The sequence below is a fragment of the Platichthys flesus genome, chromosome 7 (genome assembly GCF_949316205.1).
Source record: "Platichthys flesus chromosome 7, fPlaFle2.1, whole genome shotgun sequence".
NCBI classification, from domain to species: domain Eukaryota; kingdom Metazoa; phylum Chordata; class Actinopteri; order Pleuronectiformes; family Pleuronectidae; genus Platichthys; species Platichthys flesus.
The window spans coordinates 4,427,205-4,571,383 of NC_084951.1; the positions used below are offsets into that span (position 1 = coordinate 4,427,205).

At 41.3% G+C, this 144,179-nt stretch overlaps 1 protein-coding gene across 1 annotated transcript; it reads left to right on the top strand.

The window, feature by feature from the left end:
• The first annotated feature begins 47,595 nt into the window (after positions 1-47,595).
• ntsr1 (neurotensin receptor 1 (high affinity)) lies at positions 47,596-114,425 on the top strand. Its single transcript, XM_062391798.1, has 4 exons — positions 47,596-48,371; positions 84,450-84,651; positions 100,318-100,402; positions 109,255-114,425. Exons 1-4 carry the CDS (start codon positions 47,703-47,705, stop codon positions 109,508-109,510), a joined length of 1,212 nt encoding a protein of 403 aa, XP_062247782.1. The 5' UTR covers positions 47,596-47,702; the 3' UTR covers positions 109,511-114,425.
• The last annotated feature ends 29,754 nt before the right edge of the window (positions 114,426-144,179 follow it).

The following is a 144,179-nucleotide window of genomic DNA, read 5'->3' on the forward strand; positions in this document are numbered from 1 at the left end:
CCATGGTGGACACCGGTGGTCAGGGAAGCCGTCCGATCGAAGAAGGAGGCCTCTCGGGATATGATATCCTGGAGGACTCCGGACTCGGTTGCAGGGTACTGACAGGCCCGAAGGGCTGCAGCTGCTGCCGTGTCGGAGGCTAAGCAGCGGGTGTGGGAGAAGTTCGGAGAGGCCATGGAGAAGGACTTTCAGTCGGCACCAAAGAGTTTCTGGAAGACTATCCGGCACCTCAGGAGGGGGAAACGGGGAACCATCCAAGCTGTATACAGTAAGGATGGGACTCTGTTGACCTCAACTGAGGAGGTCGTCGGACGTTGGAAGGAACACTTTGAGGAACTCCTGAATCCGAATAACACGCCCTCTATGTTGGAGGCAGAGCTCGAGGTTGATGGTGTTTCGTCGTCAATTTCCCTGGTGGAGGTCACTGAGGTAGTCAAACATCTCCGCAGTGGCAAAGCCCCAGGGATTGATGAGATCCAGCCAGAAATGCTAAAGGCTCTGGGTGTTGAGGGGCTGTCATGGTTGACACGCCTATTCAACATCGTGTGGGAGTCGGGTACAGTGCCAAAGGAGTGGCAAACCGGGGTGGTGGTTCCCCTGTTCAAAAAGGGGGACCAGAGAGTGTGTACCAATTACCGGGGTATCACACTTCTCAGCCTCCCTGGTAAAGTCTACTCCAAGGTGCTGGAAAGGAGGGTTCGGCCGATCGTCGAACCTCAGATTGAAGAGGAACAATGCGGTTTTCGCCCCGGAAGTGGAACTACGGACCAGCTCTTCACTCTCGCAAGGATCCTGGAGGGGGCCTGGGAGTTTGCCCATCCGGTCCACTTGTGTTTTAGGGATCTGGAGAAGGCGTATGACCGGGTCCCCCGGGAGAAACTGTGGGAGGTGCTGCGGGAGTATGGGGTAAGGGGGTCTCTCCTCAGGGCCATCCAATCTCTGTACTCCCAAAGCGAGAGCTGTGTTCGGGTCCTCGGCAGCCAGTCAGTTTCGTTCTCAGTGGGTGCTGGTCTCCGCCAGGGCTGCGCCTTGTCACCAATCCTGTTTGTGATATACATGGTCAGGATATCGAGGCGTAGTCGTGGTGGGGAGGGGTTGCAGTTCGGTGGTCTGAGGATCTCGTCACTGCTTTTTGCGGATGATGTGGTCCTCATTGGATCATCGGCTTGTGAACTTCAGCACTCAGTGGATCGGCTGGCGGCCGAGTGTGAAGCGGCTGGGATGAGGATCAGCACCGCTAAATCTGAGGCCATGACTCTTAGCAGGAAACCGATGGATTGCTTACTCCGGGTAGGAAATGAGTCCTTAGCCCAAGTGAAGGAGTTCAAGTACCTCGGGGTCTTGTTCGCGAGTGAGGGTACTATGGAGCGTGAGATTGGCCGGAGAATCGGAGCAGCGGAGGCGGTATTGCGTTTGCTTTACCGCACCGTTGTAACAAGAAGAGAGCTGAGCCGCAAGGCAAAGCTCTCGATCTACCGGTCGATCTTCGTTCCTATCCTCACCTATGGTCATGAGGGCTGGGTGATGACCGAAAGGACGAGATCGCGGGTACAAGCGGCCGAGATGAGTTTTCTCAGAAGGGTGGCTGGCGTCTCCCTTAGGGATAGGGTGAGAAGCTCAGTCATCCGTGAGGAACTCGGATTAGAGCCGCTGCTCCTTTACTTAGAAAGGAGTCAGCTGAGGTGGTTTGGGCATCTGGTAAGGATGCCCACTGGGTGCCTCCCTTGGGAGGTTTTCCAGGCACGTCCAGTGGGGAGGAGACCTCGGGGAAGACCCAGGACTAGGTGGAGAGATTAAATCTCAACACTGGCCTGGGAACGCCTCAGGATAACCCCGTCAGAGCTGGTCAATGTGGCCCGGGAAAGGGAAGTCTGGGGCCCCCTGCTTGAGCTGCTCCTCCCGTGACCCGACCCCGGATAAGCGGTTGACGATGAATGATGAATGAATGAATGAATGAAAGATGTGGCTCTGTTGGCATTATTTATTATTTTATTCAGAGCAACAAACAGTGCTGAAAATATGATTTGTATTCCAAAATGAAACAAAGTAGTATTAGTAGTAGTAAGGATATAGATTATTTTGTTTAGAAACCAGGAGTATTGACATTAGTCAAACATACTGAGAATAATACAACAAATCAATTTAATATTTCCACATGCTTTAATCCTCTTCAGTTGTAGTTTATCCACTCATAAAGAAGGTTAAACACAAAAAAAAATATTTTCAGTCTGTTGTCATATTGTGATATGTTGCACTGGTGGTATACAACATCCTCTCCAAGGTACAAAATGGATCCATACGCCAGACCACTTAAAGAAATTCACAAGTGGAAGTTGTTGACATGCACAATGTACTATTACTCCTCAAACTGTGAATACAAAAACCCTGCATCCAGAAAAGTTCCTAATGTGCCTCGGATTTTTGACTTTACTTTACATTCACTGTGACCTTTGACTCCAAGTAGCAGCTTTGTTAACTGAGTTATATTTTAAGAGAGAATACTTTTTAAAAACGTATATTTTAAACTTACTTTAGCAGGTCACTCTGTTGCCGTGGGTTTCTCGTCAGGAACTCTCAGGACCACAGGTATGATATTCGTAATACTTGCTTTTATTCTTTTATCTACACACATAAATATATACACACAATCAGATTCTCTCCCTGGCACCGCTTCCAGAACCCCATCCCCACTCCCTCCCTCCTGCAGCCGACCCTGTTCACGCCCCCCTATATTCTAGGCAAAGTGCCCCTGTGACCCTGAAGACTATACCGGCCGGGTTTATACCCCTGGCAAGTACTACCAAGCCAGGCAGTTTTCAGGTTAGTTGCCAGTCTAAAAGCAGCATTGCCATCACCCATTTGCAGTAGGATGATCGGATGAAGATTGAGCCGATGTATTTGTCATACATACATGGTGTTTTTGGCCATGCAAATTAGGAGATATTCAACAAGTGTGGAGCTAATGTGCATATTCAAATTCATTTCAAAAGAAACTTTTAATACAATAAAAAGTTACTTTTCATGTTTACTTTTACGATGTAAAGTTGTATTGATGTTGGAGTAAAGTAAAAAATTAAGCCTATTTGGGAGTATTTTGGGCATATTCAATTAGTGTATTGGTCATTTGCATATTAAAAATAATTTTCAAAGAAACTTATAATACAAAAAAGTAACTTTTCATGGGTATTTTAATAGTCTAAAGTTTCATTTTGATAGGAGTATAGGAAAAAATAGCCCCATTAGGGTGTATTGTTGCCTCACCTTATTGGCACACATCTCGGATGATTATAATTAGGGCCCGAGCAATGACAGTGGGAGGCCCTATTGAAATTGTAAGGATTTTGCTTATTGTAATAACGAACCCAATGAATTGGCTTTTTGAAGGCTTCAATATGCACAAAAAGTTTCAAAAATTTGCATTAAATTAGAAAGTGGTGAAAAGGTACGTTGTCTGGAGTATTTGAAAATGGGCGTGGCAGAATGGCTCAGCAGCGCCACCTGTAACTCAGCCCCTAGGTTTCCATGTAACCGATTTTCACCAAAATCGGGACAAAGGTGTATTGTGACCAATCATAGAAAAAAGGATCAAGGAGCATTATGAATAACTTAACAGGACCCCGCAATTGTTTTGGGGGGGGGGGCCATATTCCACATTTTTACTTGTCGTAGGGCTTTCATCAGATCAAACAAAAATGTAGGTGAGTCTAATCAAAACAAGATGGAGATCTAAAGTACACTTGGAAACATTCCTCTGCATCGACTTTGCGAAACCATGTCAAACTGTGGCAAATGGGTCTCAAGAGATTGATAATGTAGCCATTAGATAACTGGGACTTTTCATTATGCGGATTAGACCAAACAGTAAGCCCATCATTTCGAATTTGGTGCCATCTTGGCCATTTTCTACTGTTTTACTCTGATAAACTTTTCCTTGGGCTTTCATTAGATCAACTTCAACTGGGAATATCATCTCAACAAGATGGAGATATAAACAGACCTGGCGTCATGGTTTGATAACAGGCCATAAAAAAACACAAGCTTCTGTATCTCAGACGTATTTGGTCCAATCGAGTCCAAACTAGACATGTAAGATAAGACTCGCGACCTTATGACATCACAAAGAAATCATGACTTAAAATCACAGCGCCACCTCCTGGCTACAGGAAGTGAAGTGTTTATCCTTGCCGCAGAGCGCAAAACGCATGCAACACATAGACGTGTGCTTGGTTATCAATCGCTCTCTCTTCACCGACCGCAACAGGCTTGAATTTGCCTGTGCTCGGGCCTGTTAGTGCTACAACTTAGCTCTAGTTATTATTATTATACAGGCAAATGATTTGGCTTTTTGAAGGGCTTTAACATGCTCAAATTCTTACCAAAATTTGCAAAAAATGTACGTATTCTGGAGGAATTTTCAATGGGCTTCGCAAAATGGCTCAACGGTGCCCCCAGAGACCCCCGGAACGTGTTCACTTTGACCGATCTTTACAAAAAAGTATAAACAGGTGTATCATGACCAGACAAACAAAAACGTTTCAAGTGCAATTGGAAAAACAAAACAGGAAGCCTGCTATTTTGCATTTAGTGGCCATTTTGGCCATATTCCACATTTTTACTTTGAGGTACTTGTACCAGGGCTAGAAGCCGTGGCTTGGCGTCAAAGTTTTATTACACGCCATTAAAACACAATGTTATGTATCGCGGACATACATGGACCATGAATCCTTCAATGCTGAGCCGTAAACAAACAACTCCACTACTGCAGTGTCATTGGTCAAAAATCAAAGGAACCTTTAAGTCTTGCAAAGGTGCTGCTTTAGAAATTGTATTCTTAATTATTATTATTATTCATTCAAAGAGTTCGAAGACTTTATTGAAAACGTATACATACACATAAGGAGCTCCAAGACTTCCTGTGGGCTTAAGGCCGGCGCATGTTTCAGCGTCGGCGGCTTTTCGCGCAGCTGTGTCGCAGGACTCTTTGTCATTCATGCTTCCCCAAGCTTCCCCAAGCGCTGCGCATCTTATAAAGCAATGCGCCGCCAGAACACTAGGCCGAGTAATGTTTTTGTCGAAGATGACCTTAGAGACGCCTTCATTCTTCTTCGTCGATTGTTTATTTACGTAGCCACTGCGGCTCCTCATAGCCTTTTTCTGGCGCACAAATCCGCCAGTCAGTGACGGGTTAACCAAGTGATCATACTTTCGGATCTCTTCTGCCAAACGCTCTTCTATTTGGTCCATATTGGTTCTTCTAAATCTTCCGTTGTTTCTGCGGTTATTATGTGGCATGAAACCGGAAATAAGACTCCGGAAAGGATGTAGTTAGCAGACCAATCACATCCCTTGCGGGCTGCGGGAGACTCGTGTCGCTTTGCCGTCTAGTTAGAAAAATGGGGCGACGCACGTAAGCACGTAAGAAGAGATACATAAGCACGTAAGGGGCCCGGAAGGGCTCTTGCGCTTGCAGGGCCGTGAAAACGCAGAAGCATGCGCCGGCCTTTAGTCTCTGCCCGGTACATGGAAAAACCAAGAGTGCATGTGTGCAACTAAGTCACAGCGTGAACATTGTGTGCCCCGATTGTCTGTTAGTACAGAATAAACAAAAACTAAATTCTGGTAGATGGTAAGTGCCTGTGAGCATTACATATAAGCTCTTTTCATATTGTATTTGGTTAATTTCTGTCTTAATATATAAAACTTTGATGGAAACATAGCTATTTTTTGCAATGGCTTTAACAACAACATGCCACTAAATGCAAAATAATTTGAAACCAAACAACAAAACACAACTACAACCACAAGAACTAGGTCATTTTTTTTAATGCACGCACTGATTGAGAAATGCCTGCTCCAATTCTGACGTGACCTCTGAAGACATTTCTCTGGTGTTGTGGCGATAAACCGGAGGTCTCCTTATAATCCTGCATAATTCATGTTAGCCTTGAAGACTTCTGTTGCTGATCCCTGACCTGTGAATTCTCCACTCTTGCATCATCGACCCTGGTGTCCTACTGTCTTAACAGAGATTATGCAATCAATAGCTGATAGTGCATCAACAAGGCAGACTCAGTTGCAGGTGGACTCTCATTATGGCAACATTCAAATACAAAAAACTTTTTAAGCAATTAGAAGTACAATCACACCCCTAAAGCAACCCTTCAGCGACTCTTTTCGATTTAATTAGATTTTATTGTGTATGAAGCTCTTCATTGTTTGCAGCAGTCTCTTTTACTGGCTGCAGCTATATATTTAAATACAGAGGAAACAGTTCTTCTTCTATCTAGGGATGTTAAACTATTTTCTATGACAATGTCCATGTTCCTGCTCCTCAGTTAATTAATATACATGCTTACCCATATGGAATTGCTTACTTTAATTACTTTTTTTCTAGAATTAATAGGCTCTAGAATTAACGGTTTCATCTCCATAACTCAATTTAGTCCGTCCGTGTATAGGTCATGAGAAACATTTGATAAGAACACACACAGGTGGTTACTCAGTAATTCACTGAGCAAGATGAGTTGTATAATCACCAACCTTCTTCATAAGGCAGGCCCCTGGGGACGATCCATGTAATTACATACATTCTATACATTCAAATGGAGGTCTTGATTGTGCCGGTTAACAGAATTGCTCTGGAGGGCAAAGTTTAACAAATGAACACTGTGCAAACAACTGAGACAGAAACCTCATTAGCACCCACATTAGTAAACAAGTCAGAGGTACGATGCATGGCATGACTCAAAACAATGGAGCATAAAATCGATCAGCAGATGTACGCACAGCCCCTGCTCCAGGAGGACACAATACCATCATGAAAATTAAATCGAAATTGGGTTTATGGATCAGTAGTTGTAGGGCTTTAAGTTGCTTTGAGTCTGCACCTTGATATACCTGAGACCCCAAAGGAACACAACGGCTGTTAGCTGAGCATGCCGAACCAAAGTCCAGCTTGGACCTCAATTAAAGTGTAACTTCACTAAGCTTTAGCTCAGACCCCTCTCTCCACCAGCTGAACAATATGGTTTGCATCTGTAGAGCTGCTTTCACACATGCACAGAACTCAGAAGTCACAAATGTCGAGTGAGAGCCTCTGGTGTTTCTGAAGATTTGTCTACCTGGCCCCCTACTATATATTCCAGAGGAGAAAATGTGAGAACACAGCAAGAGATCCTCCATAGGATTCATCGCGATTTAGGGGTTCTGATTATGTTTCTAACAGTTGCAAAAACAACAAATAGAAAGCAAATATCTCTGGATGAAAAAGCGCTGCCGTACACATGGAAGACTCCAAGGACGTTGTGATAAGAGCCGACGCCAGTGTTGATGTGCTGTACACAAAAACACCTGATCTCCGCAAAAAATAAATAATGTGTTATTTCCTGACAGTGTCCACATTGGCCAAGCTAAGAACCTTGTGATGAGTGCAGGGGATTCCATAAGGTCACCCAAAGATGTTTGACTATTCAAGTAAAATGTTTACACTGCAGGAACTATTATAATCATTACAGTTGCTATTGCAGTAGTGGTCTGTGTAGGATGGACCTAGCATTTTGAATATACCAAGCAGGATAGAGCTGTCTTTCATATTTTAAACCCTATCAAATAATCAGAATGAACCAAACATGCTAGTTGTACTTCAGTAGTATTGTAGTCGTTTAATCAAAGGTAGGAGCTGTGACACAGAACACAAGGAAAAGTTAAAGAAAAGCACTACTAGTGACACAAAAGGGATTTTTCTGTCAATGATGAGTGTAGCTTTCCACGTATACTCAACTAGACTGTGTCCAAAAACACTCACTAGTCATAACACAGTCCACTTAAAGGTAAGTTTGCAATGTTGTAGTGCTGTACAAATCTTTAGTGAATTGATACCCATATAGTGCACTCACTGATTCCTACAATGCATCAATAAAGTTGTGTACAAGTGATAGTTACTAACCGAGCAATATATACCATCATGCATTACACTTGCAGTCACAAATACGGGTATTTCTTTAGCTCGCTCAGACAGCAGGACCTGCCAGTGCCTTTTTAAGTGGTCTTTGTTCACAGAGTAACCACTACCAACTCTGTCCACACAATCCTCCATTAGAGGAAGAGGTTAACAGTCGGGTTTCATCACATTATAAACAGACTTACCGATCAATATGAGTGCTGTTTAATTGGTGAAAATCACCTATGTCTATATCGTGCAGAAAGACAGTTGTACGTGAAGGTACATTCTAAAACAGCAGGCTTATGTGACTAAATTAACTGCACAATGTCACAATGATGAGCATCGGGCAAGTGAACCGAAAAAGTGTAAAGCTGGGTTCACATCTCAGAATTCTGCTGCCTGCCCAATACTACTGCTTTAGACGGAACAACAACACCCTCTTCCAAAGGTGACAACGCCTCCAACGTTACAGCCGGCATGATAGTTTCAGCACTGGACAGAGCCACCTCACATGCAGTCACTGCTCCACCAACAGCACTGGACAGAGCCTCAGTTGAAACGGCAGGATTAACAGCTGAAGGGCTCGATAACACTGAGCCAAGCCCAACCTCACGCTTACAATAAGGCTTACGTTAATGCGACACAGCCTACTTCTATGACTCCGATCTGGAGTAGCAAATCAGTGAAACCATGCAGCACCGTGTCACCCAGTTTTTCTCCTAGCCATTTCTCTACTAACAACTTCACTTGACCACATACAGAATCAGCTAAAAACAGCTCAGAGGGATTAAATCCTAAGGATTTTTGTACAACCTCCCTCACTGCAAACACCATCATGTGAACTCCAACCGCTCAGTCCTTTTCAAATTCCAAGCAATTTGCACTTAACATTGATTTTGAGTGTCTGGTGAAATTGCTCAAGGGCACCCTGCAACTCCGGATGGTGCTGCTGGACTAAAACATCTAGTGTTTTAGTTTTCCAAATAGTTGTTACCAGCGCTTGTATTCCACATTTGAAGAGGAGGCGTTAGCTATTGTTCCTGCTTTAAATCTCTTTGAAGTAAATGTAGGCTCGTCCAGCGACCCTGTCCCCCTTTACACAGAACATAACCCTGTATGTTTTTTCTGTTTCGCTTGTCACTTTCTGTTTGAGGCTGCACGTCTGGTTGCCTGGTTACCAGATTTTCACATCCTCTGTTTGGGTATGTAACAGCGCTATACAAATAAAATTTGTCTCTCTAAGAAAATGTGTGCAAACCATTCATTTTTCATTTATTTTCCTTGTTTATTCCAAAGTGTAGTAACAGCTCATGGCCAAACTGTAATCATGGATTTTCAAATAATTTCTCAAATAAGAGCTACAGCATTAAGTGGTCATTTAGTTTTGTGTGTTAGACAGCTGTGATAAAAAGGCAATTAAGAAGTCAATTAAATGCATGGTGAATAGGTAAACACCAACAAAAACATGGATGTAGCATTGCTCAGAAGTTGAGCTGCTCTTAGCATCTGCGTTATTTTGTTTGTTACAGTTTGATCGTATTCAGGTTCTTTGTTGGAGGGGTATAGTATTCATCCAGGGTTTATAAGTTGTTTTTAAATGCTATATTAAGTTAATCCATTACTAATGATTTATTGATCATTTCACTGTAGAAAATGCATTGTAACTTTAGCTTCTACCATTGTAGTTGGTTAACATTAATGTGATCTGTGCTTTGGCTGAGTGCCTGCAGATAAATATTATTATAAGTAAAGTATTTCATCTTCATTGGTGTAAGACATTTCCTTTTTCTAAGATGAGCTTTGGTGGCACAGAATTGTAGTGTACAGCCCTGCTTATTTATTCTCAGAGATGCATTGCACGAAATTTCACACCAGCATGCCTCTAAGGACATTAGGGCCAGACACTCCTTTTTTGTATATAAAGGGGATTCAGTCTGTGTTTCAGCATGATTCAAAAGGCTCACAGTTTATGTCCATATGTTTGTGCTCTGAGGTGTTGCAGGAGCCAAGAACATAATTTACAACACGTATGTTCTTGTTGATGAACGGCCTCGTTATCATTACTTGTGTGTTTGCGTGATCCATTATTTTTTCGATTAAATGCATAATTTCTTCAACAGCAGTGCTAATGAATAATGAGTCGACATCACAATACAAAAAAAAAAAAAAACTTGTCCCTCTAACATTTTCACCTCAGAGTCCAGTTAAAAAATATACAAACAATAAAATAGACATGGATATTTCAGTCAGGCAGAAGTAGACTTTTTTCTGAAATGGCAAGTTCTTCAGCAAAATTACCCAAAAAATAGATTTAATATGACAGAAATTAAAATAAACCTTTTTCTGTGACTTCAATAGTGCGCTTCCCATAAATTGTTTTAATTTTTCAGCAAAGATTGTACACAAAGCGAATGGAGTGGTGGATGAAAAAAAAAAGAGTAAGTTGTTAATGACAGGATAAATAATAATAAAGACTGATAAAATGAAGGCCTGGTTTGTGAATTGATAGGAGTATAAGGTTAATTTAGAGCTGAGCTTGGAGAGAGACTCATAGTGCAGGAAGGATGTGAACAAAGTCACCAGAAGTAGCTGAAGAGAGTATGGTTGTCTTCAGCCACTATAAGATATGGAACGTAATTATTTATTATACGGATCAACCATGAAGCTAAAAACAAAGAATTTTAAATACCACCATCAGCACAACCTGCTATATTAGTATAAGCCAAAGGTGCAGCAATTAGTTGTTGAAGTTGAGATGGAGTTAGTTGTTGAATTCTCATTTATTAAAATTACAGTTGGCAGATGAAATATAAACATATATATAATATTAACAATACCTAGAAGTAAAGTCAAGTTTTCCAGTCCATGAAATCAGCTTGGATTTATTTATTTTGTCTCTGCAACATGTCTGTCAAAATACCCGACCCTAGATGCCCCAGACAAAGAGACACCAACTTCAACTCTTGTGTATTTCACCAGTTGCTGGATGTAAGGATATAATGTGATTTATGAATGCATATTTAGTCTTAACTATCCAACAGGATGTGAACAACTACATGTAACATAAAGTGTGACAGCAATTCTAGCCATGCATGGATGTGCTGTTTCAAGTAGAGGGAGATATACAGTGCCTTGCATAAGTATTCACCCCCCTTGGAATTTTTCCCATTATGTACTGTTACTAACTGGAATTCAAATAGACTTAAATAAAAAAATTTCCCGTTTGATCAACAAAACATGCATAGTACTTTGCAAAATACATTTTATTGTGACACAAACAATAATGAGAACAAAAAACTTGACATCTGTTGGGTGCATAAGTATTCACCCCCCTGTGTCAATACTTGGTAGAACCCCCTTTCGCTGCAATTACAGCTGCAAGTCTTTTAGGGTATGTCTCTACCAGCTTTGCACATCTAGAGATGGAAAGGTTTGTCCATTCTTCTTGGCAAAAAAGATGAAGCTCAGTCAGATTGGATGGAGACCGTCTGTGAACCGCAAATTAAATCCAAAAATTTAATCCAAACCATTCCTTTGTAGCTCTGGCTGTATGTTTAGGGTCATTGTCCTGCTGGAAGATGAACCTCCGCCCAAGTCTCAAGTCTTTTGCAGACTGCATCAGATTTTCTTCAAGGATTTCCCTCTATTTGTCTCCATCCATCGTTCCCTCTATTCTGACCAGTTTCCCTGTACCTGCTGAAGAGAAGCATCCCCACAGCATGATGCTACCACCACCATGTTTCACTGTTGGGATGGTGTGCTCAGGGTGATGGGCAGTGTTGGGTTTTCGCCACACATAGCGTTTTGCATTGAGGCCAAAAAGTTCAATTTTGGTCTCATCTGACCAGAGCACCTTCTTCCACATGTTTGCTGTGTCTCCCACATGGCTTCTGGCAAACTCTAAACAGGATTTTTTATGGATCCCTTTCAACAATGGCTTTCTTCTTGCCACTCTTCCATAAAGGCCAGATTTGTGGAGTAGACGACTAATAGTTGTCCTGTGGACAGATTCTCCCACCTCAGCTGTGGATCTCTGCAACTCCTCCAGAGTAACCATGGGCCTCCTGGTTGCTTCTCTGATTAATTTTCTCCTTGTCCGACTCTTCAGTTTGGGTGGACGGCCTCCTCTTGGTAGGTTTGCGGTTGTGCCATATTCTTTCCATTTTCTTATGATGGATTTTATGGTGCTCAGAGAGATGTTCAAAGCTCTGGATATTTTTGTATAACCTAACCCTGCTTCATATTTCTCCACAACTTTATCCCTGACCTGTTTGGTGAGCTCCTTGGTCTTCATGATGCTGTTTGTTCAGTAATGATCTCCAACAAACTCTGAGTACGTCACAGAACAGGTGTATTTATATTGAGATTAAATTGTAGACAGGTGGACCCTATTTACTAATTATGTGACTTGCAAATGGGACTTGTGAATGCAATTGGTCACACCAGATCTTTGTTAGGGGTTTCACAGTAAAGGGGGTGAATACATATGCACTCAACACTTTTCAGATTTTTATTTGTAAATAATTTTTGAAATCCATGTAATATTTCCCCCCACTTCCAAATGATGCACTATTTTGTGTTGGTCCATTACATAAACTCACAATGAAATAAATTTTAATCTGTGTTATACCATGACAAAATGTAGAAAAGTCCAAAGGGGGTGAATACTTATGCAAGGCACTGTATGTGGAAGCTGTGGGAGAGATCTTCAGACTTGGGGGTGACAATTGCTGATGTTAATCTGTTAGTGTTTGTATATGGTTCCACCTTCTGGTCTCCTTGATGCATCAAGTCTACATTAAAATCTTCTGCATAAGAAATCAGCTGCTGCCTGAGGTCAACTTACACCAGCTTCCAGAACACGTCCATAACAACGTGGAGAGCTAGGGCATGAACCCGGTTAAAGTATCTGCCATAGCAGACTCTCACAGACATGAAGCTAACACACCCCCACCGAGGTGGGGGACAATTTCATCTATCAACACTACAACTGGCTTTTCATTGGTTCCATTGAGAAATCAGAGAGCAGTTGTTTCACACACGCACAGAATCCGTTTGAGCAAAGCTGAAACGAAGGATATCAAAACAAATGCAATGTATATTTGAGTGAGAGCGCAGAGTTTTGAGTGAGAGCATGACAAAATCTCAATGTGAAACCATTAAATTCCATTTTCAAACTGACCTCGCTCTGAATAAATAGAGGGGAAAAAAAACATTTTGACTCATGCAATACACCACTATAGAGCACAACACATACACACACAAGCCCTGAGAAAATGCTTTTTTTCAATTTGTCTTGTCCACAGCTGCTTTTTAAATGTAAAATGATCCTCCAGTTTGTTAAATCCCTGCAGCCATCTGAAGGCAGCAGGACACATATGATGATACATGGGCTGCACCAGAGCACAATGCTATTACAAATGAGAGTCAACTGTGTTTATTAAATACCATTAAAACAATACCAGGCTTCTACAAACTGACCACACAGTTCTACACATGACAGACTGGTGAGTTCAACTTTTATGTGAGACATCTGTCTAGAGCAGGGGTTCTCAAACTTTTGCAAGCCGGGCCCCCCCCAAAGCTGGTTAGGGGTAGTTGAGCCCCCCCCCAGCCGCCGCCCGCCACCGCCGCCCTCAACTACACCTCCATAGACAGATAGCTATTTAGGCTATTCGTAGGCCCATACAGACAATTATTTTTACTTTTTTAAATATTTATTATTATTATTGTTATTATTTTTATGATTATGATCAGTAGTAGTTGTCGAGTTATCTGGGTGATGTTTTAAACTGTGCTTGCCCAACTTGAAATGGCACTGTTACACAGAGGACGCAGGACAGCTCAAATCCTTCTCCTTGATTTTATTGAACATGAATCTTTCTGAACATGACCAACAAACATTCCGTAGTCTTATTCGGATTTTAGGATTAGGATCAGGATTAGGTTGAAAACCTATTGATAAAGACAAATTAAATCAAGTTAGTTCAAATAAATCAAAATGCCTAATCAAACATTTAAATCAAATCCAAATATCTGTTAGATATCATAAACAAATCTATATAATTACAATATCACTATGATGTAAAACAACAATGGTATTCCATACAAACATTTTCACCATGTGCGCCTCCACCAAACGTGCCCAAGACGTCACTGAGGACGTCTGCTCCGACCCATGCGCCGTCACATAGAAGACATGACAAACGGGAAAAAGTGCCAGAAACATACGCATTGTGCAAACTACACCTTAGTTCAAAATATAAATAACATACCAATGCGTGCTCTTGTGTCCTCCAATGCACAAACCCTTCATAGCCCTTCACAGAATTTGCTGACCTCTGCTTGTATGGTTTGGAGTCTCTTGTATGGGTAACCTTCAAACTTTAAATCTCCCGGGTCTCCTCTTGGGCTGGCTCATCCCAGTATGAGGGAATTGGGACTGATGTATTCCACACAGTCCTCTCGGCTTTGAATCCTGGCATCTATCGGTCTTTCATTTGCCAGGTTGGCTGCCATGAAGAGGAATGTTTGGAATTCCCTCCATGTGAGAACTCCATCACCACCAAGGTTGTTCAGGGCTCGCTTCACTATCTTGACAGCTGCCTCTGCTGCTCCATTTCTGTGGGGAGAGTCTGCAGGGTGAATCCTCCATGACCACTCTGTTCCATGATTGACAGCTTCCTCTTCAATCTGAGACCTGTTCAGTCTGCTCAGAAATCTGTGAAGCTCCTCCAGAGCAGGTCTGGCCCCTACAAAGTTTGTGCCAGGATCTGTCCACAATTTCCTAGGGTGTCCCCTCAGTGCAGAGAATCTTTGGTAGGCCAGCAGAAATCCCTCAGAAGACTGGTCACTCACAACATCAGTGTGTATGGCTCTTGAAGCCATGCAGCAGAATACAACCCCCCAGACTTTGAGTTTGACCCTTTTCCTTACTTCATCTTTTACCTCATAAGGCCCGAACAGGTCCATGGTTGTAAACTCAAATGGCAATGCTGGGCTTGTTCGCTCTGGTGGCAAGTCACTCATGATCTGCTGGCACTGTTTTGCGCTGTTTTTCCTGCATACCACACAACTGTCTACTACTTGTTTTGCAATTCTTCGACCTTTGATTACCCAGGCTTTTTTCCTCATCCTGAGCAAGGTTCCTGCTATTCCCTCATGGTTTGCCTTGTGGGCTTCCTGTGCCAGCAATGTAGACACCCATGCCTCGTATGGTAAGACGGGCACTGCAGTTTTGTCTTCATCAAACATCTGAATCCTGCCTCCACAAACCAAGAGCTCAGAGTCCGCATCTCTGTATACTGCCAGTCTGCTTAGGGTAGTGTCAGGAAAAGCTACACCTTCCTGAGCTTCACTAAAGAGATCCCTGGGGCCATCTTCACGCTCTCTCACTGTAAGCACAGTTTGCTTGGCCTTTTCCTTTAGTGATGACACTTTATGCTTAGCTTCTTGAGTTCTTGACTGGCTTTTCATCTCTATCCACTTCTTGGCAGCTCGCCATATCCAGGCGATGATCCTGACCAGCTTGGACAAGGAGCTGTAATTCCTCACTTCCAGTAGGTTCTTTATTTCCCATCTCCTGGGTGCCCTTCCTGCCAGAAGAGCTGGATCAGCGGCCATACTTTTCTCTCCACTTTCATCCTTCAGGTCTTTTTGTGGGGCACTTGCTTGGCTTATCTTAGCTTGAGCCCTTGTCATTCCTGCTGAGAATGCCTTTCTCTGGAGTCTGTTGACACTCTCTCTAGCGTGCACTGCAACCTCTCCTGCTGACTTTTTAGGCCACTCCTCCACTGGCCACTTTAGGAACTCTGGCCCATCCTGCCATGTGGAATCCTCCTTTAGATCTTCATGAGTGCCTCCTCTTGTAATGATGTCAGCAATGTTATGCTCTCCAGGGATCCACCACCAGTCTTTAACTGAGCCAGCCTTCTGGATTTCACCCACTCTGTTCGCAAAGAAAGTTTGGTACCCATAACTCTCTCTTTGAATGGCTCCTAGGACTGTTTGACTGTCCACCAGGTGGAGCCATCGCTCTATCTCCAGGCCTCCATGCTTCTCAACGTACTTCCTGAGCCTGGCTGCAAAGACAGCGCCGCAGATCTCAGCCTTCACGGCCTCCCCTTTCTGATCCAATGGAGTCAGCTTGGCTTTCGACTCTACAAACCGGATATCGACTCCTTTACTAGTGTTCCACCTCAGGTACATCACAGCTCCATATGATTTGTCACTCCCGTCTGAGAATGTGATTCCCCATGGTTTCCCTTTCCAGTGAGCTGGTGTCAGGCTTCTTTGAAACTGAACTTGTCCAAGCTGCGCATACTCCTCAAACAGCTGAATGGCTTCTTCTCTGAGGCTCTCTGACAGTGGTTTATCCCAGGTCTCACGGATCAACTTCCCTCCTCCTGCCTCCTGGAATGCTCTCCGAACAAGGATAGCGCCCTTCTGTTTCAGAGGTGATACCAAACCGATGGGGTCGTAGAGTCCAGCTACTTGGCTTAACAGGTCCCTTCTTGTCAGCGGGTTAGGCGTTCCAGGTTTCACCTCCATTCTGAGAAGATCCTTGCCTACTCTCATCTTCTTTTTCCTTTTGGAAAAGTTGATCGAGGTCATCATGTAGAGCTTGTCCTCCTCCACCTTGTATCCAATTCCCAGGGCTTTGTTATCTTCATCCCTCATTTGGTTTGGGAGGATGAAGGTTTTCTTCTCCATCCCTTCCACTCTTGATGTCAGGACCTTTGCTGCAGCCTCCGGCCTCCCACTTTGGCCTGACCGGACCCACGGTTTCAGAAAGAAGCCTCCGGCTCTCAGAATTTCTCCAACGCCTTCAGTCATCTTGTCTAGTTCCTCCAGGCTGTTATGGGAAGTTAGAATGTCATCCACATAACTGTCCTTTTCCAGGACTCTGCGCTCCTCTTCCATGTGAGCAAAGATGGCCAATCTTGCTGTCTCCCGCATAGCTACCTGTGCAATGCAACCGGCTGGTCTGTCTCCAATGTTCACCCTTGTGATGGCATATTGACCCATCTCCTCATCTGGATTGTCCCTCCAAAGGAATCGGTGGAGATGCTTCTCTTGCTCTTCTAGCCACACTGAATTATACATCTTCCTGATGTCTCCAAGTGCAGCATACACACCTCTTCTGAATCTCAGCAGCACAGCTCTGATCGGGTTTAAAACATCTGGCCCCTTTAGCAGAATATCATTCATGCTCACTCCCCTGCACTTCTGGCTGCTGTTCCACACAAGCCGGACTGGAGTCGTCACTGAGTGAGGGTTTGGCGCCACCAAATGGCTTACATATCACACTGGTCTTGTCCACTTGCTGATGACCTCATTAGTGAGTTTTACGGCTGCGCCCCTCTCAACCATCTCGTGGACCTGGGCTCTGTATGCTGATTTCCACTCTGGCTCCCTCCTTAGTTGTCTTTCTGTTCTCAAGAATGTAGCTTCAACTGCACCTTTGTTGTTGGGGAGCGAGGCAGGATCTTCTGTCCATGGATACTTTGCATCCCAATGCGGCGATGTTGTGTGAGAGTCTCCTTGGACATAGGTGAGTCCTTCTTTTATTATTTCAAGCTCCCTTTCTTCAGCCAGTGTCATTTCCTTTCCTCCTGGTTGGCAGTTTCCACAGCGACATCCTCCACACTTTGGCTCACAGGCTGCTCCGATGCTGTCCCATCTCCACTTCTCCAGGAACTCACGGTTTGCAGCAGCTGTAACCGTTTCCTTTGCACTGTCCTTTCGCTGCATACGGGCTGCTTCAGTACTTGGGCTCTCAACTATCTCCTCATACTTGACTGCAGCAGTTCTCATGGAGCGAGCAAAGTGTGTTCTGGACTCATGTGCTGCCACCTCTATCTCCTCGAACTGGTCGGGGTGTGCTCCGCCCACTGTCATTCCCAATGGACTCTCCCACAAGACGAGGTCCCCAACAACTTTAACCCTTTGTGGAGCAATTCTTCCCTCGCGATGGCTGATGAGCAGATCAATCTTTTCCGGCCTCCTTAATTCCTCAAGCTTCACTTCTGGGAAGAACTTCTGCAACTTTTCCGGCTTGACAACTTTGTGCACCTTGGCAATCTCATCCAGGCCGTAACAGATCAGTTCATGAGCCTTCTCCGCTCCTTTGGGGGTTTTCACTCTGACTCGAAGAAGATATCTTTCCGTGTTCACCTTGATGGTCATTCCGCCTACACCATGCACAACCAGGGTTATTTCTTCACTCCGCAGCCTCAGCCTGTGTGCAGCCTTATGGGTGATATAGTTTGTGTCTGAGGCAAGATCAACAAGAGCTCCAATCTTCTGCCCAGCATTAGCAGTTACCTCCATCAGCATCATAATGACAGGAAGCTCGCACAGGCCACTTTTTTTCAATAGCTGGGACTGGTGGTTCTTCATGCCACCCTCTGTAGCTTTGTTCGTGAATGCCATTCTGCACCTTTCTGCTTGCACTGAGGACAGCTCAGCCAAGAATCCTTCCTGTTCGGCTGTTAGTTTGCTCTTTCTTCTGCCATCTTTCCCACTTCTCTTCTCGTTTCCACTCTTGTTTTCTCCATTGGGGCAAATAAAGTAATGGTGATCTGAGGAGTCTCCCTTCTTACAGTCTTTTTTCCTGCATAGGAAAGTGTCTCTGCAGTATCCATCATCTTCATGACATCCAAGACATTTTCTGCATGCTCCCAGCTTCTTTACAACAGCATTCTTCTCTTGTAGCTTCAGCCCTTTGAACTTTCTACAGAAGAAAATCTTGTCACTGTGCCTTCCATCACCGCAGACAACACACACATCTTCCAGCCCTCCTTTCTTTGTGGTTCTTGTAGAAGCATACTTTCTTTCATATTTCTTCCCACGTTCTGGTTTCTCCATCTTCTCCACAAACCTTATCTGGTCAAGTCTCTCTAGGATCTCTTCTTGATTCTTTAGGAACTTCAGGAGCATGTCAAAGTGGTTGTCTGTGGTGACATTATTGCTAGAATTTACCATAAAGGCTAGCCAGTCTCTCTTTACAAAGTCGGGTAACTTGCTCTCAATGGATTTAATGACGAGAGGGTTCTTGATTGCGCCAGAGATTCCCAGCTCTGTGAGGTCTGCTAGGGATTTTTCCACTGCTTGGATCAGGTCGATGACTCTCCTTGGCTGGCTTCCCCTTGCAGGGGGTATTTGCTCCAACTCCTCCAGGATTTCTATGGCAATGGTCGATTTATTTCCATACCGGTTGTCCATGACTCTGAACATATCCTCTGCAGTGTTGTAGGTTGACAGCCGGATATCCTTCCCAATCTTGTCATCCACGCTGTCCAGGAGTTGAATTTTCTTGACCTCGGCTGAGCCAGACGGCTCTCCCTGTCTTTGAAGGCTCTCCCAGTCTTTCTTCCATCTGTGGTATTCTCTTTTGCAGCCTGAAAAGATGGGCAGTGTGGTTGGTTTTATCCTGACAATTGGTTTTGCTGGCGATGGGATGTGCTCTCACTGCTTCAAGTCCTGAGGCTCCTGCAGCCAGCGCATCCTTCGACATCCTCCGTGCAGTGACAAACTCAGCCTTCCTCAGTTCAAGGTTGCCGTTCAAAGCTTTCAGGTCCTTGACCCTGCCATCTAGCTCCTTTCTTTCGGCCTTCTCTCCTTCAGTGATTGCAGTTGTGATAGCGTATTGGCCATATCTGGACCACAGGTTTGTTTGGACAATTCTTCTCACCTCTCCAAACCTTGCTTCTGCTTCGTTAGCGGCTCTCTCAACGTCTAGCTCCTCCCTCTCTTCAAGAACCACGTCTTCCTCTTCTGGCTCTTGAGACTCAGCCAAAAGCCCTGTCTTATAAACATCATTCGCTTCAAGAACGATTTTCCGGCAGTATGAGAGCTCGGCGAACTCCTCCCTCAGCTCTGCTTCCACCATGCTGTCTGCCCCTTTGCTGAGGAAGCTGGCCTGTCTGGTGAAGGTGCTTTTCGCAGCGGTTCTCTCCTTCTTGAGCTGCTTCACAGTCTTCTCCACGACGTCTTCCGCCATCTTGACCTCACGGACCAGCACAGCTCTCTTCTCCTGCGTCAACAGCTTTTCCTGGACTTCCAAGGCCTTTTATCCACTTCTCCAAGCTGCTCCGCTGGTTTTCAACTGTCAAGTTATCTGGGTGATGTTTTAAACTGTGCTTGCCCAACTTGAAATGGCACTGTAACACAGAGGACGCAGGACAGCTCAAATCCTTCTCCTTGATTTTATTGAACATGAATCTTTCTGAACATGACCAACAAACATTCCGTAGTCTTATTCGGATTTTAGGATTAGGATCAGTATTAGGTTGAAAACCTATTGATAAAGACAAATTAAATCAAGTTAGTTCAAATAAATCAAAATGCCTAATCAAACATTTAAATCAAATCCAAATATCTGTTAGATATCATAAACAAATCTACATAATTACAATATCACTATGATGTAAAACAACAATGGTCTTCCATACAAACATTTTCACCATGTGCGCCTCCACCAAACGTGCCCAAGACGTCACTAAGGACGTCTGCTCCGACCCATGCGCTGTCACATAGAAGACATGACAAACGGGAAAAAGTGCCAGAAACATACGCATTGTGCAAACTACACCTTAGTTCAAAATATAAATAACATACCAATGCGTGCTCTTGTGTCCTCCAATGCACAAACCCTTCATAGCCCGGCCAGAAATCGCGGACCTTTATTTCCTCACCCGTGCTCACTCACCTCACGTGCCGTAATCAGGCAAGTGCCGCCCGGTGTGTGCGCAAATCGAACACGTGTGATTTGCACATCTCCCCTCCACGCCACTAGAGGTTTTTTAATCTAAATGCGATCTCTGTCTTAACAGTAGTAGGCCTGTTAATAGGCTAATAATATTAGCAGCTATGTCAGCCTGCATGCTTTCTTATTATAATAATCATCATTATTATCACCATCATTACATTATTATTATTATGATAATAATAATAAGTGATATTATTGCTATCATTAGGATACTGTTATTATTATGGGCCTTTTGTGATCTTTAAAAAAAAATCTTGCAGGTCTGTCAATGTGAGACATGAGCCTGCTTTGCCTTGCAAAGGTCCTCAAATCTTGGGGCAATGTTTGACAAACATATCCTCAGGTCATCCTCGATCTGTGCGCGGTTGCGATATTTAGTTTTGAGCGCAGTCAGTTATGAAAAGCCTGCCTCGCATAAATAAGTCGACGCAAAAAGGAGGATAATTTTTAAGGCTATGTCGCAAAGCTGAGGGTATACCGGCATCAATGCTACCCAGAATGAAGAAAGAGGGGAGGTGGTAAACAGATGCTTTAGTCTACTGTCACTCTTCAGCTCAATAAGCTGCTCTTGCATGTCTATTGACAGCTCGTCTGCAGGGCAGAGAAATGGATCCCGAACCCAGGCAAATGAACGGTAGTCCTCTTTGAAATAGGACCCAAACTGAAAGGTGATCAGCAGCTGATTGGAGGAGAGAGGAGAAATCAGTGCCACGTGCATCGGCAATGAAGTCTGCAAGGCTGGGAAACATGTTCGAACATGCCAGAGAGCAATTTTTTGCATGAAGGCATTCACTCTATCAGCGAGGAGCAGAACGTTAGATTCGCGGCCTTGCAAAGAACGGTTAAGGCCATTCAGCCAGTCAAAAATATCCACCAAATAGGAGAGGGAGGCTAGCCACATGGCATCATCCAGGTGCTTCGGTTTGACTTTCAGTCAAAAACAACTTTCCTCCTCTCGCAGCTCATACAGCCGTTGTAACAACCGCCCCCTGGAGAGCCAGTGAACTTCAGTGTGCAGCAACAGCTGTTCGTGCCCTGACCCCATCTCCTGGCAGAGGATCCCAAACAAACGGGAGTTAAGTGGACAAGCTTTAATATGGTTAATTATTTTCACGGCCTGGTGAAGCACTGATTCAAAGAGCGGTGTCATTTTCCTGGCAGCAAGTGCCTCGCGATGGACCATGCAGTGTGTCCATTGCACAAGTGGAGCAACTTGCTGGACGCGTTCTACGAGGCCACGCTCACGCCCTGTCATCGACCGCGCTCCATCTGTGCAGAGGCCAATACACTTTCCCCAGCCCAAATGTCTTGGATGAATGAGTCAAGGACATCAAAGATTGCCTCCCCTGTTGTACTGGTCTGAAGAGGCCGGCAAAACAGGATGTCCTCCTCAATTTCCTTTTCCCGCACATACCTAGCGTAAGTGAGAAGCTGGGCCTGTCCAGCGATGTCTGTGGATTCGTCCAGCTGCAGTGCATAGTAAGGACTGATTTGAATGTAGTGTATAAGTTGCTCTTTGATATCACTAGACATTTTTGATATTCGGCGTGACACAGTGTCATTTGACATAGGTATCGCGCTGAGTTTAGCAGCTGCACTCTCTCCTATCATTATTGTACACATGTCTTGCGCGGCCGGCAAAATCAGTGTTTCAGCAATTGTATGGGGTTTGCCAAGCTTAGCAATTTTATGAGCAACTACATACGATGCCTCCAGACACTGCTTGGGGACAGTGCTATGCTTGGAGATGGTGGTTTGTTGTTGCTGGAGGCCATCACGTTTATGTTTAACGAAGTCCACAGGCTTCTCTTTCAAGTCCGGGTGTTTGGTGTCGAGGTGCCTTTTTAAATTGCATGGCTTCATGCTGTCATTTGCCAGCACCTCGGTGCGCCCCCCACTTTGAGAACCACTGGACTGGAGCATCTCTTATTCTGTACCAGAAGGAACTCTTTTCAAACAGTCTTCTGATTAAAAGTGCTGTTTAATAATTTAATACTGTGTGTGTTTGTGTGTGTGTGTGTGTGTGTAAAAAAATTTCACCAATGCGTGAATGCATGAAATATTATTATCTGTACATGGTCAAGGGTCAAATCAACAAAAATATGGTCAGAAAAAAAACTAATTTCGCCACAAATAAAAGAAATAAATCCCTATGAGATAAATTGTGATTTGTGAATACAGGCTACACTTATAAAATAAGATTAATGAAGAAATTATCTCATTCATTTGCATTTATTGCTTGATGAAGGGCTTGGGTAATGAAGGGCTTACAGTGACGTCACTATTGTATATCTGACATGGATCACCATTGTTAATGTATGTTAATTATTGTTTAGTCTCAGTATGTTTTTTATTGACAAAATGTTCTCCACATATGTGATTCACCAATAATTTTCCTGGATAATATCATTTTCGATGCTCACAACATGAGTTCAAGGCTAATGTGAATAAAAAAATTAAAAACATGAAGCACTTGAGGAACTAGAGCAGACTGAAGATCCCCCCTCCCCCACATTAATTGCTCTTCTCATCATTTCCTGTGCCTCCCAGAATCTGTTCTGTCGAATTCGCTGCCTGTTTGTTTTTCATTAGAATTAGTTTAAGAGTCCACTGCTGAACTGTAAGCTTTAATACTGCTGTGTATATTAACATATGACCCTTAACCCTGACCTTTCCATATGCGTCACGTCCAACTTCGGCATTTCTTTACACCCCATCTGTGTCATCCAATTTTGAATCATAGCCCACAACCTTGGGGCTTTCTCTATGCTACATGTATGAAATATCAACCCCACTATTCAGGACACGCACAGCTGTTGGATAAATCGATATTGTGGAAGCACAAAGGCACTGTCGAGAGAATCTCATGATGGGGTGTGTGTGTGGGGGGGGGGGGGGGTGGCAGTGCTTGGCCTATATGTAATTTCTTGGCCACCAGACAGTCCCTGAATAATCATTCATGTGGTGATGGAGACATTCGTAAGGCTGAAAGGTGAGGCTGATGTCACTGAGGGACTAATTAAGGAACAGCAACAACTTAGCCATTCCAGCACCGATGCTAATGTGCAGGACGCTTCAGAGCACATTAAGATCGACAGTGGTGCTGATCTGTTAATCCAATTGACAATCGGCTTTTTTCACTTTTTTTATATGTAACATCCCCCCATCAATATAAAGTCTCTGCAATAAGAGTGAGTTTTTTTTCTAAGAGGAGGGTATGTATTTTCTAGAACAGTGGTTCTCAACCTTTTTTCAGTGACGTACCCCCTTCGAAGAAAAAATTCTGCCGAGTACCCCCTAACCAGCGCAAAGAAAGATGTAATGTGATTTATTAAGTCTTGTAACTAGACACATTCAAATTTAAAACTCCATCAATGTGCATAACATTGCTCATTTGTAGTGGTCTCTCTTGAACTATTTCGAAATAAAAAGATATAAAATAACTAAAGACTTTTATTATTATCTCAATATAAATAAAGATTTGTGAACCTCAAAATAATTATCAACTTAAAGTGACCTCTTTTGGGATCATAATAAAGATATGTTCTCAAACTGAACTCATGAACTTAATTATAGCTAAACACTTCTTCCCAATAAATAAATCATTAACTTAGTTTTAAATAAAAGATTAGCTCAAAACATATTTTTTTAATATACATCATCTTAAAATATCTTCTTTAAGGATCGAAAAGAATACTGACAGGTAGCTTGTTTCCGTTTGCTTTGGGGAGGCTTTTCGCATCGTGTCTTTAGATGACCTGAATTCAGAAAGTTTCCTCTTAAAAAACTCAGGTGGCTTACCAACATGACTTTCATGTTTTGTCTGGAGATACCGCTGAAGATGTGGTGGCTTAATGCCACTGTTGGCTAATCTCTCCCCACAGAAAAAACATAAAGTGTAAATAACCCAATCTATGTTATTGTTAATATTATTGAAGTGTCTTTCTGTTATTTTATTGTGACATATTTGCTCACTTTAAGGTCATACAATTTCATTTCCGCTTTTGTATTACATGCTTTTATTTTGAAAGGGTACCAGTAGAGACGCAGACTTCTTGTTATGAATCATTAACTTCACAACGGAAAACTTGTCCATTTTAGCGCCCCTCCGAAGAAGCACTTGTTTAGGGAAGGCTCTCTGCTCTGGTTTCGCCTTCTTTGGTACTTGTCCCTCCGTGTTTCAGCAGCATTGCTGCTGCACTTCAACTCGACTCCTTGAAGTTTTCAAGGCAGGTGATGATAGGTGATGACAGGTGGCGTGTGCCCAGTTGGGTCAAACCACTGGTATGGGGGAGACTCTGTTTTTTTTAGGATAATTAAATTAAAAGCCTACTGAATATACAATTTTTTGTTCATGAACTTACACTTATATTTTATTGAATATTTGTTAATATATTTTGTGCATATGTTTCGCGATCGCTGAACTTAACGAATAAGTTTTCATATTATAAACGTGAACGTAACAATGAACGTGATTAAACGTCACGTTCATTTTTTAAATCATCATCGTATCAGGCCCTCATGAAATACCAGGAGCGGGCGTGGGTGTGTGTGTGTGTGTGTGTGCGTGTGTGGCCAGCGCACCGTGGATCCGACCCCGCCCACTCGCTCGGAGAGAGCCACAGTGAGCTCTGAAGATGGTCCGATCTAGAGACATGCCGTCTTCTCCTGTTAAACTGAATAAGAAGCGCTAACAAGCAAGCCCCTGTTTGTGAGGAAATGTATTGTCCATAGTGAGCAGGGTTTGAAACCTTTACTATCAGAAGAGACATTTTGCCCCCTCTTCTGATCGAGTGGGCGGGGTCGGTGCCCCGAGACCGGTCAGCCCGCTACACACACACACACACACAACACACAAACACCCGCTCCTGGTATTTCATGAGGGCCTGATACGATGATGATTGAAAAAAAGTGACGTGACGTTCAATCACGTTCATCTTTACGTTCACGTTAAAAATATGAAATGTGATTCGTTAAGTTCAGCGATCGCGAAACATATGCACAACACTGTACAGTACAACCACTGCAGAGGGACTGAAGAGCCGCGTTCGGCTCCAGAGCCGCAGGTTGCCGAACCCTGTGCGGAACCGAAATTGTATGGTGTATTGGACGTTTTAGTGTCTCCTGTGTCTATCCCTTTTACCTGTCCTCTGGAAACACTTCTGTTGTGTTGTCGCGTCTATTTGCAGCGAGTGTGTCTATTTGCAGCGCGTGTGTCTATTTGCAGCGCGTTTCTGTAATGTTTTGTGTTGTGTTGTGAAATTGATGAAGATGTTTTCTTACTTTGCTTGTGTTTTGTCAACTTGCATGTGTTTTGTCAACTTGCATGTGTTTTCTTAAGTTGCTGTTCGTTGAGCTCTCAAGGCCACCGTAGTCCTGTCTGTGTGTTTGTCATTAAGGGGAAAAATTAAAAACCAAGTTAAAAAGAACAGATTTAAACCCCAGATTCTTGGATGAAAGTATGATTCATTCATCTGGCTTGACCTGCTATGTTTGTGTAACTATGTTATGTGTTCAACTCTGACTGTGCTGTGAGAACTTGCAGTCGACTCTGACGTCATCCGCCTCTCTTGGGGATTCCGTCAGGGGATTGCTGCCTCTGCACCTCCATTTTTGCATTGGTACCTCAGTCTTCCCCTATCTCCGTCCATTCTCAGGAGGTTCAGTCCTCATTTCTCCTCACTAGCTTACCCTTTTTTTATGCCAAACCTTGAACAATGACGCTTTAATGAACTTTGCAGGTGACATGATTCTGTTTATCCGTGTGTGGCCAGATGCGGGTGCCCTCCCTGCCACTGGGGGCGCTGTGCCTGCATGCGCCCTCCCCGTCAAGGGTGGCGCTGTCGGCCTCTATTTAAGGCAGCAGCCCACTCGTACTCGCGTCTCCCTGGCGTGTTGTTTTGTTCCGGGACCTTGGTCGGCACACTTGACTCGTCACATTGCCGGACTGGCATTCAGCGTGGAGTCGCTCCACCAGGGAAGACGAGTGCGGTAGCGCGCGCCAGCGGGCTAATGCTACAGGACTAAGCGGCGGCTAACAAATCCCCCTCCCTCCGGGTTACGGAGACACTGCCTTGGCCTGCGACGGTTGTTGAGGTCCTGCCCCCTCATCGGCGCCCTGCAGCCCTGTGTACACAGAACTGGAACCTGCTGTTCCGGCACCCCTGGAATTTGGGGTTCATCTACTGAAACTCTGGTTTATTATTGTTGATTTTAATATCACAGAAACTATTACATGAATTGACCAGCTCCGTGTCCTTGTGAACCAACACCCTTGATCTATACTCCACGCTACGCCTTCACGGCACGTGGAGGGAACACGTGCAGGGGGACTTCCATATTTTATAGTTGCATTTAACTTAGTTTTATTGTGTTTGTATGTGTTATTTTGTTGTTTGTTTGTTCAAAAGTGTTTTAACCCTTGACTTGTTTTAATAATATTTTTGTTGTGGTCAGGTGCTGTGGCCCGGAGGCGGCGACCCAATTCCTGGTGGAGGGAGTTTTCTTCACAACCCGTTTTGTTTGGTGTGCTGTGTCACGGGTGGTTTGTTTTATTAGTCCCTTCCCCTTTTTGTTTGGTTCTCGTCGCCGTGGTAAGTCACAGCCCTGTCCAGTTAGTTACTTATTTTTAACTCAAGTGTTAGGTTTGTTTTGTGTTTCGATGATGTGTATTTGTGTTTATTAAAGTTGATTTATTATTGATTTAAACACGTCTCATGCCCCAAGTGATTTAAACGAACCTGTGCTGTTGCACATATTATCAATAGTTTATTCCTGAGGTGAAATTCCTCAGGTGGCGTTGTGGGCAACCTTTCATTTACCGCTTTGCTACATTCTGGCGTTGCTGGCAGGGTTTCACATCTAAAGGGGCAGAGACGTGTTTTACTTTAAGGTCTGTAAATGTGTTTAACTATTTATTGATGGGCGTCCTCTCATAGTTTGAGTGTTGTGTATTCAGTGTTAAAGCCAGAAAAGCAGTGTTTTAGTCTGAGTTCATTCCACGAGCCATTTTGTCAGGCCTCGGTGCAGCTTTACTTCATCATGGAGGAGGAGATGCAACAGCTTAGGGAGACCGTGTCACAGCTTAAGGCAGACAACGAACTACTTCGCCAGGCGCGCGCTGCATCTCCGTTGGACCCCGGTGAGGCTATTTTCTTTCCCTCTGCTGCAGCAAGTCAGGCACCGACTCCAAACATAGCCGCCGCTGTCACAGAGCGACTGGTTGTGGTTCCTAGAGACCGTAAGTGTCCCATGTTCAATGGTAGGGCAGGCCTAGGAATAACTGAGTGGATAGAGGAGATACAGGCATGTGTGCGTGCTCGCCATCTTCTTGCTGCTGACCAGGCCCTTTTTATGTTTGATCATTTAGAGGGAGAGGCAAAGGAGGAAATTAAGTTTCGCCCTAGTGCAGAGCGGCGAGACCCAGTACAGGTTCTTGCTATATTAAAGGAGCTATATGGCTGTGCTCAGTCATATGTCACATTACAACAGGCTTTCTTTTCTCGACGCCAACTCGAAGGAGAGACGTTGCAGGAGTTTTCCTTAGCTCTCATGGCCTTAATGGCACGGGTTAACCAGTGTGCACCTGATGGGATGCCTAATTCTGATGTCCTCCTCAGGGATCAGTTTGTGGAGCATGTTCTCGATAGCTCCCTTCGTCGGGAACTCAAGCAACTGGTTAGACGCCAGCCTACTGGCACCTTGTTGGAGCTTCGTGGTGAGGCAATTAGGTGGGAGAGGGAAGGTCTTCCAGGGGGGGATAGGGGTCGTAGCTCCTCCTTTCCATCAGCTTATGGTCTTCAATATGGAGTGCAGGGTCGCTTTCAAACCGCCCCTCCTGTTACTTCACCGGGGCCAGGGTTGAGTGAGTTGATGGACCTTATGAAGCATCAACAGGAGCAGCTTAACCAGCTCACCCAGACCATAGCCTCTCTACAGGCCCCCCGCTCCCAAGGTCAGACTTTTAATAGTGGTCCTTTAATCTGTAGAGGGTGCCAGCAGCCTGGACATTTTGCTCGGGATTGTAAGGGTGAGCGGGCTCCATTTCGACGCCTTGCTAATTCAGCAGCTGGGTCGAACCCACGCCCCACCGCACCGTCCCATTTCACTAGGCGATCGGAAAACTGAAACCCACTGAGCTGCGGAGTCACAGCACAGTTGGGGAGCCCACAGACTCACAGGAAAGTGTAGGTGCTGACTTAATTTCTGCATGTGCAAACATTAATGTATTGATTGGAGGAGTCACTGCTTTATGCCTGGTGGACACTGGTTCCATGGTGTCCACCGTTACTGAAAGCTTCTTTCTGGAGCAGTTTGCACCTTGGGGCCACGAGCGCCTTCAGTCTTGTCACTGGCTACAGCTCCGAGCAGCGAACGGTTTAGCAATTCCATATATAGGCTATCTGGAGCTTGATGTGGAACTATGTGGCAAGGTGATGCCCCGTTGTGGGATTCTGGTTGTCAAAAACCCCTCTGGTTTTGCGTCTTCTGTCCCTGGTATTTTGGGAATGAACGTGATACGCAAATGCTATCGAGAGCTTTTCGGTGCATTTGGGCCTTCTCTTTTTGATTCACTTTCAGTGTCACAGGCACCTGGTCCCGTTATTGCGGCCTTGCAGCAGTGTCATCAGTCTGCCGCCCAGATCCCAGGGGGCCACACTGGCATTGTGAGAGTCCGAGGCAATCAAGCGGTGCGTATACCTGGAGGAGTGATGAAACTAGTTGCTGGTACCTGTCCAGAACAGTTCACTAGACAAAGCGCTCTGTTTGAGCAACCTGAGTCAGGTTTACCAGCCGGGTTGCTAGTGTCACCCTGCCTTATTCAGGTTGTCCGGGGTACAGTGTATGTCCCAGTTGTCAACGTTGGGACAACTGAAATTCTCCTTTACCCACGGACTAGTTTGGGCGTTTTAAACGCTGCCCAGGTTGTCAGCCTGCCTCCAGGAGTAACTGAGGAGAGGTCAACGTTAGTAACTGTCTCTTCCCATACAGTTGCCCCCGCAGTGTCAGATAGGTTAGCCTCAATAGATCTGTCTGAATTGTCTGAGCATGAGCAAGCCAATGTAAACTCCCTAATAGGAAAATATCAATCTGTCTTTTCAACCCATGAAGGTGATTTGGGCTGCACCAACCTTCTCTCACATGACATACCTCTGCTCGATGAGGTTCCTGTTCGTCAGAGGTATCGGCGTATCCCTCCCTCAGAATACGAAGAAGTGAAGGCTCACATTAACCAACTGTTGGAGTCCCGGGTCATTAGGGAGAGCTGTAGTCCATATGCATCACCCAGAGTATTAGCCCGGAAAAAGGATGGGAACCTGCGCTTATGCGTGGACTATCGCCTCCTTAACAGTAAGACCAGAAAGGATGCATTCCATCTGCCTCGTATCGAGGAGAGCTTGGATGCACTATCTGGGGCTTGCTGGTTTTCCACCATCGATCTGGCCAGCGGTTATAATCAGGTCCCTATGACGGAACAAGACCGGCCCAAAACTGCATTTTGTACACCATTTGGCCTTTTCGAGTTTAATCGCATGCCTTTTGGTTTGTGTAACGCCCCAAGCACCTTCCAGCGTCTGATGCAGAGAATGTTTGGTAAAGAGCAAGTTCAGTCCTTGTTACTGTATCTGGATGACATTATTGTCTTCTCATCCTCTGTGGAACAACATTTGCAGAGGCTGGAAATAGTGCTTGATCGGCTCCAAAAGGAAGGTCTTAAAGCGAAACTCGAAAAGTGTGCATTCTTTAGACGGGAAGTCGGTTACTTGGGGCATGTTATCACAAGCCAGGGAGTGTCCACCGATCCCAAGAAAATCAAGGCTGTGTCTAAGTGGCAGCGCCCCCGTCACATATCAGAATTGCGCTCATTTTTGGGTTTCGCTAGCTATTACCGTCGCTTTGTAGAGGGCTTTGCAAAGCTGGCCGGCCCTCTGCATAAACTTGTGGCCAAGCTGGCAGGTACCAAATCCAGGACGGGGCCAGGCCTAACTTTAGGTGCTGCATGGACACCTCAGTGTGAGGCGAGCTTTGAGTCCTTAAAGGCAAAGTTGGTCTCGTCCCCAGTGTTAGTATATGCTGACTTCACAAAGCCTTTCATTTTAGAAATTGATGCCAGCTATAGTGGTCTTGGGGCTGTACTCTCACAGGAGACTGACAATTGCGTGAAACCCGTAGCCTATGCTAGCAGAGGCCTTCGACCCCCTGAGCGCAACATGACAAACTATAGTTCCATGAAGTTGGAATTCCTTGCACTCAAGTGGGCTATGACGGAGAAGTTCCGGGAGTATTTGTTGGGGCATACGTGTATTGTCTATACCGACAACAACCCGTTGAGCTATCTCCAGTCAGCAAAATTGGGGGCCACAGAGCAAGGATGGGCCGCTCAATTGGCCGACTTTGACTTTACCATCAAGTATCGTTCAGGTCGCAGCAACAGGAACGCTGATGCGCTTTCACGGCAGTATGTTTCTGGCGCCAATTTAGTTGATCATGTCTTGCCTGGCACTTCAGTCCCCCTAGCCTTTCAGCAAGTGCCACTAACAGATCCGGGGTTGTCCGCCACTCAGTCCCTAGTCTCAGTTGTTCCATCACACTCTGCAGCTGATCTCCGCTCCTTACAGGAGGATGATCCATTTCTAAAAAGCGTGTTTGTGTTTTGGCGACGTAAAGCGCCGCCCACCTCGGCTGAACGAAAACATTTGCCCAAGCCAGTCATGGCAATTCTGCGCCAATGGGACCGCTTGGTGGAGAAAGACGGGGTTCTGCTCCGCCGAGTCCTCCGCTCAGACGGAGGAGAGGAGTCTCTCCAATTAATATTACCTGCAGTTCTCAAGCGGGAGACTTTGAACCAGCTTCACCAAGAGCATGGCCACCAGGGCATCGAGCAAACTACAGAATTGGTCAGACAACGCTGGTATTGGCCAGGAATGTCTTCGGACATTAAGAATTGGGTTCAAGAGTGTGAGCGCTGCCAGGTCGCTAAGGACTCAGGGCATGTGCCACATAATTTTATGGGCCACCTGCTTGCCTCCCGACCCAATGAGATCGTGGCCATCGATTTCACACTATTGGAACCTTCCCGGAACGGTTTAGAAAATGTCTTAGTAATGACAGACATGTTTAGTAAATTTACTGTTGCGATCCCTACACGGGATCAACGAGCCTCCACTGTGGCTCAGGTCTTAGTTCAGGAGTGGTTTTATAAGTTCGGTGTTCCAGGCCGCCTCCACTCGGACTAAGGAAGGAACTTTGAGAGTTCTTTGATTCACCAGCTCTGCTCTTTGTACGGGGTCACCAAATCCCGTACTACCCCATACCACCCTGCGGGTAACGGCCAATGCGAGCGGTTTAATAGAACTCTTCATAACCTTCTTCGTACCCTGCCAGTTTCACGAAAACGGGATTGGGCCTCCTGTCTCTCCCAGGTGCTGTTTTGTTATAACACCACACCTCATCAGGGCACTGGTGAGTCGCCGTTCCTTCTAATGTTTGGGCAGGAACCTCGGCTTCCTGTGGACTTCCTTTTGGGTCGAGTTCAAGACCCAGTACCTGGCAGGGTGCAGGACTGGGTGGTCGAACACCAAGCTCGACTCAGAGTTGCTTTCGAGGGTGCCCGTGAACGGTTGTTGGCTGCTGCTAGTAAAAGAAAATCGCGGCATGATCAGCGGGTCCGAGATCTACCTTTCACAGTAGGCCAATTAGTGTACCTGAGGGACCACGGTGTTAGAGGGCGACATAAAATCCATGAACTTTGGAATGCCCAGGTCCATCAGGTTGTGAAGGCTCCCTGCGGTGATGGAGCAGTGTACACAGTTACCCCTGTGAATGACCCGCAGAAGGTTAAACGCGTATATCGGGACATGGTCAAGGCCGTGGTCCCGCATGAGGTTGCAAATTCTCCATCTAACCTGCCCTCTCCGCCGTCCTTGGCCGTACGGGATGATGAGTCCTCTAATGCCGGAGACTTGTGGGTTTTGTTTCAGGAAACCCTTTGTCCACAGTCTGCGGTGGTTCCACGTACAAGGCGTCTGGAAAGCCCTCCTGTCCTGATCCCATTGGAGAACAGGCCCAGTATCTCAACACCTCTTGCTTATTTGCCTCCTTCCCTATCAGCTCCCTTAGGGTTCCTAGCCAAGCAGCTAGATCACGGTCAGTTGGCCCTGCGCCGATCTGCTAGGTCCACGGCAGGGCACCACTCAAATGTCCACCATCTTCCTTGTCCTGTTGACCTACAACCTCAGGGAAACAATATACCCCTAGAACCGATGTCCAATGCCCAGTTGGCCATTTTTAGGCACTGGTGTTAATTCGATTTTTCTGGCCATCGTCAGGCCAACGATGCAAAAAGGGGGGGATAAATGTGGCCAGATGCGGGTGCCCTCCCTGCCACTGGGGGCGCTGTGCCTGCATGCGCCCTCCCCATCAAGGGTGGCGCTGTCGGCCTCTATTTAAGGCAGCAGCCCACTCGTACTCGCGTCTCCCTGGCGTGTTGTTTCGTTCCGGGACCTTGGTCGGCACACTTGACTTGTCACATTGCCGGACTGGCATTCAGCGTGGAGTCGCTCCACCAGGGAAGACGAGTGCGGTAGCGCGCGCCAGCGGGCTAATGCTACAGGACTAAGCGGCGGCTAACAAATCCCCCTCCCTCCGGGTTACGGAGACACTGCCTTGGCCTGACACGGTTGTTGAGGTCCTGCCCCCTCATCGGCGCCCTGCAGCCCCGTGTACACAGAACTGGAACCTGCTGTTCTGGCACCCCTGGAATTTGGGGTTCATCTACTGAAACTCTGGTTTATTATTGTTGATTTTAATATCACAGAAACTATTACATGAATTGACCAGCTCCGTGTCCTTGTGAACCAACACCCTTGATCTATACTCCACGCTACGCCTTCACGGCACGTGGAGGGAACACGTGCAGGGGGACTTCCATATTTTATAGTTGCATTTAACTTAGTTTTATTGTGTTTGTATGTGTTATTTTGTTGTTTGTTTGTTCAAAAGTGTTTTAACCCTTGACTTGTTTTAATAATATTTTTGTTGTGGTCAGGTGCTGTGGCCCGGAGGCGGCGACCCAATTCCTGGTGGAGGGAGTTTTCTTCACAACCCGTTTTGTTTGGTGTGCTGTGTCACGGGTGGTTTGTTTTATTAGTCCCTTCCCCTTTTTGTTTGGTTCTCGTCGCCGTGGTAAGTCACAGCCCTGTCCAGTTAGTTACTTATTTTTAACTCAAGTGTTAGGTTTGTTTTGTGTTTCGATGATGTGTATTTGTGTTTATTAAAGTTGATTTATTATTGATTTAAACACGTCTCATGCCCCAAGTGATTTAAACGAACCTGTGCTGTTGCACATATTATCAATAGTTTATTCCTGAGGTGAAATTCCTCAGGTGGCGTTGTGGGCAACCTTTCATTTACCGCTTTGCTACACGTGCACTTAATGACTAAGCCCTTTTCTTTGCCTTCCTATATTGGAGAGCTCTGAGCTAATATGAAGGGATTTCAACTTGTACCACTGTGTGTAAAGTTGTTACAATGTAACAGTCTGTTGCTTCTCTGTAGAAGTGAACTCTCTCCCTCTGATGCAACGAGAGATTTTAAAGTAAAATGAAATGAAGTGGATTTGTGTGGCATAAACCCACTAGAGCACTCCGCTCCCAGAATTCAAGCCTACTTGTCGTCCCTAAATTCTCTAAAAGTAGAGTAGGAGCCAGAGCTTTTAGCCATCAAGCCCCTCGGCTGTGGAATAATCTACCACCTTCAGTTCGGGAGGCAGTCACCATCTTTTCGCTTAAAAGTAGGCTCAAAACCTTCCTTTTTGATAAAGCTTATAGTTAGAGCTAATTAGTGCGCCAGAACGTTACTTGTTCTATTTTGTGACACATGACACACAGAGCTTCTCTTTCCAGCTTCTCCTTCCTCTTCTCCATCCCTATCCCCCTTCCCCGGAATCCCTTTGCTTTATCACCCGCAGATCCAGGGCCTCTGTGGCCGCACCATGGATTACGGTTTGTGGATCGCGCACCGGGGGTTGCGGTGTTGGATCCAGTGTGGCGGATTCTGAGTCAATTGGGCTGATCGTGGTGCTGGTGGTGGACCCTGTGTCGCGTTGGCATTGGGCACGGGCGGTGGACCAGGACCGCGGTGGTGGCTTGTGATGGGTCCTCCTGGTGGGCGGCGATGGACGGTGACTGAGGACTGGAGTGGCGTCTGGTCTGGATGGTGGATCGTGGTCTAGATGGTTGCTGAGCATGGACTGTGCTTGCAGTGGGACTGCTTGGCATGTCATGTTGGGGTTGTCCTTCGGGATGTCTACCCTCATCAATGCTGCTAGAGACTTTAATTATTGATGATGTTGTCCTGCACGTGGCATCTATTGCACTTCTGTCCGTCCTGGGAGAGGGATCCCTCACATGTGGCTCTCTCTGAGGTTTCTACATATTTTTACCCTGTTAAAAGGGTTTTTTTGTAGTTTTTCCTTACTCTTGCTGAGGGTTAAGGACAGAGGATGTCACACCCTGTTAAAGCCCTATGAGATGAATTGTAATTTGTGAATATGGGCTATACAAATAAAATTTGATTGATTGATTGATTGATAGTGTTCTGAAAAAGGATGACAGTGCAGGCTACTTCTCAGAGAGAATAACATAATTTAAACTAAGTAGAGACTAGAATATCATGACAATCAGTTCATTGTTTTTTTTTTAACTGAATAGCTATTAATAATCAAGTCCTAATTATGATCAGTGGAGCTCTTATTGTTTGATGGAAGGTGGCAGGCTCGGAAGGGCCCTCCTCATCATTGCTGCTGGGATGAGATCAGCTACGGGGCATCGTGCAAGATGAGAATTTTGAATTGCTGAATGTTTAAAACTGTTTTTGTTTTTTTTTGCAAAAAACTGAACCAAACAGACCCTGTCCAACCCTGAAAACATCAGCAAAGTGGAAACTGGTGTGGTGGAACTGGTATATAAAAGGGACCAGCAGGCAAGCCAAGGGGGATAAAATTCAAAGCATGTCCAGGATGAGCCTTTATGGAAGAAAACTTTAGAGGGAGCAGTGTGCACAGGCAGCAGGGATCCACAAAAGGCGAGCTGAGCTGTGAGCCCTCAGCAGAACTCACAGCCCCGGAGACCAGCCACCACCAGAGCCTGAAACATAGCAGCTAGTGTCAGTTCAGCATGGATACCACCCAGGAAAACGATGTGTCATTTTTACCCATTAATTGGATAGACATCCACAGGGCCGCGGGGTACTAGGTGGTATCTTCATTTAAATTGTTTTTAATTTGTTAATATTTATATTTTGGGGGTTCTAGGCTGCACCAGCTTTTTATAAATTTCTTTATTTATACTTCTTTTCCTCTCTCCTCATGATCAACTCACTCACTCACATGTACACACTTTTCTCTTTCTTGATTTATTTGTTTCCAGTTGTAGCCTTGTCAGGGCCGACAGTTGCGATTAAAGCAGTGCTAATGTGAGACAGAGATAATAAGGGGAAGATATGGTAATTAACTCAGAAGGTGTATTATGAGCTAAGGGTGATTACATTTTTCATGATTAGCATTTCCTGTTTTATCAAGACAGTCATCACCTCACTTAAACTGTATGTGACATTCTACTAATGTACTCCATCTAAATATACCAGCTCAGTCTTTAACTAGTACAAAATACATCAATCTCTAAACATGTTGCCTGGGATTTTCCATTCTAGTACTTTCAAATGTCTTGCATTAATTTAAAAAGCTTTACAGAAAATCTGTTGAACACTGTGACTCTATAAAGAAGCTGGACACATAAACTAACTGAGCCTTATACAAAAGTTATGTTTTACATTTGCCTACATTGTATCTTGTAAATGATAAAGAAACATGCATTTTAAAATGTACCTGTATTTAGTTTATCTGTTATCAGTTTGAATAGAATCTTTTTGGACATACTTGCTCACACAGTTGCATTTTAAACTGAGAAATTAGATTGAATTGGAGCCTGTAGCTCATGTCAGCTGTTAATAGTGGAAGTGTTTATAAATCTGTTCTAATATACATTAGAGGGGACCTGAAAACTGTCCTAAAAAGTGCTGCATGGTAGCTCTCTTGTGTTGCACGTTTGTGTTCAAACTAATTGTGTCTATACTGCAGATAAGTTTAACTACCCATTGCCACAAATGGTCCTTGACTCTTTACTGTAATCATTTATACGTTCTAAAACTAGTGATCGAAAAACATGGATTCTTTCTCAAAGAGCAGAATTGCTGACTGATTGCTGCACTGGATCAAAACTTGAAAAACTAAATCTATCCATCTAAGCCAGAGAATCTTTAAAGTAGACATTTCCCTGTTACTTATGAGCGCTTGTATTGTGAAATGTTTATGTGATCAAACATGGGCCATTTTTCAAAAAGGAAAAAAATGTAGGCATTCTTTAATTAGTGTGGAAATTAGTCGTTATTGTTGATGGAGTAATGGCAGCCACAGTGCAAATTAAGGATGAAATTATTAGGATGACAGACCACATTTTATAATGCTTGATATGGAAAACTGGCCTGCTTTTATTTAAAAGTCTCCAAGATAGTTGACTTACCACCAGCCAAATTTAGACGATTTATTTCAACACCTATCATTATCTCTACATCTGTCATGTAATTATTTGGTGAAAATTGAAATTGCTAGATCAGAAAGGCAAAGAATGAAGGATAGCATATATCTCACATGTTTAAATAGTTAATAAACACTAAATCACACAGTGGAGAAAAAACTGTTGCACTGCTCATAATAAGCGGGTTTGCCTGATGCCAAATATCACTGGACTGTGAGTGTTTGAAGGTTTCGGCCCATAGACACCCATCTGTTCGTGCAAGACAAACCAATTGTGTGTCAGACCACATTCAGTCACGCTACATAGTTCAAACATGAGTTCAAATTTGAAAATTTGATACAATGACAAAATCTAATGCAACGTTAAATTTCAGGACTGACCCAGTTACCTCGATGAGATGTATAATTTTCAATAATGATGATCAAAAAGATATGACATGATGCTCAAAGGGGAGACGACAATTTTTTAAGGGTTCACTGTTATTCATTACTTAAAGACAATTCCTCTGTCAACCACTTAAACTGAAATTCGCAGTCAACATAACATTTTCCACCAATAAGAAAATTGCAATTATGTCGATTTTTTGCTGAGGGTGGGTGCTCGCATTCAGTCCTTTGATCTAGTAGAACAACTTATAAGCACGTAATAACATTTAAAGATCGATGGCTTCCTCTGGAGAGGTGGGTGGATGAACATTGTTTTATGTTATGACAAGGCAACAAATGTCAAACACAGTAATATCACAGGGATACGGTCCTCTCTGTAGTCATTCCTCCCTGCACTCCTGTATCTTCTGTTGGGATACCTTTTTAAGGTACTCCCTAGTGCCAAACAGTCGAGGGAGGGTGTTCATCATCACCGGATGTCCTCCTGGGGGCACAGCATTTCTGCATGAGTGAATTCTGTGAGTGTTCCAGAGGTGAACAACAGCCTTGAAGTTTTTTCTAGGTATAGGGGAAAGAGTGGGGAAGTGAGAAAATCAGTTAACATGGCTAATCAACTACAGGGAAAACAAATTATCTATTGTCCACAATAGAGCTGGGATTTTTGAAAAGGTTTCATAGTATATATACCATCAAAAGGATGCATGTTTAATCCCACTAGGGTGTTGTGGCCTATTGGTTAGAGTGGTGGCTCTCCAACAAGGACGGCGCTGGTTCAAACCCCACTCTCACCCATCTGCATTCGTGTCCTTGGCAAGATACTGAACCCCTTAATTGCCACTCATAAATGTTGAGTGTACCAATTGTAAGTCGCTTTGGACAAAAGTGTCAGCCAAATGACATGTAATGTATTTGGGTGTGTAGTTGTTCTTCCTCCCTGACTGGAGGTGGTGCTGTTCACCCTGCTTTGTGTTTTACCTGTGTCTGAGTTTCAGGCCCAGCAGGTGATTAGAGGATAAGCTGATGGAGATGACTTTAAAAAGTCACGTGCCGATGCCAGTCTTGGCCTTCGCCTTTTTCCAACACGACACTGCCTTCGTTTTCTGAATCCCATCTGATCTGTATGGTGTTATGATAGCCATATGCAGGGATTTCTGTTAGAAGCCTGAGCAGTCCTGATAATTGGAGGGGAACAGAGCCTTTTTGTTTTGAAACTCTTTTCTCCTGTTGTTGTGTAGGTAGTAAGATCCCTGTATTTTGTTTTTGTTTCTTTTGGACATAGGTAAGTTAAATAGATATTATAGATAATTTTGGCTGTGCTTAACCCTTCTGCTTAATCAAATAAATCACAGCGGTTTTGGACTGCAAATTGTTATATGTAATATGTAATTCTCAGGTTGCTCCTTTTAGGCTGGGGGCATAACACAAATTTGGGGCTCGTCCGTTTTCCCCCAAAATGACCTCGTCGGATAAGTTACGATAGATTTGTTTTTTCCCCGAGTGGTATTATTATGGATTATGGATATTATGCAGATCCTTCCATTATTTCTGGGATGTCGGGAGAGGAGCTCCGGCTCACACTCCACATCAGGGAAATGGAGATGAGAAATCAAGGATTAGAAGTGCAGGCTATGCACCTTAAGGTGAGAGCTTTAGAGCTGGAACACCAGCCTGGAGTTGCTCCCCATGCATCTTTCACACTCCCTCTGAGAAAGCTTCGTTATAAGCAGGCACATTGCCCTGGTGCCACCATTCAGAGTATTTCCATTCATTACGGAGTATTACAGCCATTTTAAATTGGCCAAAGGATGTGTAGTCTTTATTGCTTGAATGCAAATTAGTAGGGAAAGCTAAGGGAGGTGTGTGCCGCCCTCACAGTCGAGCAGAGCTTGAAAATTCTGATACTGTTAAGGCTACCATGTTACATTCTTATGTATTAGTGCCTGAAGCATATCGATAAAAATGTGCTTGTCCAAAAGGCGTCCTATTTGATAAATGGTGTCAGGCAAGTAAAATCAAGGATTTTGCTCAGCTGCAAGAGCTCATGCTTTTAAAAGAATTGAAAAAGGGTTTACCAGAGCGGATCGTAGTTTAACTGAATCAACAAAGGGTTGCATCTCTCGCAAATCTCACAAATTCACAAACAGAGTAAAAACACATACCAAAAACAAACAACAAAATAAAAACAAGCTGCCAGACAGATTACTCAATTACATATATGGTCTTTGAGGAATGTTCTCACAATAGCCGTATCTCAGATATAGGGCCAAGTTACATGAATAAGTGAACAGAGTAATATAATACATCAACTAAGGTAGCCAGGTAGGTCAGAGCAGGGTTCGAATTATCTTTTTGTCTCTAAGGGGGTCTCTATGTCATAAAAAAGTTGGCACACCACGCACATAGCCTACCAAGGCTAAACAATGAAATAGCCTAGGCGCGAGCAGCACTTTTGCGCACGGTAGGCTTAGGCTGTATATAACTTGACACACGCACACAACAGACAGAAAATTTTTTGTACAGAAATTGATTTATTTTAATTAATTTCAATATATTATTGATTGTAATAGTCCATATATATAGCCCTATAGTCAATTCCCTGTTAAGACTCGGCTTTTACCTGAGTTCACTTTAAACCACCTGAATAATGTCTACTATTGGAAATGAGTGGACTCCATAACACTGTCAACTATTTACAAATAATTTATTTAACCAAAGCAGGCATGTAGTTGAAATAATGATTCGCTACCGGAAATAAGATGTAGTTATGTTTAGGCTATTTAAACTATATTTAGTCCCTGTATAACAAACTCAATGGATATGGGCACTAGGCCAATAATGACAACAGCAATCTCCCTTATCAATTAACTGCATAAAACAGCACTTCACATTTAAAACTGAGTTATCAATATGGGAGCTAATAATAGGCCACACAGAATAGTAACTGTCACAAAACTATCCCTAGTATAACATAAGCTTTGTGTTCACATGAAATTACAGTCATCTGTTACAAACAGGAACATCATACAGGTATAAAAGAAAATACAAAAGCCGGCACTGAAAAGGCACAAATAAAACGATCAGTTGCAGGCCTGTTAACTGGGTTCTTTGGCGCCCAATAAGGGCTACTCACGACCACGTGGTTTGTGGCGAGTGCACCGATAATATTGCTTTCAGTAGGTCCGCTAGCATCCACACGTAGCTAACCGGCAATCGTTCCTGGCCATCTGGTCGTCCCACGTAGCTGAATGGAACCGCTAGCGTTCCCGGTAGCTAGCGGCGCTATTCAGTGGCGTAGCTCCCACGTAGGCTGCATCAAAGGAACCGCTAGCGTCCGGGTTGATCGGGTGCTACCTGAGCAGCACGATATCTTGCTGGATGACGGCGGTACACCTCCGCTAAATCAGCTAGCACTGTACACGTGCACAATACTGAGCCAGCTAGATAACTCCAAAACGGAACATAGAATACTGTGCCCTTTCGCGAGCTGAATGAAAACAAAGAACTCTTAGGTACAAAACTGAAAGTGGCGTCACCTTCTTAATACTGCTGTAGCATCCTTATTAATTTCCCTCTTTTACTTCACTGTTAGTTCAACAAAGTCGGTCTCCTTTCTCATCTCTTTTTCTCTCTGTGCTCTCCCGTGTGTTTGTTTAGATCCCGCCTCTCAACCAATAGGGAGTCACTATTCTTGAGTGAAGTTCATTACCACCAACTGCTGACCATTTCACCTAACTAGCATGTTAGATTGACTACACTCTACCTATTTTACTTTTTTTAACTTATTACTGAAACTTTGTAGACATATGATTGCCCAACCATATCCCCTTGCTTTATCAACAGTTATTTAATTAGCATCTTTACACTTTAGGTATGGCAAACAGCTTCAGATATGAGAGACCCCCTCAGATTTGGACTTTGTTGCCTTAATGGGAGCTATCAATCAATCAATCAAATTTTATTTGTATAGCCCATATTCACAAATTACAATTCATCTCATAGGGCTTTAACAGGGTGTGACATCCTCTGTCCTTAACCCTCAGCAAGAGTAAGGAAAAACTACAAAAAACCCTTTTAACAGGGTAAAAATATGTAGAAACCTCAGAGAGAGCCACATGTGAGGGATCCCTCTCCCAGGACGGACAGAAGTGCAATAGATGCCACGTGCAGGAGAACATCATCAATAATCAAAGTCTCTAGCAGCATTGATGAAGCACAGTCCATGCTCAGCAACCATCTAGACCACGATCCACCATCCAGACCAGACGCCATTTCAGTCCTCAGTCACCGTCCACCGCCGCCCACCAGGAGGACCCATCACAAGCCACCACTGCGGTCCTGGTCCACCGCCCGTGCCCAATGCCAACGCGACACAGGGTCCGCCACCAGCACCACGATCAGCCCACATGACTCAGAATCCGCCACACTGGATCCAACACCGCGACCCCCGGTGCGCGATCCACAAACCGTAATCCATGGTGCGGCCACAGAGGCCCTGGATCTGCGGGTGAGCTAGTCCTCACTCTCTGGGAGCTCGGCTCCCTCTGGCTCCCACGTAATTCGAACACTGGGTCAGAGTTGATGTGGAGTTAAAGATATATTGCACTGCGCTAAAGCAGGTCCCCATGTTCTCTCAAACCTTTTCTGTGTGTTGCCTTTGTGTTGACGCAGTTTTTCCATTTGAATAACAGAGAACATCTCGTTAAGCCAGTGTGTAAAGCAGGCTGGAGAAGTAGACTTGCAAGTCAGAAGAATACGTTTCTTAGCGACCACCATCCCTAGGTGCAGAGTAGTTTGTGTATCATAAGGATTTAAATATTTGTTTACTGAACTACAGTCGCCTACTTAAAGTACAACGTTACTTGAGTATTTACATGTAGGCTATTTTGTGCAACTTTATTCTTCTACTCCCCTACATCTCAGACGCAGATAGTTTGTTTTCAGTAAGCCTGCGTTTGTGTGTCTCACTCTTGAGACTCCACGTAGCCGGCCTGAATGCATTTCAGCTGATCATCTTGTATCCATGAAACAAAAACGGAATGGTCTTTCCATCTGATCAACTGCAGACTCCTCAGGTGCCTGCACAAAGTTCACAAACTAATATAAATACCATTTATATTACTTAAAAACACATGTATCTCCTAATGTCTCTAGACCAAAAAAAACTGGATTAAACTTAACAGATGGGACATTGTTGCTGCGATGAACACCAGTTCTCCAACGAGAGTCTTGTAGGATTTTGAGGTAGTTGATAATACAACTTCAAGCATTGGCTATATCTTCTATCTTATCATTGATATTCAATCTTTATTAAAATCACAGCTTTTTGCTAAATCTGACTGCATGGTGGGTATATTGGGCCATCAACTCCAGATATTTCCTAGTAAATTTCTGATTACCTCAAGAACAGGAGCATGAATTAAAGGAGTAGATCCAGAGGGGTCACTGGGCCCCAACTGAAATTTGATTGCCCCCCTGAAGTGCCCCTGTAAGTTTGTGGTTTTGTGTTTCTAATGAAAAAAAAAAACAGTAGAACAGGAAAGTGTTTTCCGTTAAGAAAGAAATGGGCTATTATTGTTTAATCGTTAGTCTGTAATTTTGATGCATTTAGTTTCCCCTTTCCTTCTGCGTTTCCCTGCGAGATGTGTACATTAACTGTATATGTACTGGGCCTGGCTTGTTTTCTTTAAGCTGCAGAAGGAAATTACTGCAAATGAGGAATTTGGATCAGATAGCAGAGCTTCAGTGTTTGGGCCAAAGGGACGATTTGTCATACATTGCTGCTGTCAGGTGAAAACCAAGTGAATGAATTTCACTGTTCACTTATATTTGGACTTCGGGCCTGGTCAAGCCTTTGTAATTCCTTCAATATTTTTTCTGGACTATTATATTAATAGTGTAATGCTTTTTCAAAGTATGACTTACATGATTATGTATAAATATTTATATCTATCCAAAACAATCATCCAAGTCGAATGTCATGTTTCCTTAAAGCCATAAAATGTCAATTTCCGGACACATACAAATGTGTCAGCATATGTAGCTTATAAATCTCAAAATCTTAATGAAAGGATGACTTGAGAGATGCAATAAGGACATGGAGCCGAATATTTCACAAATGAGGCTCAAACTATTTAATTTGAAAAAAAGTAAAAAACACATTATCCAGATTCAAAGAAGCACGGTTACAGCTGCTAAAGGCTGGAAGGACGGCTAGAAAAAACTGATTGTGTGAATGTGTGAGGGTCAATGTTTTGAGTGTAAAACTTTTCTTAGCATTAGGGAAAGAGAGCATCTGAAATGTAGGTTTGCTTTTATTACATTGATGCATTATGTACATGTATTCTCATTGTGTGTTTGATAGATAAGAATAAACATCTTATTCCTTTAGGTGCAACCCTGGTGGGTTCATGCTCTGCTGGGAGCAAATAAACACCAGCCTCACGCACTGGGAAACAAGTAACTTCCACAAATAAAGAACCGTAGATCAATGCAGTCAATCTATGATACTGTGAGCACATTGCTACTGCGTGTCAGGTTGGTTATGGTCTGCTCCAGCAGCTAACAAAGGTTTATCATTTCCTCTGCTGAGGATCTATATCTTTCATTAAGACACTATTCAGAGTAGGTCAAAGGATTCTGTGGGTGTCTGAGGACCCTTGTCCTCCTAAGAGACTCAGCTACACAGGATCCTCTCAGAACTGTGGTTTCAAATTAACTGATCAGTGGGTGGTGCTCTTATATGGTTTGATCACTGATCTCGAACTTAACCTGCAGGTCAGCTGTTCAGCATAGGTTACCATGGTGATTCACCCCGATAAGAGGTCAATTCAATTGTATTCGTATTGTGCCAAATCATAATATACATTATCTCAATGCACTTTACATAGAAAGCTCTTCCACAATGAGAAGCATTAGGACGACTGTGGAGAGAAAACAACTCCCACATTAACTGGAAGACACCTCTGGCAGAACAAGGCTCAGGTGAAGGAGCTGCGAAGGACTGTAAAGTCTGGATTAAACGTGAAGTTACACCGTTAACCACAAATTCTGCTTTGTATTACAGGCCCCTGATCTTAGGTTGCAAATATAACGTGACCAAGACATGTCATCTGTTCTTCTTGTGTGACTCATGCTAAACATATGTCTGGCTGATGTGACTCCTTCATGAATCCTGTGTATCTCTCATTTACCCCAACACAAATGTAAACACATACTGTGCATAGCAGTAGCCCAAAGAGATATACAGTGCCTTGCATAAGTATTCACCCCCCTTGGACCTTTTACCATTATGTACTGTTACTAACTGGAATTCAAATAGACTTAACTAAACTTTTTCTCGTTTGAAAAAACAAAACATGCTTTTTCCCAACAAAACATGCATAGTACTTTGGAGGTGCAAAAATAAATTTTATTGTGACACAAACAATAATGAGAACAAAAAACTTGACATCTGTTGGGTGCATAAGTATTCACCCCCCTGTGTCAATACTTGGTAGAACCCCCTTTCGCTGCAATTACAGCTGCAAGTCTTTTGGGGTATGTCTCTACCAGCTTTGCACATCTAGAGATGGAAAGGTTTGTCCATTCTTCTTGGCAAAAAAGATGAAGCTCAGTCAGATTGGATGGAGACAGTCTGTGAACCGCAATCTTCAAGTCTTGCCATAGATTCTCTATTGGATTGAGGTCTGGGCTTTGACTGGGCCATTTTAAGACATTAACATTCTTTAATCCAAACCATTCCTTTGTAGCTCTGGCTGTATGTTTAGGGTCATTGTCCTGCTGGAAGATGAACCTCCGCCCCAGTCTCAAGTCTTTTGCAGATCAGATTTTCTTCAAGGATTTCCCTGTATTTGGCTCCATCCATCTTTCCCTCTATTCTGACCAGTTTCCCTGTACCTGCTGAAGAGAAGCATCCCCACAGCATGATGCTACCACCACCATGTTTCACTGTTGGGATGGTGTGCTCAGGGTGATGGGCAGTGTTGGGTTTTCGCCACACATAGCGTTTTGCATTGAGGCCAAAAAGTTCAATTTTGGTCTCATCTGACCAGAGCACCTTCTTCCACATGTTTGCTGTGTCTCCCACATGGCTTCTGGCAAACTCCAAATGGGATTTTTTTATGGATCCCTTTCAACAATGGCTTTCTTCTTGCCACTCTTCCATAAAGGCCAGATTTGTGGAGTAGACGACTAATAGTTGTCCTGTGGACAGATTCTCCCACCTCAGCTGTGGATCTCTGCAACTCCTCCAGAGTAACCATGGGCCTCCTGGTTGCTTCTCTGATTAATTTTCTCCTTGTCCGACTCTTCAGTTTGGGTGGACGGCCTCCTCTTGCGGTTGTGCCATATTCTTTCCATTTTCTTATGATGGATTTTATGGTGCTCAGAGAGATGTTCAAAGCTCTGGATATTTTTGTATAACCTAACCCTGCTTCATATTTCTCCACAACTTTATCCCTGACCTGTTTGGTGAGCTCCTTGGTCTTCATGATGCTGTTTGTTCAGTAATGATCTCCAACAAACTCTGAGTCCGTCACAGAACAGGTGTATTTATACTGAGATTAAATTGCAGACAGGTGGACCCTATTTACTAATTATGTGACTTGCAAATGGGACTTGTGAATGCAATTGGTCGCACCAGATCTTTGTTAGGGGTTTCACAGTAAAGGGGGTGAATACATATGCACTCAACACTTTTCAGATTTTTATTTGTAAATAATTGTGAAATCCATGTAATATTTCCCCCCACTTCCAAATGATGCACTATTTTGTGTTGGTTCATTGCATAAACTCACAATGAAATAAATTTTAATCTGTGGTTATACCATGACAAAATGTAGAAAAGTCCAAAGGGGGTGAATACTTATGCAAGGCACTGTATATTAGATAACTATTACGATTTATCCATCATTAAGTATCCAGTTAAAATGATTCTAAACCTTATGTGGTTCTGAGGAGAACCACACACAGATAGACACTCTGATATCCGAACTGGGATAATACCCCTAGATCACTGACAAACCAATGCTTGCTGGGTTAATTTTGGAGAATATGTGAGCCCCATCAATTATTCACACATCATCATCATCACATTTATCGATCTTGTTTTGTTTGAGGATCCTGAAACACTCTCTGATTCCAACAAAATGTACTTGAGGGGGAAAACAAATTGAATGAATATGTTTTTATCTTCTCTCCCCTCCAACACCTCACCGGCCCACCACATTTAGGAAGTGAGTGAGATAAGGAAAAAAAAAATCAGTTAAAAAAAATACACCCTGTCCCGCAGTAAACAATATATTTAATGTAGGATTGACTGTATGTATACTTATCCTCCTATAGAAAGTGAAAACAGGTTGACCTAACCAGCTGACAGATTGAGTAACACTGTACTGTTTTATTCCTCTGTGACACTGAACTCTATGAGTCTCATGCAAATGATATGGGGGGCATTTCCTCACAGTGTGATGAACGTTAGTAACAGGTTGTTGATGCCATGCTGAGACCACATTAATACTGCAGCAGGTAAACACATACAAATTGTGTGTGCTTGAGTGTGTGTGTGTGTGTGTGTGTGTGTGTGTGTGTGTGTGTGTGTGTCTGTGTGCTTATGCAAAGTGGCCTTTCCTCCCTGTCTGTCCATTAACAATACTTCTCCATAGTGACACTGGAACATCCGCAAAACACCATTTCTCGATATGCACTTCTGCATTGTTGGAGGAGGAGGGTGGAGAGAGAGGGCAAAGGCAAAGATTTTTGGTGCTTTGCATTCCAAGGTAAATCATGAATGGACAAAATGGCAAGGGCTCCACTCACTGAATGGCTGTGCGTCATCGAAGCAGCGCCAATAGCGAGCACGCCTCCTGTCATGCCAAGTATTAAAGCTGCTCTCCTCCGACTTCCAGACACTGAACCCGTTTCCCTCCTGTTGATGACCCAGTGAAAATCGTCAAATGCCTACTCTGTGATATTTTCAGTTCCTATGCTTCCACTCATAAAAGGCGCAAATGGATTTAAACTGCACGCTCTCGGAATGCGATGTGGCGGGCTTGGCCGCGCTGGCGCAGAGACTCTTTGGGAATAACTCACTGTCCCCACTTGATAACAGCTCCGACGCTTCCAATTCAGATGAGGAAGACCTGGAAGTAAATACGGACATTTACTCTAAGGTTATAGTCACTGTCCTCTACGTAGCTCTGTTCGCGGTGGGCTCTATGGGGAACTCCATCACCCTGTACACACTGCTGACCAAAAAGACCCTGCAGAACCTCCAGAGCACTGTGCACTACCACCTGGCCAGCCTCGCCGTGTCCGACCTGCTGATCCTAGTCCTCTCCATGCCCATCGAGCTCTATAACTTCATATGGTTCCACCACCCGTGGGTATTCGGAGACGCAGTGTGCAGGGGCTACTACTTCCTCCGGGACAGCTGCTCCTACGCCACCGCGCTCAACATCGCCAGCCTGAGCGTGGAGCGCTACATGGCCATCTGCCATCCGTTCAAAGCCAAGAGCATCATGTCCCGCAGCCGCACCAAGAAGCTGATCAGCGCCATGTGGCTCGCATCCTTCGCGCTCGCTTCACCGATGCTCTTCACCATGGGCCAAGTGATGCTCAAAGGCGAGAAGATATGCACCGCTATCGTCTCCCCGCTCACCATGAAGTCTGTTCTGCAGGTGAGTGTCGGAGGACAGTCTTGTCACTGGTTTGTTTCGAGGTTTTACGCAAACAGCTCCTCGGCTGCTCTTGACGCACCACTACGGTTTATGGTGGAAAATGTCCATAAACCCTGGGGCTCTCCAGCCACAAGAAGTAGGCAGGTGGGTGTTGATGGCAGTTGTTTCCCCACTTGTGTCTTAGTGCCTCATCGGCGTTTTTTCAGCTTTAAACGTGAAATCTGCCTTGACAACTCGATTTTGGCACGCGGACAATCTGTAGATTTAAAGCATCTTTCAAGAAAACAAGTTAATTTAAATAATAATATTAATTTGATGGTATCAACTCCTTGAATTTATGGCATGCTTTATTACCTTGTGGTAAAAGTGAATATCTTTGGGTTACTTGGTTTTATAGTCCTCTGATGACAGTTTATCAAACTTGACACACACTTGATAGAAGCCTCTTCTAACCATCTGGATAAAAGACATTAAAATAAACCACCGGCCTATTTCCTAAGTTGCGACTCTGCCTCCATATCCAGACAAAGGTGGTAGCCAGACATACGATGCAGTAGTTTACTTCCTTGCTCAATTTGTACAATAAGTGAAGTGCTTGTTCTTAATTTGCTTTTTTTCTTGGCCTGTGCTAATGGCCTTGAGCTACCTCAGAATTATTCCTTGTCTTTAGTGAGTCCTCCTCAAATAGTTCCACAATACACTGTCACTTTTACTTTTTGTGTGCAAAGCTTTTTATAAACAGTTTATGGTGCAGATTGAAGTTGTTCGTCCTACTTGATTTATCTTCAGTGAAGATAACTCATCAATCTGTTTTATAAAATTAAACTAAATTTACTTGTTTTACTGTCCATGTGTTTGGTTTATATAGTTTGAATGATTTACTTAACTGATGTTATTTTTTTCATGCATTGGATTTTGGCTATTCCAGAAGTCTGTTAAGCGATGGACTCAGCCATGTTCACAACTTTTCAAAATATAACCTACGTAATTTCACAGTCCAATACTCAACATCAGAGCAGCGGAACATACTCTGTGCTTTTTCTTTGAAGACAACTTGCTAAAGAGGAAGTGGTTGTATGAATGTTGATGCCATAATTGAGATCAGCACTTGCAACTCCCTTGAATGTCTGCGTCAGTCCAATCAGGTGAAATAAAAATAGTCCAATTATCAAAATGATCTGTCACTTATTCTGACCCATCTTCCGACCACTGCTGTAATTTATCCGCAGATGTAGAAGACATGTGCAACTCGGCCCTCAGACTGAAGGCACACTGCCCACCCCCCACTGACCCCCTGTACTTTCTATAGCAATTTACCATACAAATGCCAAGTTTAAGGCCGCATAGATGAATGGTTCACAAAATATGTGTTCCACATACAGACAGCTGTAGTTAGTGGGTAGATGTGACCCAAAATCGAAATGTTCAAAATCAGGTTGATATAGATGTACATTGATTTACCAAATTTCTCTTATAATCTCTTCATTCTGTATGAATTTGTTTGTCTTGGACAATAATATCCATCTATTCTATTGCATAGTTTTATTATTTAGTATGATAAAAAATAAAGATTTGTCATTTCTGACTTTCAGAAATAATAATAGAAACATTTGCACCTCGAGGAAAGTGTTGAATCACGTCACTGTACAGCAGAATGATTACTTTTTCATCCAGATGTTTGGAAGAGTCAGAGTATTTTGGAAATGGCTTTAGAAAAGCGGTAAATGTTGATAAATTACCGTCTGGGTTTTAAATAGATGGTATTTATTTTCCTAGAAAATCCTTGGGCTCTGTAACAAGAAAATTATTATACATGAGAGACTCAAACTGGGGTTACTTGGTCTCCAAGACTCCCGAATAAACTAGGTACGCATCACTCGAGAAAATAATCAGTAATGGAATCATCACTCTGTGGATGTTTGATGCCTTTGATTGAGCAGCAACGCACACATTAGATGATTTGGCCAGAACGTTTGCCAACACACACTTGTTTGTCTGAAACATGCAGGATTCAGAGGAAAACAAACATGGAGGAGGACTGATGTCATCAGCTGGCTATGGAACAATGCCCTCATGCCCTTTAACAAAGATTCATCACGACGTAGTTTATACAATATGATAGATTGATTTGTTAATATAAATAAATATGCTGTAGATTATTTCTCTTATCTTATTGATTGCTTAAGTTAATGCAATTCTATAGAATAGAGATCTCAGAAAAAATGCATTTTGGAACTATGCAAGACGTCACTTTCTGACTTCTTCATGACATCCCTTACATGACTGACATAATGGTCTGATCACTAGAAGCTTTAGATTGTCTATTTATATTTGCTCTAACCTTGACTGAGAAGTCACTCACACACACACACCCACACTCACACACACAGACATTGGAGTGAAAACAATACCCTGTTTGCGCAGCCACAACAGCATGCAGGATAATAAAACTTGTAAACTTGCATGTCTAAAATATTTCCTGAGACACAGAAGAAGGGTATGGCGCAGGAAGTTGGGGTGTGAATGAGGGCGAGGAGCTGAAGGACTTAAGGAGTAGGACGATTTCTGTTTAATCCTTGCAAAGTAGCAGGATGTAGTCACATGTGAAGAAGTTGGCAGTGGATGTTTCCAGTACATTTACAGTTTATATGATGTGGGTTTATCCTGCTGCTACTGTTTTCACTTACTTTGGGCTTGTATACATGTGAGCTTGACTGCTGCCGTTGAACTGAGTGCTCTGCTACTGTGCAGGAGTCTCCACTGGGGTTGAACAGGGCTGCCTTGTTTGTGCAGCAGAATTAATCTGAATTCATCGAGGAAGAAATACTTTTTCATGGTTTTACTTATCAAATTAAATGACTTGTTGCTTTTGTTGTGTGCTACAGAATTTTTTTCCTTTTTTCCCTAATTTTCACAATAAATCTGTGAAATTGATTTGGATTCACTAAATAACAGTCCTTATTCTAATTTATATTTTAGCACATTGTTGCTTAAGTCAACGCATTTACAGTGATATGTAGACAGGGCCTCTCTTTGCATGGATCAACTGCTTGTCTGTGCTAAAACAGCTTGGAGAATTAGAGGAAATCTATGTTTTGTTATTATCAGTGGGAGCATTCATGTTGCCTTTAACTATCAGTTACAGGTAACAACTTTAACTTGTGCTGGGAATTTGCATTTAATTCCCCGGTGAGGAAATAAACAATTAAACAGAATAATTGTAATCAAGATATATTTAACATTGATCAAAGCAAAATTACACAGAGTATATTGAGCACAAACAGGCTAACAGTGTTACTATTTGGCTTTGGATTTCTCAAAGCCACTGCAGGCCTCAAGAATCGGACAACTGTCTCTTATGATGTGCTGGCTTTTATACACAATCACGAAAACACAGATGTCCTCAGTCACGCCACCATCGATCCGTGGTCACGCATCCTGCAACCTGCTGCATGGTGGAGGAGGTGGTCATTGATCTCTTTTTTGTAAGTGTACAAACTCTGTGGATTTGATCAAACAGTTCACCGGTTCATCCAACTCACAGCACACAAACATTTCCCCAGTATTACACCCAAACAAACATACCTAGTAGAGCATAATGCTGAATCAGGCTATTTTAACTGAACTCACTGAGCATATTCAGGTCAAAAAATGTCCATTACATTACTGTCATTAGTGTTATCCTATTGGTATTTGCTGGTGTGAGAGAACTTTTAATATATAGAGTGATGATCAATGTTTAAAACCTTTATAAGCTATATTCCGAAACTGGTCCAAAGATTGTGAGGCTTTGTAGAAGAAACACAATGTGAAAATGCAATATTGTAAATGATAAATTAATCCCTCCTCCATTGGACTGTAAACCTAAAAGATTTCAGAAAGAAATACAAGCAGCACAATTATAATACTATAATATAATATAAATATGCTAACATACTCTGGTAACATGGGGACATGTAGAGAACATAATGCTTACAATGAATGTCATTTAAGCTTACCATGGTATGTGTGTTTATGCGTGTGTGTGTGTATCTGTGAAAGTATCAATCAATCAATCAATCAAAAATTATTTGTATAGCCCATATTCACAAATCACAATTTGTCTCATAGGGCTTTAACAAGGTGTGACATACTCTGTCCTTAATCCTCCACAAGAGTAAGGAAAAACTACTCAGATACCCTGTTGACAGGGTAAAAATAACGTAGAAACCTCAGAGAGAGTCACATGTGAGGGATCCCTCTCCCAGGACAGAAGGTCATTAATGACTTTTGCCACGGTGGTCTCCATGCTGTGATTCGTTCTAAACCCGGACTGAAAGTCTTTCCTGTACATATACATGTACCTTTAACTTACATCCTGGGGAAACTCACACAGCTGATTGGCTACAACCTTTTCAAGGATTTAAGGCATGGAAGGGGAGGTTGGATATCGGTCTTTAGTTGGCTAAAATCCTCCGGGGTCCAATGTAGATTTTTTGAGAAGGGGTTTGATTACAGCTAGTTTAAAGGACTGTGGTACTTATCCTGATGATAATGACAGATTGATTGTGTTCAGTAACGTACTATCAATTAGGGGTCGAATTTCTAGTAATCTAGTAAGTAATTGGTAGGAATGGGATCTAAGATACAGGTTTTGGTTTAGAACACAAGATTATTTTGGTCAGCTGATCAAAGGTTATTAGAGAGAAGCTTTGATATTTTATATTGTGGATAGGCTATTAGTTCCAACTGAGGGCAGTAAATGATGATTTTATTTCTAATAGTTAGAATTTTATCATTAAGATATTGCTATTTATGGATCGAGGAATACTAGGTTCGGTGGAGGTGTGACTCTCCGTCAGCCTGGCCGCAGTGCTCAAGAGAGCACACTTTAGTGTGCACTAGTAGGCAGCTCTTGCTTTGTATAGATCCCTCTTAATTGCTTTAACACTATTTTCATGGCTGTGATTTTCAAAATGGTTGTTGGAGCGCCACTTTCTTTCTAGTTTTCTTGACGCTGGTTTTAATTCATGTGTGTAGCATTTCCCCCACTGGCTATGGAATTCGGGGAGTTTCAGGTTCTATTACATCCAATGTGCAGTGAGTTCTCTCCAGGGAGTGTAAGGGTGACCACAAAACCTAACCCTTCTTGAAGGTGTTAGCATTATGTTCCCTGATTGATTTTCTGTTCTTTTAACCCTTGTCTGTTCACATTGATTGTTACACACACTGTGACTCATGCATATGAATAGAAGCAAAAGCTTAACAGAAAGCAACCACCTGTTTGTTTCTTGGGCAACGAATCACTTGTGGAAGCCACACTGGGTTTGCCTTGTCTATAACAGGGAATTCAGAACAGGACTTCAATTTATGTTTGAACGACAAGTTGTGAGTCTGTATTTCCAATGTGAGACCCCAAAACAACTGCTTTGAAAGAGAAGGTGTCTCATAAGACCATCCTCCTTGCTGATGCATGGTGAGCAAAGTTGACCATTCTCCAGTCAATCCGCATTACCACAATGCAGTTGAATACTGAAGGAGAAGGCTTCATCAGTCTGCATCACATTAACCCAAGGGTCAATTTTGATATGGAGGATGAATGCGTAACATTTAAAACAGGATCTAATCTTGAAATAAATTACAAAATAAATTATAGAAGCTCTAAAACAAATCTGTACCATTACCTGATGAGACTGAAGTCACAGGGACTGGTAGTCAGAGATGGGCAGTATTTTTAATACTTGTATTTGAAATACGTATTTCAATTACTTTGAGTATTTTGTAATTTGTATTTGATAGGGCCGATAAACAATCAAATGTAATTTGTAACAAAATACTTTAGATTGGAGTAATTTTGTATTTAAAATACTCAAAATACTTTCTGTACGAATCAAAAAACGGAGTATGCATCAAATTTACAAAATGCAGTGAATGAACAGAAGAGAAATCTAAATCAAATCAATATTTGGTGTGACCGCCCTTTGCCTTCAAAACAGCATCAATTCGTCTAGGTAGACTTGCACACAGTTTTTGAAGGAACTCGGCTGGTAGGTTGTTCCAAACATCTTGGAGAACTAACCACAGATGTTCTGTGGATGTAGGCTTCCTCAAATCCTTCTGTCTCTTCATGTAATCCCACACAGACTCGATGATGTTGAGATCAGGGCTCTGTGGGGGCCATACCATCACTTCCAGGACTTCTTGTTCTTCTTTACGCCAAAGATAGTTCTTAATGACATTGGCTTTATGTTTGGGGTCGTTGTCCTGCTACAGAATCAATTTGGTGCCAATCATACGCCTCCCTGATGGTATTGCATGATGGATAAGTATCTGCCTGTATTTCTCAGCATTGAGGAAATACCATTAATCCTGACCAGAACTCCATTTGCAGAAATGCAGCCCCAAACTTGCAAGGAACCTCCACCATGCTTCACTGTTGCCTGCAGACACTCATTATTAAACACTCTTCAGCCCGAACAAACTGCCTTCTTCTACAGCCAAATATTTCAACTTTTGACTCATCAGTCCAGAGCACCTGCTGTTATTGTTCTGCACCTATGTTTTTGTGCATAGTTTAGTCTCTTGGCCTTGTTTCCATGTCGGAGGTTTGGCTTTGTGGCTGCAACTCTTCCATGAAGACCACTTCTGATCAGACTTCTCCGGACAGTAGATGGGTGTACATGGGTCCCACTGGTCTCTGCCAGTTCTGAGCTGATGGCACTGCTGGACATCTTCAGATTTCGAAGGGAAATAAGCTTGATGTATTTTTCATCTGCTGCACTAAGTTTCCTTGGCCGACCACTGCGTCTATGATCCTCAATATTGCCTGTTTCTTTGTGCTTCTTCAAAAGAGCTTGAACAGCACATCTGGAAACCCCAGTCTGCTTTGAAATCTTTGTCTGGTAGAGACCTTGCTAATGCAGTAGAACTACCTTGTGTCTTCTTGCTGTGCTCAGTCTTGCCATGGTGCTTGACATGTGACATCAAACTGTCTTTCACAACCTCACATTGGAAGCAGAGTTTGGCTGTTCCTCACCCAGTTTGAAGCCTCCTACACAGCTGTTTCTGTTTCAGTTAATGACTATGTTTCAACCTTCATGTGAAATTGATGATCATTAGCACCTGTTGGGTATAATTGGTTGATCATACACCTGACTATAATCCTACAAAAACCCTGACTTTGTACAAGTCTACCTATAAGAATTGATGCTGGTTTGAAGGCAAAGGGTAGTAACACCAAATATTGATTTGATTTAGTTTTTTCTTTTGTTCGCTCACTTTCCATTTTGTTAATTGATGAAAATAAACTGTTAACACTTCCATTTTTCAAAGCATTCTTAGTTTACAGCATTTTTTCACACCTGCCTTAAAACTTTTGCACAGTACTGTATATATACATAATCAATCAAATTGTTGTAACATTGACATTATGTGACTGTTCTTCCTTTTTGTGGGGTTCACCAGAGCTTTGTGTACATTATATAGCCCAAACCTGAATGCTATATAAAAATTGTGAGTAAATGGAAAATCCAGAAAAAGTATTTTCTATATTTTAAATACATAATACATGTATTGCATTTTGTTACATTTTCTGGCACCAGTATTTTGTATTTTATTTTGATACATTTATTTGAGGGGTATTTTGTATTTTGTAACAAAATACATTTTGATGTATTTTTGCCCATCCCTGCTGGTAGTGTATATCTCCATCCAACAACAGTGCCTTTCTAAACTGCCTTACTCATTAACCCTTTTGCCTCCCGCCGTCACACAGAACAAGTCCTTGCCCGTCATTACGTTTGCTGAAGAGAGTATGTTGAAGCAGATTTTTTTCATTCACTCAACTGTTCTCATTCGACTCATTTTGGCCCCTGTAGTGTCCAGTTCTGTGTAATTCAATGCATGAGCCAGAGAAGACAGCAGGATGTTACCCATGGTAATAACACATCAATGTGTTATGGTTGCTAAGCTCTACCGTAAGAGCTGCCCAGTGAGTAAGCAAATGTTTTGGAACTTGAAACAACTCTTGAGTTCTGTCGAAACTCAACGTAGCTTCATATGTAGCTCATTGATTTGACAGTCAGAACTCTTCTTTTAAACATCCTTCCTGGCTACAGTAGAGCCACTCCACGTAATTTGTTTGTGTCTTCAAAGTAGCCGTCCAGGCCACGTTGGATCACAGCTGGAACCGAGCCTCTGCTATGTTTCCATTCTCACAGCAGTATTAGCTGAATTAGGTGATAAATGGCGCTTCTCATCTTGAGATTTGAAATAATTTAAGAAACTTATACAAAGAGGCGTTTCATAAGACAATATGAAAATAAGACATGAAATCATCATCTGTGTCTCTCTGCTGTGTCCATTCGCTGTAGCAGACTCCCTGTTTGTCAAGGTCCCAGCAGTGAGTCACCTGGTCAGTTGAATTTTACCTTACAGCATTAATCCTGCTAAAGCAAAAATAGAGTTATCAGGTATGGGTGCCTACTGTAGCAGTTTGTGGTATTAGTGGAGGCTGTCACTCTCATGCTGGACAAAATAATAACGTGTACTGCAAGTATAATATATCAAGCTTGCTGTGATTTTAAAATGTAAATTGCACTTTAAACTGCATTAAACTGAAGCCTTCCATAGTCTTAAATTGATCAAATCTCCCTTTAATATGAGAATTATGAGGTAAAAACAAGATTAAGAGGAAGCTAAAGTTAGCCTGATGTAGCCTTATTTGTCAATAGCATAGTGTCTAGACTCTAGACTGAGGGGGTTCCATGATTGGATTACCAAAAACTATTAGATTTAGTCTGATTCCATAAAAAATTCTTAATATATTATTATTCGAGTGAGGTGCACATTCCTTCAGTTTAGCTGCTTTCAGGAATGCAATGAACTCCTCAGTATTTTCTCAGGAGTAGAAGGATGTGTAAACGCAAATGTCCAAGTGAGACGCTCCATAGTTTCAGCGTCCATATAAAGTCTGTAGAAATCCAGAAGAAGTCGATGTGAGAACACAGCAGAGAACCTCCTGCTGCATTTGGCATGTGTAAAATGTAAAATCCTAAGCCAATTCTGCAGATTTCACCCGCAAGTCATGTCTGAAAAAGGCTTATGTGAATGTTCACCTGATATATGTTTTCAGGCGTGTTAGTATAGACGCGACTTAAAACTGATCTGGAGCCAAAGAACTTGTATGGACTGATATCACTTTACTTCTAATGCGTTGTTTTCAAGGGAATGTAGTAGTCGCTCATCTGCTCAACCACTGGAACCTGCAGGTTATTCAGACACAACTTCAGTACGACTTCTGTGATGCTCTTCTGATCTGTGTGTTTCACAGACGACACCAGACAATAGCCAGATGTGTTTCGTACTTGTTTCTGTTTGAAGTTATAACACACCAAGTGATACGTGGTGTTATGTCTAAGCAGATTCTTGGGTCTAAACAATGTCAGCGTCATGCAAACATTTGGATTATCCCCCTGCTGAAAGTGAGATATATGTTTATTTAGATATGAGCAACTGGGTCAGGGCAATCATTCAAACAATAACTGGCTGCAGTTTGGTTTTTAAGGGTCATAATTCTTGCAAGTAGTTGTCTCAAATTGAACTTGAATATAAGGATCAAACCTTGGACATATATCCAAAATCTGACTAATAACTTAACAGCATTTTAGAAATACATTGTCTTCATTTTTAGCTCTGACCTTATACAGTTGTTGCTTTTCACATCATCAGCCCTGACACACTGCTGGTCTCTACAGCTGCCCACCATTAATCTTTGTGTATATACATTGCTGTTCCTTACTTTCATCGTTCCTCTCATGTAACCCAGAAATTGATTTATCGTGCCATCATGAAGCATATTATGCTGCTTGTTTTTTCTCTCGGAGGAGGAGGAGGAGGAGGAGGAGGAGGAGGGACAAGGAGGCTCGAGAGATGAGAACTTCTTCTTTCTTTTTTATAAGCAGTGCTTCTATTCATCAGATACATTTTCATGATTATTATACTAACAAAAGTGATTGATTTGTATTGCTTTTTTACACCAGGCCTTTAGATTAGATTTTTTTCTGATCATAAAACAGGATTTTATCTTTTTTGCTCTTTCATCTTCATTTTAAATTTCTACTTCGGATGAAATGATGTCCTGGAAGAGCAGGAAACTCAACAAGAAACTCACTGCAATATCTTTTGGTGTCATTTCCAGCTAGCCACATTCAACTTAATTTGTATTTTGAGAAGAGGTCCAGGGTCTGTATTGAATTTATAACATTCAAATTCAATCAATCAAATTTTATTTGTATAGCCCATATTCACAAATTACAATTCATCTCATAGGGCTTTAACAGGGTGTGACATCCTCTGTCCTTAACCCTCAGCAAGAGTAAGTAAAAACTACAAAAAACCCTTTTAACAGGGTAAAAATATGTAGAAACCTCAGAGAGAGCCACATGTGAGGGATCCCTCTCCCAGGACGGACAGAAGTGCAATAGATGCCACGTGCAGGAGAACATCATCAATAATCAAAGTCTCTAGCAGCATTGATGAAGCACAGTCCATGCTCAGCAACCATCTAGACCACGATCCACCATCCAGACCAGACGCCACTTCAGTCCTCAGTCACCGTCCACCGCCGCCCACCAGGAGGACCCATCACAAGCCACCACTGCGGTCCTGGTCCACCGCCCGTGCCCAATGCCAACGCGACACAGGGTCCGCCACCAGCACCACGATCAGCCCACATGACTCAGAATCCGCCACACTGGATCCAACACCGCGACCCCCGGTGCGCGATCCACAAACCGTAATCCATGGTGCGGCCACAGAGGCCCTGGATCTGCGGGTGATAAAGCAAAGGGATTCCGGGGAAGGGGGATAGGGATGGAGAAGAGGAAGGAGAAGCTGGAAAGAGAAGCTCCGTGTGTCATGTGTCATAAAATAGAACAAGTAACGTTCTGGCGCACTAATTAGCTCTAACTATAAGCTTTATCAAAAAGGAAGGTAGGTTTGAGCCTACTTTTAAACGAACAGATGGTGTCTGCCTCCCGAACTGAAAGTGGTAGATTATTCCACAGCCGAGGGGCTTGATGGCTAAAAGCTCTGGCTCCTACTCTACTTTTAGAGAATTTAGGGACGACAAGTAGGCTTGAATTCTGGGAGCGGAGTGCTCTAGTGGGTTTATAAGGTATTAACAGCTCTTTAAGGTATAAAGGCGCTATATTATTAAGGGCCTTGAAGGTGAGGAGGAGAATTTTAAATTCTATTCTAGATTTAACTGGAAGCCAGTGTAGCGATGCTAATATTGGAGAAATGTGCTCTCTTCTCTTTGTTCTCGTCAGGACACGTGCTGCAGCATTTTGGACAAGCTGTAGAGTCTTTAACGACTTCCTGCTGGAGCCTGATAATAATGAATTACAATAGTCGAGTCTCGATGTAACAAAGGCGTGGACTAGTTTTTCTGCATCTTTTTGTGAAAGGACATGTCTAATTTTTGAAATATTACGCAAGTGGAAAAAAGCGGTCCTAGAAATTTGTTTTAAGTGACTATTAAAGGATAAATCAGGATCGAAGATCACTCCCAAGTTCCTGACTGTTTCATTGGAAGCAAGGGCAATGTCGTCTAGCGCAGCTATATCATTAGATAATGCATCTCTAAGGTGTTTGGGGCCAAGTATTATAACCTCTGTTTTGTCTGAGTTTAATAAGAGAAAATTGCGGGTCATCCAGGTTTTTATGTCCTTGAGACATGTTCGAAGTTTAGTTAATTGATTACTTTGTTCAGGTTTTATTGACAAATATAACTGGGTGTCATCCGCATAGCAGTGGAATTTTACCGAGTGTGTCCTGATAATGTTTCCTAGTGGAAGCATATATAATGAGAATAAAATTGGGCCGAGCACAGAGCCCTGTGGAACACCATGATTAACTTTGGTGCGCACAGATGACTCATCATTAATTTGCACAAATTTGGAGCGATCAGAAAAATACGATTTAAACCAGTTAAGGGCGGTTCCATTAATGTTAATTAACTGTTTTAGTCTTTGTAATAAAATTTGATGGTCAATTGTGTCGAATGCTGCACTGAGATCTAACAGAACGAGGACAGACACAAGTCCCTGATCTGAGGCTATTAAAAGGTCATTAGTGACTTTTGCCAAGGCTGTCTCTGTACTGTGATTGGCTCTAAACCCCGATTGAAAGTCTTCATATATATTATTTTCCTGGAGAAACTCACACAGCTGATTGGCTACCACTTTTTCTAAGATTTTAGAAATGAAGGAGATGTTAGATATTGGTCTGTAATTGGCTAAAACCTCTGGGTCTAGGGTGGGTTTTTTGAGTAGGGGTTTGATGACAGCTATTTTAAAAGACTGTGGTACATAACCTGATGATAATGACAGATTGATAATGTTAAGTAACGAACTATCAATTAGGGGCAGAATGTCTTTAAGTAATTTGGTAGGAATGGGATCTAAGATACAGGTTGTTGGTTTAGAACCTGAGATTAATTTGGTAAACTGATCACGGGTGATCAGAGAGAAGCTGTCTAAGTAATGGGTAGGATTCTCAGCCGTTTCTGAGATCTCTGTTGTTGGGAGGGTATTAGTGCCAATTGAGGGCAGGAGATGGTTGATTTTATTTCTAATAGTTTGAATTTTATCATTAAAAAAGGTCATAAAGATATTGCTATTTAGGGATGGAGGAATACTGGGTTCGGTGGAGGTGTGACTCTCTGTCAGCCTGGCTACAGTGCAGAAGAGAAACCTGGGGTTATTTTTATTCTCTTCTATTAGTTTTGAATAGTAGGCGGCTCTTACTTTGTGGAGAGCCTTTTTATATTCTTTAACACTATTCTTCCAGTCTATGAGGTTTTCAACATTGTTGCTGGAGCGCCACTTCCTTTCTAGTTTTCTTGATAATTGTTTTAACTCATTTGTCTGGGAATTATACCACGGAGCTAATTTACTATGTTTGACATTTTTCTTTTTTAGAGGCGCTATTGAGTCTAATGTTAATCGTAATGAGTCTGCAGAGCTATCGACGAGGTGGTCGATCTCAATGGAGCTCAGGGTTTTAAAGAATTTGTTGTTTATATCTACTGCTAATACGGGTTTAAATGTAATTGGGATTATTTCCTTAAATTTAGCTACAGCACTATCAGGTAGACATCTAGAAAATGAATTTTTTATTAGTGGCATATATTCAGTTATTGAAAAATCAAAGGTTATTAAATTATGGTCTGATAGAACTGGATTGCGCGGAAGTACTGTTAAATTTTCAATTGCGACACCGTACGATAATACAAGGTCAAGTGTGTGGTTACCACAATGAGTAGGTTTGTGCACACACTGACTGAAACCAATAGAGTCTAGTATTGAAATAAATGCTACGCTAAGGCAATCTTTATTATTATCAACATGAATATTAAAGTCACCAACAATAATAATTTTATCTAAGTTTGATAAAAACTCAGGGAATTCCTTTAAAAATTCAGTATAAGCCCTGGGAGCACGGTAAACTACGGCAAATATGATTGGCTGTTGTTGGTTCCTGGATTGGCGTGGAAGACTAAGAACCAGACATTCAAATGACTTGTAGCTGAGTTTAGGTTTAGGATTAATTGATAGACTGGAGTTAAAAATAGCAGCAACTCCACCTCCTCGCCCAATTTCTCTAGGAACCTGTGAATTGATATGACTGGGGGGAGTAGATTCATTTAGACTGACATAATCATCAGGATGCAGCCACGTCTCAGTGAGGGACAATAAATCTATGTTGTAATCAGAGACTATTTCATTAACTAAAAGAGCCTTTTTTTCCAGTGATCTAATGTTTAAAAGACCACATTTAAAAGTCTGGGTTTCCTGTATTGTTTCAGAGGTTGTTTTAATTTGTATTAAATTTTTGTGTGGAGTTCTCGCTCTATTATTGTTTAATTTCAATAATTTAATCGGACGGTGAACAGACACAATCTCTATGGGGTTTTGTGACTGATCCAGAGGGAGCGCAGAGAAGTGTTTAGCACTGCAGCTCTGCTTCCTGCTCCCAACTATGGGTTGTCATGTTATAGACTTAGTAATATTCCTAGATAAGAGAGCTGCTCCATCCCAAGTGGGATGAACGCCGTCTCTCCTAACAAGACCAGGTTTTCTCAAAAAAGTTAGCCAATTATCTATAAAGCCCACGCCGTTTACAGGACACCACCTCGACAGCCAGCGGTTAAAAGACAACATGCGGCTAAACATGTCATCACCTGTTGTATTAGGGAGCGGGCCAGAGAAAACTACTGTGTCCGACATCGTTTTAGCAAAAGCACACACCGACTCAACATTCAATTTAGTGACCTCCGACATACGAAGCCGGGAGTCGTTGCTGCCGACGTGAATTACGATTTTATTGTATTTACCTTTTTTAGATTTAGCCATTAACTTAAGTTTAGATTCGATGTCGCCGGCTCTGGCCCCTGGGATACAATTAACTATGGTCGCTGGTGTCGCTAACCTGACGTTTCTCAGAACCGAGTCGCCAATAATCAGAGTTTGTTTATCAGCGGGTGCCTCGCTGAGTGGAGAGAATCTATTTGAAACGTGAGCTGGTGGCTCTTTAATCGTGGGCTTTCTAAGTCTAGCACTATGCCCCCTCTGGAACGTCACCCATCTGCCCTGGGCTCCCGGCTGCACGGGACTAGTCTGGGGACTGCTCGTTAAGGCTAAGCTACGTGCTAAGCTAGGTGGCGCCGCGGCTAGCGGGAGCCGGCTAACTACAGCTAACGGAGTTTCTAAGCTGCTGAGCCGAGCTTCTAAGTCGCTAAGCCGAGCCTCCATCGCTATCAACACACTACATTTATTACATGTACCACTACTGTTAAGGGAGGCAGAGGAGTAGGTAAACATTAGACACTCGGAGCAAGAGAGAGCAGTAGAGCAACAGGGAGAGAGAGAAGACATCGCTGCTATATAGCTACGAAGGTGAGCTCTGACAGAACACAGAATCACTAAGCACGATAGAATAAGGGTTGGTATGTGCGAGTGTTTAACTACAGACCGGTGATTTTAGCCGTAGTGCTACAGGGAAACAGTTGTGTTTAGCAGCGGAGCTAATTCGCAGAGCGACCACCACCAGTGGCAAGAAAACAGGAAATGACGCAGCACGCTTACCGTAATTTTTTCAATGGGAAGTTGATTTCAGTCTTTAATCTTCCAAATGTCAAATCTGAATACCGGATGCTAACAGGACCACAGTAAAATCAAGAATGTATACAAGAGCAGGTGTCGAAGACGACTGTTCTCATTTTGCACCAGTGAGAATCCTCTCCTACCCTGGGTTATTAAAAAATGGGTTAACCAACAATATATATCAATTAATGTAGATGTCTGAGCAGCTAAATCCATTAACTGCCGTATCTGTGGTTGGATTGTTCACCCGGGCGCTGTGCATGGCTGCCCACTGCTCAGTGTGTCCTGTGATGTTCACCAGATGGGACAAAAGCAGAAGACAAATTTCCCTACTTTGCATGTCGTGTGATTGTGCATGTGTTTGGGATCAATAAATGTATCTTATCTTATAATACAAAATATTATTCTAGTCTGAAGATTTCATGCGGGAAAATTACATAAATTGACTGCATTTGGAAGGTCATTAGTAAAATTTAATAGCAATGTCAGCCGCTCCTGTGCACCTTAACTATTAATTAGACGGTTACAGATATATTTTCAAATTAAAACTTACTGTGTGTCAGACGATGTCTCACATTTGAGAGAAAGTCAGGACTCATTAGGACACAAGTCAGGAACTTAAATGATCAAAGGAACTTTTGTTTGAGAGGTCAGAGTGACCTTTGATCGCCAATGACAGTGACAGTGAATTCTGCCAGATTAAATTAAATTCCCAGTGGGCAGTCCTGATTTGCATCACTGTGACCTTGAACGAAGAGACAGTTGAACTAAGTTTGAAGACATTCGCTCAAGAAGATCTCATGTTCAAGAAAAGCATACAGTACTTGGTGAGGCCATGGGGACACTGACCTTTGACCTCTGGCTACCAAAATCAAACCTTTGAGCTGTAACCGCTAATACCAGTTCATCTTTAAATCCAAGTGAATATTTGTATACATTTTTTTATTTTTTATTGCTGCACACAGATTATAGCCCAAAAAGCCTGCATCACCCTGCACCTTGCTGCTCTGACGAATGGTTGTTTTCATATATCTAGTCTCTGATGTGATCTCTGTGGATCTAATTTCTGTACCTGTATCTCTATGTCTATCTGTCAAACGCAGCTTTGTCAGGATGCCACCTTTAAACAAGGAGTGATGGGCTAACAAGAAGCAACTAAGCTTATCACCCCATGGCACAACTGGTGCCCCCTTGAGCCAGCTCAATGCCCACCCATACCTCACAATGAGGTTTCTGGTGTGAATCACTGTACCTCCTCAAATAAAAGCAGCTTATGTACATTCTATTCTAAATGTTATTTAGAATATGTTATTCTCCTGGAAAAAAGTCTTGGTCAGACAGGCATTGTGAATTGGAGCGTTGTCCTGCTGAAAAACCCAGTCGTTACCACACAGACGAGGGCCCTCAGTCATGAGGGATGCCCGCTGCAACATCTCCACATAGCCAGCTGCGGTTTGACGCCCCTGCACAACCTGGAGCTCCATTGTTTCATTGAAGGAAAAAGCACCCCAGATCATGATGGCGCCCCCTCCACTGTGCAGCGTAGAAAACATCTCAGGTGGCATCTCCTTGTCATGCCAGTAACGTTGGAAGCCATCAGGACCATCAAGGTTACATTTTACAACTTTCTTCCACCTTTGAATGTGCCATGTTTGGTGCTCCCTTGCAAAGTCTAAACGAGCAATTTTGTGGCATTGAAGGAGACGTGGCCTTTGAAGACGTTTCTTGTTTTTGAAGCCCTTCCTTCGCAGATGCCATCTGATGGTTATTGGGCTGCAGTCAGCACCAGTAATGGCCACTGAGATATCTTTATGCCTTCATCATCTATACCTCAGCCTCCATCCGGTTTTATTAGATAAATAAACACCCTTACACTTTCCATACTGCAACGGGCTCTGTGTTCTGTCTCTGCGCTGGGGTCGAAGACACACTGGACGTAACACTCTCTCTCTTTCTGTCCCTTATTTTCTACCCATGTCTCCTCTGTCTCTTTCCTTTCGACAGTTGCTCCTTGTTGGAACTTTTGGGTTTCTCTATCATTTTTTAAGGTCTCAAGGTTCCTATGTTAAATCCCTTGAGATTATCTTTGTTGTGATTTGGCACTTTGAAAATGAAACCAAATTGAGGAAGTGTTCCAGTAGTCTTCTGCTATACTTTTAATTAAATGTTGAATTTTTTTTGCATGTAGTATTTGGAATTTGATAATGCAAACATTTTGACAGATCGTGTATATAATAACTCTTAATAATGCCAAGCTTGCTTACATTAGTGTCTTAAGATTTTAATACAAACTCCCATTGTAATATTAAAAAAATCAAAGCATTATGCAAATAGTGTGAGAAAGAGAGTGTATAACTTTAAATACAAATTGTTTTTTTTGTTTGTGAATGTGCAGAAACTGGTTAGGGTTAGGGTCCTTTAGCGCATTTTCGGAACCTCCGCAGCGCTCTAATAAAGCAAGATGCCAGAGATTGCTGTATTCCTGGTGGAAAACGCTATATTTTAGCAATGTTTCTTAATAATGTGTTTTTATGTTATCTGTGTCGAGATATGTGTGTTTCAGTTTCAATATTTCCATTCATGGGTTAAAAAAACAAACATTTAGGGGCACACGTTAAATCAACCTACCTACCACCCATAAATAGCGAACTTAAAGAAATCACAATGTGGAAAAAACGTGTCAGATAGATGGTAGTGATTTCAGCAGCATTACAGGGGGTAGAAGAGTTACAAATCATGTCGTTAAAGTTATTTTCATCAAAAGTACTGCTGAAGAAATTTGGCAATGCGAGGGAGATCCTGCAAATCATGGAGACACAGATGTGTGACTGCGTCTTCATTGACCAATTGCGGATCAGAATCAGAATCAGAATTCAATTGATGTCACCTCCACCTAAAAAGAAAGGATCTTTCTGCAGGTTCTTCTCTTCCATAGGCAAACTCTTTAGGAGAACGTTTAGGACCTAAAATACTCCGTCATGCATTTTCTTACCATTCACTTATCCTTTACAGGTAAATGGACAAGTAACAATATATGGAAATGGCCTATTAATACTTGAACATTAACTTAAATTATTGGCAATGAACAAAATATCTTAATCCTTATTATTTACACCCTTAAACATAGTGAACTTTAACCACACACGGGTGGATGACATGACGCATGGTTTTTCTGTAATAAAGTGTGAATTTTTATTTAGAAGCATTTTACCACTTAACAACACATGGATGTGAGGCTTATTATGGTACTTTGTTTTAAACATTTGATTTTTTATGAAATATCTGTTATGTTTTGATTATATTTTAAGGTGAATACGCAAAATGTCTTGCGGTGTGACCGTAACATAGGTGAAGGATTAAACTGACATATTAACAAAATAAACCAGAAATATCTGGAGCACCTAATAACTGCCATGGCATTATATTGTATATAATGTCTTTATTAATATTAGGTTTTAATATGCACAAAACTACTACTTACAGCAAAAATAACTTTTGTTACTCAAATGCTGTCCTGTGGCGTGACATGGTAAATTCGATTTTTGAAACGGCAGTTTCATGGACAACTATAGGGGTCCTTAGTTTATCCCCCTACCAGGAAGCCCCCCCAGATGCTGCTGGTGCTGTGAAAGTTGAAAGGTGAGTGTTAACCTCTGATTGATTTAATAAATTTCACTATTTTTGTCTGTATTTACTGAGTTTTTTAAGAGTCCTGTAGTGTGACGGCTGTAGTTCAGTATTTTTAAAAAATATATTGTTTAAATTAAACATATTTAGGTTAAACGGGGTTATAATTCAGTTAGCATAATTGCTAAGGTCAGTCGTTGTTTAGCAATAACTCAAAATGGCCGCCAGGATGAAAATGTCCTGTGGTATGACACCTGTCCTGTGGTGTGACATAAATAAGTTAGATGTCTTGTTAGGTCTTTATCTGTTATTTTTCAAATGTTTATATATATTTAGGTATTAGAGCCAATGTGACAATCGTTTATTGTATGTGGAATGTTAACAATCACATTAAAGGTCTTTTGTCGATTTTTATAGCATGAGCAAAGGAAAGGACTAAGCAGTATCGAGAAAGGACAAACCAGGATGAAGCCAGGCGTGAGGAGATCCTTAGGGAGAGAAGAAGAAAATAAATAAGCTGATAATAGGGAAAGGGAGTGGAGGCATTCTTTCAAATGTACACTGTGTAGAAACTGTGCAAAAACTGTCTCTGCTTTATCAACAGAAAGCTAAGGGAGGAATTCCACAAAGAAATATAAGTTGCCTCCCAAAAAAAAAAAAAAGTAAAGCGTTGTGAAGAATGGAGGCTGACAAAAGCAAAGAACAGGTGGAAGAAGAAGGATCTTGATGCTATTTTAGACATGACTCCCCCATCACCTGAAGGACTTGTCCATGGTTCTCCTGTGCATGGTTCTCCTTCTCTATCTCCCATTCCAAGTCATCCTTCTATTCTGTCAACAATCAGCCATAACCCTGCCTTAGCCCATCCACCAAGCAATAGTGGGAAGAAAAAAGTGTGGCAAGCCAAATTGAGAGCCAAAGTTAAGAAGCTAGAAAAAGAAAACATGACGCTTAAATCAGAGCTGGATGTCATAAGAAAATTGAACAGCAAAATGAGGGTCCAAAAGCATCGCTCGAGCAAAAGTAAGGAATCTGCCCGTCAATCCACCATCAGACGGGCAAAGAAAAAGGTTGCTACAAAAAAAAGAAACAAGTAATTCATTTTCTTATCAGAGATGAAAACAGTAGGCTCTTGCAGGAAAAAAGGATACAGTAGGGCGGAAAAATAAAATACAGCGGCGTGTTCTGACCAACACATTATTGGAGCTCCACACCAAATTCAGCCAGGAATGCACCTTGGCGCATCAGATGTCATACCGTCAGTTTGTGAGGTACAGGCCAAAACACATCACGGAGGCCAGACCCACCGACAGGAATACTTGTGCGTGTTATCAGCATGAGAACATGCATCTTCTCATAGAGTGTTTGGTACGCAAAGCCATGATCACAACCAAGAGCCTTTCCAATCTTCTGTCTGAGATCACGTGCAATGCTGAAGATCAGCAGTGTATAAAGAGGCAGTGCACAAACTGCTGTTTTGATGAGGTGCAGCTCAACACACGACACCTCTGAATTGGCAAGTTGGGAGCAGTGGCATCGAGAATATGTGACTGTGGGGGACAAGGTGCATAAAAACTGGGTGAAGAAAGGGGTGACTGGAACACTGGGACAACTTGCAGAGGCCTTCAATCATGCCTTGGCATCTATAGCATCCCACCAGTTTAACTGGATGCACCAAGCAAGGAAAATAAGGGCGTTGAAGGAAAATTTGGAGGAGAACGACCTAGCTTTACATATAGATTTCTCTGAAAACTATGGTTGTAAACTTAATACTGAAATACAAGCTTTTCACTTTGGTGGAAGTAGGAGCCAGGTAACCCTCCATACAGTGGTAGCATACACCAAAACGGCCACTCGGAGCTTTGCAACCATCTCAAAGTCTCTGAGGCACGATGAGAGTGCTGTGTGGGCTCACTTATAGCCAGTTATTGAAGACCTCCAGATGCAGCATGGCTCACCGTTTGAGTCACTCCATGTAATAAGCGATGGTCATGTGACACAGTACCGCAATAAAACCAACTGTTTCCTGATGAGCACTGTGCCATTTACCTGGGGGTTCCAGAGTGTAACATGGAATAGGAAATGGTGTAGGAGCTTGTGTGAAGCAGATGGCAGACCAGGTTGTCCTAAGGGGACATGATCTGCACACTGCTGAGGCCCTGTTTGACTTCTTGTCCAGCAAAGATGGGATGAAAATCCAAATGAAATGGATAGAGGATATGGACATTGCTGAATTTGACAAACTGCTCCCTCCTGTCCTACCAGCTGTGAGAGGTATACTGGGCACACACCAGATTTTCCCATCGACACCAGGGGAAATATTTCACAGAGAAGTCAGTTGCTTCTGCAGCTAGTGTGTGACTGCTTCAACGTCACACAAGTCACAATGACCACTGACAGTCGAGGTAAAGAGGTGAGCACAGTCCCTCCATCCACTGAAGAAGATGATGAAAGTGACCAAGATGTGTTTGAGGTGGGAAGGTTCATCATTGTCAAGTATGATGAAACGCGATATGTGGGCCAAATCTCAGATATTCAGGGAGAGGACATACAGGTGAATTGTATGGTTCAGCATGGACAGAAGAATACTTTCCAGTGGCCTGACAAAGATGATAGCATCTATTACTCACGTGCCAAACATAGTTGGGGGGATTTCTGAGCCTGAGCCCTGTGGTAGAGTCGCAAAATTAGCCAAACTTGATTGGATCATGTTCAACACATAGCTTTGCCAAACATGATTTTCTAACATGATTTCAATGACATTCAACTGAGAAGCAAGATTTGTTTTGTCTTCTTCTTTTTGACGACTGATGCAATTATAGAAGTGATGCCTCTAATATGTTGATTATTCAGTATGTCTTGTTTACTTTTAGTTCGAATTCATGAATTATTTAAAAATTGTTAAGTTAAAAATGCAAATGGGTTTGTTTGTTACAAAAGTTCTTAATACATTTGACCAATAAAGTTCATACAATGTCTCATCTCGTCCTGTGGTGTGACGGCACGTCCTGTGGTGTGACATAACTTCAAATACAATTAAATTACTTTTCATTTGCATATGAAAACATTGCATAATTTAACTATCAAAAGGAAAGCAGGCATTTTCATTAGTTTTTTTTTTTTCATTTTACAGAATATTTCCACTAGAGTGAGTGATGAAAGATGGCACAAGTGAATAATCAAATAAAAAAACTGCTGTAAAAAATAATCATATGCAGAATTTTAATATACATTCTGAAAAATAACTTCTTAAACTTAAAACATACCTGATTTTTACTTGAAATCAATAATAGTAAAATATTTAAATTTTGTCATATTGAAATGTCACACCGCAGGACAAATTATGGCTGAAGCTATACGAAAAGCTTAAAAAATAATGAAATCTACAAATAATCCACGGAACACAAGCAAAAAAATCTGCATTTGAACATTATAATTTCATACAAATTTATTCCTCATTAGAACTTAAAAAAAAAAAATACTGTTTCACCCTTATTTGTCAACTACCCACATACACATTAGTAACATCTTACTCTCTTTTTGTGTGTCTTGCTTAGCTAACCATGGTCCCAATAAACACAACATCTGTTGCACTCATGCTAACCTCGTAGCATGAGTGCTGTGCTCCATGCCTTTCACTGGAAGAGCGGAGTTTAGCCAGCTACATAACAGTGTGATACAACTAGCTGCACAAACATAACAAAATCAAGAATTCAACTATCAAAATAATTATACAATTTTAACAAAACAACTCAGTAACATGTTCAGAGTTTCAACATTCATTTCTTACTTGGGGGGTCTAGGGGGTGCACCGTTGAGCCATTTTGCGACGCCCATTGAAAATTCCCCCCAGAATACGTACATTTTCACCATTTTCTAACTCTAAGTCAAAAAGCTATTAATTTGTCTAAATAATATTAATAATCCTTACAATTTCAATAGGGCCTCCGCCTGTCAGTGCTCAGGCCCTAAAAAACAAGACTTTTGTGTTCAAACTTAACGAGATGAAGAACAGAATGAAAGATCTTTACTACGCAATTTATTTTATTGTTCAACACAAACAAGTTATAACTTTACTAAAAGATACCAAACTTTCTCTCACTTACTTTCAGTAGTTTTTTTCCCCCCTTTTTGTAGACACACTATTTCTATAACTTCTTGTTCCGTCTTTTCTCCAGGACCGATTCCTCAATAGAAACTAGTTCCAAAGACACAAGGACACTGGAGGACATGTGGCAACAGAATATTTGAAATGGGATTTTTCATCAGAAAAATTAGGGGTTGGTGGTTAAATTAGTTAAGCGGGCCAACATGGTCTCATGAAACGGTTCGTAAGACATCATACTAAAAGTTATGTCAATTTTCATAAAGAATCATACAGATTTTTAGCTATACATTTCCTGAGCTCCGCAGCGCTCTGTTTAAGCAAGATGGTGGAGATTGCTGTATTCCTGGTGGAAAACGCTATATTTTAGCAATGTTTCTTAATAAAAATGTATTTTGATGATATCTATGTAGAGATATGTGTGTTTCAGTTTCAATATTTTCATTCATGGTTTAAAAAACAAACCGCTAATATGTTTTCTAAACCCTATTTTCACAACCCTAATCTAAACCAGGAAGAACCATACAGAGAACTACAAATTGAATGGCGTTTCTGTACGTGTGTTGTTCCCATCTTTTGTAGTTCTAATGAGTTCTCACTATTATGTGAGATTGCAACCGGGAACTTTGCATGCTTCTTTATGTTTTTTTGGTGTGAGAAAAACACCTGTTTAGTCAGATTTAGTTTTTCTTACTAAAAAAATAGTAAAATCTAGTTTTTTAAAGGTTTTGACCCTACTTAGTGGCACCCCCCATAGTTTGCATTGGTCTATGGTAGTGAAGTTCAAGACCTTTCCAAAAGAGTTCATACCAAGTCTGTTGCATATTTAGTTTCCATCCTGTATGGGAGAGCGGGGTAATGTGGGACATTTTTTACATTTGCTCCCCTCTAGGCGAGCTTAAATTATATATCAGTAAAAATGTACACATTTCCCATTAATTCAGGATGTTTTCTAGCAATGGAAATGATCAGAATGTCTTCAGGACAAAGGGCAGTGAAAATATGATTGTTTTAAAAAAAGTGGTCTTGTGTCCCACTTTACCCCAGCTACGGGGTAAAGTGGTCCACTTACTTTTTCCACTTTAAAACTACCATAACAACACATGTTGTAATAGTTAAAATCCCGACAGCTAGATTGACAACCACTAATATCAGGACCAGTAACAGAATGATGGTGATTGGTCAATTAAGCACATTTATGATTATTATGATTCATGTGATCTCTTGCACACCCTAGCTTACCTGCACATTGTTTCTCTGTCCAATTGGCAGGGACAGGGATATTGTTTGTCTCTGCATATTCAAATGCCAGTTCAAGGCACTTAACTGGAGCAAGGCCATGGAACTGGTCAGTTAGTTGTTTCAAGTGTTTGGCAAGCTCCTCCTCCATCTCATCTGTGAATATTCTCTTTACCTCAGCTACTGCACCCCAGGCTATTGATTTTACTTTCCCTTTCTCTTTTTCCTTTATGAATCTTTTGAAGGTTGTCTTATCAATATTTCTATCCCTTCCAGAAAGGACATCTTTCCTTGCATGACCTCAGCGGCTGCACTCTCCATCTCTGCGAGGGGTGTTTGGCCCCAGGTTGTCTTACTGGTGAATAGTTTGATGGCCTTTCTACAATGTTTAGTACATTAAAAATAAAACATATATAATGTAATATAACACTAAAGTATGTTTAAGACTAAACTTAACTTGTGCTTCATGGTGTGGTAAAGTGAGACACTGTCTCACTTTAAAGTGAGACACTGTCTCACTTTACCCCACAGCATTTGTCCCACTTTACCCCACAGCCACCATTTTAGAAAAAACAACATATCTTAGCAAGTCAGGCTAATCTTCAGCTAGCATCAATCACATGGCTTTATATGTTGGAAGTTCATAAACATGCATGATATAAGTGTTTCTACCTGAATCAATTTGTTTTGACACTACAGTTGATTAAGTTCAAAGCAAGAAAATATACTTTTACATGCAAAAAACACATTTTTGTGAAAAAACACACTTTCCACAGCACCAGCACCAACTTCTCCTTCATGGCAAGGGGGGAATGGGAGGGGCTTGAAAACTTAATGGTCAAATGACCACAAATGTGTTCCGTTGCTTAGATACAGGGGGTATCTCACATGACCCGATGTCCCACATTATCCCGCTCTCCCCTAAGCCATCAAATCTGACTCAGGTGCAAGGTTCAAAGGTCATCCCTGAGGAGCAGGAGCCATCCACAATTTTCACACTGCAATAATGTTACTCCCGAGGTCAAGACCTTTACGATGATGTCTTTAATTTTGTTCTACGACAAAGTTTACATTTCATCTTGCTACAAACACACTCAGGTGTACTTTCTCAGACCCCATTGAGGTCCAAGCTGGATCAAATCTGTCAAATCTGTTTTAAGTGGTATTTAATGGCCAGATATGGTTAAAATATGTATGGTTGCTTTATACACAATCATATGTTTCACTTTGGACCAAATTAGAGACATCTTTGTTCATTAATAACCCAATTTCTCACAACCCAGTCTACGACTGTTTGCTCTCCTCCCCTCTGGGAGATGCTACAGGGTCCTCCGTTCCCAGACCAGTAGGTTAAGGAACAGCTGATTCCTACGGCTGTCACTCTGCTGAATCACCTTGCTGCAGACTTCATATGTATTTTTCATATAAGGGCAAGGGTTAGATGAATGTCCGCAATGTTTTTGTTTTCACGAAGAGAGAGAGATGCATAGGTCACGTGTCCCCAGCCTCCTGACTCACAATTTAGTGGAATTCATACGAATTCTAGTAAATTACTTTTAGTAGCATTTCTTACGAAATTGTGATGATGCCAGCCTGCATTTGTATAACTAACTTGCTGTCACCACAAGTGAGCCATTACTAAAAAATTAATGCACATGAGCAACATCAGATACTTTATGGGGAAGAAAGCTGCTCTGAGATCAGATGTAAGGAAAGAGATCATGTCCACTACTACATCATCTAATTGATGTCTAATTTTAGCTTTAAAAGGTCAGGGACTGCTTGACTTGCTGGCCTTCACAGCACGCGACAGCTGTATTTGAAAACTACTTGTGAATCTGAACCCATTGTTTGTTCCCTTTGACAAAAGCTTTTAATACCATGTGGTATTTAAGAACATATAGAATATTATAAAATAGACTTACACCATGTTCCTATCCCCATTTATTTAAGTTCACCATGCAATATTTAATAGTCTAGATCTCAATGAGTGTTGGGTATTTGAACTAAGCAACTTATGCTGGAAAAGTCAAACTGATCTCATAACTCACCAAGTATTTATAGACCATTCAAGACAAACTGTAAGTGTTGGATGAATATAAACACAGCCTTAAGGCCCATGTATGCTTCTCCGTTTTTAACGGACACGGACAGATAGGACTGCTTTCTTTGCCGTGGAACGCCCTCTCCGGGCTCCACGGAGAGCTTTTTGTGGACCTCCAATTTTTCTAACTAGCCCTTGGCTGTGATTGGTCCGCTAACGCCAGCATTTCGGAACGACATCATTTCCGGACCTCGAACTTCCTGTTTCATTCCTTATAGCACAATAAACCCACAACACAAATATGGTGATGTCTGCGAGCTAGTTCTGGCAGGCAACTCGAGCTGCGCTGCGCCAATCATGTGACATACATCATGTGCCATACCTCAATCTCCACAACCATCTATAATAGACACCCACCTTATCAGGTGGTCTAATTTAACCAGAGAGACATTTCCCATCAACCCCTCTTGCTCGCACTGCTGCTGCAGTATTGCTACCTGTTGCTTCAGTCCCTCCACCACCCCAGCATCCACCTGTAGGCCCAGCATCCACCTGTAGGCTCCAACAGGGAGTTTACAAGTATTTGCTCATCACTCCCATCATTCCTGTGTAATCATATGGGGGAGTGATTAAGTTGGAGCCTAGACGCCAAACACTAAATCTGTTGTAATAAATATATTACATGATCGAACGTGAGTTGTCTGACTGAACTAGGACTCTAGAATTAATGTGACAAGTGTGTTAAGCCAGCGGAGTTGTCCGGCTGATGGTGGCTGGTTAGAGCACTAACGGCATGTGTGTACAGTCATATTAGGTTATAACGCCCTCTCATAACGGCGCTAGCGGGCTAGCCACCATGCTAACTGCATGGTAACATAGCAAAAACCTGCTGTCACGACTTTAATTCCACAGCTATCATGACACTGTTTCTCAAACACCGTCAGATTAAAGCAAACACTTGGTAGTAGTTAGTATCGGGAGTCCCTGCTGGCTGTGTGGAAGCTGGGGAGAAGCTAGCTGCCTCCGTGTAGCTTCAAGCTGTTGAATTAGCAACGCAGTTTGGAAACAAGACCGGGGAACCGCTGCGCTAAGAAACGATAACATAAGCATTATGACCCGCTGGGTGTCACTTTGTTTCATCAAAAACTGTCCTTTCTACTCGTTATCAACAGCCTTTGTCTGTTAGTTGCCATAGTTTACTGTTTGTGAGGAAAGCCGGACATAAATAAACACGCATGGACTTCTTCTACATACCTCATGAGGAAGGCTTCTCTAAGCTCATCTTCCGTTGCGCCACCTACTGTTCTGGCAGTGAATTGTTTTCAGCACATACAGCTCGTAGAACCATAAATGAAAAACAGTCCGTCCGTCTGCGCGTAACGGACTCGGAGAAGCATACTTTAGCCTTTATTCACAAGGACAGCTCACAGGCTTGAAAACAAGTCTGTTCACACCGACCGATCCTCAACCCTCTCCTTTGAGAGTTATCCTCGGCTGTTGGGCAACACCCAATGAAAGTGTGAAGCACAGTTATCACAACACACCATTTGTAGGGAAGCTTCGGTCTCTTACTGTTTTTATCAGTTTAGGTACACATGGTTTCAATCTGAGTTTGTCTCTGTCTTGGTTATTTGTAACAATTCCTTTCCCAAAAATAAGTTACCGTCCTCAGCATGAAAAATTACACCTTCTTGCCCAATAGTTTTTCATGTTGTCCCTTCTCATCTTAAATTAAAAGGATATTTCAACAAAAAATGTAAATGCATTCATCATATACTCACCACTTTGCCAATAGAGGGTTACATTACATTACATTTCATTTAGCTGACGCTTTTATCCAAAGCGACTTACAATAAGTGCATCAACCCCGAGGGTACAGACCCAGAACAACAAGAATCAAGAAAGTACAATTTCTTCAAAATAAAATAAAACTACAAAGTGCTATAAGTAAGTGCCATTTAAGTGCTACTACAAGTGTTAGTTTCAAAGAGTTGTTAGTGTTTTTTTTTTTTTTTCATTCATTCAAGGTAAAGTCGGAAGAGGTGTGTTTTTAGTTTTCGGCGGAAGATGTGTATACTTTCAGATGTCCGGATGTCGATGGGGAGCTCATTCCACCATCTAGGAGCCGGGACAGCAAACAGTCGTGATTTTGGTAAGTGTTTAGCTTGCAGTGAGGGAGCAACGAGCCGATTAGCCGAAGCAGAGCGGAGTGAACGAGCTGGGGTGTAACGTTTGACCATGTCCTGGATGTAGACTGGACCTGATCCATTCACAGCATGGTACGCAAGTACTAGTGTTTTGAACCGGATGTGAGCGGCCACTGGTAACCAGTGAAGGGAGCGGACGAAATGATTTGGGTTGGGTGAAACGATAGATAAAAAATACAAAAAATGCCTCGTTACTGCTCCTGTGGTGTCATCAAAGTGTCTGTAGGCCCAGACATTCAAATTCAACTCGAAACGCAGTCATTTACATCATCATTTTTTTTTATGTGTATCGCAGGAGCTGGCCATAGCTGCAGTTAATGATGCAGAATTTTTTTTTTTTAAGTTTGAAGAAGTGGTCACCATTTTCTTCAATTGTAGTGGATTTGGCTGCAATGCTGTTAACCCCTTAGACTCCAAAAGTGTTTTGTGGACTCAAACACTTCACCCACCCCTCCTTTGGCATAGTGGTGAGTAGATGGTGAGTGAATTTCTATTGGGTGAACTATCCCTTTAAGCTTCTGATTATGATGTTCTACCATTGCTGAATGAAATGTCCCTCAGACTTCTCTTTTATCAAGAGTGTGGTCTTTCAGGGTCAGAGCAGGACTTATTGTTTAAGACTTTCTAATGCTCTCACTTAAAACACTGCATTCACTCAAATATACCCTGCATGTGCTTAGATATTCTGCTCACCAGCTTTTTTTGTGCAACAAAATTTCATAACCAATATAAGGTGGGTGACAAGTAAAACTATCCTGTCCATTGTGGGTGTGGTAGGCTAATGTCTTTCAGAGTCCCATATGGGTCAATGCACTCTCATTAAAGTATTTCTTATTACACCACCTTCCTGTCAGGTGCCAACATCTTAATTGAGCAGGAGTCCAGCAGATTGCTTGTAAACATGGAGCGGCAAAATCTAGGACCAAATTTATTTCTACTTTATGGGAAAACTGCCGTTAGTAACAATAAACAGACATTTCACACAGGCACAGATTCAGTGTGACCAGAATAGCTAAAGCTGAAGTGCAGGGAATGTAAACATAAGCAGAGTATATTTGAGTGCAAGAACAGAGTTGGAGGTTTGCATGACAGCATTATAAAAATGTATCGTGAAATCAGTATGATCTGCTCTCAAACTGAAAGACCACCCTGTGGAATAAAGATAGGAGAAAACATTAACGCAACATACACAATGTCACACAAACCACCATGGCTGTGAGGCTTCTTCGTCTCCCTCTTCCAAACGAAAAAGGAAGTTTGCTAATTGAAAAATCTGCAGGGCATGAAGGATATAAATGGTTGCAAACATTTGGAGTTTGTTTGCTCTCATCTGCTGTAATTGTTTAGCCTGGTGCTGCATCATTAAGCGACATCTCATCAGAAGAGCCAGCCTGTATGCTGTGTCCTACTGTGCATCATTCATTATCCAAACTGAATCAAGTCTTTCAATAATCTGTATAGCAATGCAGCAGCTGCCAGCACATTTGTCAGTTCATGTATGTATGTGAGTTCTTAGAGTTTACTCATAAAATGTAAAAAAAACTAAAAAACATTCAAATTATTTTAATGCTTCCTCTATTTTACTATGCGGTTCTTACAATTAAACCAGCAGGAGTTCTGTTTATTTTTCTGATCACCTGCCTTCATAGGTTTCTCAGCATGTTTACCACAAGGCAGATTATTATAGCGGCTCAACATGCGACAGCCATGCCACTGTGTGTTATGAGCTCCAGCTCCCACACACCCCCTCAGAAGTCTAATCACCCATTTCTCTCCTCTCAACACAACCAGTCCAGGCAGATGGTTGCCCACTCAGAGTCAGGTTCTATTGGAAGTTTTGTTCCTGTTAAAAGTTGTTTTTCTAATGGGAACTGTTGGATTCCTTCATTATCTGCTAAATGTTGTGATTTGACCCCAAACAAATCAAAATTAATTTAACCAAAACACAATTCTGACTGAGCAGAATATGCAATATTCAATCAATCAATCAATCAATCAAATTGTATTTGTATAGCCCATATTCACAAATTACAATTCATCTCATAGGGCTTTAACAGGGTGTGACATCCTCTGTCCTTAACCCTCAGCAAGAGTAAGGAAAAACTACAAAAAACCCTTTTAACAGGGTAAAAATATGTAGAAACCTCAGAGAGAGCCACATGTGAGGGATCCCTCTCCCAGGATGGACAGAAGTGCAATAGATGCCACGTGCATATTACATTATATTACATTTAATTTAGCTGACACTTTTATCCAGAGCGACTTACAATAAGTGCAATCAACCCCGAGGGTACAGACCCAGGACAACAAGAATCAAGAAAGTAAAATTTCTTCAAAATAAAGCAAAACTAAAAGTGCTATAAGTAAGTGCCATTTAAGGGCTACTAAATGTTAATTAAAAAATTGTACTTAAAGAAAGAGAAATTCAAGGTAAAGTCGGAAGAGGTATGTTTTTAGTTTGCGGTGGAAGATGTGTATATATGTGCTGCTGTGCAGAAAACATTTAATGGCAATATGAGATCAGTAGCAATTTTTAGCAGCTTTAAAAGATACAAGCTGTGTCATAATTCAGGGGCTGCATCCTTCTGAGGCTGCATTTGAAGACCAATAGTGTTACAGCGGCGTGACTCAGTCCTAATGGGTGGATCCAATATATCCCAGGATTGATTACACAATAGTGATGAAACAAGTTTCAAAGGTGATGGCGCCAGCTCAATGCATGAGAATCATGTGTTGACTCAATCAAACAGCTGATGTTACACGCTTAAAAAACAGAAAGACTCATTAAGACTTTTTCGTCAATAAGGGCGGGACGATCTGGGGACACTAATCACGGTAAGCCCTTATAGACCAGGCTGTCCATGGTCTAGACCACATCCTCCAAAGAATGCAGCCCCTGAATATAGAACACAACTCTATTGTTAAAAATATGAATTCTGGAAAGAGTAACATTTGTCGTTATGTGCATTGGCACGACCCTGGTTAAGTCTAGCTAGTTTCCCTCAACTCTTGCCTCTGTAATATGTTCCAGTGTTCACACTGAGCTCACAATGACCCACTGCTGTGATCCAGCCATCAAACTCTGAGAAACTCTGCAATTCTAACCTGATTCCAGATAACAGGCTCTAAATGGATAGCAAGTGGATTCAGTGAATTACAAACTGCTTTCTGCAAAAGTGCCCACATGTTCCTGGTTACCATGTTAACATGCTGCAGTAGTTTGCCAAATGGTTTTGCAAGTGTCCACTGCATGTGGATGCTGTGCTGTCTAGTGCAATGGGCCTTTTACATATTTCATCTGACATAAAGAAATTGTCCAATGTTAAATACATTTGAGTCCAAATTTAATATATAAATATTGTGCATTTGAGGAAACAATAAACATCTGACAGAATAAATGTTAAAACTGATCATTTACTCTGGCCTTTCTAAAAGGAGGGTTGAAACCTCCGGTGGCCTGTCTCTGTGATGCAAATTAAATCAAGAGGGCGGGTAAACAATGCAAATGACCCTGAAATATCACACAAAAACAATCCATCTGGCAGAGGTTGCTAGGTGACAGGTTAATGATAACACAAAGCATTAAATCAAAAGACGTCCACAGTTGTGAGCTGCATGATGGAGCCAGGTGATGGAGTTTAACTGTGTGAGCAGTCTAAGAGCTGGTCAAAATACAACAGGGCAGCCTCACTGTGTTGAACTTGAGATGCATAATTGACTCGACACAACAGCAAAGCAAATACTATATGAGGGTTTGCAGTTTGTGCTGTGTGCTTGGGCCACCCGGAGGGAGACGCATATGGTAATTTAACAAACAAGCTGGTTCCAGCTTACGGTAAAAGTAGCATACGTGCAGTTTCATGTTCAGTTAATGACTCCTTTCATTGCATGCACAGCAGTTGAGAGCATCAGCTAGGAAAAAAATATTTGCTATGTCAGAGCCCTCAGCCCTGTCCACATACACTCCTGATCAAAATCTAAAGACCAGTTAAAACATTGCATGAATTTGCATTTTGCACTGTTGCAAAATCACAACAAATTTTTTAACTGGTCTTAAGATTTTGATCAGGAGTGTATCAACATTTCTTAAACTCTAGCATATGGGGATGGACCAATGAGCAGTGGTGTAATGGTGCCTGTAGAGGTGGGTATCCTATTTTCTTTCTTTTTTTATAAATGTTTTAAGCAGCCTGTTCGGCAAAGGATAAACATTATTGTAGTAGGGCTAGTAGTTTCTTTTGAATACTATCACTTGGAAAAGCTGGTTTTAAGAGATGTTGCCATTTATTTAAATTTACATTATATGTCATGGGGCAGTTTGCAAATATTCCTGTATAAAAACAGTTTTTCAAATATTACAAACTATTACAAAATTGGATTTAGTTGCATTTTTTAAAAGAATGTTCAAGTATTTAAAAAAAAAATAACCAAAAGAAATCACAAGAAATCGTTATATCGAATCGCAATACTTACAGAATCGCAATACATATCGTATAGCCACCTAAGTATCGTGATAGTATCGTATCGGTAGATCCCTGCCGATTCCCGTCCCTATGCAATATGTCAATTATTGTGTCAGAATCGGGCTATGCTCGTCACATGTAGACAGCAATACGAACGGAAGGAGCTACTCATGTGAACACCATATTAATTTCTTATTCTGAGTAAGGTCAGTTGTCGGAATATGTCCGTCCATGTAAAAGTAGTTAGTGAGAAATGGTGTTACATCTGTCAATTCAATGCTAAAAACATGTAAGCATTAGCGTGGCTTTTAAATTGGAAATACACTAATTCGTCGACCATGAGGGTGTGTATAAATAATTATTAATTATAGTCATCCATTAAACGTGCCAACACTGATGAAGATCAAACTCCACACTACTCATTAAATCTAAGTTGTCCTCACACATGAGCTGGGACGTACGTGTTGTTTTTGAAGCAAGCAGGAGGTTGTGGGAGGGTGGTCTTTTTAATTGCAAAATAGTATTTTTTCAGCTGCTCCTGACAACCGGGCCACACTGGATGCGTAAGCGGCACGAGTGTGTCGCAAAATACCTTGCTTTTCATTATAGCACCCATGTTATCAGGTTAGAGCGGCCACACGACCTGGTTGAGATGGTTCTCTTTCACGTGAAAGCACTTCTGCACTTCTAGAGTCGGGTTTCGCCTACATTCTCCCCAAAAAAGAGAGAAAGTGGTAGTAATCACTAGTGCCTCTTTGATACTTAGTGTATAAAAAGTGTTTAGTTTGATTACAATGTGCCTAAGGACATTACAAGCTACGCATACAAAAATAATATTCGTTAACATATTCAAGACCTGCCTATATGTAATTAAGACCTAGTATCTAATATTTTTGTTTATTTTAAACTCTTTGTTTTGACCCTGCAGAAACCCTACCTTTCTGCACTTATTGGATTGTCAGCTTGAATAGATAAAGAAGCTTTTTCCTTTTTGCTTCCCTTTGTTACACTCAAGCAAATCTCAATGTGTTCATGTAAACATCTACGTTCCCAGCATGCAGGCGTGATGCTTGGCGCCGACGCCTCGATAGCTTTGTGTCCCCAAACATGGCAGGAATTTTTACTAAATGAATAAAGCAGCATATTGCAAAAGACAAGTGCTCTGGACAGCCAGTCGTAAATCTCCAGGGATAAGGAGGTAAATTAAATTAGCATCTCAATACTCTATAAAAGATATATATTGTACACAGCCGAAGCTCTGGCAGCAGTCAGTAGTCCTGTAGTCTGTGAAGGCTAGAACATATACATTTTTGGGATTTCTGTCATCTTACACTTCCTGTACTCATTGAAATGTCACAATAGGACATTTCACACCTTAGAATTATGATTTTTCCCAATGTGTTGCCCATCATCTCCCCATTTCCTAAAATTTCTGTCACAATTATCAACATTAGCTTTGCCATTTTTTTGGCAGATGTTCTTTTTGGTGGGGTGGATCGTATCACAATTAAACCAGACTTTGCCTTGTTGCTTTTCCCACCGCTGTGCTTTTCAACTTTAATCAGTCATCAATGACTCGAAGGCAGGGGACCCTCAGGAGTCAGCCATCCTGTTCATTAAAGCCATTAACATTTTTCATCCATGATTATCCCTCAGAAAAACAACAGCCCCATGTGTGTGTGTGTGTGTGTAGTGAAGCAGCAGGTTCAGATGGATAGCTCTACGGAGAACCCGATGTTAAAGCTGTTGCAGTCAAGACATCTGCACAAATTACCACTTCACACGTCCGTGCACGTTTCTTCTCTTCACCAGCATCTCATACAGGCTCCACACAGCTCCACAGAAGCTGTGATAAGAAGTCATCTGTAGAATCATAACTGATGTCTGGCAGCACCTCCTCTCTCTTTCTTCTTTTTCTTCCTCTCTTTTCTCACTTCATTGTTCTCTCTCATTAATCTTCACCTCTCACTTTCATTTTTCATTGGTTTTCTTCCATCAGAAGCTAGTCAGCAGAGTGTGGGGGAAATAATTTGAGCAGAAAACTTCCCATTCCGACTCTGATCAAAGTTGGCACTCAGAAAATGTAATTTTATCAAGTGTGTCTCGATGTAAGTTTTGAATGACAAAGAAAAAATTACCATGATGGCAATATGTGTTATGAGTCAGAAACTCTAGCTTTATGTGTCTGCCAAATGAATGTTAATAAAAGCAGGACTACTTCGCATTGCTTGCAAATAAGTTTTTTAAAAGCACAAATAATGGTTCTCAATTAGCTTTGCTGCACTGCTTATTTCCTCTCTGGCATCATCCAGGGACATCCAGGGATCACCTCCACCTCTCGTGCCCTCTCCTCTCACATTTAAATCCTTTTTATGCCTTGTCTTTCTTTCAGAAGGTGTCTGCTCTGTTTGAACAGTGTATTACACATGCTTCTGCCCATTGGTTGCTTCAAAGTAATAAGGGATTGCATTAGAATATAATTACCTTTGTTTTCGACATGATAGTATAACATTTCCTCTGACTGACATACCGTGAGTTACAGAGGAAGGTATGAAAACAATGACATAGTAAAAGTGTTTAGTTTTTTTATGTAGAATCAACAGAGGATGTTGTATCTAAACGAGCAACTGGGCCAACATGATTTTTTGGGACGTGAACCAGTAGGCAATAGGTCAGATATTTCCCAGTCTGTATTAAAAAATAAATGCCCGTTATTATGTGAGAACAGATCTTGTTCCTACCCCTGCTGGCCGTGGAGCTTCTCTCCTAGAATATGACTGTGCTCTGAGAAATGTGTTGCAAAGTTAACAGCGCCTTCCTGAACACTCTCACCGGTTACGATTTTTATATAATTTTTTGCTCATGGGAAAATCTTGTGTAACTGTCAATCAACCTTTCCTCTGCATACGTTTTTCAGTTGTAGCTTTTAAAAATGGTGCAGATTTGCCACTTTTTAAATTGTATAAAGTGAGAATGACGATCTTTGGGGTTTGGATTGATGGTTGGAGTATATATCAGCTGAGACCTTTTTTTCCAACAACAAGCCTTTACTCTACTGTAAATGTATGTCGACACCATATCATTTTCACAATTGGCATTTGGTGAAAAGCCAAAACACTTATCTTGGGACCCAATTTCTTTTCAACCATCAAGTTGAAAGATAAATTCTTAGGTGACGCTATCTTCACTTGACCATCATCTTTGTTTCAACTCTAACAACTGCTCTCTGACTTATCTTCCTGAACAGGTGAATGCCTTTCTGTCCTTTGTGGTTCCCATGGTGGCCATATCTGTGCTGAACGGGATCATAGCCAATCAGCTGCTGCGAATGTTCCGCGAGGCAGAGCAAGAAAACCGCATCTGCATTATTGGGGGAAATCCCACCATGCTGAATGTCACGGTAGAGCCGAACCGTGCTCAGTCGCTTCGCCATGGAGTTCTTGTACTCCGTAAGTACACACACACACACACACACACACACACACACACACACACACACTATTTAAACATCATTCCCATCATCCCACATCACACTTTGCTAGTAGTGAAGAGTGTTTTAATGACCAATTTTGTTATGCCTTTAGCAGTCCAGCTATCTAGGTTCAAGTTCAGTTTTAAATCTATTTACAAACATATTTACCATTCTCAGGGAAACAAGTGTAATTCCTCATGAGCCAAAGAGCAAGTGTGAACATCAAACAGTCCCACATCAGCATCAGTGAAAACTTGGATGTGACACTATCGTCAGTGAAGTTGTTTAATTCAACGGATGACCTGTGCCAAACCACAAAGCCATTCTTCAGCCTGACCATACACTACAATGACTGGAAGCTGCACAACTCCTGCTTTGTGAGTGGTTTTATTTAGAATTGTTTAAGGAAGTTTATTAACTCGTGAAAGAGGACAAACAGTGTGTGTCAACAGACAGCAGAGCAATGTTGTCAAAGCTATCACTCTCAATAACTGGACCAGACTGTCATTCTTTCCCTATCGTCTGTACGTTGCTATCGGTAAGTTTCATTTACCATTAAAAACTCTAAAGCTGTAATTTAATTTCACTTTTCTCCAAAAATCAAGTAAGAATTAATCCAAAAATCATAATCCTCTCTATTATAACCCCCAGGTCTTTTCAGAAAAGAAGGCAGTCCCAAAACAATTATTGTCATGGGTCATTCCTGCCTTTAGTTAATACAAATCTCCTATTTTGTGTGCGTGTGTGTGTTTGTGTGTGTGAAAGAGGGGGAAAGAGAGAGAGAGGTGTGAGAGGGAGAGAGGGTTTGTGTGTGTGTGTGTGTGTGTGTGTGTGTGTGTGTGTGTGTGCGTGTGTGAAAGACAGAGAGAGAGAGACTTAAGGCCGAATTATACTCGTGTTGCACGGACGTACGCATGCACGCAAGACACGCAACACGCCCCTTTCGTGCCCTCTGGCGTCTTGCGTGCGTCTGTTGATTTTTCTAACTATACGACAAAACGACGCGAGCCTCACGCAGCCCGCAAGGCTTGTGATTGGTCGGCTTACTACATCCCGTCCGGAGTCTAGTTTACGGTTTCATGCCCCACAATACGCGGAAATCACGGAAGATTTAGAAGAACGAATATGGACCAAATAGAAGAGCACTTGGCAGAAGAGATCCGAAAGTATGACCACTTGTATAACCCGTCACTGACTGGCCGATTTGTCCGCCAGAAATAGGCTATGAGGAGCCGGAGTGGCGATGTAAATAAACATTCGACGAAGAAAAAGACGTCTCTTCTTTGTGTGTTTTGTTTTCGAAAAAAAAAGTTACTCCGCCTGGTGTTCTGGCGGTGATTTGCGTTGCAACATGCGCAACACGTTTAGGAAGCATAAACCAAAACGGATCCGTCGATGCAGCTGCGTGGCCTTCCGCGGTTGCAGTCGCAGGACTATAATTAGGCCTTTACTATCTTTCTCTATCTTCAGAGAGGAGTGTGAGAGACCAAAGGATTGAGAAAACAGTTTGAGTTGGAAAAAAGATTGCGGCTGCCTTTGCTCACCGCGGGCAGCAGCAGTGGTGAGCACCTGGTGCTAACGATGCAAGAAGGAAAACAAGTGCCCTTAATTTTGTTTACACCAATAAATGCTGCTGCCTGAAAGCTGCAATCACAGATAAAGGTTGTTGTGAAAAAAACAATATAATGAAATGATGTTAAATTATTAATTAAACAATTATAAAAAAAATTATCCCACTTTTAAAATACTACACTCTCCAATCTTGTAAAAAATTCGCCAGGCATTCCCGTGAAATTTTCTTAGGTCTCGGTCGACCAAGGCAGCCCGGCCAAACTCCGGACGCTTAGGGTCTTGCGCTGCCCCCCCACGACAAACATGCCACCGGGCCTGCCCATCTCCCGGGGCAGGGGACATGAGAAACGTGCGTAACAGTCCAACCTCCGCTGCTCAAATATCTAGCCAGTTGTGAGAATATAAGTAGGAGAAAGTACATAAATTTGTGTTCAAAGTATCAAGTTTAAGTAAAAAGTCATAAAGAAAACAAATACTCAATCAAAGTACAGATATGTGAAAAATCTACTTAAGTACAGTAACAAAGTATATGTACTTTGTTACTTCCCACCACAGATTTCTTCTGATGAGCCGTGTTGGTGTTGAAACTCTGTTGTGACACTCTGTACTGTAATTCGGGACGTTTTATACATTGGCCGCCTGTTGTAACCGACTGTAAATATGTGGCTGGTCTTCTTTAGCTGCAAACATAACCATTTGACTTTCAGCTGCGTTTACAGCCAGAGATTGTAAATGCGCCAGAATGAGAACGGTTAGGCCTATAGTCGCCTGTTACTCAAAGTGCAGTCAGCCGATCGGAGGAGGGACTCAAGAGGCAGTCGAAAATAGCCTGTGCGGTCTGAAGCTCCAGACCTTTGCAGAAGAGAGGACATGGAAATAAACATTGCAGCAGTTTCTTTTACTTTAAACCACTGATATATCATCTTAGGGGAACCAGTACCTAAAATTAAACCAAAGAAAGGTGTAAAATATGGGCCCTATAAAGTCAGCGTCTCCTTTGTCCTCCCGTTTTACCGGACCTACCGTTTAAGCTACTCTAGGCACTGTTTGAATTAACCCGGTAGCAGCTCATTTAAGTAAACCAAAAGATTTCCAGGCAAGCATTTCTTAAACTCCTCAAGTAGCACAAGTTCCAGCAACCAAAAAACATTTATCAAATAATTTTGGGACTCAAACGCAAGGAGTGGTTCCTGCTCCAACTCCAGAGCTAGCACCTGCAGGTGCATTGCCTCCAGCTCCAACTCTTTGTTCCTCACCTCCACCTCCTTAATACGGCGCTGCAATTTGAGCTCCTCGCCTCTCCTTCCTTAATCATGAGATCAATGTTAGGAGGACCATTATATAACACAACGCATTCCTCATGTAGGCAGATAAACAGGTTTTTAAAAGTCATCATTTTCGTCTTTCTGTATCAGTCAGTACCCAGAGGTGTGGTATTGACGAGGCTAAACTAAACCAACTCACCTGACTGACAAACTTGTATGTTGCCTCTATTTGTGCAAATCAAATAATTCCAGCAGTGTTTTAACAGATGGGACACATCATAATCTCACACACTATAACATACAAAAGAGAAAAACACATTTCAAGGCATTCAAGCCATTTTTTAAACAAGACAGTTGAAAACCATTTAATGAGATTTCTTAAAAGAATAAATTCTGGGAAATCATTTGGGTGTTTTTTTGCTCACCGACAGTTAGATGAGAAGATTAGATTAGATTCAACTTTATTGTCATTGCACAGTACAAGTACTTATGCAACGAAATGCATTTTAGCATCTAACCAGAAGTGCGAAAAAGCCAGTAAAAATGCAGAGTATTGTGCATATTTAAAGTGTATATGTAAATAAATAAGATCTGTACAGTAAGAAATATATGTGGAATATAACAGTATTAAGAGGTATGGTATGATATAAGAACGATTAATACACTATGAGCAACATAAATATATAAATATGAATACATATTGGATAATGCAGTAGTAAAAAACTGTAACAGTCTAGTGCAAATGTTCAAATGTTCTGTGGTTGGAGGAGGGTGTGCTGCAGTCCAAGCCAGGGTGGAGGGAGGAAGTATAGTCACTGGAGAAGGTGTGGGGGGGGCTGCTATAACTTTGGTGCAGAGTTCAGCAGAGTGACAGCCGCAGGGATGAAGCTGTTCCTGAAACTTCGGTCCGGGGAACGGAGGACCCTGTAGCGCCCCCCAGAGGGGAGGAGGGCAAACAGTCTGTGGCTGGGGTGTGAGCTGTCCTTGACGCTGCTTCGCACCCTCTTGTGACTTCTCTTGCTCTGGACAGCTTCAATGGTGGGGAGTGAGGAACCGGTGATGCTCTCGGCAGTTTTCACCAGCCTCTGCAGTGATTTCCGGTCCACAACAGAGCAGCTGCCATACCACACTGAGATGCAGTGGGGGAGGATGCTCTCGATGGTGCAACGGTAGAAATGTTGGTGGGTTTGTAGTCGGTTAAAGCCTGGATCCCTTGCCACATACTTCTTGGGTCGGAGTTGTTCTTGAAGTGCTCCTCAATCCTTAGCGTGTGGCAGTGCTTGGCCTTCTTGATGCCCCTCTTCAGGTCAGCCCTAAGCTTAGCTTAGCCTAAAGACAAAAAAACAATAACCACCTAGCAGCCCCTTAAAAGTCAGCTCCATGGCAAGATTTCCTTTTTTGATGGCAAAGGTGCAATTCATTTATTTGCTTCCGGGGAAAAATCCTATTGAGAAAGGCGATCACAGAAATATTTGGCTAATCCACGACTTTTTCAGAATCAACCAGCATCAGAATCCTTTAATAGTCCCACAGTGGGGAAATTTGAGGGTTTACAAAAGCAGCGCAAGCACAATGCAACAAGAGCAAAAAAAAAAAAAAAAAAAAAAAAAAACATATTAAGAAACAAAAACAACAATGAGCAAAAAAGTATAATAGTAAATAAGTAAATAAATAGTAGGTAGTAGAACAACTAAATAATACATTTAAATAATTAAATAATTAAATAAAAATAAATTATACAAATTTCACGAATTGTGTTGTGTGTTCAATGGGATCACAGCTGGTTGTACAGTCTGACAGCAGCAGGAAGGAAGGACCTGCGGTACCTCTCCCTCACACAACGGGGATGAATCAGCCGGTGGCTCAAGGAGCTGTTAAGAGCTGCCAGGGTGTCACGCATGGGGTGGGAGGAGTTGGCCATCAGGGAGGATAGCTTAGCAACCATCCTCCTGTCTCCTACCACCTCCACCGTAAATAAGAGATGAGCCGGACTGGTCCAATTTAAGTATTTATTGAGATGCAGTGAAAGTTGGACAACATAGCTATGGACAATTATCACAGCCTAGGCTAATTAAGTTAGCAATAGGTAGTTAATAATGGCCCCGAACAGAAGGGGTTTGATATAATTATAACAGTTGATTTAATGTGATTGGTTTAAAATATTGGAGGAGAGTCACCGCAAATCACTTTGGTTCTCCCTTGGTGGTGCACAGGCATGTCCATGCCTCTTGGCACAGGAATCCAGGAAGTGACAAGTAGCCGCTCTCTGTGACGCTCCTACTACTCTGATAGTTGCTAAGCAAAATGTTCTCTTCATGAAAGGCCTTGACACAGCTGATGCCATGTAGGCCATTGGCGAAATATGATGTTCCTGCTTTATCCAAACAATGTCCACATGGTGTACACATTAGGATCCTCGAACCCAAAACAATGAGACAAATAATGTCAACAAAGTCACCATGTCCGACCTCCAGAACTTTATCAGACAGCTGCTTGAAATATATGTGTGAAGGAGTCTAAGGGAATAATGGTTTAATACCAAAAGTTATAAGCTGATCTAATCTGTTGAAGAACAAGTTCAGGTCATTTACCCACTTCTGGTCCCCCGTAGGCTGTTGGTTAGGCCCCTTAAAACCAGACATGGTCTTCAGGCCCTTCCAGACCCCCCTGATGTTATTCTGCTGCAGCTGGTTCTCCATCTTCATCCTGTAGACTTTCTTCCCGTCCCTTATCTTCCTCCTCAGGTCCCTCTGCGCAGTCTTTAGCTCGTCCCTATTTCCTGATCTAAAGACCCTCTTTTTTTCCTTGAGGAGGGCCTGTATTTCAGGGGTGATCCATGGTTTGCTGTTGGAGAAACACCGTACAGTCCTGGTGGGGACGGTGTTCTCCGTACAGAAGTTTATATAATCCGTAATGCAGGTAGTGAGACTATCGATGTCCTCCCCATGGTCATCATGAATACTTCCCACACAGTCGAGTCAAAGCAGTCCTTCAGAGCCTCCTCGGCTTCCTCGGACCATCTTTTTACTGTGCGAGTCACAGCTGGCTGCCTTTGCATAAGAGGTTTGTACACAGGCAGGAGGTGCATCAGGTTATGGTCAGATCTTCCCAGGGGAGGAAGAGGTGATGAAGAGTATGCCTCCTTGGTGTTGGCATATAAGAGGTCCAATGTCTTATTGTCTCTGGTGTCGCAGGTGACATACTGGGTGAATGTGGGTAGAGTGGAGGACAGAGAGGCATGATTAAAGTCACCAGAGAGAAGGAGGAGTGCATTGGGGTGTTGGGTCAGCAGCCTGCTTGTCGCCGAGTGGATGACGTCACAGGCCGCCTCAGCATTAGCAGAGGGGGGAACATATGCAGCCATCACGATAACATGCGAGAATTCCCGTGGTAGGTAGCTTGGCCTCATGCTAACGGCTAACAGCTCGATGTCCTTGGTGCAGGTCTGCTCCTTAACAGTGATGTGCCCAGGGTTACACCATCTGTCATTAACAAACACTGCCAGACCTCCTCCCTTTCTCTTCCCGCTCTCCGTTGTCCTGTCCGCCCGTATGATGCGGAACCCGTCCAGTGTGGCATGCGTGTCCGGGGTTAGCTCCGTTAGCCATGTCTCTGTAAACAACATGAGGCTACACTCAAGGTAGTCTGTTTGATGGCGAGTCAGCGCTGATAGCTTGTCCATCTTGTTGGAGAGAGACCGTACGTTTCCCATGATGATGGAGGGGAGAACTAGCCTGACGTTGTCAGACTCACAATTCTAGTCAGAATGTTAGTGTCCGTATTGTTTAGGCAATAATTATAGTCATTTGCAGTAACACTTAAATTTGTGTGTGTTTTATGCTTGTGCGTGCGCGCGCTGTGCGTGCATGTGTGCGTGTGTGTGTGTGTGTAGGATGTCGAAGAAACGAAAACTGGACATAAGAGACCTCTTTAGAAGTCAACGTGTAAGTTAATTAAAAGGTTATATATTTTGCAAGCACATTGCAGATGCTCATGTGATTTTATACATATATATTTTGGGGGAATAAAACATAATAATTGTGTGAACATTTTGTCTACCCATGTATGTACCCTAATATATCTGTTCATATGTCATGCATCAACATACTTCTGTCAGGTGACAGACAGTGGAGAGACTGGAGGAGAGACTGGAGGAGATAGAGGAGGAGAGGATAGAGAAGGAGAGACTGGAGGAGAGGATAGAGAAGGAGAGACTGGAGGAGAGGATAGAGAAGGAGAGACTGGAGGAGAGGATAGAGAAGGAGACAGAGGAGGAGATGCTGTAGAAGATGAAGGAGAGGCTAGAGAAGGAGAGGCTGGAGGAGATGGAAGAGAGGCTGGAAAATCACAGGTGAGGTTCAATAATGATTAATATGTCATTAGATTCAGCATTGTGTCAAATATTAGTCTGATTATGACCTGAATAACAATAGGCCTATATTAATAGTGTGTTTGCAGTAGTTAATACAGCGTGGTTAAATGTATACTGTGATTTCTTAGGAAACTGATCCAAATGGAGAGAGTAGCAGGGAGAGTGCCAAGGATAGGGTCAGGGAGACTGTCAGCATTCAAGAAGATATTCTGGACAAACCAAACCAACCTCACCCAAATTACATTCCAGTTCAACAGCTGCCACACAAGCTCCTCCATTTTCAAGAGAGTTGGTTCAAGCAGTATCCATGGCTGCACCATAGCCCCTCCATCAAAGGGGTTCTCTGTTTTAACTGTGTGAAAACATACACTATAAAGAAAAGCACACTATATAAAAAGGTAGACCCTGCCTTTTCGTCAAAGAGATTTAATAATTGGAAGAATGCACTTGCCAGTTTTCAGCGGCATCAAAATACCAAATCCCACCATCATGCCATGACAGTTAGTGCTCAAGAGGGAAGCCCAATAGATTCGCAGCTCTCAAGTGCATGGGCACAGCAACAAGAGGATGCTAGGTACTGCCTACAAAATAGTGTAGGATCAATACAGTACCTTGCCAGGCAGGGCATAGCACTGCAAGGCCATGAGACAAAATATGGCAATCTATTTCAACTTCTGAAATTTAAAGCCAGGGATGATGTACGTCTCAGTACTTGGTTAGCTCGCTGTCATGACTATACCTCTCCTCAAGTGCAAAACGAGGTTTTGCAGATGCTAGGAAACTGTATTGTCAGGAGTATTGCACAATCCATCCAGATGCTACCAGTTTTGCAGTATTCACTCATCATTGATGGCACACAACATGTCACAGGAACAGAACAAGAGGCTATTTGTTTTAGATGTGTGGACCATGACCTGGTACCACGGGAGGTTTTCATTGGTTTGTATGAGGTCCCTGGTACTACTGGAGTGGAGATTGCAAGAATGGCTGAGGATGTCCTCTTGAGGCTCAATATTCCCATTTCTGGGTTAAGAGGCCAGACATATGATGGTGCTGCTAATATGTCAGGCAAACTGAAGCAGAACTGAAGAGACAGCAACCGTTAGCGTTGTATGTGCATTGTGGGGCACACTGTCTTAACCTGATTACACAGTCTGCATGCAGAGCCAGTCCCTTGATCAATGATTCCTTACAGTGGGTGCATGAGCTTGGCACATTAAACAAGCAATCAGGAAAATTCAAGAACATATTTTCCAAAAACCATTAGTTCAGAGGTACCATTAAAATCACTCAGACCACTTTGTCCAACCAGGTGGACAGTGCGGGGCAAAGCTTTCAGAGCGGTGCTGTCTCAGTATGAACGTGTTTTGTCTATGGCATCAAGTGGGTCAAACACAGGCATGAGAGCAAATGGTCTGCGTGAGAGGTTTGAGAAAGGGAAAACGGTACTTGGTCTTTGTCTGGCATTAGAAGTGAGAGGAGTGTCTGAACACATCCAACTGTTGCAGGTATGAGAAGTGCCATACAGTGTTTGAAATCTACTGTACATGCCAAAAGAAATAAGAAGAGCTTTCATGAGGTTTTTGAGAAAGCAGTGGCTATGGTTGACTCCCTTGGGATTGAGCCCATTCAGATTCCTCACCAAAGAAAGCCACCAAAACGATTCACGAGTGAAGCAAGCCAGCACATCCCCAAGTCAGCAGAGGAGCATTATAGAACAGAGTTCTATAAAATGCTTGATAGTGTGCACATTCAGTTTGAGGAGAGGTTCAACCAACCAGATCTAAATGTCTTGCAAAAGCTGGAGGAAACTCTCCTTACTGGAGAAGTGAATGACATTGTAGATCAGTACCCAGAGCTGAACAGGGACATACTATAGGTCCAACTAGCCATTTTTAGGTCCAAATACACTGTCAAATCTAGTGTTGAAGTGGCAGAAATAATGAGAGGATTGACAGCTGAAGTGAGAGGTCTGTTTGATCAGGTTGAGTCCGTTATCATGTTCCTTTAGTTGCATCAGCTGAGGCTGAAAGAAGTTTCAGTGCTCTCAGGAGGCTTAAAACATGGCTGAGAACCACCATGACTCAAGTCAGATTGAACAATCTTGCAGTGTGCCATGTCCATCAGGAGACACTGGACAACATTGACCTTAAAGAAATCTATCAGCAGTTAATTTCTGTTACAGAAATACGTAGGCATGTGTTTGGTTCTTTCAAATAGGAAGAGCACAATGGACACTAATCTGTGTATATGTTAGTATTAGTGATTCCTGGCTGATGACCCTGCAGCTGGCTCATGGGCACTGGAGGAAGAAATGCCCAGCAGGAAATTATACTGACCTGTACATTTAGTGATACACCTGTTGTTGTATTATTTTAAAAATATTTATTTACAATGTTGTTGATGTTGTTTACAGTTGCACCAGAGTAAAGTTGAAAACTCTTCTAAGTTGACTCATTTTCTTTCATTAGTTGCTTTAACCTATAACATTACAGAATGCATATTCTCTTTTGATATTCAGATATGCATTATAAACATGTTAATTAAGCCGATTTATTGATTTTTTTTTTCAATTATCATTGCGAATACAAAAAAAAAACTATCAACTTTAGGAAGCACTTTCATATCCCACGGACCCCACCAATGTCCAAATCAAACCTACTCCCTTGACGGCGGGTTCACACCGGACGCTTCAGCGCAGCGCAGCGCCAAGCCTTAAATTACAGCTGGCTCCCATCCACTCCCATGTTAAAACTTTGTGCCGGTCACACCGGAGGCTGAAGCCAAGGCTGCCTTGCGCCGTGCAGCGATCGTTTCGGCGTTGAGTATTTTTTTGCGCTTGACCCAAGTGTATCACACCAGGAAACACACTGAAAAACAATTTTAAATGATATTGATGACATATTTTAAATGATATAAATGATCAAATATGCATCCCATACTTTGAAGTCCCCTTCTGTTGTCCTGGAGTTTTAATTTGGCCAATGACATTATTAAATGTCCCTCTCTGCCCATCCACTACAGCCACACAAGCAGCGATACAGATAAAAAGAGAGAGAGAGGGGGCTAGGTATTCTCCACATAGGCTTGAGTGGAGAATACGTAATTTACCCCCGATACCCGACATTTAACGGAGCAAACAGCGAAGTTCTTCAACATGGATGACATTAAATTAATAATTGAAGTGGAGAAGTACAGTGAGTTGTATGATCCTCGGAACATGTTGTATAAAGACAACACCAAGGAGGACAAATGTTGGGACGCTGTTGCTTAATGTTGGAGCAACAAGTAAGTATATGCTTTTAATCTACTGGATCAACGGGTGATATTATTAGCGCTGCCCGGCGGTTCAGTGTCCGGTGTGAACAGCCAAGCGCCGGCGCGATAGGGATTAGCGCGGTGCTTTGGCGTCGCCTCCACGTTCTCTGTTCCTCTTTCAAAATGAATGCGCTGTCGATGTCTTCTAAAACAGACTCAATGGCAGCATCTACACATCTCAGCTCTCCAGCGGCAGGCATGTTTGTTGAAAACGAATTCAACCCAAGGGCACTTTGATGACGTGGTTGATTACGTTACCGTTGATCATCTGTCCATCATCGTATAAAGCCCGCCCTGACAATCTGATTGGCCGGTCGGGCATAATTTCTCTTCAACGGAGCGACTCCAGACCGAACTTCCCGACCTAAAATGTTGTGGGCGGGGCTAAGTTCGTCTGGCATCCAGGCTAGGGGAGAACGGGTTTAAAACATCTCCTCCTGGCGCGACGTTTTGCTCCCGCTCGGCATCCACGTCTCTTCCTCCTTAGCTCGCGGGAGACCTCGGGTCCTCCCCAGGTAGCAGCGCCGTGTGCCAGTACGCTAACAGCTGTTCCCTGGAGAGCAAAACTGGTGTGTAAAACTCTTTTCTTGTCAAACATATTCGTCTTATAAGACTAAGACTGAGAGACAAAAATGCAAAGTTAAGAGTTGAAATTGTGGTGAAACCAGGTTCCAATCATTATTAGACATTAAAGGTAAAAATGTACTTTATAAATCCATCAACAGAGGATGGCTCACCCTGTTTTTTATAAATTTGTGTGCGTATACTTTCATTTATAAGTATGCAAGTGTGATGACCAACTTATTTATTGGGACTGACAGTGACAAATAGCTAAAGGCAGAATGCTGAAAACGGAGGTGGCATGTTGCAATATATTCCAGACAAATGAGTGCCCTGTCTGATGCTGCTTTATTGATGGATTGCAGGGGAACATCCATAAGACACACACACACCTTAACACCTTTAGAACTCATTGTCTCTTCCTCTCCTGCTGTGTTTGTAACTTGAATATGTCGGTTTAAGTATTCCTTTACTGTATGTGTATCTTTTGGGTTGACAGTTCAAGGCAACATGGAGAACCAAGGCCCTTTTAATGTTTGTCAGTATTTCTGTTACGGTTTGAGGGAGGAGATGGACCCAGGATGCAGAGATTTTAACAAAATTTAATATAATAAAAGGCTTTAAACAAGACAAAAACAAAACACAAACACAAGCAGGTAAGTTCTGGCGAAAAAGCGCACGGAGAACAAGGAAGCAGGAGAAGCTGGTCGAGACAGCTGAAACAAACAAACCGCATCTGCCACGTGTGGAAACCACTAGCACAACAACGAGTACGAACCGACAGGGGACAAAGGGAAACACAGAGGCTTAAATACAGAGGCTAAGAAGGGGCAATTACACACAGGTGAAACACATGAGGATTGGGCACGACAATCAACAACAGGAAGTAAAGACCAAAACACACAAGGAAAGCAGGACTACAAAATAAAACAGGAAACAGAAAATACAAAGAGACTGAAAATAACAAACTAAAATGACAGGACGTCACAGTAACCCCCCCCTCAAGGACCGGATTCCAGACGGTCCATAACCGAGACGGGTGGGAGGAGGGGGGAACCGGAGGAGGGAATTCGGGAGGTGCCCAGGGTCTCAGGCCAACGGCTCCGTGGCTGAGCACAGAAGCTCGGGAGGACAGCGCCGTGGCCGATCAACGGCCGAGTTCGTAGGCTCGGGAGGGCGGCACCGTGGCCGCTCAGGGACAGAGTTCTGAAGCTCGGGAGGGCGGCGCCGTGGCCGCTCAATGACCGAGTTCTGAGGCTCGGCAGGGCGGTCAGGAAATAAAACAGGAAACAGAAAATTCAAAGAGACTGAAATTAACAAACTAAAATGACAGGACGTCACAATTTCAGTAAACATACGTATGACCTTCATGGAACAGAAAACAATGTAGAGGGCTGAAAGTATTTTTCGCCAGATGTAGAATGTCACCTGAAGAATACCTGAGCTGTACATGACCACCACTTAGAGAATCAAAACAGTATTAAATAAAGTAACATTTACCTCCTTGTAAATTTATGTCTTACTATGACTCTTTTCATGTGTCAGTCACTCTTCTCCTTTTGTGTCTGTTCTTTATCCCGTGGCAGCTCTTTCAGCTGCCTTCGAAGCCCTTACAGCTGGAAGTGCTCTCTGAGCCACTTCCTCGGCCACAATATGTTAAAAAATCCTAAATTAATTAGCAAAAGAACTTTTCCGTCCGTAGCTCTGTTGCTGGTGTCGTAAATTCAGCTACTGGAATTTTCTAACATGGTCAAATACCATGACGGCATGCTACCATTTTTGAGTTACTTGATTCTGACGTTCTCAGGCTTTGAAAGTGTTATTCCATGTGTTAGGGTCATTTGTCCCCCTCCTTGGAAAGATCTTTGACCTATCGTATAGTATCTGACCTGCTAAGGGAGGAGCAAAGATTTAGCGGTTGACTTCAACTTGAAGTTACTAAAAACATGTCCAAATTTAGGCATAGACCCTATGTGCTACGTCATTTTATCTATAGTTCTGTTGTAAACGCCTCCTCTTTAAAAGGTCTTGCCTGGCGGAGGCGAGCCAGATTTTCACTATCTTGCCTTTGTGATTTCTCCGGGCATACCATGGTGTCCGTCTGACCTGTATACTCTTGTGTAATAGATATTATACTTGTAAGTACAGGGTCCGCTGAGAATTAATTCAACACCGACCTCGACAAGACTCTTCTGCCTGAAAGATACGACACTGGGCAAACAACACTTTCAAAAGAAAGTTGCAGTAGTATGGATTAGGGCCTGGCGATATGACTTAAAATCAATATCACAAGTATTTCACGCTTTTACCTTGATAACTTTTAAATGATTATTTTATGCACCCCATTCCACACTAATTTGGCGCTTTACTCAGCGATGGTCAACTGTTCTTTATAATAACCTGCTATACCTGTTTTATGCAGCCCTTGATAGCTCACGGCCCAAGGCAATTACCGATGTTTGCCTGTTGGGTAAATCCAACTCTGCAGCAGGGTACAAAGTACCAATTTATTTTGCACTGGAAACCCGTTTGTGAATGCAAGCATTGGGGAAAGTATTGACCAAATTATCTTTTAATTGATTTTATTTAATTGTACAGATTTGTTTTGAAAGGAAGAACATTTACATAGATGGGATGTCTGTCGAAACATGAGTTGAAGTAATTTGTGTCAAATCTTTAAGGAGTGTTATCTAATTTATCTGACTGACACACACAGCCTCCTGTCCCACACAGTCCCTCTGCTGTCCCTATCTGTTCATGAGCAACCAGTCCATGCTGCATTGGGCTAAATCTTATATTTGGAATATGAATCACTCAAATGTCAGTTGCAGACTCAATTCAATCAGGTGTATAACTAAGACCTTCCATACTCACTTGTCACGTCTTCTATTAAATGTGTCTTTAAAATGTGAGGTCTCTGTCTAACTACACTTTAATCTGTCTTGATTTCACATAACATAGAGTATTGTATGATCACAGGCAGGACTTGGAGGAAATTACTCCTCTTATCAAAACCAACTCCCTAAATTTTCTCCTCTTTTTACCCCCCTAGACCAGAGAGGAGGTGCTATAGTTGCCATGCTTTTTTATGGACTGCAATGACTGCTCCAACATCACCTTTGGAAATTTGACCGGTTTACGTAACTGTAGTTTTAGTGCTGAATTTTCTGAACGCCTGTCTCATCACTGCACCTTGATAGTAATATTATTTTACTTGCAGACTTTAACATTCACGTTTGCTTCCCGTCACAATGTCTGCTAATTTTATGACTCATATTGAGTAATTTGATTTCACACAATTTGTGAATGACAGTCACTATGAGGGTCCTTCCCTTGATTCAGTGCTCGCAATGGGTCTGGAACAAATTGATGATGAGGTTGTGTTTTTTACTACTATCTTTATTCAAGAGTGTTGTATCTGAGCTTGAAAGCAGGATTTTAAAAGAAAAGAAGAAATCCAAGAGCAGTAGAGCTGATGATTCACATTCAAACAGTAGCAGGTTCAGCACAAGGAAAGAGCTGAAGCTGTGAGAGCTGGGTTTTGTGGGAAGGCATTACAAATCTAAACGTGAAATCATTCACATGTCACACTCTCATTCTCACTCATCCATTTCATCAGACAGAATTTTAAACTCAGACTGGGTAAAACCCACTGAATTTTGGACTTGGGCAGTGTATGGAGAGGAGGTGGTAGAGTGCACTCGGTCTAGCTCGACTCGGCAAAAAATGGACAAGAAAGCTTTTCAGATGTTTGCAAGTGTCTTTTAATTTGTCGTTCAAACCAGCTGTATTGTCATCTTGACGTCCTCTAATTAAATGCGCAATCTCCTTTTTGCTTGGTTGCTGTAAAAAAGTCAATTAAAAAAACATAGCTTTTTAATGATGTGTTGTGACCTGACACAGTCGGACTTTTTAATATTGTAATTTTTGATGTTCTGACTCTGACTCCCTTGTTCGACTTCCAAATGAACTGTCACTGTTTGAAATTTTGGCTTATCTCTTGAATAATAACTCTTTTGAATGGCGTTGCATTTTGACAAGGACAGGTTAAACTAATTTAATTAATAATGGCTCAGTTTCAAAAATCACTCCATGAGTGATGTCAGAAAGCAAACTTGCTCAATAAGGACACTTCGAGGGACCTCAATACTGAGAGTATTAAAAAGTATCAGTTCCCCCTATCATTCTAGGGGTTCCAAAAGTGTCTGCTCCAAACTAAGTTATATTGATATGTGTTTTAGGTTTTTAACACCCAATCATCTACATGTTCTCAAATCAAATTATCAAATCTGAACACACAGACATGGTAGATAGTTCCATTCTAATTATGCATCAAAATAAAAAAACAACACAACTTGCTTGTTTAGGCTTATGTACACTGTCACTATCTTTCTTTTACAACATGTTATTATTGTTGTTGCATCTTTATCTTCTGAACATTGTGCACAATTTTCAAATACGGCTATTGACTAATCCCACCAGTTTTATGCTTTCAGTGTATATTTGCTCCTTACTCTGTCTTTATCCTTTTGGTGTCTCTGTCCCTTGTGTGCAGGAGCGGTGGTCATTGCGTTCGTGGTCTGCTGGCTGCCCTATCATGCTCGCCGCCTCATGTTTTGCTACGTCTCTGACTGGTCTGAGTGAGTAATGATTCCCGGTCTCTCTTGTGGTAGAACCCCTAGGAGTTTGTTGCTTACTTGATCTCTGCAGAAACACACATCCAAGCTGCATGCACACGTTGACATTCACATACAGTGCCTTGCATAAGTATTCACCCCCCTTGGACTTTTTCCCATTATGTACTGTTACTAACTGGAATTCAAATAGACTTACATAAACTTTTTCCCGTTTGATCAACAAAACATGCATAGTACTTTGGAGGTGCAAAAATACATTTTATTGTGACACAAACAATAATGAGAACAAAAAAGTTGACATCTGTTGGGTGCATAAGTATTCAACCCCCTGTGTCAATACTTGGTAGAACCCCCTTTCGCTGCAATTACAGCTGCAAGTCTTTTGGGGTATGTCTCTACCAGCTTTGCACATCTAGAGATGGAAAGGTTTGTCCATTCTTCTTGGCAAAAAAGATGAAGCTCAGTCAGATTGGATGGAGACCGTCTGTGAACCGCAATCTTCAAGTCTTGCCATAGAATCTCTATTGGATTGAGGTCTGGGCTTTGACTGGGCCATTTTAAGACATTAACATTCTTTAATCCAAACCATTCCTTTGTAGCTCTGGCTGTATGTTTAGGGTCATTGTCCTGCTGGAAGATGAACCTCCGCCCCAGTCTCAAGTCTTTTGAAGACTGCATCAGATTTTCTTCAAGGATTTCCCTGTATTTGGCTCCATCCATCTTTCTCTGACCAGTTTCCCTGTACCTGCTGAAGAGAAGCATCCCCACAGCATGATGCTACCACCACCATGTTTCACTGTTGGGATGGTGTGCTCAGGGTGATGGGCAGTGTTGGGTTTTCGCCACACATAGCGTTTTGCATTGAGGCCAAAAAGTTCAATTTTGGTCTCATCTGACCAGAGCACCTTCTTCCACATGTTTGCTGTGTCTCCCACATGGCTTCTGGCAAACTCCAAACGGGATTTTTTATGGATCCCTTTCAACAATGGCTTTCTTCTTGCCACTCTTCCATAAAGGCCAGATTTGTGGAGTAGACGACTAATAGTTGTCCTGGACAGATTCTCCCACCTCAGCTGTGGATCTCTGCAACTCCTCCAGAGTAACCATGGGCCTTCTGGTTGCTTCTCTGATTAATTTTCTCCTTGTCCAACTCTTCAGTTTGGGTGGACGGCCTCCTCTTGGTAGGTTTGCGGTTGTGCCATATTCTTTCCATTTTCTTATGATGGATTTTATGGTGCTCAGAGAGATGTTCAAAGCTCTGGATATTTTTTTATAACCTAACCCTGCTTCATATTTCTCCATAACTTTATCCCTGACCTGTTTGGCGAGCTCCTTGGTCTTCATGATGCTGTTTGTTCAGTAATGATCTCCAACAAACTCTGAGTCTGTCACAGAACAGGTGTATTTATATTGAGATTAAATTGCAGACAGGGTAGACCCTATTTACTAATTATGTGACTTGCAAGTGTGACTTGTGAATGCAATTGGTCGCACCAGATCTTTGTTAGGGGTTTCACAGTAAAGATGGTGAATACATATGCACTCAACACTTTTCAGATTTTTATTTGTAAATAATTGTGAAATCCATGTAATAATTCCCCCCACTTCCAAATGATGCACTATTTTGTGTTGGTCCATTACATAAACTCACGATGAAATAAATGTTATTCTGTGGTTATACCATGACAAAATGTAGAAAAGTCCAAAGGGGGTGAATACTTATGCAAGGCACTGTAACACACATATTCACATTTTGCCCTTCAGTTCACCTCACATTAAATCCTGCTCTCATTTGCCGACAAAATAAAAGTAACCGCAAAAAAAAAAGCAGTGAAGATGTTTGGTTTATTTTTTAAATATAAGAATATGTTTAAATGTACATTGTTAAAGTTAATACTGTGTGTACACATTGTATCCAATTCAAAACACAGCACTTGATATGTGTGTGTCATCATCACAATGTAAATTCTACAAGTCCAGCCATGTTTTGTAGGAGGAGCCATCCAATGTAGAAGCAAAATACTTCTCAGCAGTGTAAGCAGAGAAAAAATGGGGAAAAGAGTTGCAGTATCATTGTAGTTAATTTGAAGTGAGGAGAGTTCATATCTGTAGACTTTTACTTGTTTGATTACAGTGTGTACACAATTATCAGGCAAGTGAGTATTTTGACCATATCATAATTTCAATGCATATTTTCCAACTCCAAGCTGTATAAACATTAATGCCTATTGGATTTAAGCATATCAGGTGATGTGTATTTGTGAAATGAGGGAGGGTGTGGCCTAAGGAGATCAACACCCTATATCAAGGTGTGCATAATTATTAGGCAGTTTCTTTTCCTCAGGCAAAATGGGCCAAAAAAGAGATTTAACTGACTCTGAAAACTCAACCATTTAAAAAAGTCTTTCAGAAGGATGCAGCAGAAATTGCTAAGATATTGGGGTGTGATCACAGAACCATCAAATGTTTTGTTGCAAATAGTCAACAGGATCGCAAGAAATGTGTTGAGAATTTTTTAAGGGTTTGTGATAAGATTCGGACCCCAAAGCAGACACGAATGAGTAGTTGAGGATAAATGAACAGAGTTTATTGGCAGGAGAGGTAGATGGAGGCTGGAGCGGCAGGGTGCTGGCTGGCGGTAAGGCACATGAAGGTTCTGAGTAGATGAAGGGAACATAAGGGGTAGTAGATATACGTAAAGACATGAGAGTCGAGAGTACTACAGCTAAACAGCTACCGCAGTAGATGGAATAATCTGGCGCCGGAGTGTTGAACGGACCATGTCTTGATAGAGGGGATGATGAGGATTGAGTGCAGGTGTGCCTCGTCCCCTGCAGCTTGGAACCAGCCATGCCTCCTGCCGCTAACACAACCTGCACAGGAAGACAAAGAAGGGGAGGAGGAGAGCAACAACAACAAAACAACTAACAGACTCCTTACAAAAAAGACACAAATTAAATGCCAAAGATTTGAGAAGAATCAAATGTCAAGCTACCAGGAACCCATTATCCAGAACTGCAACCTACCTGAAATGCCCAGAAGTACAAGGTGTTTAGTGCTCAGAGACATGGCCAAGGTAAGGAAGGCTGAAACTTGACTACCACTGAACAAGACATAAGTTGAAACGTCAAGACTGGGCCAAGAAATATCTGAAGAGAATATTTTATGGACTGGTGAGATGAGAGTGACTGTTGATTGACCAGATGGATGGGCCCGTGGCTGGATCAGCAACGAGCCCAGAGCTCCAATTCGACTCAGACTCAGAGATGGTCTTATTGATGATGAGCTAGTTGGACCTTTTCGGGTTGAAGATGGACTCAAAATCCATTAAGGAACCTACTGCAAGTTTTTAGAAGACACTTTCTTCAAGCAGTGGTACAGGAAAAAGTCTGCGTCTTTCAACTGCGTGGCTAGCCAGTAAAGGCCTTATAGATGACAGAATAAGGCAATGGCACCTGACCTAAACCCTATTGAGAACTTGTGGGCCAGTCGTAAACAGGAGATTTACGGTGAAGCGAAACAGTACATCTCTCTGAACAGTGTCTTGGAGGCTGTGGTTGCTGCTGTACAAAAAGTTGATCATCAACAGATCAAGAATCCGACAGAATCCATAAATGAAAGGCTTATTACTGTTATTGAAAAGAAGGGTGGCTATATTGCTCACTGATTTATTTTTTTTGAAATGTCAGAAATGTTTATTTGTTTATTATTCTCACAAGCTTTTCGTTTTTCATTTAGTTGCATAATATTACTGCACACTAATAGTTGCCAAATAACCTCACTTTTACTTTCTTAAATATTCAGGTTTAAGGTTTATTAACATTTTGGATTGACTGAGAGCACTGTAGTTGTTCATAATAAAATGAATCCTCAAAAATAGAACTTGCCTAATAATTGTGCACACAGTGTAGAAAGCCCACTTGAGAGAAATGTGTGTTTAATGATGAAAGCCCTCCGTTATTTTTTGCTTTAGACATGCATGAATGAACTGAAGTTTAATCAGAAAGAACTTATGTTTCAGATAAAATCATATCATGTTTCCTATTTTAAGGGTGTCAGTTCATCATTGCTGCCTGAGGAGGCACACTGAGCTTTGAACATATGCCTACTGCTTATCTGCCTGCTGCTGTAGATGAAAGCTTCTATTCATCATTAGTTAATATTCACGTCTGTATATTTTCGCACTGTATAATTTTTTTTATTTCATTGTTGCAAGTAAGGAGGGATAATCTTTGTTTTTCATTGACATACACAGTTAGACACTTCGATCGATATACCTTGGAGGCGACTCAATTATAATAGTCGATATGTTACAATTAGTTCCAATACATATTCAGGATTTTTTTTTTTAAATCACATCTATAGCAACACCCATTCAACCCCTACAAAACATGGGAGAAGCCATTTGTCTTTAAAATCAGCGGATTGTGCCGATCCTGTATTGTTGATGTTTTTCCTGCATCCCGTCTGCATCGGCGAGAATAGGCACTGTTATTATTCTCTCACTATGTTGCCACAGGCATCCAAAGCCCTGCAGGATACAGCATAAGCATGGCTGTTATTAGGACCCCATGAGTTAACTCCCTTGCAATAGGAAAGGACGACCCTCTTCTCTTTTGCTACATTTCATAAATGCTCTGCGCGATAAGATCAGCAATAGAATAAGGTCGCTCTGTAACATTTGGATTTTTGACTTCTGCCTGCTTGTTCAGATGACCTTAGCTATCAGTTTTGCTCTACACTTATGGGGACATATTGATTGATTCCATGCCTGTCTGTATGTGGAATGTATATTTCACAAACTGTTCAAATTATAGGGTTTCATTCTATAAAAAACATTGATTATAAATTGTCATCAAAGATAAACCAGGTAGGATGATCACAAAGTTTCCTAACTCACTCTGCATCATAGACTGACTGATGACACAACGACCAGTGCACAAACTATAAAAAGTGACAGTATATCGTAGAACTGTTTGAGGAAGACTCTGAAATAACATGGAATAGTTCAGCTCCTTAGCATTACCAGGCCAGCTAACAGCCCATTCCAAATACGCAGGTTGAGAGTGGACACCACACAAGTGTATTTAAATGTGCTGGGCACAATTTCAAGACATCATATGTCATCGTACTGCTTTTATCTGAGGTAATAAATGAATCTTGGCTGTAAAATCACAGTCACTGGAGGTTGTTGAAAACAGCTGCTCGGGGATGGACAAACCTCATCAGGACAGTTTATGACTGTAGTTTGAATGTTGATTGGAAGGACAAATGGTAAATGTGCGATAATTGACAGCGAAGGAGGGATACTTGTTTATTCTACAGCATGTGCAGCCTCTGTAAGTAATCAGCACACACGTAATGCCATCTGCACCTGCTACAATAATCACAATAGTATATTTTCATACATACTAAGCAACTGCTAATGCAATTTTAATTCAAGGTGAACAACTGATTTCTTTATCACTTCCAACCTGACTTCCACTCATCCTGCTTTTTGTCACTCAGTGGGTGTAAAGACTGGCCTCGAAAAAAGCATAACAATAAAAAAGAGTCTAAGTATGTGAGAAAATAACATAAACAGGATTCAATTTCTAACACTTAATGGATTTTGACAATTTCATGCCAAAAGGCACCACAGTGTAGATGGATGTGCGTGGGGATAAGGAGGAATCCGTGTGTACTGAAGAGGCTGGTAGCAGGAAATAACAAGCTCAAGTATTTTTGCTTTACTTTCCAAGTAATAGCAGTCCTCTCCGGTTAATCCTTGACAACCAGATGAGGAGCAAGAGGAAACTGACTCAGAATCAGTGCATGTGATAAGTCTTGACTTGATGCGCACAGTCTGACAGATTTTTCTGCCCAAGTCAGAATTCGACCTGAGCAAAGACTCATGGCTCATGTGTCATCGTCCGTTACATAAACAGAGCCCACAGAATTACCTGAGTATATATAATATAAAGGTCATGTTCAATACTATCCCTGTTGTCCCTTTCAATCCTGTCATCATTCATCTTTAATGAGTCTCTGTATGCAGACACACACACATCATTGACTTTCTGCACACCTCACTGATCCTTGTCCACTGTGAGAGCAGAATAGATCAATACACTAGAAACTAATAACTGAAATGATGCTCAGGTGTGTCTCCACTATCTATTAAGAAGTATTGATATGTTGTGACTTATAACCTTTTCCTTTACCTTTATTGTCTGTTGTTTGCATTTGTCACTGTCTTATCTCACCACTTGTTTCTGGGATATATACTCTCCATTTAAGGTCCTCTGACTGTTTATTGAAAGAAATACAATGGTGTGTGTTCGCATGAGAGACATGGGGCTCAGATTATCCAAGAAGAGATGAGAACACGGGCAACAAAGGGACATATACACAGCAGTACGTTCCCTGGGAAATCTTCTGCTCTGCTGGTGCAATAATGCAACATTTCTGTGTCTCACCGAACCTCATCCACTGTATTACCTGTTTTGACTTGGTCACACATTTGATCAATCTTGATTTTTGTTTGCATTGATAGAGCTTTACAAATAGGTGTTCTTCAACAGATTAGGGTTCAGTATCCTTTTATTTCTTCATATACCGGTACGTTGCTTTCGGCTTTTGCTCAGACATTTTCTGCACTTCCCGGTGACAGAAATCCTTTTTGTGTTTTTTTGGTGAAATGCCTGTTTAACACAGCACTCAGGCAGGCAGCCAGTTGGAAGCTGACATCCTTAGTCCTTGCTTATGTCACTTAGCACTACCTTATTATTCCGTGTCTACATATTGCTATGTTTAGAGGCTGGACAGTTTCCATCAACAAAACTAGACTCTTCACACAGAGACCGGTAACACGAGACATTAAGATGCCTCATTGGATAGGATTTTACTAAACTTGGGGCCATAAAGGGGCAAATTATATGTTCAACAGCCATGCACAAATCATGATTAATTGAATGTAATAACATTTAAGTCAATTCTTAACAAATCATGTTTAAAAATGTTGTGTTCTTTAAAAAACTGATAATTATTGTTATTGTTATTCAGAAAGTCTCTAGTGACTAAGTGATTCGTTTGAAAGACTTCTGAAAGGACGGGCACACTTCAGGGCCCAATCAGATTTCAGCTGGGTCCAGTGCCCCCTGGTCCTGCCCCTTTTAACATTTAGTGCAGGATAGGCAATAATCGAGTTTCCATCCAAATTTATTGGATATAATTAGTCCCATATAATTCTATCCTATTTGCCTGGCTCGTTATTTCTCCTCGTCCTTCTCTGCATTGTTAGAACTTAATTTGATTTCATATTTAGATTGTGTATAGCTATATTTTAAGGTTATCCATGCAAAGGAAACGGATTTGTATCCGTTTCAGACTTCCCAGGGACTTGTTCTGTATGACGATGACATTTATAACTTGTGTGTGTTAATCATTATTTCCATCAGTTTCTTGTTCACTTCCCTTTCACTGTGGCTTTGACAGAAGACCTATAGTACAAACTTGAAGAAGCTTCTTCAATAGTTGATTTGTTGATGGCGTTGGAGGCATTTCCGGTAGTGGCACAGTGAGGCCTAAAATAAGCAGTGACATCTTAAGAGAAGATAATTGAGTAAGTTTGAAACAAACCAAACTAAAAGTATGCACTGTAGACATCACTCTTTCTGGTTGGCTAAAGACATATCCTTAGAATGTCAATTCTCAACACAAATGTTCTAAAGTATCTGCGCAGCTTTTTGTGACCATGTCTGTCAACTTTGCTGTAGGACACCCCATCTTCACCTTAACTTACTTATAGGTTTAGGCACACACTGGAATTGTTATAATGTTTTTTTGGACCAAATCTTTTGTGTGCACAGCCTTCCAACCAAAGAAAGAGTAAATACCAAGCCCAAACAATCCTACACATCATTGTACAAAGTACTACATGAATACTTTAACTTTTACATCACGACTCAGTGAGAGTGGAGGACACATGTACTCCAGCACAATACAAACCAACCTTCAGATTATTGAGCAGCTGTTGATAAGACAGAAACTCTGTATTTTCACTGAAAATCTTCACTTTTCTTCAACGAAGTAACTCACCGGCTGCTTCACATTAACGCTCCTTTGATCTCACTGTGTCACTCTGAGTGTGTGAGTTGGGGTGGAGCCTGTGTGTGTGTGTGTCCCCGCTCTCGCTCCTGGCCTATAACATGATGATTAAAAAACTTCCATTCTGTCTTTGGAATGCTTGTTCTATCAATAGTCCTTTTATATATTTATTTTTTTCAAGGACCTCACTGATAAAGTTCAATTAAGTTCTATGGAATGGACCACTGGCTCTTGAGAGCTGGGGGCGGGAGGCGGTGAAAGAAGTTTTTCAGCTATTCACATTTCGCCTCCCTCGCCAAAGTCCTTATTAGGCAATTGCCTAGTTTGCCAATATGGACGCAATGGCAGTGCCTCTTACTCACTAACTGAGAGAAAGAAGACGTATCTTGGTCACTAAGACTACATGTATTAGCTGCTTGTTCAAAAGCTTTAAATGAAAGTGGACTGTGAAACAGCTAAGAAGCTATAGCTTCTTCAAAGCTTCTGATTGCAGCTGTTATATCAAATTAACTGTGTTAAAGGCTTTATTTTCTAATTATATGCTGATTTCAAAGGGAAATTTCCAGAAATTTCCAGAAATTTCCCTGGTTGAGGAAAGTCGCAGTGGGCAGTGGCTCAAGGGAGCATTTGAACAGTCTTTAGGAACGATTAAATGCCAAAAAAAGATTGCATCAGTGTTTAATAGGCAACACATTTATAAATACTGTGTTATAACAAATGATAAAAATGCCAAGTAACAATAATGCTCTGTTTGTGTCATTTCACAGTGACTTGTATGACTTCTACCACTATTTCTACATGCTGACAAATGTCCTGTTCTACGTCAGCTCAGCCATCAATCCCATCCTCTACAACCTGGTGTCAGCCACCTACCGCCAGATCTTCTTCTCCACCCTACGCTACTTCTGCATGCCCTGCAAACATAGGTCCAGAGGGCACCCCCACCCCTTGAACCGCCACTCCATTAGCATCTCCAGCAACCACACCCTCTCCACCAACATCATCAAAGAGACAGCGTACTAAACCCATCAGCTGCTGCACTGTGTTTACTGGTCAGACTTTAAGGAAATCTAGGACAGGGCTGGAGATTGAACAGGGGCCACCATTATTGTCATGTGGGGTAAAATGCCCACTCTGAGACTGTGGTCATTTCAGACTTTGTAAATTGTGTTGTGAGGTATAACATCCTTATTAAGCATAACATGAGTTTGTATTGTAAAAAGAAGAATGAAAAAAGAAAGTATGGTGGATGTAAATATAGTAAATCCTTAACATCAAACTGATAAATGGATGTTTTGTACAATGTTTCTATATGTACATGTACAAAAAAATCTCACTAGCTTGGTGATTAACATTAGAAATGACCAGTGTCTAGAAGAAAGAATTTTAAAAATTATCCTGAAAGTAAGAATGGCCTATGGCAAAAAATGCTACAAAATGTCAGATGTAAGCCTCTGTGTTATTCAGAATGGACATCAATGGATAATCCTTGCTTTGATGTTAGAAAAAAGGTGCACGCAAAGAGTGGGTGTTTCTCATCCTTGTGTCTGAGTTGCGCTGACAGCTGTGTCGGAAGAATCTCTTCCATTTTTGTCCCTCTCTTCATTTTATCAGGACTGTTTTTGATCAGAAATATAGTAGTTAAGAGGGTATGTCCAGATTATGCTAGTATGAAGACAATTTGGTAGGTCATCTCTTAAACTATGAAATATGAATGCCATGGGAATTCCAGGGAAAAAAACTAAAAAACTGTTTTCAAAGCTACAGAAGTGGCTGCAAATGATTATTTGAAGGATTCATACAAATCAGTAGTGACCTTGAGGAGTAATTAACATTTGGTACAAACTGCTAATTTTGCCCGCTATTTTAAGTTTAAGCTTGAGATTCACTCATATTAAGTCAAGATCAATATTTTTATCTTTTATACTCACACACATTTAAAAACAGAGGGTCTAGGTTGAAAAATACAATAATCTCCCTTTAAGGGACAGAAGTTTAAAAAAAAAAAAAAAAAAGCTTGTTCAAAGACCTGCAATAAATACTGCGGTTTTGTCAGCCTGTTGTGCTGTTTTATGTTGTGTTGTGGTTGTTTTGTAAAAGTAAGTGTTTATGATAGGTTTAGGGTTTCAAAATTCCGGGAACATTCAAAGTTGGAGACTTTCCATGGGAATAAACTGGACATTTTGTGTGGTATTCATACTTACTGTATTTACCTTGTCATATACAGACATAAATATACAAAAAATGTTGGGTCATAAGCTGATTTGAGCCCTAAGAAAACTTTGGGGACTTAACTATATGCTTTTGCATCTTTGTGTCATTCTTAACATAGGTCTTTGCACAGTATTTGCAAATGTACACAGCCTTTCCTTCTACATTGGCTGGGGTGAAATGTCTCCACACAGGAGATAGATGATCAATCCTCAATCAGCATGCTAATATATTTCCCCTAGTAATATCATCAAAACTTACCTGATAAGTCCTTGGGCTAATCCAGTAGTGTGGCCTCAAAAGCCCTGCTGTAGTGTGCAGGATGCTGGGAATTATCTGTGCATGTGATGGAGAAATGCAGGGTTGAAATTCAACGTGCAGCGTTTGATGCATTCCATACATCTTTAAAATAGAGATTTGAATGACATTTTTATTGCTGAGTGTTTAATTTGCGGTAAAAAGGAAATGTTCTATTCCCCAAATTCCCCAGTTTAACTTCCCATGGAAAGTTGCCGACCCTTTGCAATCCTAGATAGGCTGTGAAATACTGTTAAATGACTTATGTAAAAGTCATGTTTGTTATCTCTTTGCATACAAAGCAAGATAAGAGCCAGACAGTCCCAGTAACTTCTACCTGCCAGACTTAATTGAGCCTCCTTCATTATGTACTGTGCTTTTTAATAACCAGTAGATGTCACAAATTCACAAAATTTTGCTGTCATAGATGCCCTCTAAATCCACATCTACAACAACTGAAATTACTGAAATGGAAAAGTTGTTGTGTTAGATGTTGTCTAACATTTCTACTCTCTGCCATTTAACAATGTCCTATTGTTGTAAGATGTGTTACAGCAGATAATAACCCCACTGCTGTGAGGTAGTATGTCCTTAAAAGTAAAGAAACATTATATAACATGTTATCATTAGTTTACCTCAGTCTTAGTGTATTGCACTTCAAAATATTTTTAGGATGGAATTTTCTTCTCATGTCTTTTTAGCTGCAGAATTTCTCTTTCCTCACTTGTTTCCCTCTGTGGCTGTATGACATTGCAACACACACAGGATATTTAAAGTGGCTCTAAAAGTCAACCTGTATCGCCACGGTCACATCTCCTGTCGCCTTCCCTGTGGGTGTTCCAATCTCTTACAGCCACGTTGGGTTTAAAGCCCAATTCATGCTTCTGCGTCGAAGCTACGCCATAGCCTACAAGTAGATGTGTAACCTACACAGAGCCTTACACCAAAACCTGACGTGCACCTCCCCAAACACTTAACTACGCATCAAGGCTGTGATTGGTCCCCCACGGTAATAGGTATACCAGAAACCGACCTACAGCCCCTATCGCATTTTGAAAGAACATTTTGAAATTACTCATAAATTATGGTGATTTTAATAATGGTCTTATTTCAATGTACAATTAAAATACAATCAATGAACTGAGTGCATTTCCCTCTCTCTACAAATTATTATTATTAGACGAGTGCACCATTCCAGTAACCCTAATAATTGTGTCTGATTTTGCATCTCATGATTTATGCCCAGTGCCAGCGTCCATTACCAATGCAATAACATTGTGCCCTTTATTCAGTGAGGTAGAAAATAATTATCTTGAGGTGTAGGAGGCCACATACCTTAATTTAATGTTAACCATTCTTATTAACTGTAACCACCATCATTCCAGATGTTAAAGTGTTAAGGTTGATTTTATTTGCCATAACCCTGTCAATGCTGCTGTAGCAATGCCTAACATACAATTATTTGTACATCCAAATGCATTGAGATGAAAAGGAGCTGTCAGAGAGAAGGTGGAAGATCTGCTGATCGATAATGGCGTAAGCGTCTAGACATGCTTTCCTCAAAAACATAATGGTCCTGTTTATGAAATAAAAGAGAGAAGGTCAAATGCTTGGCCAACTGCAGCATGAGGTGGGTTTACCTGTCATTATAGAATGTAACATGAAGAGGCATGGATTTTTATCAATATTATTCAATGATCACCTCAGCGTTTATTTTCCATAATGGTCAGTCCATCACTTGTTACTTTTCGCAGACATTGATTTATGGCAATGAATCTAGATTTGGTCATTGAAGTTGAGCAGAAGTGTTCAATACCTTTGGCATCTACACCTCATGTACTACATAGTGCAATATAACATAATATTTACATGCCCACAATGTTTTTAATTAAAGATTACAAACCTGAGCTACTCTGGCTGTACAGGCACCATGTTGTACAATATGTGTTATAGGTTCTAAGCTAAGCTGATTCTGGTTAGGTAATGTTCTGTCCTGGTACATCAACATCAATTCAGGCTTATGGGGCACAGGCTTTTTAAAATGGGCTATTAAAATCATGAGTTAAAATGGGCCAAACTTTCCCCTGTAAGGAGTGACAGTCGCTGCTGTCAGTACTCTGACTCATGTGCAGTTTACACCTCACTCATTTAATGTCTTTCAAACAAACATTTGGGATCAATGAGTTAACCACAGTTTTGTTGACGAGAGGTTGTTCTTTAACTGGTGGTGAGAGAACCAAGGCTGTCCCTCAATTTAGAAGAGTATGTACAGTGATTTGCTACAAATCAATGGACTTCATTATGAAAGGCTGTAGCAATGATTTAGCAGCGGAATCAATCAATTGTTTCTGGGGTGATACATTTCAATATGCTTTGCTGTTTGCTAAGTCAGTGACCAAAGGTTGTGTGGCGTACCATCAGTGTATTTAGTGCAATTGATGGATGAATGGATTTTGTTCCCCATGTTGGTCGCTTCCATTTGCCAATTAGCACTAAAACAAGTATCCTTGAGGCTAATGGGAATTTTGAGCCGACATGGTGTAGATGAGAATACAGGGAAATGCAGCTAGTTATTTCACAAATGTCAATACAATTAATGATGACCCCGCCAGGTAGTTGTTGAGATATGTCAGTCTGGATTTAAATCAACCAAAAGGGGGCTAGGTTAATACAACTAGTCTTTGTATTTGGTATCATTACAATAAAGATTGCAAACGGAATCTACAACCTAGCCCAGCACTTTTGTTAAAGTGTATGGATACTTGACACTCCTCCCACCTTCTCAGTGCACATCGCAGCAGTAACCTACCAAAACAAGCTCAACATCTGTGTTTTACCTTTATATTCTGAAATGACTGGTCATTATCATAATGTGCATTGTTGGTGATGGTTATTGGCTGTGCTTTGTATTGGTTGAAATACAGTAGCTCTGTGTTCATGTACAGCATCTTTGTTTGTTATCTGTGGAGCCACTTTACTGTATACTATATATTCTCTTTTATTGACTTCATTCAGGCCAAACATCAGTATCCTTTTTCAACAGGTTCACCAGACAGCTATAATGAAAAAATTACTGTATATCCCTTAAAGAGTGCAAACTATTCCAGCTGCACATGCAGTCATAGTTATGTTCTCTGGACTTGGCAGTACAGACCTGCACATGGATGTATTATGAGTTGAATGTAAAAGGTAAATGGTTTGTATTTATATAGCGCTTTTCTAGTTTTGATGACCACCCAAAACGCTTTACAGTAATGTGTCTTGGCCTTGTGCTCACTGTATTTAGATCAAGCAAATATTTTGCTTATTTTACTTGATTCAGATCACCTAGTTTAAACTCTATATCACACATTTCTCTTGTAAAGTTTTATTTTTATCATTATACAAATAATTAAAAAAACAAGATGATGTTCTGACTTTGATGATTACAGGATTTGTCTCGTCTGTCTTATTCCTGGCACAAAGTGTTTCATACAAACAATCACACACAAACACTTGTGTCTTCATGCCTCCACAGGACATTACATTCATCAAATTCAGGGATTTAAATTATGGGACAGGATTTTTGTCCCCATAAGGAAGACGAGTTTCTGTTCTGTGATTTGGTTAACAGATTTCAGTCCCAACAACATTAGTAATACTTAGAGCACACACTCACACACACCATGTAGCAGAACGGTGTTTGACCTTTTTCTAAAGCATACTCATGACAATTAATAGCTGTAGGCTTAATGAAGATGTTGCTCCGAGAGCACATGCAATTGGCCTCAGAGGGTCTTTGCCATATCAAACAAGCCATACGTCTCACTAAAGATGATATCTGATGAAAATTTTGTGACATTACCATTTCCCTCGTAAAGTGGGATATCAATCCACTATTGTGGCTGATGTTTGTTCAGACATAAAGAGGAGGGTAGAAACTGTGTCGGCTGAATGCAAGATGACACTCAGGCTTTCCATCTACTGTCCAGTGATATGAGAGCAGCAACAGACCTAACCAACAAAACCACATACCTAACAAAAATGGGCTGAAGCCAATTTATTCTTGTTTATTACCAGCAAGAGACATTTATTCTCACAACCAGCTGGAGAAATATAATTTGGGAGCTTGGACCAGCTACGATTTCAATGTTTTTTTCTGTGTTCTAAATGTAGCCGCTAGTGACTGTTATCGGTGTTCCACTGCGCGTAAGTGATTGACAACTGGGTACATGTTTTCAAGAAAAACATATGACACTTCTAAAAAACATAACTTCTTGCATCAAACTGCAGTTGATAGCAGTGAAAGCAAGGCTGTGTGTTTGGGTGTCTACTGTCACCCTGAGGCACTGGAGAGCTCATTCTCTGCCACATCAGAAAGAAGAAATGCTTTAAAAGTCCTGATTTAGGGTTCGGGTTCATCTACTCCCTTCCTAAGATGGTTTAGACAGGTTGGTTATACATTTTCCAAATTTACTGACATTCCCTCAAGTCTGCTATTTCATATTTTTGGATATGTTTGTTCGTTTCTGGAAAGGAAAATTAATTTACATGACACAGATCGTGCAATTATAAAAGTTCCAAGATTGTACAAACACAAACAAGGAACTCATAACCAAAATAATAGATACAATAGATGTTTAGCTACAATGAAAACGAAAGACTCGTAAAGATTAAGTGTGAGGGTCTGCAGAATTGGATACCCTCTTAATGTTTATGCAACCAATATACACTAAAGAGTGTACAGTGTTGCAGAAGTTAGCACTGTCCCCTTAACGCTGGGTTTGAACCCTTGTTCAACTGGGCCTTTATGGGTTTTTGAAGAGTTTTCAAGTTGTTCCTCCACCTTCTCAGGTTTTCTCGGGGAACTCCAGCATCCTCCCATAGTATAAAGACATAGATTAAATAGAGACTCTGTCTGTAGGTAGGAATATGAGTGTGAACGGTTATTTGTGTCTTCATGGTTGTTATTTCGATACCCTGGCAACCTGTCCAAGGTATACCCCACCCCTATAGCCCAATCGGTAAAGATGATGGATGGATGGATAGTGTTTTTTAGTGTGATCTATCATGGAACAAAGAAACAATATAATATTATTACATTCTGAACTCTGAACACTGCTTAATAGAGAAGATTCCATAACGTTTAGCGTTCACCTGTATAAAGTCAAGACACAGGGGATCTGACCAACCAACAACGTATGATTCAACAAAGACACAAAGAGGAAACAGGAGCATGGTGTAAAAACGCACTTCACTGATAGACAGCTGATCGCCTGTAAAGCTTCATCCTACCTCATACTCTGACCAGGGCCGGCCCAAGCCTTTCGGGGGCCCTAAGCAGAATTTGATATTGGGGCCCCCCCTCCCACCTAGCGGAGTCATTTGCGCTCGACGATTATTGACAAAAATGTCACACTACAATGATTTGACAATGAATTAATTGACATTATCAATTGTATTAATACTGAATTACGTAGATGTGATTTCCTGTATTTTTTATATGGCCAGCTGGAGAAGGGAAATTTAAGCATATTCATAGCATTTTGCTTTTTGACTTATTGAGATGGTGACTTAGGCTTGGGCTTCAGTGCCCCTTGACCTCTTGGGCCTGGAAGGCTCATTCAGTTGCTCTCATGCCAAAAATATTCTAGACTTTTGTCCCTTGATAGACCCCTGTATTATTATAGTCGTTATTTACACCAAAACAGTCACCTTTTAACCTTTGAGGGCACTTAGATCGCAGATTTATTTTAAACTTTCATATTCAAAGTAAAGCATCAAGTGTGGTTTACTGAAGTTAAATTGTAAAATAATTAAATACAACAGCATTTGTATTTTTTTTTAAAGTATCAGTTTAATAAACAGATCTTTCAACAGATTTGTAAATGTGCAATCTTAAACTGAAATCAAAATACACAAACATTAGTATTATCAAAAATAACATTAAAAAATAAATAATGATAGTGCCTCTGTATTCCAAACAAATGATCACAAACATATTAAATAAATAATTTGCAACTGTGCAAATGCGTATTAAGTTAGCAATTTCCAATTACAAAATAAAACCAAAATAGACAAGCATGAATATAATAAAAAATAGAACGTTACATAGATACATAGATTAAATAATGAAAGTGACTCAGTATTCAATTAACCTTTTAAACCCCATTAACTAATTGTCTACATGTATAATGGTAATGAAAGCTTCGACCATTAGATTTTTTGGGGAAGGTGAAGGTGTCACTAATTTGCACTGGCCCTCTTCTTACCAGATCAGTCCTTTCTGAGTCAGACAGGAATGCTGACCATTCAGCTGGGTCAATTGGAGGAGCTGTTGATCCACCTTGATAGCTGGTGCTTGTTGAGGGAGTGGATGGGACATCCATAGCAGTGGATGCTGTAGAAGGACCTGTAGGGACATTAGATACAAAAATAGAATCATAACATAACACAAGATATTTCATAGTTAAGTAAGGCAACATAAAACAAAAACTGTTAGATTAACTGACCTGTTATGCCGGCAGAGGTTGAAGTCGGTGTATCAGTGACTGTCAATGCTGGTAACTGTTCCTCAATGGGTAAAAGTTCTTCCTCACTTTCAGGTGACTGTAAGTCTGCTGGGGGTGAACCTGCAAAGATAAAATAAATAAATCAACAAATTTTAAATGTGTCATGTCATATTAAAAGACTATGTAGCCATTTGCCATCAAGAAAAACCTCACCTGCTGTATCATCAGCTGTGGAGGCACTGACACTTGATGACACATCGGGGGCAGGTACAGTTGGTTGTGCTCCAAAATACTTCAACAGTGTTCCTGAAAAAATAACATTGCAAAAGTGCATAGTTGATAGTGAGTTTATGAAAAATTAGTTTATTTTGCCATCATTACTTACACTCATCAACAAACAATTCCACACCTAACCATTCCTATTCTAGTGAGGCAAAATAAGGCACAGCCTAATTGCAGTGTGGTGAACACTTAACATCCTAAATATAATATTAATACAATATAAGTATATTTTTATCACAGACGTCTCCTCACTTCAACATGGTGTTTTCTCATAAAGACCAATAGGCCATCTCTCAACAAAGATCTTAGAGCAGAGCGCACATTGTGCTCCATCTTTGACTGAGATGTCACTTTTACTAACGTGCACAAGCACAGCAATGCTAGCTTGCATCCCTTACACCTAGAAGGTTAAGTTCACCTTTGGCTGTTTCCTCCAATATAAACCGATATCTCACGGACTAAGACTCTGCACTTAGTCACTGTCAGACTGACCACTATGTCACATTTATAAAACAGTACTGTTTTCATGTAGCTAGCTACTAGTGCTAATGTCCACCTCAGTCAGCGAGCTAACGTTAGATTAAGCCTGGCAAGAGCTAGCAGTACATGTTTGATTGAACATCCTAAACACTGCCAATATCGTTGTCATATACACCTATATAAGTGTATATTAATGAGATACATACACTGTTGATGAATATAGCTCATGTGATGTCAAATATAAGATGACATTAACTCGCTAGCTAGCTAGCTAACTCCTATGATAGCTTGAGCTGCTCCTCCCTCAAATGAGTTCAAAACATATTTTAAATAATCATGCAATCATACCTTTATCTTGCTCTTTTTTCTCATCTTCTGTCCTTTTCTTTTTCCGTTTTTGGGCACCAGAGAGATACGTCCTTTTAGATGACATGCTTATATATGTCCCTTCCAACTTAACCTTGAGTGTTATGCAGTGTCTGTCTATGACCGCGAATTATCTGTCAGCAGATTGAGCACGCAGTTGATATGCATGACTTGAACGCTGGCAGATATATTGATCGTAAAATCCGAATTTTCTTGTATAGATGTATTCTTCATTTCATTCAATCAGGTCACTTGTTTAAGTTATTTAATATTATTATTATTTTAAATTATTTTTAATTATAATTTTTTTTTTCCGATAGGGGGCCCCCTGGCGGTCAGGAGGCCCCAAGCGCCCGCTTGTATCGCTTATGCCTCGGGCCGGGCCTGGATGTATTCTTCATTTCATTCAATCAGGTCACTTGTTTAAGTTATTTAATATTATTATTATTTTAAATTATTTTTAATTATAATTTTTTTTTTCCGATAGGGGGCCCCCTGGCGGTCAGGAGGCCCCAAGCGCCCGCTTGTATCGCTTATGCCTCGGGCCGGGCCTGACTCTGACCCAAGACTAGGGGAGGTACTACTGTGTCAGTAAGGAAGTGCTGGAAATTGAAGGGGAGCCATATTCTCATGTGTACTTTATCAAGGTTGGGTTCAACAAACCTAGCCTGGATGCCAGACGAACTTAGCCCCGCCCACAACATTTGAGGTCGGGAACATTTAATAATGTCATTGGTCTAATTAAAACTCCAGGACAACAGAAGGGGACTTCAAAGTATGGGATGCATATTTGATCATTTATATCATATAAAATATGTCATCAATATAGTTTAAGATCGTTAAACTAAGGCCAATATTTCCCACATGCACCAGAAGTGAGGACCAATAAATGCATTTTATTGGGAGTGGGGTCTTAAAGAGACAAGAGCAAAACCAAGTTATTCAGATTATGGCTGAAAAGAGGAACTGCAGCAGTAGACCGTTTAACTAAAGTGATGCATTTTCTGAACATTATACTTTTTCAAATTATGACCCAAAATAAAATCATGAACCTAGATGTGAGCATACTATGTACATCCTTTAATTATCTTGTTTTCTTTTCAGGTGGCGGGGAGGTTAGTCAGTCTCTATTTGTTCCCTGCTGAACCTTCAGGGAGCTGTTGAGGTTCTATACAGCACTACAATAGCAAGTTTAACCACTGTTTATATCTTTTTTTCATTTATAATTTGTACGATTTTTTAGTAACGTTGCAAACTTCCCCACTGTGGAACAAATAAAGGATTATCTTATCTTTTTTATTGACAATTGATTGATTTCACTTACCTCAATACAGCCTGATCTGTGAAGGAAGATTTAAAACTAGTGAAACATGTGTGTCGCTGGACTCTTTCTTAAGGTATTTCAGATTATAGTACAGATTAGAGTACTCATTTAGATTAGAGTTCTCATTTAATATTTTAGTAATGACTTCTCTGGAGTGGTCATGTAATTACAGTGATCATTTTATAATGTAGTAATGCTTGGAATGATCCCAAGATGGTCTCTAGTTTAACAATGTGATCCAATTGGCTTAGGATACAACACTGCTACTTCAAGCAGTAGGTTTGTTAGCCCGACTTAAACGCTTTAATCTGAGTCCAGGTTCAATTTTATAAACCCACACCCATCCTGCACCCATAAAGCTTGGAGCAACAACTGACCCCTTGCCTGCAATTATCTATAAATCCGATCCAGACGTGACCCGCTAATGCAAGTCCTGCGACCTGACGACCTGGCAACCTCACAATAATAACTCAACACATGAGCCACACACTCACTCACTATAAAACCCATCACGATTTTATTTACACATCTTTTTTATAATTGTTGGCCTGATGTTAACTGTCTTTCTGTGTAGTGCTCCATTTAGATGTAAAAAAAAAAGTGGGTCCCTGCTCTTTCCAGGCAGCTGCCCTCTCAGTTCCGGCACAATGATGTGTTAAGGGGAAACAGTTTCTTATTATTATTTCTTGTTCTTAAAAATGAATCATACACAGCATACACAACACATTTAGTGTAGTTCCACAGGGCACCCAGTGCAGGACTCTGAGCTGAGTTTTGCTTCAGAGCCCAGTTGATAGAACTTTAACATGAGGAGAAATTCAAAGCTGGCCCCACCCCACCAGGTACAATTGCTAAGGCTATAATAAGACATGTGCTAGTGAACAGATAAGGCAGAGTCACTTGCCTTGCCTTTCTTGTGGAGTACCAAATTACAGTTCTTGAGTTATTCTTTCAGATGGGACATCTCAATTTAAATCTGATCACTTGTTTAATTTTGTCAACAGAATAGAGGCCATCAGACATAAGTGTGTGTAAAGACTATGATAACGATCTTGCAGAAAAGTCAAGAGAAAACCCTTTTATGACTAGTGCTCAGGTTTGTTCAATTTATTGTTGTAGGTCGTTTTTTCTGACAAACAACGAAACAACAGAATCATGATATAAATATTCACATTCAATATCAGTTAAATGTTTTTATCTTTTCAGTATATTAGTCAATTGAACTAAACTCAGATATTTGCCCATTGGTTTGCTAAATATGGCTTAAATTTCAGCCGTATTTAAGTTTCACCTCCTCGCTGTACCATTAGGAGCTGGATGTTGAATTACAATTCTCTCCCTTGTCTCTCCCTGTCCACTCTCTGGTCCATTCTGCCAAATGGAAATTTAAGCACATGGCAGACCACAACTCAAGTCCATATATCACTTCTAATGACCAACAACGGAAATCAAGTGTCTGCATTTTAATTGCTTTATCACAGCAGGCCACTTTTCACATATGCACACAGACACACACTTGAATTTGAGGGAAGAGCTTTCAATCCATTAAAACAAGAATTCTAATAAATCCATTTGTCCAAACAGAAGAACAGCATCTCATTCAGTGTCTTGCTGACTTGTCCTTCCTTTTTCCTTCTCTTCTTTTCTTCCGTTGGTTATTACTATGTCAACCTCATTTTAATTTGAAACAATCAAACATACCTTATGGTCCTTTCATTGTAAATAAACAGGGTGTGATGAACATTTACCATGTATCTGCAGTCTGCAGAAATGTGTCTTATGTCAACCTGTATGCACATTATGTGTAACCTTGAGCACATAATGATGTAATTTATAAGATATATTCTAAAATGTATAAAAGGTCAGAGCTGACTTGAGGGAGGAGAGTCCACAGCTTCTCACAGAAACCAACTCCTTCAATATCTGGCCTTCAGCATAAATTCTACCTGGTTCCAGTGAAACATGGGCTACTGTGGTAATTAGATGATTCCACAAATAAGAACTGGGTCAAAGATTTGTGTGATTGAGAATCAGAATCAGAATCAGAATTATTTTTATTGCCATGTATATTTGGTTGGTGCACTTTAAAAACAACAAATTAACAACAATATCGAACAATATAAGAAAACAACAATATATACAGTTAAAGAGTAACGTGCGGTTTTAAGGTGCAGAGATTGGTAATAGTGCCAGTAATATAGAGTTATAAATTATGTGCAAGGGTGGGTGGGGGGGTCAGCAGAGTCAGAACCTGTAGAGAAGAACCTGTTTCTTCCATAGAAGGGACCATAATCCCTCCATTCTTGGTCTTGTCACTCACATGGCGAGTTCTCCTCACCCAGCTCGGGGGAACACCTGAACACATTCCCGCATTGGTAAGCTGTTGTATGGTAAAGACTGATGTTAGGCTTGCTGGTCTGGATGAATTGCTAGACAGTTTGCAAAGACGCCTTGCAGGCAATGAGCAGTGATGCACAGCATTTTGTAGCCTGGCTGAGGAGTAAAATTTATGATGATGCATTACAGAACATAGGGAAAGGAGCATTGTCACTCAGTAACACCGATCCATCCCCGAATCACAGAGAATTCCAATGAAATAAAGAAAATCATAACAGACTCTTTAAATTTGTACATAATCCCTTAGAGACTATATACAATATATCAACCCTGCCTGGTAATATAGATCACTTCGTTTTAAAAACTAAAGTTGTGCGAGCTGTGCGATTGGGTCCAAGTTCGAGTACGAAACCTTACAAATACAAAGATTGGACCACATGACGGATCACCAAAAGTGAAGCCAATATGTCTTCTTGCCCCCTGGTGGCTGGCTGTAGTATAGGTCATAAACCCCTTCCTCCACCATGTAAGTGGATGGGAAGTAACGAATAAAGGAAGATTACACTTCAAATAAGTTGTTCTTAAAGATGGTTTCTGTCATTTTAGTTTATCACAATCTTACTTGGTAAAGTGCAATTTTTTGATTATTTGTTGCTATAAAAAGTGAGGAAACGTCATTAGGTAATAGAAAAATCAAATCATGCTGACAGATAAATCCATAAAAAGTCGAGAGGTCGCTCTACTTGTTAGTTACTGTTGTAATAAACTTAAATTAACCACTGTTACAATTTTTTGTGCTAAGGTTATTGAATGATCGCCTTTAGCGATTAGCAGAATTTTTTTACGATCACCAGTACACAAATAAATACCAGTACTAAGTATGAAGCCGTCCATCTTCCGCTTTTCAAAACAAATAAATGGATTCAACCAACAGAAATACACAAGAAGTGTTGAAATATTTGATAGATAAACATTGAAACATCTTCCTCTATTTAAAAGCTTATCTTATTGTCTGCAGTAATAACAAAGTTTAAAAAAATCATGAATTTCCATGGGCAAGCAGTCTTTGTTCATTAGAGTTATATAATAATTCTGTTGAAGGACACTTAAAAAATCTTATTCTCGGATCTGAGTCCAACTAAAGCAGCATACATTTTCATGAGAAGGAGAGTCAGCCAAGCTCTATATTTCTTGCTGTCCTTATTTCCCTGACTAACAGAATGTATGAGCCATAACTCCCCTTTTCCTCGTCATCCTCCTGCAGGTAGACTTTCACAGTGAAGACAAACCCACAACCCTGGCAGAAAATCACCTTGAAGCACATGAATTAATGAAAAACATGAATTAATGCAGAAAAACCGAAAAGTGTGTGAGCAATGGATTTACAGTCGAGAGAGTAACAGGGAACGCCTAAGTGGATAAACAAAGTGGAAGAGATCCAGACAGACAGACATACAGAGTGAGGGGGGGAGTCGGAGAGAAGTGTTCAAGCGTATGAACAGCATGTTACTGCCCAGTCACTGGACGTAGGTAAATCAACACAGGAGGCATCCAAATCCAGTCCCTGGGAATTTGCACAGCAGATTGTTTTTAGACCCAACACAGGAGCTTAGAGATGGCTTTCCCACAGGTTTCCATGAGGGAGCCGTCGCTCTCATTAGCTGCAGCTGCACAGAGGAGAGAAAGCAGTCAGATAGAATGGCCGGGTCACGGACACAACACTCAACATTCCTCACTATTCTGTCAGCCGACACAGTTTCCACAAATTGCCAAAAACTAAATCACAGAATCTTTTTTACATCCGTCACAGAATGTCATAGGACTATAAACTGTGGTTGAATGACTCCGCTGACCAGTGCAGTTTCTGTGTACATATTTCATCATTGTTATTTTTCCAGATCATATAAGGTCATTGTTACCTTTGATCACTGAAACGTAATCACTTTACATTAGGGTCCAAGTGACAACTGATCAAAAGTTAAAGAAATTCCCTCAAGCTTATTTGAGATTAAACATTCAAGAGGCCAAAAACATACGTTTTTTGAAGTAACTGGGACCTTGACCAGGAAATCTAATGACTTAATCAGTGAGTCCAAGTGAATTGTACCAGATGTAATGAAATTCCTCATGGCCAGTCCTTAAATATCACAATCACAGGGATGTGAGGTCATTGTGACCTTTACTTTTGACTTTCAGGTGCCAAATGAACATTAGTCCTAAATGTAAAGACATTCCCTCAAGCTGATCTTAAGATATCACATTCAAGAAAATCATACTTTGTGAGGCCACCCTGACCATGACCTTGACCTTTGGCTGCCAAAATCACGTGATACAATTCTTGACTCTAAGTGAATGCAAGGTAACACAAAAGTATGTCTGATAACACAAAAGGATTGCATGGTAATACAAAATGTATTATGAGGTAATGCAGATTTGATTCTCAGGGGCTCCGTACCATTCAAACTGAGATGTTGCAACACTGAGTGTTATAATTGTTGAGGACAGGTAGAGGAGAGAAAATACTGCATGAACAGACCACTCTATAAAAAAGGCACATTTTCAGAAACAGGAAAGCATTTTATTGACTATATGATCACACAATCAAATGTGATTGAATGGTGCTTGTGTTCTCTCACCGTGCATGAGAAAAGCAAATGTTGAGGGGCTTGAGATCAGTGTGAATAACATCAAAAAAGATGTCACTATAAAATGTCTGCTGTAAGATTACAGGAAAGCATTGTATTGACTAAAGGATGTCACAATCAAATGTAATGCTCCCGTAATCTTACAAAAGACCTTTTATATTGACATCTTTGTTTATCTTATTCACACTGTTGAGTTTTTTCCAGTCTGTGTTCACATCTTTACTTTGCTCATGAGTAGTGAGAGAACACAAGCACCAAATGAGTGCTCAGGAAACAAGAGCGAGCAGAATGGCAGGTCGCGGAAGCTGCTATCGACTAGGTGTCAGAAGACAAAGTCCTATGCTGACAGCGTTCATTCCTGCCATGTCAACACAAAATATCATGTCTATTGATCAGGTCACGTCGGATAACCACAGAGCCGGATGATCACTCTTGACTTTTCTGTTTTGAAATCAAGGAATTTAGAGAACAGGTCTCTGTTTCATAAAGTTCTTAAACAACAGGGCAGTCAAATGTCCTGCTGAGTTTGCTCCCACTGCTTTTATGACATAATCAATTCATGCTGCCAATCATTTGTTATCATGAAGTATAAAGTAATGTCATCATGATGTAATAATGAAATGGCATTACAATATAAAAAAGCTGGAATGCCTGATTAGACAGTGTGTGTAGAAGGTATGCATAACCCCTCTGATGCTCTTAATTGGCTACTTTGGTTAAGTTTTGACTAGTGCAAAGTTTTATATGGATTAAAATGCCATATTTACTCATTAGAAAGTAATTGCAGCTTTCCAGTCTTTCAGATTACCAGTCTGACTAGTCTGATTAAATGTTGGACAGCTTGCACTGGAGTTTAGGACATGGATGTATGATCCATGGTGGGGAGCAAGAGATACTGCAAATCAGTAAGTGATTAATCAAAGTAGCTGAGACTTCAGCTGTTCTTAATTGCCTCCAGTGTAAAAGTCAACTTGATGAACGAGCATTGAGTAAGAGGTTGTTGAGTGCTTGAGCGCACAGGATGGTCAAGCTCACAGTCAAAGAGGTCAATCAATCAATTGAATTATATTTGTATAGCCAATAATCACAAATCATGATTTGTCTTATCTGGCTTTTTAAGGCATGACATCGTCTGTCCTTAAAAGTGGGAGTAAAAACTACCAATTGAGGGGGAAAATACATAGTGTGTGTGAAAATATAGCGAGGCCAATTTGAAATGAAATTTAATGCTGTAACTAGGAATCTAACATTTTTTAATGATTCATTTGACCATCTATATCTGCTTAACCCTTGTACACATTGAAGTATTTTTTAGAATTAGTGCTGTGCTTGTTCTAAACATGAATAAGTTGTTTGCTTGGCCTGTGTTAATACTGGTTGCAGCTTTCTTTCTGAAACTGTGAAAGTGACCTGTATAGTTGAGCTGCAGAAAGTAAAGGAGCTGCTGCTGGACTCAGCCCAGAGAACCATGATGCTGCATCACCACTACTCAGTAGTTTCAGTCAGAACCCAGAACCCCCGAACTGAAGAAATAGTTGCAATTTTCAGAAATGCACTGTTGTCATGATCATCATTACATTCACCAGTTTTATCCCCCAAAAAAAACATTTAAGTTAACTGTAAACTCACACAACTTTTGCAGGCTGCAAATGTTCAGATAGGAAAAACAGTGACCACGTTTTCACGGACACCAATAGTCTGAATAGGACACTGCCATGTAAGCAGCATTTTCTGATTAACCTGAATAAGATCATACTCAGAATTAGCAACAATCAAATTAAGACAAGTGGAATATTTTGACCTTAGAGAATAACATTTAGAGTCTGTGTCTTAATCCTGTTTTGATTTGTGACATCAATGTAGTTATCCACGTGGTTATCAACTGCTTGAAAACAAGTTAACTGAGTGTTAGCAAGATGGAAAAATAAAAAGGAGCTGTACAAATTGGAAAGAAAAAAACCCAAATAGTGTTAGGCTGTTATACTGGAGCTGTACATTAAACAGCTTCAGTTTGGGTTTTGAATCCGGCTAAATAATGTTGGACGTAATTTTGTAGCAGACGTATTAGCATGAGTCATACTAGGGCTATCCTCTGTTACATGTAAACTGGAATATGAATACAATATTTTATTAGCAACTGATGTAAACACCAGTATCGCAATAACTCAGAATCAGGTCAATAGTTGGAATATTGATGTCAATGTACACGTAAATGTCACTGTAACCTTTGTGAGGAAAGCAAGAATCCATCTTTCTGGACTCCAAGCTCCTTCTGACCAATCATCATCCTGTGAGGACTCCAGTTACAGGCTGTTGGTCTTAGGTGTGACAACAGGGAGACGTGACTGTTTGATAACACCAATGATGTTTCCTGAAGAAGTTGGTGTAGATGCTGCTGTGGTATCAGTTACATTAGAGCTGGAGTAATTCTTCAGTGAAAGAAGAACAAAGAACAACACTGACGGTGTTATAAACGTTTTCTGGAAGCTGGTGAAAGTTGAACTCATGCAGCAGCTGAAGTCTTATGCAAAATATTTTAATGTAGACTTGATGCATCAAGGATACCAGAAGGTGGAACAATAAACAAACACTTACAGATTAACATGAGCATGTCTGTTCCCCTGTCACTGGCTTGAAAGAACAAATCTAACACTTGAAGTGCAGACAAGTTGAATATAAAATGATGTCATTTATCAAGCAGTTCCAATTACCTTACCGCTGCAGGCAGTTTGAGGCACACTGTAGCATCCCATATTTACTGAGGGCTGATATTGAGCCTGTGAATAATCTCATCATGGACGGTAACACATTGAAAATATTACACAAGCATCATATTCTAGCGATTGTTAAAGTGGTTGTATACAGACTGTAATTTATACTAATGCACCCAGTATTAAAACCATTCATTGTGTGTGTGTGTGTGTGTGTGTGTGTGTGTGTGTGTGTGTGTGTGTGTGTGTGTGTGTGTGTGTGTGTGTGTGTGTGTGTGTGTGTGTGTGTGTGTGTGTGTGCGCAAAAATTGTAATATTAAAAAGTAAAACATATAACTCACGTTAATATTTAAAAAAAAATACTTTCTGCTGTTATACACAGGCTGTGGAAGCATAATAAAAACAGAATATACAAACAATTCAAACTTAAAGGAGAAGATAGCTAGTTCGTATTTTAGGGATCACCTCCTACAGAAGTTGTGGTCTTCCTAGCCAATGAAGGAGGTGGTCTTCGTGGGCTACGTAGACCGAAATAAGAGGCGCATCATTTTCCAAAAAAAAAACCTTACCTGACTGCTTGATAACACACCGCAAATACATGAGGTTGGGGAAGAATTCATCACGTCTTTGCCTGAAAAAAGAGAAAACCGTTCTAACATCTGGCCCAAGGTGTTGTGTCAAGGCTTTCATTTAATAAAAACAACAAAAAATCCTGGGATACACAAACAGAAATAGCTTGCAAGCCATCTGGACAGGATTAAAGAAAATGTCTAGCAAAAACAAGCGTAGAAAGTGGATGCGTGTTTCTTTGACTTGTCACTTTTGTGTCCAGCCGAAAACCTGCAGAGTATTGAACAACTTCCAAGAAATGTCAGGAGCAAAGGCTAGATCTAGAACATCCACTGTACTATTGTCACGCACCGGCTGTCATCAAATCTTTGGATAAATGTTCTCAAAGTTGCTCTGACTCTTGACTGTAGAGGTTAAATAAGGTGCATAGGGAAATAATAGATAGGTACATTTTGATTGAGCCATGTTTGTATGGTGCTTCAGGTCACACACCAAGTTTATTTTATAGAATTGACCAAGAAGAGAGGGTCGCCCCAGACGAAAGAAATCCTCAACAAGAGCTGTCCCGAATAATTTTAAATGAAAAGGTACAGTGTGTAGAATTTAGTGACATCTAGTGGTGAAGTTTCATTTTGCAACTGAATACCCCTCACCTCACTCTACCCTTCAAAACATAAAATACAGTAGATCCTGTTGTCACCCTCAGTTGTCATAAAAAATCTAAAGGTGTAAAGTTTGTCCAATCAGGGCTTCTGTAAAAAACATAGCGGCCTCCTTGGAGAAGACCTGCTCCCGATGTAAAGATTAAGTATTCAAATATAAAGGGTTCATTCTAGGGTAAAGAAAAAAATAATTAGCACAATTTAGTTGAAACACACTAGTGAAAACATCACTAGGATTTTTTTATTTTGAATTTCTGGCAAAAGATTCTTTTCACCATTCTCCTTAGGGGCTGTATGTGAGGCAAACAACTGAGTGAGACTCTCCGGACTTTCTCCATATTGTCTATTTACTGCCCCTCAAGTAAAACCTCAGAAGGTAAGAAGACAGCAGGAGATCCTCTGCAGGATTCACTGTGAGTTAGTGGACGTGATGGTGATGTTTCTAACACGAGGAGGACGCATAAACAAAAAGTGACACAAATATCTCAGAATGAAAAAGAGGATCCATACAGGTAGAAGACACTGACAAAGATGTCAAGAAATTGTTGATGTATTGAAAAAAACAAACGTGATCTCTGCAGCAGAATTAGTCTGTTACATTCTCTCTCTGCTGCACCACCCCTCACCTGAACGCTCCAGAAGATTCTGTGTTGTTGTGAGAGCGTCTGAACGGAGAATCTCCTCCTTTGAGATGAACTGCACCTCACCAGGAAGGTGGATGGGAGCTGGAATCCAGACAAAAAATGTAGACACCAGATATCCTTTGAGATCCAGGACTGATTTAATGAATTGACATCAGATCCATTCACCTTGTCCCTGGTAAGGCTTGAGCTAAACAAGCAGGTGAACTGAGGAGATAAAATGACAAAGCAGGCTGGGGAGCAGATACTAGATGGTTAGGGATCATTGAACAAAGACAATCACAGGAGGAGGGAAACCAGACAAAGACAAGAAAAAAAGGTAAATAATATTAAAGTTAAACAGGAATCAATAGACACAAACAATTGAAACACAAATCCAAAGTCTATGAATTCAAAAATTCATCCAAGCACAAAGTTTCGCAAAGAAAATAAAACGTCTATAAAAAATAATTTACATCCTTTAATAAGATCCTGCTGATAATGATGTTCATAAGTATGTCAGGGAATTGTAAAATGCACTGCATGCTGTCTGTTATCATTACAGTTTTCATGGTTTATCTCCTTATGAAGCCATTGGACAGCCGCTAATGAAAGCAAAATAATACTCGACATTGAAATCTGGTTTACCAAACTACAAAAACCTCTTGCCTCAAACACAGATGTACAGTAATAATGAAGCTATCGTAAGTTCAGTTAGGTAGACTTAACCTGCAGACGATCAGCTGATCAGGGGCGTTCCTATACATAGGAACGCACAATGGAGGTCTTAACCTGCCTGGTGATCAGCTGATTGGGGGGCGTGCATTATCATCCAATCAGGTCGGGCGCGGGCTCTGTCAGCCAGTCATTTAGCAGCTGTCAAACTTTAAAAGTCCCTTTCCTCTCTCCCTCAGCCTGCCATCATTCAGCGTCTCACGAAACCCCTCCTCCACCCCATTCTCCTCCCGGCTCGAGGACGTTCACCTCATCCGGACCCCGACCTCAACGGATCGCGGATTACGCCAATGGATCAAGGATCATAGCAGCGCCCAATCATGGTTGCTTCAGTGTTTTCTCGTTGTTTATTTATACACTGTCCAAATAGAATTCTGTTGAAATTGAGCTTCGATTCAACCATCCATGAAGTGAAATCGCTGCAGATTATAAGTAAACTTGTCTTTGTTTTAAATCATTTAGGTAAGAGCTTGGCTGTATATACCAGATATGGACATTTAACTTGACTACCCGTGGTGAGTGCAAAGTAAACAATCATAACAGTTACCTCCTCGTAAGAAGAAAAAAAATCACTCATCATACTTTTCAAAATTGCGGGTCCTCGTTTGTAGTTTTTCTTTAACTAAGCAACTAACTGCAGAGTAGTCAATCTGCTTCCTGTTTACACTGGCACACGCCCAGTAGTGTGCATGAATGGTTGGTTGTCTTAGCAAGGATGACGATTTGTAACTCGTGCAGATGCAGCCAGAGGTCCTCCCACTTCCAGCTTCTACTGGGCAATGACATGCTCCCTTTTATATGGAGGTGTGGCCATACGTTTTAATTTCTATTGAAAATTGGCAATAATTTTCTTTAAATAAAGTTCTTATTTCTTTTTATACTGTAACCGTCTCTTGCCCTGTAGTATTTGACAAACCTGTTTGACTTTGCGTATTTAAATTTCGCTTCAGTAATTTCCTGGGCGTAAAACTCCCCCAGGTGATGTTGCAACAATTTTCATCTCACGCTACACGCTTGTGTGGATTATGTTCCTTTTAGTTTCAAAACACTGTTTGAAGATGAAAGCCTATAAATATGGAGCCTGAAAACATGCAGGTAGCAGTTAGTTACTCAATAAATACCATGATACACCACTTAAACCATAGTGATAGATTTACACTTGATCCTCTTTAAATACTAGGTGCTGCATTTTGTCCCCACACTTACAGCACATGACAGACCATTCAGGCCAACATGACATCCACCATCGGTTCCATCAAACCATGAAGCCACACAATGCTGTTTTCTTGTTAGAAACACACTACGTAACATTTAGAGTAACCGAAACACACTGTGTCTTGCCTCCTCATGCTAAAACATAAACCATCAAGTACTTCTATAATGATTGCTCTCTAGTGCCATTAATGTTATAACCCTCCAGTAAGTTCCTTTAAACCAGTGGTGGCCTTTTAGGACAGACAAATAAGTCTGCTACATGTTGTGACTAGCACTGCACCACCACAACCCACTGTCCTCACCAATGGCTAAGTGGTAAAGTAAGAACGAGGAGCAAGAGCAAACGCATTGATACATTCCATCTCCTCCCATCAGCCCATCCTAGCTACACCCCTTTAACACATGTCCAGGACAAGATCTCTAACTGCTGGCTATCGTCCCTGGTTCAGCGGTGCATGTCTCCAGCAGAATACTCTAAAAAGGGAGTGGGCAGGAAGGTGGTTCATTTGGTAGCAGACAGATACTCCAGTCGTGGTTTTTATTGGCCAGTGAGTGCTACAAGACGACTATTTTTTTTATTTTCAGACAAACTAATTAATTCAAAGGATTTCAAAAAATAAGACAAAAGTGTCACAGTAATACAATTACGGACCCCACCTTTAACACTATCTGTAGATGCTATATTGCCTGATACTGAGTCATTTTTCAGTAAATGGCTGTGTCCCAAATCACCAACTTATCACTAACTAGTCCACTATATAGTGAGTTCATCATTTTGTAGTGCAATCCGAATGTTTAGTAAATTTGTTTAAACCCTATGTAGTGCTCTCATTGTTTCCTACAATGCATCGTCAATTATAAAAAATACAATGCATGGTGTTCAACCGATGGTCACTTACAGAAATATATACCATCATGCATTGTGTTCACAACAGCGAGATGAAAAGAGGGAAGGCAGTAGGAACAGCTGGACCTGTCGTACAACATGTAAATAAGAGCCGAGCAGCACATAACAGCACAAAAGTTTATTTCTACATTTCAACATGGTCATTCAAAGTGCTTTTTACCTAAACGTTTAATACTTAAGTGTTAACTAAAACATGATACGTCATAATCCTGAAACAATGACATAATTACCGGCGCAGAGAAAATGTACAGAGTAGTCTCTTAAAGTGTTTTTTTTTTTGCCATTTATCTCACTATACCTCTCTACATAGATGTCCTTATATTGTGAGAAGGGGTGAAGGAATGAGTAGTTGATATTGGACACAGCCAAAGATTTTCATCATGAATCTAAAGTGGCAGAAATAGAGAGAACATTTTGATAAAGATTCACAGACACAAAGGTAATGAGCATGACATAATTGGTATTTTTATATTTATATATGCAATTAAACGGAGTTAATGATGTTACCCGTGCAGAGATTGGAACAATGCAAAGGTTGGATATGCAGAGAAACAAGTGAAAGAAGACAAAGCAATAACCCATCAATCAATTACCGAGGCCTTTTCGTGACAAATCTGGTCTAAGCCTTGGATGAAAAGCATGGTTGACCTTCACTAAAGCAATCTATCTCATTCATATGGCACTAATGAGACAGTGACTGGGTGTGATGGATTATGTGCCATGGCATTGTGTGCACAAATCGGGCTACAAAAATCTCCAGTTGGGCGAAAAACATGGAGTAAAAACAACAAAAGCACTTTTGAAAATGAGTGAATGGAGGAAAATAAACAGCGTACAGGATGACATAAGTCAAAGAGATGGATGAAAAATGAATGTTTGCATGCAACGGGTGATAGCTGGGTACACAAGCAGCAGTGGAGAGTCAATAATAGGACTGTTATGAATTCCTGAGGGTGCAGTGCCACATTTCCCCCCACAGCTCATCTGGTTAAATGGTAGATAAACATTCGCTGGTACAAAATTACTCTGTTGTCAGAACTAGTATACGGAGCTGAGCTGGGAAGCCTCGAGTAACACTGGGAGAAATAATTGCTTATCACTCATAAGCTGGTCACAGACGTGCCTTGGAAGGCCTTCTGGAAAAAAGATGGATTTTGCGTAAATGAAAGTAGGAGTTATTACCATGATAAGCTATTTTTCCATCACTTATAACAGCTTTGCTATTGATGATAGGAGGAGGCAATCCACAAGGTGAGCAGAGATACTAGCGAATGTTCACTGACAGAGTCGGAATATTAAGTGGAATTCTTTCCGCTTGGCCTGACAGATGACTATGTCCACTTGTAACACACAGATGCTCCAGACACTCATCAATTGGACAAGTCTGCACTGCAGTTTGCAGTAATCTGCATAACACAGATCATCAAGCCGTGTATTTATACAGGATGGAGTACAGTGTATTTTTGTACGTAGTCACATTTGAATTGCTTAGTCTTGGGGAAAACATTCTCTTTTATCTTGGCAAAAAGTTAGCAACTTTACATCTGTTTCCTAATCTCATTCACTTTACTCCCTTCGTTAGCTAATTTTCTCAACACAGCCTAATAGAATAGGGTTAGTGGTTGTGAGGAGTAATTGCAGGAAATGCGAAGGACAAACAGGTCACATCAAGAGAAAGGTGAGCTGATCCCTACAGCTATTGAGTGTCTGGAGTCTTTAGGTGATTTTGCTGGCATAATGGAAAATCACAGCTTTCACTGAACCAGCAAAATAAAAAAAACCTTCTTGGCTCTGTGCCCAGACAAATGCATAAATTCCCATACTTCCAAAGAGGCACTGTTGATTCCACATCCAAGAGAAGGTATCAGACAATTTGTCAGCCGGTTCCGCCTCCTGTAATTAACAGATAACATATTTTAGAAAAAGCTGTTCACCCACAGTATGAAAGCAACACAAAATGAGGGACTGTGCATACATTCAAACACACACACAAGCTATTGCGTTCCATCTCAGTCATCTTCCATTGTGCGTCAATCACAACGACAGTCCAATTATGTTTATCAGCAAGCCCTGTTTCTTCACCCGAGTCTCTGCTGGTATGAGGAGTTTTTACTTATATTAATGATAACTAGAGCTAATTATTTTGAGCGATTTTATTATCAAGAGCACTTGAACATCCTGAAATGATGGAAGTCCATTTGTATTTGACTTGGAGTTGAATTACTGTCATTAGTAAACCAAAATCTGAATAAATTGGTTGACACTGAGTATCCCTGCACAACTCAACGCTCACTTAATTCAGCCGACTGATTACTTTTGCTAGAGTTGGAGGCTGCTGCATCTGCCGTGAGAAAGAGATACCTTAAAGAAAAGTAGGAACGAAAAAGGGAAAGAAAGCAGTTTTAGGGAAAACCGGCTCATACCTCTGTCCTCTCTGAATAGGAGACAAAAATGAAAATGCTTCAAGGGGCCACTTCATATAAGACCCTGGAGCTCAAGAATGATTTCAGTAATATTTCAGACAGTAAAGATGGTTGTCCATCAAACAGAAGGTCAGTCAGTCAATCCCTAGCTACCCCACTCTGTGTTCCTAGGTGTCCTATGACAATCACTGAAGCCTTGAATAGAGACACTTGTATGAGTGTCTGAATGGGTGGATGTGACGTGTGTGGTAGAGTGGACTATAACAGTAAAAGAGCAACAGGAATGATAATGTCAGAAGATCCACCATCATTTTCCAAAGGTTAACATTCCACCAAGAAAACCAAGAATAATAAAAAAAATAAGACCACAGAGATCAATGAGTCTAATTTACTCCAAACTCTCCTCCACCTTTACTTTTAACTTTCAGATTAAAAGGCCCAGTGATTCTGTTAGTCACTGCATCGTGAGAGTACTGGAACTTGCCTTGGGTCTTGAGGAGTTTTAGCCTGAACGGATTGAGCATGTCACTGCTAGTTCACAGCTTCACAGCAAACTTCTAAGTCTCCGCTGCAGTCACAAGCCTCATGGTCACACATTCACTCTTTCTCGCATACTTCAGCACACACGCCTCACTTGTGTACAATTTGTGTAACATTGCGATGTAAAATTACTGCACAGGGCTGATGGATCAGTGCAAACTAACCCACTCTTGTTGCCTCTTAAAGCAACACTATGCTACAGTTTTTCTTACCAACAGCACCTTCAATGTTAGATACATTTTTCGCTGACTTTCAATAGAGACAATGTTTTTATTTCCAACCCTCACCTGGTGATCAGGCACAATCTCCTGTGAGAAGTGTGGAACTGACTGATCGCAGCGTCAATTGTCAGAATCAGGGCGAGTAATGCTGAACTGTAGATCAGTTAATTAGTTAATGGTTTGTATTTATATAGAGCTTTTCTAGTTTTGATGACCATTCAAAGTGCTTTAAAGTAATTTTTGCCAGTCACCCATACACACACACACTCATACAGTGCATCTATTTGCAGCACCTTTTCTATGATCCAGGGTTCAGCATCTTTCCCAAAGACACTTCAGCATGCAGATGGGGAGGGCTGTGATCGAACCGATGCAGCCCGTAGCCACAGCCGCCCTCCTTAGTTAGTTTTACGGTTCAATTTTGGAAGTTGTTGACGCTTTAGAAGTGTTCTCGTTGATAAAGCTTACATCTCGCCCACAGGAACTGCAAAATCTTGGGTTCTGGGTTGAGTTGTCCAATAATATGCCACAGAATGGACAAAACATTTTTATCTGAAAAACAATGGGTTAAAATTAACATGTTACATTGTCTTCTGCTGTTCTGTGTCCATTTTAAAATATGCATGCTCTCAAACTGCATCTTAATTTGCTTAACCATTAATTAAATGATTTAGAATTTATTTTTGTCCTTAAATGTTACTTGATGACAGTTCTGAAAGTAATAAAAATGTTAAGCCATCTACTGTTTTTCACAATTAATTGTGAAAAACTTCCGATGTCGTTTCTTCTATTTGCTGCGCGTCCGTGTATTTGCTGCACGTTTCTGTAATGTGTTGTGAAATTGATTAAGATATTTTCTTACTTTGCTTGTGTTTTGACAAGTTGCATGTGTTTTCTTAAGTTGCTGTGCATTGAGCTTTAAGGGCCACTGTAATAACCAGTCTACAATGCAAATATTTAGTTTTTCTAGTGATTATTACACTATGTATTTCACCTTCAATTCAAATACAAGCAGACTTCTATTTAAAATTAAAAGAGTTAGAAGTCATAAAACCAGCGTTTATTTACAATATTTAAGTGAGTAAACTTATACAGTATAAAGAATTCGAAACAAAGTTTGGTGAATTTGTTAAAGAGGCAGCTCTTCTGATTCAGGAAGCCGCAGATAATAACTAGTACCAACCATTCAGATGTGTTCCAGTATTGTGAGTGAGATTCTAGAGACAGAGCTCTGATCAAAACGTTGATAGACTTTGTATTTTCTCACGTGAAAACCAATGCATGGGTCAGAAGCAGTGTTTAACGTAATTAATCACCACATGTGGCTGCAGAGGGTGCTGTGGCTCAGTAAAAGTTGCATAACTTTAACAATTAAGAAGAAAATAATGTTGGATTAACACCAGTCAAACTATTAAAGATAAAGTGTCACAAATTCCCTGACTGTGTGGACATGAAGCAAACATTGTAGCAAGAAGGGCACTCACCTGTGCGAGTGTACACACACACACACACCGACACACACAAAAGTGCCTCTTACAATCATAAGATTCAACACAGCCAATACACGGAAGCGGGGGTGTTGCTCAGATCTTGTATTTAAGTAAATGAACCTAAGCATAAGTGGTTGTTAAGGGTATTTCTAAGCATGCGCACACTTGAATGTGATTATCTGGCATAATCAGCGATTGCTAAATAGAATTATAGAATATTCTAATTTCACTTGAATAAACATGAGGGGACATAAAGTGGAAAAAACAAAAGAGGTGTGGGTGGAGAACAAGGGATGTCATGAGATATGCACTGATCTCAGACAGATATGAGTAATAGTACAGCTTTAGAATTGGTTTTCTTAAGGACATTTTGAGAAGTAGAGCATTGAGAGGGTGACTCAAAGGCGGTGGGTTATAGTCGTTTCAGTACAGGTCTTAGAAGATATGTATGAATGTCTATATAGAATGTCTTTTGCAGTATCTCTTGAGAGTTTATAATATTTATTCAGAGGACAACTGTTTTAGTGCACCTCATGTAGCATCCAGTGGCGGCTGGTCAATACGGGGTGCTGGGGCGTCGCCCACTACAATAACCTGATATTAGAGATATACAGATATACAGATATACAGATATGTATTGATTTTTTTTTTTTTTAAACTTTGTGTGAATGATTTTTACTGAGTTACGTCCATTGTGAGCCGACTTGTAAACATACAGCGACTTCAAATGGTAATCTGAAGATTTCTTTAGAAAAGCACCCCAATAGGAAATTAGAGGATAAAGGTCCGGAAGACTGGAACGACCTGATTTACAGATTCAGTATCAAGTGATGAGGACAAGTTTACATCCAGAGCTTCTCCTGCTCTTGTTATAAGAAACAGAGGTGACTAAGATGTTGTGTAAGTAATATCTTTTACTACTTTCCCTGTTTGCTTTTTTGCAAGGCCTAAAACATCGCAGTGAAAAATGCAAATACCATGATAGTTGTCACAGTCCCAATGATTCTACATTTTCGATGAAGGCTACGGCACTGGCGTATTTTTGTGTTTATTGTGTTGAGTCTGGCTTCAGTTTGTTTTCTTCAGTATTTAGTATGACTTGTTACTTTAAACTTCATTTCAGTAAAGATTACATATTACGTACGTATTTTGACCTCACTTTTCTTCAAATGGGGAAAAGACAGAGTGTTAATCTGAAGTGATGCACAGAGGGAGGAAGCTAGTCCACCCATTGTTTATTTAGTGTTCCCAAACTTTTAGGCAGGTATTTACTTTACAGAATAGAAATTATATAGTGCACATCATGCATATTGTAAATTGGATGGTCTGCTTTCTGTGGTTAATTTTGATACGGTTGCCTAGCAAGCTTGCTACTATGCTAAAAATGCTAAGAGGCTGCTCTGCAGTCATCTTGAAATAAGGCTAAGCAGGTAGCTTACTAGGTCTTTTAACCCTAACCCTAACCCTAACTAGCTGGCCCATTTATTGGGATTAATCAACTGCTTCCAGCACATAGGAAATGTTGGACTCCACTCACTTTACGTGGCTTATCAGGCTCTATGCCTCTGGTCGTGTGGCAATCGCATTGATCTTATAGTTTGAACTACTGATGAGGCGTTTTAGGAGCTTCAGGAGCTTCAGGAGCAGTGTTTTTAATAAAAAGTTATATGTATTATTTTACACCAAAGGGGACAGTCTTATGGACACCTCTGATAGTGGTAATCAAAGAAGGGTTGAATCAAGGGCAAGCTTGTCTTGGTTGTAGATACTTGAAGACATCCCCCTCTCAGCACGGAGGCGTCTTCAGTTTAGAGTGACGTATCGTGTTTCAGGGGTCATTATCGAGGCCATTGATCGGCTCATCAGGGCTCATAGCTGTTGTAAAAACAGTGTTAGAGTCAGTGGGATCACCTGAAGCAAAGTGTAAACACCTTCAGGGTCTTTCGAGATTTTCATCATTTTTGGCGTCTTACCACATGTATACATACGATTTATTTCCCAGGACAATTTATTTGAGGAAATATTATTTTGTAAAGCACTGGAAGGTGGGCCACAGGAAGAGACATTTTTCAAGTTTCAGATGAGTACATCTCAAATAAAAAGGGGGCAAATGGTGGAACATTGGGAGGGCAGTTATTGCATTGCTGCAGAGTCGGTAATGATGAAAGAAGTTATTGGTCTCAATCCTTCTTTGTACAGAATTAAAGTAATTCAATTGGGCTGCCTCCTTCTGTCGAGCACAAAAGAGCTTGAACCAGGAATTGTAACTTGCGGCTATTTGCCATTGATATGTGTCAAAGCTGTAATATGACTTTGGGGCATCTGCAGTAGTGCTCCCAGGTGAACCCAAGTGAACCATGATGTCCTACGGTTTAACAAGAGACAAAGCAAACCATGTTTATTCTCTGATTTTTTCCTAAAAATGAAACAAAGGGGAGAATTTGCCGGAGAACAACTACGCATGAAAGTAAACAGGTTTAAGGGCCACATGAAGAGTGAAGGCTAAACACTCAGTTGAGAATTATTCCTGTCACACCACGCTCCAGTGATGTCATTACTCTCAGACAGGGAAGGGGATTAAGATTTTATCCTGTGAAGGATGTCTGCCTGATGTAAAAATTCTCCATTTACTTAACTCCCTGCAGCTAAACTTCATTCTTTAGCCATCAACTCCCACTAAAAGTGCTGATCTCCACTGCTCCCACTGGTGCCTCTGCTTGTTTCGACACGGAGCCAATGAGCTATATATATTACAACGCAAGTTTATCAGAGGGAAGAATCAAATCTGTGCTGTCTTTTTTATTACAGTCCCTCTGGACTCATTTTATATTTGACAATTCACATAAGGAAAGCTAAGCAAATCCACCATTTCCAGCACCCTGAGGAGCTGTTCAGAGGAGCTGATTAGATCAAAACAGGAAATAGAAACATTGGTTTACCCACTGCCTTATTATGATCTTTTTCTCTTCAAACATTTCCTTTCTAAGGACTGCTAAAGAGATACATTTCACCTCAAAAGGACTCAGTGATTGCAATGTCATCTGTCCATGTAGTACTTTAAAGGTTAACATCCTCTGGGACAAGTTTTTTTTTTTTTGCATAAAATTGAGCTGTATCTTTCACGTCTAGCAGCTCCAGCAGTATTCACTTCACCAACAATTTAAAACATTGTAATTTTATTTAGAGAGCTGCCAATCCTCCCTTCTTGCTGGTAAATTGTATTTTTTTTTCCGATCATATGAATTAATACACCAACTGAAAAGGTTGATGCATTTTTCTTTGTGACTGCACAAGGCTGCAGCAAGTCATACATACACTCATATGTATGTACATACCAGCCTTTCTAATGATTTTTTTACCCATCAGATTATGTCCCTTTGTTTTGTGGCCATGGATAAATTAAAAGGAACAAATAGTGAATAATCTGATCTGGATCATCTCAAACTGTGAAAAGATGTCACCTAGAAGATCTTGGCTTTTAGTGAGCTTCTGTCAAAGAAAGTGTTCCATCTGATGAAAACATACTTGAAGGAGACATAAATAGACCAAATTCCTGAGATGTTTTGCTTAAATTTATCATAGCCACAGATTAACTATTGTTAATATTAAGGTAAGGCTTTTTTAAATATTCTTCTCAAATTTAACTTAGGAGAAACAACTGCTGTAGCACTTTGGCTCAAGAAAAATGTCCCCATGGGGACATCAAAGTATATTTGATTTGATTTGAACTGCATATACTCATCTGTGTCTTACTAAATAGAAATATAAGATCTTTAATTAAGGTGAGTAATTTATGTCTTCTGAACATATAATTCATAAGATCTCATCCTCAAATAAACAATGTTGTTTTCTTGAGCCGTTAAAAATGAACACACATGAACAACACAGAAAGAGATTCTTTGCTCAGACGTGTTCACAACCACACAGAAATCTGTCCAGCTGAAGGGTGGAGAAGTACTGACACCTGCGGAAATTATGTCTTTGTTTACAGCACATTGGAACCAGTGTCTGCTCATATCACCATTAACTCTCAAATCTAGTCCTTCCAAGTTGAAATTTTTATCAGTGTCTTCTACATGTATGGCTCCTCGTTTTCGCAATACACCCACTAGTCTTGCTCACTGTGAATCCTCTGGATCACCTCATAGCAGAGTTTTTACTGGGAGTTGGCAAGAGGAACTCTTGACTCTGTCCCAACATTTGCATTCTCATATACTCTCAAAATTATTCTCTGGAAAATATCAGAAGTTATCTGGAGTTCAGTGCATGTCTGAAAGCAGATTTATTACGTCACATTTTAAGATACTTGATGCTGACCCCTGGTATAAAGTCTGCACAAAGTCTGCAGAATCTGAGAACGCAGCAGGAGATCCCCCGCTGGATTCACTGCAAGTGAGTCGCCCCCCCGACTCACTTGCAAAAATAAACCACATAACTGAAAAAGATGAGAAAGTGGTGTCATACATGAAGTAGACCCAGACGAAGAGAGTTTTCAGTTATATTAATTCATTAATACGTTATATTATTCCTCTGTCTGCCGTTCCACCCCTCACCTGTGGACGGCTTGTTACTGTTGTGAATGAGATTTAGCAGAGAACCTCCCTCTGTATTATGCATGAGTGAAAAGAAAACTGAGGAGAAAGACCGGACCCAGATCTTCGGAGATCCTCCTTGGGACAAGCTGAAAACAAACTACTTCAAACCGGCCTAGATCCTTCGCTCAGAGCCCATTTCCTCTTGGCTGACAGCTTTGTATGAACACACCACAACAGAAAATAGAATAATACAATATGACTGAGTTTAGTTCTGGAGGTTTCTTCCAACAAAGAGCAACGTTTTTTTCTCTCACCAAGCATTTGCTTGTTGTGGGAACTGTTGGGATTCTTTATCATTTTGAAGGTCTTGACCTTACCATGTTGAATGTATTGAGATACTGTAAAATGTGATATGGAGCTGCAAAAATGACATTTTATTAAAAAAAATCCATATATCAAAATGATTTCATAATTACTTTTGATTTCATTAACTCATCATTAAATAAATAAAAACTGAAATTACTATATTTTGTATTTATTTGAAATGGCTGGATCCTGGAGTGATGGAGGGACTGAATTGAAAGGTCGTGTTTGACAGAGGATTGTATAAAGTGAGGCATGTCACATGATGAGAGCAGCTCAGCTCAAGTTGGCTGCCTGAACTAGCTACCACGCATTGCTCCATTATTAAAAATAGATGATTATGGCAAACCACGATAGGGACAAAAGTTTATGTGTTAATTAACAACTTAATATTACTTGTAATTTTCAATATGTGCATAAAAGCCTAAGTGGAAATCCTAAGTACTTGGAGTGAATGTCAGAGCATTTATGAAAAATGTCATATTTCTATGTTTCAATTTTTCTGTGTCTCTATTTTACTGTATAACTGTTTCAAACCTCTTTTTCTTCAGCGGTTTGATAAAGATGAGACAATTAGTGTCAGTATTGTCTTGATACTCCTTGATGCTCACTAACCACGCATTACAGACCATCCGATTAAGCTAGACTCCATAGTGAAAACTTTATCTAAATCAAATTTCGTTTTAAAACAAGGCTTACCTCCTTTTGGCAGTTGGTGGTGCTATCGCTATTACTATGCTACACTAATAGATCTGTTCAGGTCAAAAACACTCTCTCTTCAGATCGTAATCATCTTTGCATCAAAGACATCAAAGGATTCTAACATCACTGACACTGTCATATTAAAGCAAACTGACAACAAATAATTATTTGCTTAATGAATCCTTTGAAGTGTTCTTTTATATACACAGCTCATTTAAGCTGTATATTGTAAAGCAGCCAAAAGCAGTTAATCAAAGTTTAAAACATGTCACTTCCTGTAGCCAGCAGGTGGCGCTGTAATCATGAGTCAATATTGATATGGATCTGATCAGGGCGGGACTGTGAATGTCTGAATGAGGTTTGAGGCTGAAAGAACAATGCACAGAGGAGAATCCCTCTTTTTTGGCAAATCATCAAATTGTCACGCCACGCCAGGGTCACACCATGTGATGAAATCATATATACCGAAGTAGTTTATCTCCATCTTGTTGAGATGTAATTCACAAAAGTTGAAGTTGATCTAATGATAGCCCAAGGACAAGTTCATCAGACTTATTTGTTTGTCATGAAAAGACAAATGTCCCTATCGATTTCTGTACATGTAGACCAATCTAAGTGCCACTGAAGTTACAGCAATTTCATGTTTAACGGCGAATTGATGAACTGTGATGCCATGCCACTAATATGGCGTTTGACGAAAAGTCACAGTTATCTTATGGCATTATCAATGTCTTGAGACACTTTGACACAGTTTGACATGGCTGCAGACAGTGGTGAGGAGTAATACTTCCAATTGTAAGTTGTTCCAAAAACAAGACATTTCCTCTTGCCAACTGGCTGCGCTGTGATATTAATTCATAATTTCTTTGTAGATGTCATCAGGCCGGTACTCATGTCTTACACGTCTAACTTGGAGTCGATTGCACCATTTATTTCTGAGATACAGAACATTGTGTTTTGATGGCGTGTAATCAAACTTTTAAGCCATGCCACGATCACAACATGTGATGAAAACTCAAATTCAAGGTAGTTTATACCTCCTTCTTGTTGTGATGACACTCATGTCTGTATGAAGTTGATCTGATGAAAACCCTTGGCTAAGTATGTCAAAGAAGTCTAGTTTGTGAAGATCGTTGAAAGCTGACTGAGGGGCTTTTCCCTAGATGGCGCTGTTGAGCCATTCTGCCAATCCCATTTCAAATTACTGCAGAATACAATTACTTTTTGGGGTTTTGAATTTTCTGCAAACTTTGGTAAGAATTTGAGCATGTCTAGACCCTGAAAAAGCCCCAAAAGGGAAATACAAATTCTTCGAAATACAATAGGACCTCCCACCATAGGTGCTAGGGCCCTAATAATGCAAAAGGAAGTGCAGTAATGTTTTGTCTTTATGGTTTTAAACAGCCTAATTCTAATCCTAATCTGACACATGTAACAGCAACATTAGGAGTTTTCTACCTCAACCAGACACTTGATATCGCCTCCCTCCAAGGAGGGAACTTGACACAGGGGTGGAGCAAGGAGTACCCAAAAAGTGTTATGAATCTTAAACAACCCTGAAGCAA

What these genes read in the sequence shown, in the direction of transcription:
- ntsr1 (XM_062391798.1), top strand. Translation starts at nt 47,703, where the DNA reads ATGGATTTAAACTGCACGCTCTCGGAATGCGATGTGGCGGGCTTGGCC. An exon ending in CCATGAAGTCTGTTCTGCAG is followed by an intron (nt 48,372 to 84,449) that starts GTGAGTGTCGGA and finishes CTTCCTGAACAG; the next exon opens with GTGAATGCCTTTCTGTCCTT. An exon ending in CCATGGAGTTCTTGTACTCC is followed by an intron (nt 84,652 to 100,317) that starts GTAAGTACACAC and finishes CCTTGTGTGCAG; the next exon opens with GAGCGGTGGTCATTGCGTTC.